Raw genomic sequence first — 110,080 nt, 5'->3', positions numbered from 1 at the left:
TAAGCACTTCATGTCCAGAAAGGGCCTTTCTCTACAAATACTTGCTTGCACAGGGTAAGTATCTGATAAACATTTCAAGATACAGTCAATATACTACCTCCACTCAAACTCACAGGCTTTGGAGCTTTATCTTACTCTCTTCAAAGGCCTCCTGCCTCCGCCGAATCCTACCTATTGCTCTCTGGGTCCTCCCCAAACTAGAAACATCAGGAGGCTCAAAGGGGCAAAATGCTAGGGCTGTGAGCAGGAGGCCACCAGTGGCAGGGGCTGGTTCAGGCTGCCTCAATGGGACACTCTAAGCATGATTAAAAGCAAGGCCTGAGGACTTCCCTGGTGGCGCAGCAGTTAAGAATCCGCCTGCCAGTGCAGGGGACACGGGTTCAAGCCCTGGTCCCACATGCCACAGAGCAACTAAGCCCGTGCGCCACAACTACCGAGCCCATGTGCCACAGCTACTGAAGCCCATGCGCCTAGAGCCTGTGTTCCGCAACAAGAGAAGCCACCGCAATGAGAAGCCTGTGCACCGCAACGAAGAGTAGTTCCTGGTCGCCACAACTAGAGAAAGCCCGTGCACAGCAACAAAGACCCAACACAGCCAAAAATAAATAAATGAATAAATAAATTTATTTAAAAAAAAAAATAAGGCCTGAGGCATCAGGCAGGATTTGGACATCTCTCCAGCTCTTGGGCTCCCCTAAAGGCTTTCAGGCTGCCCCTGGGCTTCCCTAAGCCCTCTCCTGAGACACACAAGATACCTGAAAACTGGCCCTGCCTCAGATGTCCAGCCTCATCTCCCATCCTAGCCCAAGAAGATACTTAGCATTCCCGAACACGCCATGCCTCTCTGTCTGACTGATCTTACTTCCTTTTTCCACCTGGAAAATTCCACTTCTCTCTCAAAACATCTCAGAGGTCACTTCTTCCATGTAATCTTATCTGATATCCCCCTTCCTTCTGCCCTACCCTCAGCAGAGATGGGCATTCCCTCCTCAGACCTCCCAAACACTAGGATGCACCAAAAGAATAGCGCACATCAGCAGAAGTGTCACTAGCAATTTGCAAGGAGGCAGGGGAGGAGCCAGCCCACAATGGGTAGATGGGCTTCCTGACCTGAGGACAATATACCTCTCCTGGCTGCTGGAAGGCCTCTAGGTCAGAAGCCACTTCAACAGTGTTGCCATTGCCCTGGTGCAAAATCCAGATCACACAGCCTGGTTACATCTCTGCCTCGATATTTACTTATGTGTTTAATTCCCATATATATATAACCAGTCTCCCACTCACCTAGGTGTCTCCTCAGCCTAGCTCTGCTGGTGCCAACCACTTGGGGTGGACACTGGCCCAGAAAACGTGCCATCCAAGTTTCCAACCCCTTCAGGATGAAGAACTTTCTTTAGCAGATCTTGTAATTAAGGTCCACCAGCAACAGATGTGCTCAACTTTCATTTGTTTCATCATTTTTAGTGATATTTCTTATGTAGAGATTTCTAGGTTAACAGGTTTTTTTTTTCTTTCAGTACTTTAAAGATGTTGTCCCACTGTTATCTGGCCTCCACTGTTTCTGATAAGAAGTCAGCCATCATTTATTGTATTTTATTTATTTATTTATTTATTTTTGGCCGTGACACGCAGCTTTTGGTATCTTAGTTCCCTGACCAGGGATCGAACCCTGGCCCTCGGCAGTAAAAGCACAGGGTCCTAACCATTGGACTGCCAGGGAATTCCCATCATTTACATTCTTGTTCCCTTGTCTTTTCCCTCTGACTTTTTTTTTTTTTTTTTTTTGCGGTATGCGGGCCTCTCACTGTTGTGGCCTCTCCCGTTGCGGAGCACAGGCTCCAGATGCGCAGGCTAAGCGGCCATGGCGCACGGGCCCAGCCGCTCCGCGGCAGGTGGGATCCTCCCGGACCGGGGCACGAACCCGTGTGCCCTGCATTGGCAGGCAGATTCTTAACCACTGCGCCACCAGGGAAGCCCTGACTTTTTTTTTTTAATCATTTACACTTACAGAAAAGTTTAAAAATATTAGAAAGAGTTGCCTTTTATTCTTCACTGTTTCCCCTACTATTAACATTTTGGATTACCATATTGTAATGATTGAACACAGGAAGTTAACATCAATATGATACTATTAACTAATCTAGACACAATATTTGAATTTTGCCAGTATTCTACTAATGTCCTTTTTTTGGTGTAAGATCCAATCCAGGATCCCATATTGTATTGTCATCATGTTTCCTTAGTCTCCTTCAATCTATGACATTTTCTCAGTCTTCCTTTTCTTCTCATCAGCTTGACACTTTTGTGTCAATTGTTAGGCCAGTTATGGTACAGTATGACCCTCAGTTTGGGTTTGTCTGATGTTTTCTCATGATTGTATTGAGGCATTCTATACAAGAATATCACAGAAAGTATGTGCCTTGTCATTACATTATATCAAGGGGTACATGATGACAATACATCTTATTATTTACAGTGTTAAGTTTGGTCACATGGTTAAGGTGGTGTCTGCCAGGTTTCTTCACTACAAAATAACTATTTTGCTCTTGCTCTTTGTAATTAGTAAATACTTTATGAGAATATAATACTGCAACTCTATGCAAATATCCTGTTTCTCTTCATACTTTCACCCACTAATTTTAGCATCCATCAACGGTTCTTGATTGCAATTAGTTAGTGTGCTGTTTGGTTAATAGTGATTTTCCACTTCCATTTTTCTTTCTACAGCTATTAATTGGTATTCCAGAGTAAGGAAGACCTGCCCCCTTCTTCCTCATTTTTAAAATTCAGTTATTTATTTATATCAGTATGAATTCATGGGTATTTATTTTATTCTATGAGTTATAATCCAATACTATGATTTATTTTGTTGCTCAAATTGTCTCAGTTTGACTCTAGCTGCTTTTAATTTACTCTTTATCTTTGGTTTTTTACTAGCTTGACTGTAAGATGAATAGGTGGTTTTCTTCATATTTATCCTGCTTGAGATTGGTGAGACTCTTGGATATATAAGTGGTTTATTTTTCACCAAATATAGGAACTCCTTAGCCATTATTTCTTCAATATTTTTTCTGCCCATTCTCTCTCTCCTTACCTTCTGAAACTCCAATTACCCATATTTTAGATGTTATCTAAAATAAATTGTCCCACAGGCCACTGAGGCTCCAGGTTTTTTAAATCATTTTTTTGTTTGTTTTTCAGTTAAATAGTAATCTCTCTTTAAGTTTCCAAACCCTTTCTTTGGCAGTCTCTAATATGCTGTTAAGCCTAGCCATGAAATTTTTCAGACATTGTGTTTTAAGTTCTAGAATTTCCCTTTGCTTGTCTTTCATAGTTTCAGTTTCTCTGCAGAGATTCCCCATATCTTCAATAATTATGTCTATATTTTCCTTTAAGCCCTTAAACATGTTTACAACCACTATTCTAAAATTTCAGTCTGCTAATTCTGACTCATCTCAGGAACTGTATCTCTTTACTGCTTTTTTTAAAAATGGTGGGTCCCAATTTCCTACTTCTTCATATGTATAGTAATATTAGATTACATACTAAACATTGTGAATTATTCATTTCAGAGTGTATATTGTCTTCCCTTGAAGATTATTGAGTTTTGTTCTATTAGACAATTAAATTACTGACAGGTTATCTTGACAGGTTGGTTTTATTCTTTTTGAGGGCTGGTCATTTAAAATTTTATCCTTAGTCTTAGGGTGTGTTTTTTTTTTTTACTGTAGAACATGGTCCTTACTCCTAAGGTATGGACTTTCTGTGTCACCTAAGTACCCAAGTTGTTTAGTGAGATCTTTTCATTCTCACTGGGCTAAAACTCCAACATCTCTAAGCCATGTGCAACCTCTAGTGTTCTCGTCAGCTCTCAGCTGCTCTCTGCTAAGCCTTATAGAGTCTCATCATGTGCATGTGCAGCTCATCCCTTATCCAAAGACCATGGAGATCACCCATGCAGATTTCTGGGGGCACCTCTCTGTTCAACTCCCTCCTCTCTAAAAGCCTTTCCCACAAATTACAGCTTCCTCAGCAGCCCTGAACTGTAATCTATGCACTTCACCTCAGTGAGACCATCATGCACTTATTAGGCTCCACCTTCTTGCACTGCAGTCCAGAAAGTTCCCCCAGGCAGAAAGCTCAGCAGATGTAGGGCTCATCTCATGTGTTTCCCTTCCCTCAAGGATTATAATTCTGCTTTGCTATAGTCAATGTCTAAAGCAGTTTCTCAAATATTTTATCTAAATGTATTGTTGTTTACTGTGGAAGAGCAAGTCCCATACCAGTTACTTTGTCATAGTCAGAAGCAGAAGTTCTGTGATTATTTGTTTTTCCACTCCACCTCTTCCACCATCACCTCTCTGTGGTAGACAGTGAGATCCTTGGGTGCTTATTATCTTTATATTCCCCAGTAGGCTCTCAGTAAAAAAAGAATTTCTTCCTATTTTTGCCTTCTTAGCAGCCCTTGATAGTTAATTTTAATAAAATATTAATTGAACAATGATGTTGGGGGATCTGAGTGTCTATTCTGTGATTTACCCAAGTACCATACTCCCCAGGTGATAGGACTATGGAGGGGTATCCAATGCATGACAGATAGATTTTCTCCAAGATCCATTTAAGATGCAAGAGGGAATTCCCTAGTGGCCCAGTGGTTGGGACTTGGTGCTTTCACTGACAGGGCCCGGGTTTGTCCCTGGTTGGGAAACTATGATCCCGCAAGCTGCACAGTGTGGCCAAAAAATAAAAAATAAAAATAAATGTCTATGATGAGACAGTAGAAAGAGGAAAAAAAAAAAAAAAAAAAGATACAAGAGTCACAGTATCTGGCTCCTTGACTGACCTTGGCCAGGCTGACCCCAAGATAGGAATCCTTTCCCTGTGCTCTCATCAATAGTCTGCCCTCTCGGGGAAGCCTCACTTTTATCCGGTTCCTCATTGTCACCACTATAAGTTGGAGGAAATGCTTTTGTGGCCATTTCCTGGACCTCTTGCCTTCAAGGTCATGCTTATTTCCCCTTTGTACTAAGAGTCAGAAGGTCCCTGGATTCAGGTCCCTGCCCCACCTCTTACTAGTTAAGTGATCTTGAAAAAGTCTCCAAGAAGGGAACCCTCCTACACTGTTGGTGGGAATTAAATTGGTACAGCTACTGTGGAGAACAGTATGGAGGTTCCTTAAAAAACTAAAAATAGAGCTACCATATGATCCTTCAATCCCACTCCTGGGCATATATCTGGAGAAAAACACGGTCCGAAAGGACACATGCACCCCAATGTTCATTGCAGCACTATTTACAATAGCCAAGATATGGAAGCAACCTAAATGTCCATCAACAGAGGAATGGATAAAGAAGATATGGTATATATATACAAGGGAATACTACTCAGCCATTAAAAAGAATGAAATAATGCCATTTGCAGCAACATGGATGGACTTAGAGATTGTCATACTGAGTGAAGTCAGACAAAGAAAGAGAAAATCATATGATATCGTTTATCTGTGGAATCTAAAAAAATGATACAAATGAACTTATTTACAAGCAGAAACAGACTCACAGACTTAGAGAATGAACTTATGGGTACCGGGGGGAAGGGAGAGTTAGGGAGTTTGGGACTGACATGTACACACTGCTATATTAAAAATGGATAACCAACAAGGACCTACTGTATAGCACAGAGAACTCTGCTGAATATTACATAACAACCTAAATGGGAAAAGAATTTGAAAAAGAATAGATACATGTATATGTATAACTGAATCACTTTGCTGTATACCTAAAACTAATACAACATTGTTAATCAACTATACTCCAATATAAAGTAAAAAGTTAAAAAAAAACCAACCATCTTGTTTAAAAAAAAAAATTCTCCAAATCCTCTCTATATACATTTTCCTTATCTGTAAAAATAATTATCTGTTCCCTGCCCTTTTCCTCACCCCCAAACCCACTCTACTCCCTCCCAACACACACACACACACACACACACACACGTTTATGAGGTTCTAGAAACCAGGGATATGAAAGCCTTTGGAATCTGAAAAACACAGAGGAATGTGTTCTTATTATTGTTATTATTTGTGGAGCGATTGTAGGTCTATCAATGCAAATTCATTCTTCTAGTGAAGGAGACTGAGTGTAGATAGAGTAAGTATATTGGCTCAGAATCTTCTCCTCCTACACATTTGTCAGCGGCTCTTCTGTCCATTGAGAGAGAGAGAGATGCTAGAGCTGTTCCTTTGGCTTAAAGGAAATGGGCTTTTCAGAGTCCACACTGACTTAACAATGATATAGCTTGGAATTTCTGGGCTCTGAAGAGCTGTCTGAGAAAGTACCCCTAGATTTTTATCAACGTTGTGGAGGGATGAGCTCAGCCTTGGCATTTCACATTCATTCACAAGTATGTATTAGGCGCCTGCTGTGTGCCAGGTGATTCTCAGCAGACTAAGGACGTGGTAGTGAAGAGCCCCAGGCCCTGCCCTCCTAGAGCTTGAGCCCAGCTGGGCCTGAGACAATCAAGTTCTGTCTGGGAGTGCATCCTCAAGTGAGTCAGACCTTTCTCTGCTGAGAAGAAAATGTAAGAGCCCGTGGACTCTCCATCCCAGCTCAGCATACAAAGTACTGCCTGGCCAAGGCTGGATTCAAGCTCTGTGCCCACAGAAGGCATCACATGATTGCTCACACCCCATCTCAGACCAATCCAGACACCCTCCCCATCCAACCCCCAAGCCATGGTGATGCCTCGTTCTAATAACAGAGCTGCTAGACTCAAATACCTGCTCTGGCATCTTTCTAAATTCCCAGTCACCCTCCTTGGGGCCCTGCTTCAGTGAATCCAAACTTGCAGCTGGGCTCCAGATATGGTTTTTTGTTTGTTGTTTGTTTGCGGGGGGGGCGGTGTGGCGCACCGCATGGCTTGCAGGATTTTAGTTCCCCAACCAGGGACCGAACCCAGGCCACGGCAGTGAAAGCTCAGAGTCCTAACCACTGAACCACCAGGGAATTCCCCCTCCAGACATGTATTTTAGACTTCTCAGACCCTCCTTGCCTTCCTAAGAGACAGAGTAAAGTAAGGATTGCCTGTACAAGAGTCAGGTGGCCAAGAATTGAATCCTAGCCCCATTATTCATTAGCTCAGTGACCTTTGGCAAGTTGCTTAACTGCACTGAGCCTCAGTTTCCCCATCTGTAAAATCAGGGTTCACTGGAAAGAATTAATGCAAACCACTTAGCACAGTGACCGGCATGCAATAAGTATTCAATAAATGTGAACTTTTTTCCCCCCTTAGGATCAACTCATCTATGCTGGATTCCTAGTATATCCCCACATTCTGCTGCAAGTCAAGATACCCACTGCTTCATAGTTGCTGCCTATGACTAGCCCCCTGGGCTAGTTGAGGTGAGCTGAATTGAGGCAGGAGGATGTTATAGGCTATGGGCATGGTCCTTGCTGGTCAAACTGACCATCCTCTGCTATACCTCCTGGGTCAGGTCCCCTGCCCCTGTACCAACCCATGGCTGATCCTTGGCATAATCAGTGCTGCTGGGACAAGTACCAGATTGTCCCAAGCTCATGGACCCCTCTTCCTGCCAACACCTAAAGCATCAGGGCTCTTCTGAAGCCAGGGACAGAGTTTCTTCACCCCAAGACCTTGGATAAGTTTCAAGGGATCTGTGAACCCCCTCTAATAGGCAAAAGTTTGTGTGATATATGTTTTCTACAGAAATAGTCCTTAGTTTTCACTAGCTTCTTAAACTGGTCTGTGACTCCACATATTAAGAACCATCGCTTTGGGGGAATCCTAGAGTCTAGAACCCCATGAGGCTGGGAGGCCTTCTTCTGGGCCTCTGAGGACTCAGAGGGGCCCCCAGTGCAGCCAGTGTCAACAGTATCCACAGTTCCCTGCCACCACTCCAGCTTCTCTGTAGAAACAGGGGCCAGTCAATGGGCCCCCAAATCTGCCTGAATCCATTCTCCAATCCCTCAACAGGGAGGGTTAGCTCCCCAGGTCTCCTCCAGCCAGAAAATGGCCTCCCTTCCCCCTCACCCCCACTTCCCCTCACCGTGATGAGCTTCTGATCCAGGTCCTTTTCCCCCGAGTGTGATTTCCTTCTGAGGGAGAGAACTAGGATTTGAGAGCGCCTTCTCTGCCCCTGATCTGTATCCAGAGCTTCTTCCAGCCACGGCTTGGCGAGACAGGTTCTGACAGAAATAAAGTTCATAGAAGTCGTGTTCTGGGAGGAGCTTCAAGATGGCGGAAGAGTGAGACGTGGAGATCACCTTCCTCCCTTCTTTAAAATAAATACCCTTCTTTTTGTATACCGCCTCCTTTACGAATATTGATCATCTCCCTTAACCCTCATAATAACTCATTTTACAGAGGTAGGAACTGAGGTTAGATGGGGTCATGGGACACTTATTATCTTTGTGGTTGTTGTTATATTAGCTGCCGTTTATTTTGTAATTTTTATATACAAAATACTATGTTAAGAATCTTTTCATACTTTATTTAATCAGCACAAAATAGGCATGGGAATCCTGATTTTACAAGTGAAGAAACAGAGGCTCCGAGAAATGCGACAATTAGCTCAAGAGCACCTAGGTAGTAAGTGGCAAAGCAGGGATTGAGAAACAGGTCGGTCAGACTTTACAACCCACTGTCTCCCTTGTTATAAGTGGGGCTATAGGTTGCCAGACACCCCCAAATGTTTCAAGTGGGCACTGCTATGTTCGTGGGAGAAATTCCTATTGGAATAAAGCAAGAGATTAAATTGGGAAGTCCATAAGGAAGTTTTCCCTAGGGTCCCGGCAGCCCAGGCCAAATCCAGGAATTCTGCACACATAGCCCAAGAATGCACACAGAGCCTTTCCTCCAGAAAAAGACTTTTCCCCAGAAAAAGCCTTCTCCCCGCTCTCCTACACCCTAGCGCTGCTCTATTTCCAGGTCCTGACCACTTCCTGTCTTAACGATTACAAGAAGTTACCAGCCATGACCAGCTGACTCCTGAGATATGACAACTACACCGGAAGAACCTGGTCATTAGACCAAGGTCTGGGGCAAACAGAGGGCCCCTGGGATTCAGCTTTTCCCTGAAAGGATGACACAGAGTGGGGTGACTGTGAGCTCGAGTATGATCGGCAGCGTGCCTCACTTCCCCAAGGCTCTGGCTGCTTCCAACCCAGTAAGGCCTGCAATCCCCAGCCCGGACTTGGAAGCCCCAAGGTCTGAGGAAGGAGTGGAAGTGGAGAGCCCACACCTCGTGCCCTCCAACCAGAACCCCTGGCAGGAGAGCAGCTCGACCTCTCAGGCTCCCCACCCTTCTCCCCTCTTGCTCCAGTCTCCTCCCCACAGGAGCTCAGTCACCTGTGACTACCCCAAGGGTTGCATTCCCCATCCCCGGATAGTTACCTGCAACCACCTCTCACCTGTCTTCCTGGCCCTGTATCTTTGGTCCTTCCCTGGGAGCTCTACACTCTAGCCATCCCCTAAATGTTCAGAGGATTTTGCCTGTGGTAAAACTTTCAGACTAGGACCATCCTAGTTAAGGAATGCCCTGTTTCCTTTGCCCAAATCACAGAATGAACCTCTATTTCCTACTGCCTCAGAATTCTACTGGGCAATCCATTAAGCTCAGATGACAGAGTGGTGACAAACTCATAGCTAACATTTATCGAGGGTTTATTATGTGCCAGGCGCTGTACTAAATGCTTCATAGATATTAGCTCGTAAAATTCCCACAACACCCCTGAATGAAATGGGTGTTGTTTATATCCCCATTTTACAGATGAAGACACTGAGGTGCAGAGAGGGAGACTCCTTTGCCCAAGGTCACTCACTGGTGTACTGTAGTCTTCAGTTCCAAACCCTGGCATTCTGGTTTCAGAGCCCAAACCCTCAATAATCAGGAGCCTGGTGGTTAATAATGGACATTTGGGACACTGTGGCAGGTGACCGTGAGTGTCCTTTAAGGCAGGGGGACAGAACTCTCAAAGTCCTTCAAAAACTAATTGTAGCATGGCAGAAGATGGAGGAGAAGCACATGGTAGAACTGCCAAAGGTACATGAAATTAGTTACATGGGTTAAAAAGCGTTGAGTCCCTGGGCTTCCCTGGTGGCGCAGTGGTTGAGAGTCCGCCTGCCGATGCAGGGGACAAGGGTTCGTGCCCCAGTCCGGGAGGATCCCACGTGCTGCGGAGCGGCTGGGCCCGTGAGCCATGGCCGCTGGGCCTGCGCGTCCGGAGCCTGTGCTCCGCAGCGGGAGAGGCCACAACGGTGAGAGGCCCACGTACCGCAAAAAAAAAAAAAAAAAGGTGAATATAGTGCAAGACTACTCCTAACAAGTCCAAATTCCCAGAAAAAAAGAAATTTAGTAACATGTCTGCCTTAACTGCCAGTCATGTCATGCAAGTGGCTCACTGCCTCCCCTCTCTGCCCTCAAATGCGCTGTTCCTGCTCTCTCTCTCCCCACAACAACCCTCAAGCTTCATTTCAGTCAGATGCCCCAGATGCCACAAAGAGAGGACCAGAGGCCGGGGTCGCTGGGGAACACCCCCTCATTCCACCTTACCAGCTGGAGCCCAAAGCAGCCTTCCCCATTCTTTCTGAGGTCAGATTTTAGACTCCTGTTCCCTGGGAAGTGTCTCTCACTGACTTCTTGTCTCTGGTCACTTCCTTATTCCAAATCACCTTGGTTTTTCTGCCTTGATTTTATTATATGCTGGTTTGATTTTTTTTTTTTTTCCTTTTAACCTGCTAGCAGGTTTGCACCAAGGAACCTGGGCGCTTGGCTTTCTACTTCCTTGTGCACTCCTGTCATCGGGACATTTGGTGGCTGGAATGGTACACGACAGCCAAATAAAGACAAGTTTTGAGGAGAAGGGAGAAAAAGAAATCAGACTCCTTAGAGAAGAGAGGGACTTCCAGAGTATCCTTGACTCCTTTACTTCAAAAGGAAACTAAGCGACTTCCCTGGTGGTCCAGTGGTTAAGACTCTGCACTTCCACTGCAGGGGGCATGGGTTTGACTGGGCATGGGGTGGAGCCTGGAGGGGCCCGAGGAAGGCAAGTGCACTGTAGCTGGAGCTTACGAGCAGAGGTGGGTCTGAAGCTTCTGCCCACTCACTGAGTGCCCTGATGGGAGTTACTTAGCCTCCACCAGCCTCAGTTTCCTCACCTGTAGAATGGAGATAATTGCACCTGCCCCTTGAGGAGTCGCTGGGAAGAGTAACCATACAAAGCACATGAAGCGCTTGGAAGAGCGTTAAGCACAGAGTAATTATGCAGCACAGGGAGATGCTATTATGATGAGAGCTATTTCTCTCTCCACTGTTTCCTGGGTATTTCTATCATTTGGGGATTTCCCAAAAGAATAATAGTTCTTTCATTTTCCTTCTTTTGCTAGAGCTGTACCCACTGCCTAGAATACCCTTCTCCCCTACAGAGTTAATAATTGAGTCCTTACTATGTTATAGATGCTGTTTTTGTTTTGGGGTTTTTTTAGATTTTTAAAAAATTTTTATTGGAGTATAGCTGATTTACAATGTTGTATTAGTTTCAGGTGTACAGAAAAGTGAATCAATTATACATATACAGGTGCTGTTTTAAGTGCTTTACATTGATTAACTCATTGGATCCTTGCAATAACCAAATGAGGTCAGTACTACTATTATCCCCATTTTATAAATTAGGAAACTGGGGCTTGGAGACCTTGCCCAGGGTCACACAGCTCATGAGTGTAGACCCATCCTGACCCTGAGACTACACTCTTAACTATGGCTCTCTTCTATGAGTGTGTATCAAAATCACCCCCATTCTCCATGGTTTCAGTGCCAGCCCCTCCTCCTCCAAAGAGCCTTCTATGATCTCCTAACTGGAAATAATCCTGCTTTTCCCTTTAAAATTCCCCCACTTCTTTGTTAGTATCTGTCTTACAGCCTTTGCCTTCCACTTGATATTTTTGTATTTGTGCACCATATGTGTCTTAGCTTACCTATCAGTCCTAAGTGCGAGGAGCCGCTCCTATTCAATTTTATAAACCTCAGAGTCCTGGTGAAATGCCAGCTGCCATTATAAGAAACTAGACACTGGCAAAATATCACAAAGACTAAATTCTAAATCAGAACAAAACTTGCAGTACCAGCAATAAAATGCACTAAGTAAATGATTGTGAAACTAACTACACAAGAGCTCTCCCCACATTCCAACTGGTAACCAAGTTTTAAACACTAGATCTTTGACCTCTGGCTTCTCCTTCACATGTAGGGCACAGAAAGGCTGCAATGAGAGCTGGAATGGGAGAAGGGGAAGCCCCAAAGTGGTCATTTTTAAAATTTCCTTTGAAGCCTGGGGGCTGGGAAGCGGAGGGATCCCTAATGGACCAGCACTGCCAGATGTGCTGTTTCAAGTCCTCAGATGCCCAGACCGAAGTTGCGCACTCCACAAAGACACTGAGGACACCCTCAACAACCTGTCCTTACACCGACCATGGCCCTTGGTTATGAATCGACACATCGATCCCTAATAACTAATATCTTATGAGATTTAGGTAAATGCAAAATGATGAAGATGTTTTAGAAACTCTCTACATACTCTTTTGGGTATGACCAAAAATTTGTGAGATGGGAATCATCGCCATTCGACAACAGACTCTGTTCTAAGAAAGATAAAGCTGGTAGGAGAGTGGGCACGTGAGTGCAGACCATCAAGAAGATTCATATCCACAGGGAACCCACCTGTCTGAGGGAGGAAGCCCAGTGGAGGCCATCGGAGTCTGATCAAGGAGAGGAACCAAAGGGACCACGGGGATGTGGTGAGCCCGTGAGCCCGCGGCTCCAGCTGGGGGGTGCACACCCACGTGGGTTCAGCAGAGTCTAGAGCAAGACTCAGAAGGGTGTGGTAGCAATGCTTATTCAGCTAACAGCAGGGCCACAGAGGGAGTAAAAGTAAAAGGTGGAACTGCCTCTCTAAACCTAAGTGTGACCCAAGGAATGGCTGGGGGAGAGGGGGAAGTGAAGAGGGTCCTGGGAGAAGGAGATGTGCTATTTTAGAGGTCGTGGTAGCCCGGAGGAAGGCTGGCCACAGCAGATGCAAGGTCAAAACTGTCAGAGGAAAGATAAACAGAATCCCACAAAGGCTCTCAAATAGCAGTCCTTAACCTTTTTTGGGTCTCTGACCCTTTTGAAAATATGATGAAAAGTACAAATTCTCTTCTTGGAAAAAGAGTATAAATGTAGTCATGAGGGACTTTTATGGTTAAGAATCTCTGTTCCTTAACATAGTGTTGTAAGTCAATTATATCTAAATTATAGTTAGATAGGTAGATAGATAAGCATTTGCCATATATATATGTATGTATATATATATATAAACTGGAATGAAATGCATCAAAATGCTAATGGTAGTTTCTCTGAGGGGTGGGGATTATGGGTGACTGTTTTTTTGTTTTTTTGTGTTTTTTTTTTTTAGCTAATTGGGCCTCTCACTGTTGTGGCCTCTCCCGTTGCGGAGCACAGGCTCCGGACGCGCAGGCTCAGCGGCCATGGCTCACTGGCCCAGCCACTCCACGGCATGTGGTATCTTCCCTTACTGGGGTACGAACCCGTGTCCCCTGCATCGTCAGGCGGACTTTCAACCACTGCGCCACCAGGGAAGCCCATGACTGTTATTTTTTACTTTATGCTTTTATGTATTTTCTAGCTGTCTGAAATGAACGTGTATTGTTTGTAAAATTAGAAAGAAAACAATGTGTCATTAAAATGAAAAAAATATATCACATTAACAGCTTAAAAAAAAAGAATCTCTGTTCCTATCACCAGAGGAATGGATGGTCTTCAAAAGTGAAATGCAAACAATTCAATAAGGAAACAGGTGGCGAAGGGGCTCTGAAGAGGCTGGTGGAGCTGAGGAAAGAGGGTTCAACAGCGTCCTTACCCAGAGTAAACGGGAGGAGGGGCAGCCAAGGGCTTATTATGAACGTAAAGTTGTGACATGGGGCTGTGAGAACAAGGCCAGGAAGGCGTGAGTCCCAAGCTAGGTGAAATTTTTTTAACATTAAAATTAACAAAAATCGGAGCTTCCCTGGTGGCGCGGTGGTTGAGAGTCCGCCTGCCGATGCAGGGGACACGGGTTCGTGCCCCAGTCTGGGAAGATCCCACATGCCGCGGAGCAGCTGGGCCCGTGAGCCATGGCCGCTGAGCCTGCGCGTCCGGAGCCTGTGCTCCGCAATGGGAGAGACCACAACAGGGAAAGGCCCGCGTACCGCAAAAAAAAAAAAAAAAACAAAAAAAAAACAAAAATCGGCTGCACTAAGGTTCAGAGCAAGAAATACAGAAAAGGCACAGACCTCAGTGCTACCTATGTGACATTTGCAGAACTCTCCAACCTCTCTTTGACCTCAGTTCTGTCTTTTCTGTCAAGAAGATTAATTTCCAGACTCTAACATGGCAAACTACATCACTAAGACGGAACTGAGCCCCAGGATAGAATGCGTTAGACAGCAACCGGCCACATGAAATGGACTCAAGAATTTCAGTGTGGAACAAGCACCAGCTGGGAGGTGCTGAGCTGAAAAGAGGAAACGTCAACTTCTATCACGGGGAATGGTCTTAGGTCTTTTCTGGGTCACTTTGGAAGACAAATCCAGGACCAGTGGATGGAAATTTCAGGGATTTATTCCTACTAAGAAGAATAGAAATTATAATTTTTCCCAAATGGAGTTGGCTATCTTGGGAGGTAGTGAGTTTCGTGTCGTGGTAGGTATTCAAGTGAACACTGGACGATCATTTTACAGGGCTTTTATGGAAGAGTTTGAATTAGAGGTCTCTTCTAACCCTGAAAGCCTGTGATTCTGTGGCTCAACAACATTAGGCGAGAAAAGAATGAGTACTTTCCCAGCTTACACTGGATTTTTAAACGTTGCTTCTCTATCTCTGAATTGGTAGCACCTCACTCCAGAGTGTGACCCCTGCACACGCTTCCACCCTCCCTCTGTCATTCTTCCCTTCTCCTTGCCTCTTGTCCCATTCTCCAGTTACTTTTCTCACTCTTTTTTTTTGCAGTACGCGGGCCTCTCACTGCTGTGGCCTCTCCCGTTGCGGAGCACAGGCTCTGGACGCGCAGGCTCAGCGGCCATGGCTCACGGGCCCAGCCGCTCCGCGGCATGTGGGATCTTCCCGGACCAGGGCACGAACCCGTGTCCCCTGCATCGGCAGGCAGACTCAACCACTGCGCCACCAGGGAAGCCCCTCTCACTCTTCTTTTATTCCTCTTTATTTCTTTTCATGTAAATCCTAAAAGGCAGGGACTGTGATTATAGTTGGCAAAGAAGAAGGCACCCTGTGCTTCCTGTCAGGAATCACACTCTCCAGGTTCTTGTCTATTTATATCCCATCCCATTTATATCCCAATCCTTTTCCATGAAGCCCTCCCTGGCCATTCCCTGAGATCCGAGGGCTATGATCCCACACACACCTCTCCCTCAATTCTTAGACACATACTGCCTGGTGTCCTTTCTTCTATTTTGCCTTATCACATAGTTTAACTTTTCACCTGTAGATCATTCTTACTTCCATAGAGTATAAACTCATGGAGTGAAAGACCATGAGTGACTTTCCTTTTTTTTTTTTTTCAACTTTTAAAAAATATATATTTATTTATCTTTGGCTGCATTGGGTCTTCACTGTTGCGCGTGGGCTTTCTCTAGTTGTGGCGAGCGGGGGCTACTCTTCGTTGCGGTGCAAGGGCTTCTCATTGTGGTGGCTTCTCTTGTTGAGGAGCACGGGCTCTAAGCACACGGGCTTCAGTAGTTGTGGCACATGGGCTCAGTAGTTGTGGCTCATGGGCTTAGTTGCTCCGCGGCATGTGGGATCTTCCCAGACCAGGGCCCGAACTCGTGTCCCCTGCATTGGGAGGCAGATTCTTAACCACTGCACTGCCAGAGAAGCCCGACTTTGCTTTTTATCTCCCAAAGCACCTACAACTGTGCACTCCATGGTTATTTTGAATGAATGCTTTCTACCACTTAATATTCTAAACACATATACACAGGGTGAAAATAAAACAAATGGACTAGAGCTGAGTACAGCAAGTAGTTAGTTGGGTTCTAAATGACCCATATCAGAGAGCTGGGAAGGATATTAAAGATGATCTAATCATGGGCCTCCCTGGTGGCGCAGTGGTTGAGAGTCCACCTGCCGATGCAGGGGATACGGGTTCGTGCCCCGGTCCGGGAGGATCCCATGTGCCGCGGAGTGGCTGGGCCCGTGAGCCATAGCCACTGAGCCTGCGCGTCCGGAGCCTGTGCTCCGCAACGGGAGAGGCCACAACAGTGAGAGGCCCGCGTACCGCAAAAAAAAAAAAAAAAAGATGATCTAATTAACTTCCTTATTTTTCAACCTGTGGATCGGAAGCTGAGTGTGTATGTGACTTAGGAGTACAACTGGTCTATATGCCAGGTTTCCACGTGTCCAGAACAGTGTCCTCTCTCTGACCCCTCACTGCAAAACCTTTGTGGAGGTACTGAAGCAAGCTCACTAATAGTTGTGAGTCTTTGAAAGTGAATAAAACCTCCATTTTTCTGAAGGCATAGAGGTGGACCAAGTGACTTCTGAAGGTTCCTTCTAACCCAGGCTGAGAATCAGTTTTTCTCTAATTCCCACTCCTGGGTGTCCTTTGGAAGCATGATGCTGCAATTGTACCATCCAGTGGTATGAGGCAGATATTGCACCACCAGCAATCACCAGCATACATTCTACCTTAAAAGCCCTGGCTACGAAAGAGAGCTTGTAGAGGATGCCAAACACCTGATGGCATTTAGCTAAATGCTGCAAAGGAAAGGAGATGAGTGGGGAGAGCTTCAGTCTCCTCCCTGCTCCTGCTTTGGCTCATTCCCTCTGACAATGGGAACTTTAAAGGAAACTAGCCATCCTCTCTGACATGGAGCAGAAAACTCTCCACAATATTTGTCCGCAGGGTTTAGGGTGGGAAGGCAACTGCGCCAGGGCCCATGTTTACTGTACATTGCAATCCCCATGAGGCAGGAAGCTCAGCCTATGGGCGCGTTCAGTCCTCCTCCCCCCACAAAAGCAGCTGTCTCATGTCCCATCACTTGCCATCACCCTGTCAGGACTCATGCCATCATTAGCTCCAGGCTGGAGCCCTCCTTCAATCCACCCAAGAGCTGGGACACCCCTCCCCCTCCCCCTCCCGCCCTTACTCAACCTCCTATAGTGCTATCCTCTCAGGTCCACAGTCAGCCACCCCACAGGGTGGTGGAAGGGACCACAGTGGGAGCAGCCCTATTCCTATGAATTACATTGTCTGCTATGGGACTGAATTGTGTCCCCCAAAATTCATATGTTAAAGCCCTAGCCCCCAATCTCCAATGGGATGGTACTTGGAGCTAAAGACTTTGGTAATTATGTTTTGGTGAAGTCATGAGTGTGGAGCCCTCAAAATGGGATTCGTCTGTCTATCTGTCTCTTTTTCTCTCTCCTCTTTTTGCTCTCTGTGAGGATACTGCAGGAAGGTAGTCATCTGGAAGCCAGAAAGAGTCCTCACCAGAACTCAGTTATGCTGGCACCCTGATCTCAGACTTCCAGCCTCCAGAACTGTGAGAAATAAAAGTCTGTTACTGAAACCACCTGGTCTAGGGTGTTTTGTCATAGCAACTCAAGCAGACTAAGACATGGTCTGAGTCCTGGTTTGAAATATTGGAAGTCAGTCCAAAGAAAATCTTGGAAATAGCTCACCTTTTACCCATACGTCTTCTGAGATGGGGTGGTGCTGAGCCTTACTGATGGGCCAGGCAGGAGGAGGCTAGGGGAGAGTAAAGGTGACAAGGAGGACAGGAGTTCTTCCGTCTTCAAATGAATAAGCCCAACACCATAAGGAGGCCAATAAGTCCTGCCAGTTCCTGAGGAGGTCCACCAAGTAGGAGACCTGGTGAACTATTCCCTGAGGAGACAAGGTGGCTGAGCTGGAGCAGCCATCATGGGCCATGAAGAGAGGTCACACATCAATGTCACAAGGTAGAAGGAGCTTAGGTCCTGAGGACTATGTGCAGAGCGGCTGCCATACCAGCCCTAGACTGCCAACCTCCAGATTTCAGTGGGAGGGGAAAACACACTTTCACGTCTTATAAGCCGCTGTCTTTCAGTCTCCATAACCCACAGCCAAATATCAATATACTCATAACCGATACTGCCTTCAATAAATGTTGGCTGTTATCTGTCACATGATACAATTATTTAATGTCTGTCTTCCCACTAGATTGTAAGCTCCATGAAGGCAGGGACCATGTCTGTCTGGTTCAGTGTATCCTCAAGGCCCAAACCAGTGCTATACACACAGCAGGTACTCAATCAGTGTCTGTCCAATGAGTCAGTAACCCTCTGCTCGTGCCCTTTTCCTACCTGAGCCTGAGCAGCAGACTTGGGGCATCTTCTCCTTTAAGGTCTCACTTAAAGCCCACCAAGGAAAATCATCCCTGTCATACCTCGCTTCCTTCTGCTTCGTGCAGGTCCCTTGGAACTTACACTGTGTTACGTAGATGAAGTTGTCCTGCTGTTGTTGTGATGATCATTCTCTAGTCAGTGCCCTGATGCTTATGTCCTTGCTTAACTGGATGGTGAGCTACTTTGGCAGGGAAAACACTTTCAGTTTTTAATCATTGGGAGCTTAACCCCAGTTCCTCCTAAATGTATACAGTGGGGGCTTCCCTGGTGGCGCAGTGGTTGAGAGTCCGCCTGCCGATGCAGGGGACACGGGATCGTGCCCCGGTCCGGGAAGATCCCACATGCCGCAGAGCGGCTGGGCCCGTGAGCCATGGCCCCTGAGCCTGCACGTCCGGAGCCTGTGCTCCGCAACGGGAGAGGCCACAGCAGTGAGAGGCCCGTGTACCACAAAAAAAAAGAAAAAAAGGAAGGGAATTCTGACACTTGCTACAACACGGATCAACCTTGAAGACATTATCAAAGTGAAATAAGCCAGTCGCAAAAAGACAAATACTGTATGGTTCCACTTATATAAGTGGTCTAGAGTAGTCAAATGCATGCATAGAGACAGGAAGTAGAGTGGCGGTTGCCAGGGACTGGGGAGAGGGGGAAATGGGGATTTATTGTTTAATGGATATAGAGTTACAGTTTCATAAGATGAAAAAGTTCTGCAGATTGGTTACACAACAATGTAAATATACTTAACACTACAGAACTGTACACTTAAAAATGGTTAAGATGGAAAATTTTATATTATGTGTATTTTACCACAAGTTTTTTCTTTTTTTAAAAAAAACTTTCAATATTGTGTTAGTTTCAGGTGTACAGCAAAGTGATTCAGTTATACATATACATGTATCTATTCTTTTACAAATTCTTTTCCCATTTAGGTTGTTACATAATATTGAGCAGAGTTCCCTGTACTATACAGTAGGTCCTTGTTGGTTATCTTTTTTTTTTTTTGGCTGAGCTGCACGGCATGCAGAATATCCTAGTTCACTAGAGATCGAAGCCGCACCCCTTGCAGTGGAAGGGCAGAGTCTTAACCACTGGACCGCCAGGTAAGTCCCTGGTTATCCTTTTTTTTTTTTTTTTTTTTTGCGGTACGCGGGCCTCTCACTGTTGTGGCCCCTCCCGTTGCGGAGCACAGGCTCCAGACGCGCAGGCTCAGCGGCCATGGCTCACGGGCCCAGCCGCTCCGCAGCATGTGGGATCTTCCCGGACCGGGGCACAAACCTGTGTCCCCTGCATCGGCAGGTGGACTCTCAACCACTGTGCCACCAGGGAAGCCCTCTCTGGTTATCCATTTTAAGTATGGCATTGTGTACAGGTCAATCCCAAACTCCTTAACTATCCCTCTCCCCAACTCTTCCCCCTGTTTACCACAATTTTTTTAAAAAGAAGAAGCAGGTGGCTTCTTCCTATTTGTCACCTGGACGGGACATAAGGTGGAGAGTGAGCCTTGGAAGGAAATGAAACTCCTAATTACAGCTCCTCAAACTGCAGGCCCTTCCTGAGCTCTCTGCTCATGGTCTGGCCCTCATGTTTCTAGATCTCTGGGCTCTGGCCCTTGTCTCCCAGCTCCCAGTTACTGCTCATTTCTCTGAGGAATATGCATGAGGCCTCAGGTGACATTATCACGCACACTCACAAAAACCCAACCCAACTAGTTAATTCATTTAAAAAAGCAACTCAGAGACTGGTTGGAATCAGGGAACTCGGCACAAACTTGCCGGAGCTGTTTATTTACGGGGAGGGCTATGGGCCCGTGAGGTCCTGGGGGCTGCGGTGCAGTGGAGAGTCCAGGGCTCCAACTCCAGCTCAGTCACTCTGGGCCTCTCGTTAACTCACCTGGGCTAAGGCCATGGGCCAGGCACCTGAAAGAAAGCACGAGATGTACAGGGCTCTACCTCACTCTCCATACCCCAGCCCCTGATCACAGACCCCACCCCTACCAGGACGGCACCAAGCCTGGGCAGGAGGGCGCAGGGGGTGGTCAGGGAAGGGAGAAAAGAGGAACAGGGTCCAGGGCACCTGGGACCTGGCTCCTCACACACAGGAGCCTATACAGGAGGCCCCACCTGAGGGAATGGTCTTGCCTTGAGAGACCCCAGGGGGATGTGACTGATGAAGGTCAAGGTCAGGTGCAAAGACCAGGGAGGGCAGGGGGCAGGGCAGGAGGTGACAGGAGCACTTAGAGGGCGGGGGACTGATGGGCGGGGCCAGGCTGTTCTCTGCCCCCTGCAGTGCCCTGTGGGGCCCCAGAGGGACCCCGAAGGAGAGGCTGCACTCACCCTGGAGGGGTCTGCTTCACCCAGACATGATGTGCTTGACAAAGGCTGGGAAAGAAGACAGAAATCAGCCACTGCACTTGGCCCCTCTCAGCCCCTTAAACCTCTTCTCCCTGCTCTATACTGCCTGACCTCAAACCTTCCCAATACCCTTTCTTCAGATCATGATTCTTTCCCCCATTTAGGGTTGATGGGGAGAAGGTGGAAGGAAGGAAGAGACATAACCACTGCTCTGTGTCCATTCTCTGTGCTGGTACTTGACACAGATGAAATGAGCTACATTATCTCTGCCAATCCCCGCAACCTTGGGACAGGGGCTAGCATCACCCTGTTGCTCAGATGAGAAAACCAAGGCTCAGAGAAGGTAAGTGACTTGCTCAAGGTCACACAGCTGGTATATCACCGAGCTATCTCGGAAATCCATGTCCCTTCCATTACACCATGATGTTCACTCCCAGGAAAGAAAACAAACAATATCCACTGGGAGCTCACCAAAGCCCACGGGGTGCACATGTCCCCTAGCCCCTGCATCAGTTCTGTTCTGCAGCCCAGCCCAGCCCAAACTGTGCCCAACCCCCCATCCCTGCGCGACCGGGGAAGTGTATCAGGAGCTGATACCTTCGTAATTGATGCAGCCATTGGCATCCTCCTGCCCTGCTAACAGCTGCTCCACTTCAGCCTCAGTCATCTTCTCTCCTGGGGCGGGAGACAGTGGGCACTTAATTACAGATGGGCAAAGGAGGCACAGGCCAAACCCAAGCACTCCCTTGAGTCTGATGGCTCAAGACTTCCTGGATGTAGGAAGTGGCCATACCAAAGCTCCCCCAGAGGCTTTGGAGGGTGGAGCCAAGGGTCTTAAGACCCTTCCTCATTCCCAAGGTCTCTCCCTCCGGCTACAGCCGCCAGTGGGTGAGCAGACCAGGGCCCCAGTGACTGAGGCAAAGACAAGGACAGGGGCCCTGGGTCCCACCTCTCAGGCCTCACCCTTGCTCGGCCAACCTACTCTCCTCTCCTTCCTACCCTGCTGAGCAAACCCAGCTGGGGAAGCAAGACAGGCCTGGATCAGGATGTGATCCTCAGGATGCAGGGTCCCCCATGTCTCCCCAACATATGCCGCTCGGGCACTTCCCACGCCTCTGTTCCCCCTGCCCTTGGGCTCCACCTCTGCCCAGCTGGCATACCCAGGGTGGCGAGGACGTGGCGAAGCTCGGCGCCCATGACCGTGCCGTTGCTCTCCTTATCAAACACGCGCAGCCCCTCCACGAAGTCCTCGTAGGTACCCTGCTCCTTGTTGCGGGAGATATGCTGCAGGATGGGCAGGAACGTCTCAAAGTCCAGCATCTTGGCGTTCATCTCTTGCGGCGGGGACGGGGAAGGAAAGGGAATTCGACGTGAGCTCGAGGGAGCAGAGGGTGAGGAGGGGTCTCACCGGCTCTGCCAGGCTAGCCCGTCCCTGGCAGCACCCAGAGCTCAGCCGCCGCCACTTCTGGGTGGGGCACCCCGTCAGCAATCCCGGAGGGCTCAGAGGCCCGGGAGCCAGGCAGGAGCTGGCTCTGGGCGCTCTTCTCAGTGACAGGACTAGGGCAGGAGGGAAGAGGGACCGTGACTCCACCCAGACCTCTGAGCTCCAGGTGGCCAGCGGGGCAGGCAGCTGAGGTGACCGCAGTAGGATTTGAGGGGCCCCAAGGGCCACACAGCGCAGGTCTCACATTCACATCTTAGACTTCTGACACGTGACAGACTCCCAGTCACTAGGGTAAACTGACAAAATTGCAAAAAGAAAATTTTGCGTAACTCCAAATTTGGGTCCCATCACTAGACCACAGTGCCTGGAGCAACTCTGAATCAATCATTTGTAAAATGTGTGATTCTTGTGTGACTAGCACCCTTCTCCCACACTGTCATGTGTTAAAAGCTTTAATTTAATAGAGGCAAACCATTTTTAAATACCCCCAAATGTTGGCATTGCTTTCCTTTATAACCCAGGAGCCTCCCACCGTGGAAGTGCCCAGATATCTCTCGACCTCTGAGAAGCCCTGCTGACACTGGTGGGCTCCTGGTCCTCCGACCCTTCTGGCCCACATCCTTCACCCCCCACCGGTGTCCTCACCAGCAAGAGCAGGAGGGGAAGGGGCCAGAACCAAGGAAGGGGGGAGAGCCAAAATGGGGCCCAGGAAGCCTCCAGAGATGGCCCACCCTGGCTGGGGGCTCCTGCCCAGGTCTGCCTGGCCCCGTCCTCTCAGAAGGACATGTGTGTTAGGGCAGCTGTTAACTTGACTGCCATGGTGACAGGTGACATTCACAAATGTTGCCACTTGCACCACTTTCTAAACTCTCATTCACCAAAATCTATCAAATGCAAACGAGTGAAAGAAGCATCATTATAGAGTTAATCTTGAGTCTGCTCTAATTTATATTAAATGAATAATTTGCAATCCTCCATGACCTAACCGTCATTAGAAAGAGGACAGCTCAGTGCTGTGACACCTCGACCCCAATTTGCTGGTGGGGAAGAGGGGGGCGCTGGTCAGTTATCAGCTTCCCTGCCCCATGTCCCCGGCACCCTCGGTGTCACAGGAAGACACTGAAGAAGCAGAATGTCGTTCCTACTCCCCAGGAGCTCCCGCCCTCATGGGGAAAACAAGAACAAGCCCAAGCCACACTCTTCGAGGGGCAACTAAGTGCCAGGCGCTTCCAGGTAATTCTAGCAATGGGAGGAGGGTAACCTGGGGAGGGTAGGTTGGTCTTGAAGGGAGAGAGCCCCAGGGGCGGCGGAGAGACACCACGAGGCCCACGCTGACCTTCCGGCTTGGGCTTGCCCAAGACGCGCAGCACCTCGGCGTTGGTGGGGTTCTGGCCCAGGGCCCGCAGCACGTCCCCACACTGCCCGTAGGTGATCTTCAGCTTTCCAGTCGGGGTCCGGTCAAACAATGAAAAGGCTTCTTTGAACTCTGCAGAGAAAAGACTGGCTGCAGCCCGCAGGGCCAAGCGAAGGCGGTGGCTGAGGGCTGATCGGCCTCCACCCACGCTGAAGAGCATGTCAGTGTGGTTGATAAAATATTTCAGTATTTCCCTGCAGCCATCATCCCAGCCGCTTCCTGTAACCCGTCCCCACCCCATCTTCTGACAACTAAAGAAGCATCCTGGAGCCCCACGACCTGTTCCAGCGCTGGGCCTGGGATCTCTTCCATCCATCACTTGTCACATCATTTGAAGTCTCCCCTGCCCCCGCCCCTCCCATCCACCCATCCTTCCCTTTGCAGGTGAGGTGGCTGACTGTTGAAAGAGGCAGGGAAGTGAAAAGAGCACTGGCTGAGGAGTCAGGATTCCTGGGTTCTCCTCTTGGCTCTGCCAAGCAGCACCGGGCTGGGTCTCAGTTTCCTTGCGCACGCGCAGAAAGTAAGGCTCCGCCCCACCCTCCCCTCCAGTTACTATGAGTGTCAAAGGAGGTGGCAGTGTGTGGAGGCACTTTGCAAAGTGATAAGACCTGTTCAGAAGAAGTCAGCTAATATCAGTACTGTCTGTTTCAGGCTGAGAGGGGGCTCCCAGGCTGGACAAGGGGACCTGGTGGAAACAGTCAGCCCACCCCAGCTCTACCACTGACCCGCAGGTGGCCTCGGGCAAACTCCTAACTCCCATGGGCCCTCTGTTTCTTAGCTCTAAGTAAGGATACAGTGTCCACCTGTGTGGGCTGCTGGGGGGATTACAAAGCACGCCAAGCATGGTGTCTAGCATGTGGTAAGGGAATCAACAAATGGTGGTCATTATTATATTTCCTAGTTCTGGAGCCAGACTCCCAGAAGGTTCCAGGGCAGGTGTCCAAGGGGCAAGGCTGAATGAAGGCACTCCTGGGCCCTTTGCAAAGAACCTTAATTCCTAATCAATTTGTTTTTTGGGTTTTTTTTTACGTCTTTATTGGAGTATAATTGCTTTACAATGGTGTGTTAGTTTCTGCTTTATAACAAAGTGAATCAGTTATACATATACATATGTTCCCTAATCAATTTGGATTCAACCAACTCATCACTGGGGATAATATGGACTGGGTATGGCATTGAAATTACCTTATGCTACCCGCGAAGAAACGGTTTACTAAGCAGATTAACAATATAAACCTAAGAAGAACGTGTGAACTACTTAGGAGAAAAGCTGCTTTTAATCCTCTCTAAGCACTTTAGAAACACTTATTTCCCTTGATGCTGCATATGGATTATTTACAAATCATTCCACATATCGAAGCAGGTTCCCCAAGACATTTACCTGCCACTCTTTATTAGGCTTTGTATGAATTTCAAAGATATAAAACTGCATGTCTTTCAAATTACTAAATAATTGAGTTCAAATTCTGTTTCCATTGCTTAGTAGCTGTGTGACCTTGGGCAAGTAAATAGTTAACCTCTATAAACCTCTTCTCTTCCATAAACGGCACCTACCTCATAGGGTCCTTAAATTACATTCAAATACGATACGATAATGTACGTAAAAAACCTTAACTCTGTGTCTTAGCACAGAGTAAATTCTCCAACAATGCTGTTAGTAATCTCTTACTGAGCTTGATCCCAATTTTATCACTTAACTGTGTGATCTTGGCCAAGTCACATAACCTCACTGAACTTTGTCCTCTGTCAAAAGGAATAGCACCGACCTCACAGCTTTGTTAGAACAATTTAATTTTTTTTTTAACTTTTAAAGCAATTAGCATGGCTTCTGGCACAAATTCAGTGTTCAATAAATAGGGTAGTTGAATCTGAACTCAGACTTTTTGAACTTCTCCTAATTCATTCAGAAGAGTGAGGGCAAACTTAATAAAAGTAGGAATCTCCACTTAAAAGAAGAATGATATTTAATAGAAGGATGGAACAGGAGGGAAATAACAAGAATAATGACCTATGATTTGAGCACTTACTGTGGGCCAGGCTCTGAGCTGATAACTTTGCATGAATTATCCCATTCATCTTTACAAAGACTTTATGCTATAGCTATTATCATCCTCATTTATAGGCCACTGCAGATGTGACTTCCAGCCAACTATTAAGGAAACCAAGTGAGGAAGAGGAGGAGGAGGAAGAGGCCTGCTATACGAGCTAATGTTCCAGACTGCTGGGAAGGCTGGTATGCACATAAAAACCAAACACCGAAGCTTCCCTGGTGGCGCAGTGGTTGGGGGTCCGCCTGCCGATGCAGGGGGCGTGGGTTCATGCCCCGGTCCGGGAGGATCCCGCGTGCTGCGGAGCGGCTGGGCCCGTGAGCCATGGCCGCTGAGCCTGCGCGTCCGGAGCCTGTGCTCCGCAGTGGGAGGGGCCACAACAGTGAGAGCCCCGCGTACCGCAAAAAGAAAAAAAAAAAAAAATCAAACACTGAAGTCTAGGATAGCTACTAGGAGGAAAACAAGGCTAGTGTGATCTCGAGGAATATGAGAGATGAAGTTCATTGTCCCAGAAGAAACTTCTGAAAGATCTGTAGTAGGGAGCTGCCTGCTAGAGCAGTGAACAATGGTGGTGATCCCTTTCCAGAAGGATATGGAAATATGGACCAGAGAAGGAAGTCAGGACTTAGAAACTAATTCCTATGAGAAAATAAATAAATAAATAAATAAATAGAAGAAATTGGAGCCATATCACCTGGAGATCATAAAGCTAGGAAGGGATTTGATAACTATCTTCAAATAGATGGAGGGTATCTAGAAGACACTGAATAGAGTCACAGAATTTCTGAATTGAAAAGAACCAAATACCCTCACTTTGCAGATAAGAAAATCCAGGTTTAAAGAAGTGACTTGCTCTAAGTCTCATGGCCATTAGTGGCAGATTTAGGGCTAATATCAAAGTCTCCTGGTTGCAGATAATGTTCTTTCCAGCAAAACAGGAGAAAACCATCTTCAGTTTCACCAAAGAGCAAATGAAGAGATAGGAATAAAATTAAAGCAAAAACAATTCCAATCCAACCTAAGGAACAATGCCTTCAAAGTCAGAGGGATGAAAGGCTGGAATGAGTTAGGCCCCAGCCCTGAAAATCTTCACGGAGAAAAGAGGCAACCAGCTGTCTCAGTTGGCTTTGACCAGGATTCCCATTTGGGAAATGAAAATTTTTTTATCATTAGTTGATTTTCTAGTCCTCATGGGTACCACTGTGTTTGTATATACACTGAGTATATATATATTTAACTAAAATGCATTGAAATTTATTTTAAGAATTTCACAGCACTCCAAACTATTGATGGAAAGTGACTGTCCACAGGGTATTGTAAAAATGGAGTTGGACTCAGTTCACTTGTTTCAAAATGCATCTGCCATCTCTCATGCCCTATTGGTGGATAACTGGCATCACTTTTTTGGAGGGAAACTTGGCAATAACTATTAAAATGCACATATCCTTTGACTCATTGCTAGGAAGATCCCCTGGGGAAAGCATTATTTCCCCCAACTGGAAACAACCTGAAGGTCTATCAATGTGGGCCTGATTGGATTAAAAGGTGCATCCATGTGTGAGAATCTATATAACTGTTTAAAAGAATGAGGTAGAACTGTTGGTGTTAAATATAAAAAGATATTTAAATATATTATTAAATAATACGTACTATGTTATATATTGTTAAACCCAAATATATATTAAATAAAAGATGCAGGACAGTATGCACCACATGACTCAATTTGTATAAACTTTACACATACATGCATACATACTGGTATAACATTATATACTTTTTTTATCAAAGGATACATAGACCCATTAACAATGATTGTTTTGGGGAGAGGGGATCAGTATGCGAGGAAAGCAAGGGGAAAATATTTTTAATTTAATTTATTTTAAAGTAGTATATGATTTTTTTTTACCATGTTCATGGATTAGTTTAATTTTTTAAAATATAGTCTGTGCTTAAAATCAAGGGGTTGAATCAGGTGAACTTTCAAGGTCCCTTTCAATTCCTATGATTTTATGTCTAGGAGGCATTTGGTGGGGGAAACAAAGGGATAAGTTGCAATCAAGGTGGATCCCAGCTGTAAAGTAGATATCACTTGATGAAACATTTCATTCTCAAAACACCAGACTCCTACAGAAGAGGGCTGAGGGGCAACAATTAAGTTGGAGGGCGCGAGGTCTCGAGGCTTGTCTTGAAGCTACACTTAATAATATTTATATTAAGTTGAGAAAACAAATTGTCTTCATCAAAGGCGGAAAAGGGCTGATGGAGATCACAGGTGGACTAAGGCACCCTCAAGTCACCACTGGTCCTGCCACCATTAGGGGCTGAGCATCTTGGCAGACTTCAGGATGCAGGGAGAGGGAGCTGGTAACCTAAGGAGGGCTTTCCAATAACAAACCAGAAATGAGGGCTTCTAAATATCTTGGATAGGAGATTATAGAGTGGAGGAAAAAAAGGCATTTTTGCTGTGCATCTATTATGTTCCAGGCCGTCTGGCAGAGTAGTTCAGAACTCAAGTCTGGAATCAGATTGCCTGAGTTAGAATCCTGGCTCCACCACCAACTGTCTGTGTGAGACTGGGCAAGCCACCCAACCTCTCTGTGCCTCAGTTTTATCACCTGTAAAGTGGGGTGGTGATAGTCCCTACCTCACAGGGTTGCGGTGAGAATTAAATAAACTAATCCACGTAAAGTGCTTAAGTAATAACATGTAGTAGGTGAAAGTGAGCAGAGAACACACCTATACTTGCTATCTTGCATAACTGTTTTCCAGTCACGCCTTTGTGTACCCTGACTCAGATACGGGTTTGCAATGATGAAGATGATGATGTTGCTGGTGATGGCGGTGATAGTGATGGTGGTGACAGTGATGATGGTGATTGTGATGGTGGTGATTATGAGGGTGGTGATGGTGATGGTGATGATTACTATTATGGTGGTGACAACAACTCCTCCCCAGGAAGCGCAACAGAGAGAGTGTGGTGGGATAAGTGGGGTTGTTAGTACTCACCTTCGATCTGGTCAGCAGTGAAGTCTATCTGTGGAGAGAAACACAGAGGAATGAGGGCTGGGACTGCTAAAGCCTTCCAAAGGAAGCAGAAGCGACTTCCGCAGCAATCGGGTCACCTCCAGCAGACACTGATGACGACGGAAGGAGACTACGGGCTGCGAGTCAAACACCGGCCTCCTGACAACTGGGCCACAATTGACAGGCTGTCAAATAATGCCGCCTCCAAAGCTCTCTCAGCACCACTTGTTAAGTGATGGCTCCAAATGAGAGGGAAAGAGAAACACTCTGAATAACTCTAGAACCCACACTGACACCCTATTATAATTCCTTTGGGTCGAATGTAAATTCCGTCCCAGCGGCTGTAAACAGCCTTCTCATCCACCCCTTCAGTCTCTCCCCTTTCTACCTGATGCTGGCTTTCAACCCGCCTCCTTCAACAAAGCCTTCCCTCACCCGCTCCATCCCAGCCCCTCCTTCGGCACACATCCCTCTCAGGCGGGCCCTGGATGCTTCCTAACTGTTTTCCTGTCATGCCTTTATGTGTACTGTGATTCCTTGAAGCCAGGTCCCGGCAGGGCAGGGGATTTGCCAGAAAATGCCTGGCATAGAGTAGGCACTCAAAATATATTTGTTGAGAGGAGTAAATTTTGGGTTTTCCCCCCTAAATTCCAATCTGAGTACAGAAGAAGAAGGTGGAAGGCTCTGAAGATGAATGACAATGAACAAGCATTAGTCATTATTTTAAATTTTTTTTTTTTTTTTTTTTTTTTTGTGGTACGCGGGCCTCTCACTGCTGTGGCCTCTCCCGTTGCAGAGTACAGGCTCTGGACGCACAGGCTCAGCGGCCATGGCTCACGCGCCTAGCCGCTCCGCGGCATGTGGGATCTTCCCGGACCGGGGCACGAACCCGTGTCCCCTGCATCGGCAGGCGGACTCTCAACCACTGCGCCACCAGGGAAGCCCTTAATTTAGGATCTTGCATGTTACTTCATGGTCCTTATCTACCACCACCACCCCCTCCAATCCCCTCTCCGCTGGTGGTGGTAACCAATCCTGCAGCATCTTCTTTGTGTGCCACCATTCCTAGTCCTGATTCCGCTGCTCTGTGGCCATCTGAGGCTGACCTCGTTAATGAGGACCCCTGGAGGTGGCTGGAACGAGCTAGGAGAGCAGGAGAGGGGTTACACCGTGTTGGGAAGAGAACTCTCTGTGCCCAGGAATGGACTTTGCCGAAGGAGTAGGGGAGGGTTCGTCAGAAAGTTGAAGAAACCCCCTAAATGGGGTAAAGGATGCTTTGAATGAACCCTCTGGGGAACGGTGCAGTTTGCCTTACTTTGCAATGCTTTAAGCCCCAGGATTAAACGTGTAAGAGAAATTAGTATAACAACGTAACACCTGAATATGTGGTCATAACCACACACATTGGGCTTAAGTTTACTTTTGCTCTATTTTTGAGCAAAGAATCTTCTAAGCAAAGGAACTGGGTAAAGCATAATAATAGTGAAAATAGTCTTCATGAAAAATACCTAACTTTTTTTTCCACTTTAAAGTAATTTCAACAACTCCCAGAACTGGAAAATCCAGACATGGAAAAGAGAATTGCAACCAGATGTGAGAAATTGGGGAAGGTGGGTGGATGGAGGGAAGTGATAGGCCAAAGAGAAGGCACTCAGATGATACCACCAGGCAGCTCTTGTCCAGACTAGGCTGTCCCGCGGGAACAGTGCGTTATCAGAACAAATCAGAAATCCAGGTTTCCTGAAGGGCGAGATTGTCAGCTTTTCTAGTTAGGTTTTGCCCAGAGAGGGAGCGATGTATGACCTAGAAAACCTTCAGGTACTTTCAAGGTCTTACCCTGTGCCTCAGTTTCCCCAGAGTGTCCCATCTCTTGGCCAAGCCAGTTCTGCTTAAATTCCGCCCCTTGTAGGGAGTACCATAGATCAACCCCAGGGTTCTGGGCACAGTGGCAGGGTCTCCCAGGGCTGTGGGTACTAGGAAGTATCCTGAGAGGGCCAGGGAGGGTCATCCAGTTAGAGCTCTGGGGGCTAGTTTCTCTTCCTCTTTGTCACAGAACCAGGTCCTGAGCTCTAATTTTGATCTGATTCCTCACCACCCCCAGCCCTGCCCAAGGGCCCACCACTCCCAACCTGCTATTAATAGCCCTTCATACCAGTAGCCACTTGACCTCTTACATTCTGGTGCCAAAGCTTAAAACCGCTTCAGTCTCCAGAGGCCTCTGACCCCCTGCTTCATTGGCCCATCCCCTCCCCGTTCCATTCCTTAAGCAGCTGGGCCAGATAGCTGGGAGGCCTAAAATGACTGAGTCAGCAGGCAGGATCTACACCAGCTCCAAGGAGAGGAGCCTCTCAGGGTGAGGCGAGCGCGGTGGGACAGAGAGGCAAGAGGGCTGCGGCGGCAGAGGGAGCCTGGCCCAGCTCCTACAGCAGGTTAGAGGGAGGGTCTCGGCCTGGGCTAGGCTCGGCCACTGCATGCTCCAGATGGGAGCCCAGGCTAAGGGCACAGAAGGAGGGGTCCACCTGGGTGGGGAAGAGGGGAGAGAAGCAGGCTCTTCTCATCTTATCTAGGGCCTCCCTGCCCTCACCACCCACCCAGTGCGAGGGTCTTTGCAGGTGAAGCCTTTCCCAGACCCCAGCGCCCAGAGAGCAGTGCTCCCTCGCTCTTTATATCACCTACTCCAAGTTACACTGGAAGTTATCATTCTGTGTCTGTTCTCCATAAGATACCACACAGTCTTTTTTACTTCACTATGGTGGCCCCCGCAGTGCCTTAAAGAAAGTTTAGATGGTTGGTTGGTTGTACCGCCCTGCCATTCCCAACTTTGCTGGGCAAATTTGGGATGAGAGAGCAGGGCTTCCTCAGACAGCAGAAACTTGTTCTTGAGGGGAAAAGCCTGCAATCCAAAATGGCCCTCACCAGCCCCAACACCTGCTCCACGCCCCATGGGACCGTGAGCAGGGGATGGACACCGCAGCCCTCACCCCGGTCCAGCCCCCATGAAGTAGATCTCTGAGCTCCAGGGCAAAGAGGGTCCTGAATGTCATCCCCACCCCCATCCCAGTGGTTGAGACTCACTTACCTTTACACTCTTGGGATCAAAGGCAGGTTCCTTGGGAGGCTCAGGAGGTGGGGCAGAGGCCGGGGCTGGGGCTGAGGCTGCCTTGGCCGCGTCCTTCTTAGGCTCAGGCTTCTTGGGAGGCATGTTGTCTTGTTGGGCTCTTCCGCAGAGGTGAGACCTAGGAAGGAATCAAGAGATGCGGCGCCCAGGAGATGAGACGGGAGACTGGGCTGCCTCCCGCCCCTTTTATCCTGGGCAGGAGCCCCCACGGAGGGGCTGGGTGATCGCAAGAGCAACTGCTGCTGACTATAAAAGGAAGAAACACCAGCAGGGTACAGCTGACAACTGTGCATTGTCACCAGCTTTGGGGCTACCAGCCCCCTCCCCCTCCCCCTCCCCCCACACCTCACACTCCTCACGACCTCCACCTCTGGGTCAGGCTGACCCCTTCCTGCCAATCAGTGGACACCCAGAGGGGCCAGGGAAACAGACCTTCTCAAAAATGTCAGAGTCCAGCCAGAGAGATGAGCTGACTTGAGCAGTTGATAACCCTCTCACAAAGCCCAGGGGAGGGCAAGGCTTTTTTTAGTCCCTCCTGAACAGAGGCAGCCCACTGCACATTCCTTTTAAGCCAAGATCCTTTAAGCTGAGAGCCACTCTGGGGCCTCAGCTCTGCCCTGAGGTTCAACTCTCCGGCCTGGCGCCCTGAAGCAACAGCTGGTCCGGCCAACTCACACTATCCCACACCCTCCCAATCCACCAGGTGAAACCCTGCATCTCCCAGAGCAGGCTCCCCGGGAACTCCACAGACCTCAAATCCCTGGGTCCACCCCACAATTTAAATCATTCATTCAACAAATATTGAGCACATAACTTGTGCCGTGGAGCCAGGGTGAGAAGCAGAGAGGTTGGCTGAAAGTCAATGTGACTGAAGGTAAGGAAACTTGGGTCTCGTTTTTATATACTGTACCTCTAACTCATTCTGTGCCCCCTGGGTGTGTGTGTGTGTGTGTGTGTGTGTGTGTGTGTGTGTGTGTGGTGTGTGTGTGTAGTACTTACTGTGTATCGGGCACTGGTAGTTAAGTGCCATTCACACAAAATCTCCTTAAATCTTCACTGCAGTCCTATAAGGTAGATATTATTACTCCCATTTTACACATGAGGAGATTGAGACTAAAACTGGTCAAGTAACAAGGCCACTCAGCTAATTAGCTATAAACTGGGATTAGAACCCAGGTGTGTCTGATTCTAAAGTTTGTGCCTGAATCATTGATATTATAATCCCATGGGGACACACACACACACACACACACACACACACACACACACACACACACACACACACACACACACATCTGTGGGTTCATCAGATAGGTCAGGATGAATACCACTAAAATGTTAACAGGAGATACCCCTAAGGACTCAAAGGGTAAGGACAGGAGGATGACAGCAATTTGCAGTTTTTACTTTCTTCACTTCCTGTATTAACGGAGTCTTTACAACAAGCATGTACTGTTTTTATTTTTTTTAAAAAAGTTGAAAGTCAAAAAAAATGTTCAGAAAAACAACAACAAAAAGCTTATCCACTGCACAGAATTGCTTTGAACTGAAGTGTATGGCTCTACATTTCAGAGGATGAAGAGAAATAAAGCTGAGAGAAGCAGAAAAGTCACTTTGCCTTTCTAGGTTCAGTTTCCTCTCCCATAAAACAAGATTGCTAAGGACTTCCCTGGCCATCCAGTGGTTAAGACTTCACCTTCCAATGCAGGGAGTGCAGGATTCCATCCCTGGTGGGCGAACTAAGATCCCACATGCCTCGCGGCCAAAAAAACAAAACATGAAACAGAAGGAATATTGTAACAAAGTCAACAAAGACTTTAAAATATACATTAAAAACAAACAAACAAAGAAAACAAGATTGCTAGACCACATAACGCCTGGTGCCCTGGAGCCCACATGTGCCCATTCTCTGGGTTCCCTAAGCACAGGCTCCAGGTCCCACATCTTTCAGAGCCAAAAGGACCCTTAGAGATCGTCTCATCCCGTCTGGTGTGACAGATGAGGAATCTAAGGCCCAGGAGACTTCTACGGCGAGACATTCAGCTCTTCACAGGTGGAGCCGCGCCAGCTAAGCCCGGCTGCTCGCGTGCAGTGCTCGTACACCACCCTGCCCCTCCTGTACCCTGTATGTGCTCTCACCGCCGGTGAGCAGAGAAGCCTTCATAGAAAACTGAGGCAGGAAAGGGGGGCAGGTCTTGCCCAAGGGGACCCTAGAGCAAGACCAGGAAGCAAACCCTAGGCCAGTCCTGGTCCTGGGCTGGTCCGGCAGCTCCTTGGCTCTCTTCCCCTCCCCGCTTCCCCTCTCCAGCCTCCTCTTCCTTCCGACTCCTTGTCCCGTGCTCCCGCGTGCCTCTGCTTGCACCCTTCAGTATTCCCCGGCTGTTCTCTCCCTACTATCCTCCTTCCCCAAGGGGCTTGGGAGCTCAGTTTGTTGGTGATGAGGAAGGAGGAAAGAGGAAGCCCAGCCTCTCCTCTTTCTCTACCCCCACCCGCATCCCCTTCCTGGACTAGGTGCAGAGATACCCACACTGTAGAGAGCTGCAGGCCAGAAGCTGCAAGAGCCAGACACTACTAGTCCTGACTGTCAAGCCGCTTCCCCTCTCTGGGCCCCAGCTTCCTCATCTCTAAAGTGAGAGAGTGTCAGGAGCTTTCTATGTGTTCAACAGACACCTAAGGCTTCCTTAGCTTGCTTCTGGCTGTCAGGGACACAGAGGAGCCAGGTCTTGGGGCTCCCCCATCCCCTGCCACTTCAAACAGAACCACTCCTAGGTGTTTTATATACTGGAGGTCCCATGGTCATTTCGTAGGAAATAGTTCCATGGTTTAAAAGTTCAAAAATAACCAGTGGATGAGATGTTGAATAGAAAAACAAGGTATTCTAGTCATTCTATGAAGAAATATAATCCCCAAAAGACAGGCAGCTGTAACTCTGTCTTTTCCTTTCTTTTCTTTTTCTTTCTTTCTTCTTTCTCCTCTTTTTTTTTTTTTTTTTTTTTTTTTTTTTTTTTTTAATTCTAAAGCGAAACAAAATATCCAGACTGCTTGGGAACAGAGCTCTGAGGTTAGAAGACTGGGAATTCAGAATGGGGCTGGAGGATCTGAAAACATGCAAAGAGTGTGGACTTTAGAGGCAGACAAGCATAGGTCTGAATCCTGGTTTTGCCATTTCTAAATCTTGGGCCCAGGACCCTCAGGACCTTTAACAGTACATGTTTCCTTCTCAAGTTGTTGTGAGATTTGTATGAAATAATGTTAATTAGACACCACAAACCATCTCTGGCATATAGGAAACCATCATTGCTGTCAATTTCACTTTGTTTTCCGGGCCAGAGGAAGCTAGAGGTGTGCTCTGGTGTCTCAGGTTTCCCGGAAGGAACACCAGGAGAGGGGCCCACGGGAGGGAGGGACGAGGAAGGTGGCCGTGGCTAACTTGACTGTAAGGTGTGGGTTTAGGAAGGAGAAAGAGGTGGAAGGGAATGGGGGAGGGGAAGGACAGCAGCTGGGAACCCACAGTGTGAAATATTTGTGGCTCAGAAAGCATGTAACTGGTCCCTGGGGCCCGGCAGCCTGCCTGTCAGCGACACTCAGATGAGGAACCTGCCTGCCTGAAACCTCAGTCGGGGAGGAGATGCTCCTCAAATCAGTTTCTGATTCTCTTTAAGCAACCCCAGCTAAAAAAGTGGCTGGCGCTTCAGAAGCTACGAGAGGGGAGCTGTGGTTTCCCAGAAGGAGCTGTGTCGAGCATCACGATACCTGACACTAGCCTTGTTATACTAAAACCCACGATGCCCACAGTTCATGAGACCCCCAAGAACTGGAGTCAGAGCTTCCACTTTCTTATGGTCCTCATTCTGCTTCACAGCCACTGACTTTCACCTTCCAATTTCATCCACCTAGAGTACCCTTCACAGGACCTAGGGCAGGGTTGACCAATCAGAGCAAAGGAAAGGAAGAGAGCCGGAAGAAAGAGGCAGAAGTATAAAGAGGCAAGCATAGTAGCAGGTACTTGTAGCCTAACTACTGCCTCTGGGGAGGCATCGAGGGGTCCCCAGCCAGAGCTGCTCCAGCCACTTGAATGCTGCCACTGGAAGAACCTCACACTCAGCAGATGGAAAACGCAGAACAGAATTTCACACCAATCAGCTTACACCACGTGTCAAATCTGGACAAATGCACAGACGAGAACTGACATCAGCCCTCCTTTGGGCTGGGCTTCCACACACTCACACATCCTCCTCCCTTCACCTCTAACCATGTAGGGCCTGTGTCCTGCCTGCCTGGGATCAAATGATGCTGACAGCATGCCTGGCTGTTAATGCTTTGTTCTTGTCACCTCCCCCTGCCTCTTCCAGACAGTGTCTCAGAAGCTAGACATCATGGGGCGAAGCCCTGGCCAACACTACATTTATATGTCTCTGTAGAGGACACTGGGTAAATCGGGCTCTGCCACAAGGGAGAGGTTAAGAGGGCCCACTCAGGAGTTAAGAGTTCTGGGTTAGAGTCCTGATTGATTTGTCCATTAGGCAAGCTAGTTAACTTCTTTCTGTCTCAGTTTTCCCGTCTGTAAAATGGGGCTGCTAATATAACCTCACAGGGTGATTGTAAGGATTAAATGAGTTAATACAGATGCTACACTTAGAGCAGTGTCTAGCACAAAGCAAGTACTCAAAATCCTTAAGCTTGACTGAACCAGTGTGACTGCTGCTCCCTCTCCAAGGTCAACTACGAAAGAATTATAAACAGAAAACACTAAGAAATGAAGAAAACTGTGAGATACCCCTTGGGTGAAGGGGGGCCCTGTTTTGAACTGGTGTGGTGTGTGGTAAAGGGGTGGCTTTGGTTTACGGCAGGAGGTGGCCAGGCATGGCTGTGGAATGATAAAAAAAGAAGAGGATCTCTGGGGTTCTCATCTGTCTTTTCCTCCGCCAGTGTCTTAGAACAAACAGTGATGTGCCATCACCTTCATGACTCAAACCGCTGATCCAGGTGCTGGTAAGAGTAACATCAGGGCACTGAAGACTCACTGTGCTTGTGAGGATCCAATAAAAAATAGGAGGGGAAACTGAGCTTTGGACAGTTGTTTCCCCTCCTCATCCCCTAAACTCTCATAGCAGGAGAACTGCAATCTAAGAAGTACTTCCCGTAAGGTTGCTTCTCCCTTGGGAGGTGGGGGCAAAAGGTGAAGCCTTGACATGGGGAGTTATTTAGTGAGGTTGGGTCTGACTGACTTGGGAGTTTTGGTTCTTGAGGTTCTCAGTCTTATGGCTCATTCACCCCTGACCCTCACCCCCTGAGCTAAATGGCACTGGTACACATTGTCGAACAGAGCAACCTATGCGCCCATGGGCCAAATAACAAGACAGGTGAGGAACACAACTAATTCAGATGGATACAACCCACTTGATTACAGATTGTACCTTAAGTAGAAAGATGACAACAGATAGACCAAGATTTTAAAAGTAGCTTAATAAACATGCTTAAAGAGATGAACGTATTACCAATACGACACCAGAACAAGAAAACCTAAAGAAGAACCAAACAGAAACAAAACATAGAGAAAATTATAATAGTTGAAATAAGAGGGACTTCCCTGGTGGCACAGCGGTTAAGGGTCCGCCTGCCAGACACGGGTTCGATCCCTGGTCCGGGAAGATCCCACATGCCACGGAGCAACTAAGCCCGAGCGCCACAACTGCTGAGCCTGCACTCTGGAGCCCACGAACCACAACTACTGAGCCCGTGTGCCACAACTACTGAAGCCCATGCACCTAGAGCCTGTGCTCCGCAGCAAGAGAAGCCACCACAATGAGAAGCCCACGCACTGCAAAGAAGAGTAGCCCCCACTCGCCACAACTAGAGAAAGCCCGCGTGCAGCAGTGAAGACCCAACGCAGCCAAAAATAAATAAATAAAAATTTAAAAAATAGTTGAAATAAGAAAAACAACTTTAGTAAAACAAACAATATGTTAGGTATAAAAATAACTAAAATAGAGCACACAATAGATATGAAAAGTAGCAGACTGGACACAGCTGGGAAACATATTAGGGAATTGAAAGACAAAAGAGAGAATGTCTCCCAGAAGGAAAAAAGAAAGGCAAAGAAATAGAAAAGCTGGGACTTCCCTGGTGGTCCAGTGGTAAAGAATCTGCCTTCCAATGCAGGGGACATGTGTTCGATCCCCAGTCGGGGAACTAAGATCCCACATGCCACGGGGCAACTAAGCCCGTGTGCCACAACTACTGAGCTCGTGCTCCTCAACAAGAGAGCCCACGAGCTGCAAACTAAAGAGCCCATGCCCTCTGGAGCCCTCACGCCACAACTAGAGAGAGAAAAAAACCCCACACGGCACAACTAGAGAGAAGCCCGTGCGCCACAGTGAAGAGCCCACACCACAACGAAAGATCCTGCACGCCTCAACAAAGACCCCTCATGCTGCAACTAAGACCTGATGCAGCCAAAAAATAATAATAAAAAAGAAAAAATAGAAAAGCTAAGAAATATGGGGGCTAGAAGGAATACTGCTTTGTGATTTAGAAGGGCAATCAAGCTAAATATACATCTGAAAGAAATCTCACATGAATTCATAAGGTACATGAACAGGATGTCTGCAGCATGATTTGTGGTAGCAGGAGTTGGAAGCAATCTGGGTCTCCATCACTGGGAATGCCTGGGTAAGATGCACCATGCACCATGAAAGAGTGTGTAGCAGTTAGAAACAAAGGATTAGATACATACACAGAAGAAACATAGTGATAAGTAAGAAATTGAGGTATAAGCCACGATAATATTTCTATAAATAAAAAATATATGCATACAATCTCAGTGATATGGTATTGTATATGAACAAGCTAAAATTGAAGCTCCAAGGAAAGAAAATGCTTATTTGCGACTTAGCTAGATAGGTACAAGAATTTATGCTAAAATTGAAACTTCTCATAATGCAAATCAATACACATTTTTCTAACATAAACACACAGGATATTTTAATTGTAATCAACAGTCCTATGTAAATTGGCTGCAAAAATGACAAGAAAAGTTTAAATGTTTTGCTTGTGTTAATAAATCTTAGAGTTGCTTTCCAATTTATGCAATATCTCTTTGAATTCATGTTAATAATTCTGATTGACACAAGAATTGGTAAGTTTACTTAACTTGCACATAGTTGTGAAACTGACATGCTTTTGCTTCAAAGTCAAATCAATTCTAAAATGAAGCAATTTTTTCAATTTGGATGCAAATATTAAAAGAAAATGATTTCTTTGGTATTTGATTCACTTACTGGAAAATTTTAAAGTATGTTTGGAACAACTCATGTACATGAATCTACTTTTCAACTGTGAATTTTATGAAATCTAAATACAGATCAAATATTTATGATGAAAATTTAGCATTCAAATTGAGATAATGCTATAAGAGTAAAGCACACACTGGATTTTGAAGACTTAGGACCAAAAAAGAAAAAAGAATGTAATATATCTCATTAGTAATTTTTTATTGATTACATCTTGAAATAACATTTTGGGTACACTAGGTGGAATAAAATATATTAAAAATCTTATAATACTTGCATACTAGAAACATTACCTGTTATTCAAGAACACATACAAACAAAAGAAATACACATGAAAAATATCTGATAGTTGCCTAACGTTGTAAGAGCATAGTTTAGATGGGAAGGGTAATGAGATAAAAGGGAATAAATAAACAATTAAACAAGAGAGACCTTGCATGAACCATTGATGAAAGAAGGCTATAAATCAAGGAGAGTGATTAACCCAGTCCTCTGTATCTAAGATTCCTTGCCACCAAGGAAGGAGGAAAAAAGCAGTGAGTCACCTGAAGTCTCAGAGACCCTTAAGGCCCAGAGCACCCAAGGTAAAGGCAGAAAAGGAGAAGAAAGGTGTCTAAAATAAAAATTTCAAGGACCATGGTAGCACCGGCTCTCAGAGCACTTAAATCATGTCCTCAAACTTCATTTCCTTGGCTGTTTTAGTTCAGGTGGAGAGTGCTACATATGCCTGGCCTCATCACTCAACAGTCAGCCTAAATGGTTGAAGCTATTTTCTGTGCAGAGATCAAGGCAGTGCCGCCTGGTGACGTATCTGCGAACTGAACTGTGGGAGGAGGATGCTGCGGGGGCCCAACGACAGGTGGGTTAGAGTCTGCCTGAGGACCGAAAACAGAGCGCAGGACAGCTGGTGTTTGGCAAAGCGATTTACAGATGAAAAGCAGCAGAGAGCAAGTTGGAATCCTCACCAGTCATCCAAACTGCATTCTTCCAGACATCCTGACAGCTGCAAGGGGCTTTAGAGACCCAGAGAAAAGGGGGTGACTTGCCCGAGGTCACACTGTGAGTCACGGCAGACCTGGGACAAGAACCCAGGACACTAAGGCGACAGTGGGAGCTGGAATTGCTGATAGGGGTTCCCTCTGGGAGAGGCCTGGCCCCCAAGGGATCATGGAAGCAAGAAGGCATCAATGAAAGAGCTGGCCTGGCGCCTACAGCGTGGATGGCTCTCAGTAAGGAGGAGGTGATTCAAACTCCTAGCAGGCACTTGTTCTCAGCATTTGGGGATGTGCTTTCAATGCTAAAGATGATTCTCTTTTCTCGGTTTCCCTTTCCACCAGCTTCTTCTTTTACTTCTTGAATTCTGACTTCCCCCCTAGCACTCCATTGGTGACTTGTCTGTGGCTAGATCTGTGGTCTCAGATATCTCTAGGCCTTCTCTGCTGTACTTACAACACCAAAGATGTCACTGACCCTCCTCTCCTTTATCTCCTTTATCTACATTACTCTCATTCACTCATTCAACTAACACCTAATGAGCACCCACAGTGGGCAGTTATGTTTACTAAGATGAGTGAGAGTCCTCCACTGGCCCCAAGGAGCTCACTGTCTGGTGTGGAGGATGCAGATATATAAACAGAGTTTTAATATAATGATAAATAGTCTCACAAAGGTTTTACAAGGTATAACATAACCCCAAAAAGAAAGCATTTGGTTCTACCTGAAAAATCTATATCTCCAGTGCCAGCTTCTTTCTTAAATTGTTCAAGCTTCATGTTTTCAATTGACCTTTGGACATTTCTCACCTGAGGCACTTCAAACTCAATATGTTTTAAACCTAGCTTATCACCTATCTCCCAAATCAAATATTTGTGACACAAAAACAAACCAAGAATAATAACAAAGTCTATTTAAGACCACTATGGTGTATACTCAAGACTGGAATAAATCAAGTCTGTGGTTAATCCATTGTTGTGCAATTTATTTAGAGAACAATGAAAGTCTCTCTAGAAACTAGAAAAGGGAGAAATAAAGAATCTATTATTTGGTTGGTGTCCTCTCCAAATGATACAGATATTTTTTCTCTAGCAGTCAGACATATATGTCCCTTCTGAGGAAAAGTAGATAATAGCCAGTAAGATCATTCAATTAGCTCTTTTGGTTTGAAGTCTATAGTCACCAAGCTGCCTTCCGGTTAGAATCTTAATGCCCTCAGGAGAAGGAATTGGATAAGAATATTTCTCACTATAAATGAGTAATTCGGAACCATTTCCATTTTCCATCTTTTTTTCAGATTCAACCATCTAGGATCCTATCATAATAGAAATTTAGAGTTGCCTAGACTCCCTAGCAGCCTCTCTGCTGCATTCCTGGTCCCTACTCTCCCCTCCAATTCACACAATCCTCAGCTGTTAGCATAATCTTTCTCAAATTCCATTCTCATGAGGTCACTCCCCAGCTCAGTCACCACCAGCAGCTCCCTTGGTCTATTTTATCAGTCTAAAGTCATCAGCCTGGAACCCAAAGCTTATCAACTGTCCCCAACACCATCATTTCAACCAAGTTTATACAGCCTCCACTCCAAACAAGCTAATTTGCGTACCGTTGATCTCTTTCCCTTTGAGTCTGCATAGCCCTCCTAGCCAAGATGCATCTTCTGATTAGCCTCAACACTTCAGGCACTGCCTAGACTTTAAATCCCTCAAGGACATGTAGGCAAGGCCAGCATGTTCTCTGGGTCCAGAAAGGGGGAGTCAAAAAAGCATCAAGTTATGACCAATAAGAGATATGTTAAGTGGTCAAATCATTCAATCATCAGATATTCCAAAAATGTTTATAGATTTATAATATTTTAATATCTCTTCATATTTGTATAGGGCACTGTGCTAGGTGGTGGGGATATCATGGAGAGTCAAAGTCCCTGCCTTCAAGGAACTTACAGTAAACAAATATAATTAAAATTACCATATATACTATGAAGGAAAAGAATGACGACTCTGTGAGAGAGAACAGTAGGATAGAGCTAATTCGAAAAGATACATGCACCCCAGTGTCCATAGCAGTACTATTTATAATAGCCAAGACATGGAAGCTACTTAAGTGTCCATCAACAGATGAATGGATAAAAAGATATGTGTGTATATGTATATATATATAATATATATAAAGGAATATTACTTGGCCATAAAAAAGAATGAAATATTACCATTTGCAGCAACATGGATGGACCTAGAGTATACTAAGTGAAGTAAGACAGAGAGACAAATATTATATGATATCACTTATATGTGGAATCTAAAAAATAATACAGATGAATTTATTTACAAAATAGAAACAGACTCACAAGGTGTAGAAAACAAACTTATGATTAACAAAAGTGAAAGGGGAGGGAAGGGATAAATTAGGAGTATGGGATTAACAGATACACACTACTATATATAAAAATAGACAAACAACAAGAATTTACTGTATAGCACAGGGAACTATATTCATTATTTTACAGTAACCTACGATGGAAAAGAATCTAGAAAGGGCTTCCCTGGTGGTGCAGTGGTTAAGAATCCACCTGCCAATGCAGGGGACACGGGTTCAAGCCCTGGTCCGGGAAGATCCCACATGCTGAGGAGTAACTAAGCCCGTGCGCCACAGCTACTGAGCCTGAGCTCTAGAGCCCGCGAGCCACAGCTACTGAAGCCTGCATGCCTAGAGCCTGGGCTCTGCAACAAGAGAAGCCACCACAATGAGAAGACCGCATACCACAACGAAGAGTAGCTCCCGCTCACCGCAACTAGAGAAAGCCTGCGCACAGCAACGAAGACCTAATGCAGCCAAAAATAAATAAATAAAATAAATAAATTTATATATAAAAAAAGAAACAGTTAAAAAAAGAATCTGGAAAGATATATATATATATAGATATAGATATAGATATAGATATATATCTGAATCTCTTTGCTGTACACCTGAACTAATGCAATATTGTAAATCAACTATACTTCAATTTTATAAAAAAAGAAAAAGATAGGATGAATCTAATAATTGAGATTAGGTAGCACACGGAATATTCTGAGGAGGTGATATTAAGGCTGAGGCCTGAAGGATGAGTAGAATTTAACCAGTTAAAGAGAAAGGGAAAAGTACTTTAGGAAGAAGAAGTAATATTTGTCAAGGCTTACACTTTAATCACTCAGTCAATGTTTTTTAAACATCTACTAAATATGTAATGCTTTTCAAAGAACAATATAGAGAAATATAAGACTTGGCCTTCCCTTAGCGAGACAAGACATAAATAGAATAACCAATTGTATTAGTCTGCTCAGGATGCTATAACAAAATACCACAGACTGGGTGCCTTAAACAACAGAAATTTATTTTCTCATAGTTTGGAGGCTAGAAGTCATGATCAAGATTCTAGCAAATTTGGTATCTGGTAAGAGTTCTCTTCCTATCTTGTAGTTGGCTGCCTTCTCATTATGCCCTAATATGACATTTCCATGGTGATGTGCATGCACAAGGGAGGGCAGTAGAGAAAGAGAGTGAGCTCTCTGGTGTCTCTCCTTATAAGGACACTAATCCTATTGGATCAGGGCTCCACCCTTATGATCTCATTAACCTTAGAGGCTCCATCTGCAAATACAGCCACACTGGGGGTTAGGGCTTCAACATATTAATTGGGAGGGGAGGGGGACATAAATATTCAGTACATAACATCAATCAATAAACAAAAAATAACAATAGGAACAGGTATAGCACAGGGAACTCTACTCAGTGCTCTGTGGTGACCTAAATGGGAAGGAAATCTAAAAAAAGAGTGGATATCTATATATATAGATATAGATATAGATACGGATATATATATATATAACTGATTCACTTTGTTGTACAGCAGAAACTAACACAACATTGTAAAGCAACTATACCCCAATAAAAATTTTTTAAAAATAATAATAGGAACAGAATGAGTTTATTCTATTCATTCATTAAACAAATAAGGATGAATACCCATCATGTACAGGCATATCTTGTTTGATTACATTTTGCTTTGTAACCTTCTACAAATTGAAGGTTGTGGTAACCCTGCATCAAGCAAATCTATTGGCACCATTTTTCCGATAGCATTTGCTCACTTTGTGTCTCTGTGTCACATTTTGGGAATTCTCACAATATTTCAAACTTTTTCATTATTATTATATTTGTTACAGTGATCTGTGTCCAGTGATCTTTGATGTTACTACTATTACTTGCTGAAGTATTTTTAAATTAAGGTATGTACATTTTTTAGACATAATACTATTGCACACTTAACAGACTACAGTACGCTATAAACATAACTTTTATAAGCACTCGGAAGACAAAAAATTCGTGTGACTTGCTGTGTTTTGCTATTTGCTTTATTGTGATGGTCTTGAATACAACTCACAATATCTGCAAGGTATGCCTGTACCAGATACTGTATTAAGGGTGGAGAATACATCCTGCAACAGGCAGACAAGGCTTCTATCACGGAGCTTATAGGCTAGATAGGAAGTAATCACAGTAAAGGGCGATAAGAGTAATGACAAGTATGTTAGCACTCGAGCAGTAGCAGGGATAAGCAACCTATCCCTGTATTCCAATACATCAGAAAAAATCTAAAGAAGTATATTTGGAGGATGGGCAGAGATAGCCAAGTGAAGCGTGGAATTAGAGTGTTCTTGACAGAGAGAGCAGTATATACAAAGACTGGGGCAAGAAAGTGGGTCAAGAAGTTCCATGTAGGGCTTCCCTGGTGGCGCAGTGGTTGAGAGTCCGCCTGCCAATGCAGGGGACACGGGTTCGTGCCCCGGTCCGGGGGGATCCCACATGCCGTGGAGCGGCTGGGCCCGTAAGCCATGGCCGCTGGGCCTGCATGTCCGGAGCCTGTGCTCCGCAACAGGAGAGGCCACAGCAGTGAGAGGCCCGCGTACCGCAGAAAAAACAAACAAACAAACAAAAAAGAAGTTCCATGTAGCTGGTGTAGGGGAGAGAAAAAAACCTTTTCCCTCTACCCTCTTATTTTCAAAGTCTGGGGCCCTGCAAATTAAACTGACAAAAGACGGGTTAACAGAATTTTAAAAAACGTTTTATTTACACATGCAACATGCATACACATGGGAGAATTCAGTGATAAGTGACTCAAAGAGGTGGTTAGAACTTCTGGCCTACCTATCATCTTAGCAAAGGGCAATATATTTGTGGAGAAGTAACAAGACAAAGAAACAAGGTTTGGGCCTCTAGGGGTGGTAAATTGTGGAAAGGTAAATAGATGGGGAAATGAATGGAAGATAAAGGTTATTTTAGTAAGGGTTTTTGGTGCAGACCCAGCTCAGTGCCAACCCTCTGTCTCCAGTGATAATGGTTGTTTTCCTGCTCCTTTTACAGGAGAGGGGAGAGGATACACCTTCACAAAGGGGAATTTATGTCATGCTTTTAGGCAGATAGGGGGAGGGCAAAAAGATTTATGTTTGCTGTCTTAATTGCTTTCAGTTCAAAATAATCCTCATGCCAAAGGGGCATTTTCTGATCCCCTTCACTGGAATATATAGTATCAGAGGGAGACAGGTGACTTAAGGCTGAATGAGGAGGCAGAGACTAGACCTTGGACAGCCTTGTAAGACTAGTTAAAGGGTTTGGACTATATCCTGAGAACAATGGGAAATCCTAAATTGGGGCATGTAAAAAGTTAATAAACTGAAACTTCAATTAAAATGGAGTTGGGAGACCAGAAGAGGGCGTGAGAGCAATAGCAGAGCCCAACAGGAAGAAGAAAAACTTCCTCTTCTTTCCTGGCAAGAGCTCAGCCAATGAGAGACTGTCACAACTCAGCCAAGGAAGAGCCGTGGGCTTTTTGTTTACTATAGCCCTCCTGACTTCCTTTTCCCCTCTATAAAAGAGTTCTTCTTCTCCATTTTTGCTGGGGACTTTCACGTGGCTCACCATAGTTGCAGATCCTGAATTGAACTTCTTTGCTGATCCCCAAAAAACCATTTTATTTGCTGAAGAAATAACTGGCAGTCTATTTTTTTATTTTTAATTTTTTTAACTTAATTAATTAATTTATATTTTGGCTGCGTTGGGTCTTAATAGCTGTGTGCAGGCTTTCTCTAGTTGCGGAGAGCAGGGGCTACTCTTTGTTGTGGTTCGCGGGCTTCTCATTGCGGTGGCTTCTCGTTGTGGAGCGCAGGATCTAGGTGTGCCGGCTTCAGTAATTGTGGCACGTGGGCTCAATAGCTTTGGCTCGCGGGCTCTAGAGCTCAGGCTCAGTAGTTGTGGCGCACGGGCTTAGTTGCTCCACGGCATGTGGGATCTGCCCAGACCAGGGCTCAAATCTGTCCCCTGCATTGGCAGGCAGATTCTTAACCACTGCGCCACCAGGGAAGTCCCAGTCTATTTGTTTTAGGTCAACAGTGGGGAGGCTTAGCGAGGGGGGTCCTGACATGATTAAACTTGTTTTTGGAGGTAGGTGAGACTTGAGGCAGGAAGAGACATGAAGGTGTATATTTAGGAGGTAAAATTAGTAGGGCTTTGAGACTGGATGTTAGGGCTAAAAAAAGAGAGTGGTTTCGGGTTTGGGCGATGGAGAAACTGGGATAGGTAATATTTCAAGTCAGGTAATATTTCAAGTATGAGGAACGAGGAGTTCCATACTGAACAAAGTATTTGTGAGACATCCAGTTGACAGCTAGGCACTTAGGTCTGGAGTTCTAAAAAGCGTCTGGCTGGAGATACAGATTTTGGAATGATTTTAGATAAAAAATTGAGACCATGAGAATGAAAGAGTTTGCCTAAGAAGAAGGTGTAAGATGAGAAGGCCTAGAACTGACCCCTGAAGCATTCTAATGTTAGGGGTTCTGTAAAGGAAACTGATAAAGAACAGAGCAGTAGGAGGAAAGCCAGGAGACTGTGTGATCAGAGATGCCAAAGGAAGGGGGTGACTTGATGAAGAGAGAGGAGCGAAGATGGGGGGGGTGAAGCTTCACGGTCTGGTAGTATAAAGAGGATAAGAGGCAGCATACAACAGGGACAAGAGAAGCGTACAGATAAGGGGGACTGAAGGAATTCAGAAGAGTAAGCTTACTCTGGCTATACCAGTGGGCCTGCACCTTGCCAATGATACCATGTCTAGCTTCTTGAATGGTTCCCTAAACACTGGTTTCCAAATCTGATTGAATATGAAACAGACCAAGAGGCAGGCTATGGAAAAGGATAATTTATCATGTTTGGAATAATGCTTATTGTAACCTAACTCCACTTGCCAGCTAAAGGTATGTTGATAATGGGTGATGGCAGGATGCTCAAGTGGTTGCTGGACGGTGAGTTTAAGTAGGTCAATCAGGAACAGAAAAGGAAGTAAAAATGCTCTAAAAGAGTCCATCAAAGCACAACTTCAAACAGTGTGGTCTGAATGGGCACAAAACAGCAACAGATGTGTTAGCCCAGTGAACAATGGTCAGAAAAGAGATGCTCTTTATTAGAAAAAAGAAAAAAAGGGTGGGGGTGTGGTGAATTTTAGGCAAATTCTAAGCTTAAGAGCCAGAGTGCTAAGCATCACAGAGTCTTTAAATGCTGAGCCTAGACACACATTTTCACACAAAAAATATCATCATTATATATCCTGTGTTGTGAGTTCCCACATTTAAATTTACAAGAATCAAATGCGCAGGTAAAGACATGGCAGCATGTTGTGTGAAACAGCGCTATGTGTGTAAAATAACCAAAAGCTTAGCATGAGCAGTCATATGACTCTTATGCACATACAACTATAGTCCACTTTAACAGAAGTCATCCAGATAGTAAAAGCAGTAGTCCTATTGCCTTCTAAATTCATTTGACTAAATCTGGAGTGCTGTGTTCAGTTAAAGCATCACATTTTAAGAGTAATATCGCTTATCCACCCCTGTCTTTCCATTCCCACTGCCAGTCTCTCATCTCATACCTTGTAGAGTGTTTCCAAAGATGGTCAATCCCTCCCATGGCACATGCCTTTTGCAGTGTCATTCCTCCCATCTCCTCCCGTTGAGACACAGGCTGGCCCTGTGTCTTAATCTGACCAATAAGAAGTGATGGGGTTTGATTACAGACCTAGGCCTTAAGGGGTCTCACTGCTTCCGTTTTTGCCTTCTTGGTTGCCAGCCGCCAAGTCAAGAAGCTAGGATTAGACTACTGACTGATGAGAGGTCATGCGGAGGAGAAATGAGGGGCTCAGCCAACAGCCAGCACCAAGGCCCCAAACATGTGAGTGAAGCCATCTTGGATCTTCCAGCCGTAATCAAGCCAATGATGGTAATATTCTGTATCTATGCTATCCAGTATGGGAGTCGCTAGCCACATATGTGTATTGAGTCCTCAGAATGTGGCTAGGGCATCTGAAGAGCTTCATTTTTAATTTCACTTGAATTTAACTAAACTTTAGCTAGTGGCTACCACACTGGACAGTGTAGAACACTATTTCCACTCTAATTCATCCAGCATAATCCTGCTAACAGAACAGGGCATATGGCAGCATAAAATTACCTTAGCACCTACCCCTTATGGGGCTATAAGTACACAAGCAGTGACTAGAGATGGCTGGTGGTAAAGGTTATAGCTCTGTCAACTGGTGTTTAAAACAAAACAAAACATTCCCCCGAAACATCACCCAAAGGAAGGGAGTGACCCATTCTAACCTGATTTTATCTGCATAAAATGTGAGAACCAGAAAGGGAAATTTCCACACAAATGGAATATACCATTGAGTCCCACATCTACCCTAGAGATGTCCTGATTAGGACATCAACCTTTAAAAACTGTTTTCTTCAACCAGATGGTTACCAAAGGGGAAAGGGAGGAAGAGAGGGAGAAATTAGGTGTGTGGGATTAGTAGATACAAACTACTATACACAAAATAAACAACAAGGATTTACTGTATACCACAGGGAACTATATTCAGTATCTTGTAATAACCTATAGTGGAAAAATAATCTGAAAAAAATATATATATCTGAATCACTTTGCTGTACACCTGAAACCAACACGACATTGTAAATCAACTATACTTCAATTAAAAAAAATATTGCAAAGACTGTTTTTATCATCTACCAAAATCCAAAATTTTAATAGTTCCCTGTTCACACATTTCGGGGGTAGAGGGAGCAGGAAGGAAATCTGAGAGCCTATGTGTGTTAGACACAGTCACATACATTAATGCACGTAGTTCTCTTAAAGGTTTTTTTTCAGACTAAGGAAATAGAAGTTCAGAGAGGTTGTGACTTGCCTAAGGGCCTAAAGCTAAATTAGTGCCAGAGATAAAATTCAAATCCAACCTCCGGATTTCCCAACACACCACAATGCCTCTCTTAACAAGAATAAAAATTTCTGCTCTCCTGAGATTTTCCGTGATCTTAACTCTTACCGGATTGATCTCATTCTGCATCCTTTCATTTTCTCCTTTCATTTCTTCTAAGTCTACCCATCCTTCAAAATGGTCTACCCATCCCAGTTTAAGTCTACCCATCCCAGTTTAAGTCTGAAACTTTCCTCATCTCAATGCTAATTAATTTCCCTTTCCTCTGAATTTTTACGTCACTTATAATGGGCACCACATAATGTAGCATTCTTTCTTACATTACTTTTCGTTAAATAGACCGTAATCTCTTTGAGGACAGAGGTCATACTAAATCTTTGAAGAATGGCAATCTTTCCAATTTCCAATTTCCCTTTGAGCCATGAATAGGTAGTTCTGGAATGGATGAACGACCTAAACTCAACAGACAGATACTTCTTGATTAATTAAAGTCAGCCCCAAAGTTTAAACCTTTGCTTAATCTACCGCGCACCAATTAACCCAGCAAGGTTGAACGGCGAACCGAGACCTCGGCCCGGCCACGTAACGCTCCCAGCGGACTCCCGCACGCCACGCCCAGCCTATTGGTTGCCGATTAGGCGTGCCCCAGCCTAGGGTGGCCGATGGGGCGTGGCGTGCGTGAAGGAAGGCGTGGCCGAGAAGAGGAACCTAGGCTCTGGATCACACTCGGTAGTCTCCGGTAGTCCTCGACAACTTCCGGCAACGGTCTCCTCCTCCGCTGATTCACCTCGGGTATTTCCGGTCTCCTTCGGGCCTTTTCGTCTGGCTCCCGCGCGGGTCTCTCCACTTCGGGTTTTTCCGTGTCCCGCTCGGAGGTACTCGGCAATCGCTCGGCTTCCCCCATCCCCCGGTAACGGTCGCTGGTGAGTTTAAATGAGCCGGGGCTGGCCGGGCCGGAGCCGCTACGGGGGGGGCCTGAGGCACTGCAGAAAGTGGGCCTGAGCCTCCAGGATGACGGTGCTGCAGGAACCTGTCCAGGTAATGGTAACCGTCTTCTCTGAGTCTTGGCTCTCAGCCTCGGTCGGGAAGCAGCGTATGGCCACTCCGCGGCCTGGTGCGGCCTAGGCCCAGCTGCTTCTCCCGCCTCCCCTCACGCCGGCTCCTGCCTGTCTTCTCGTCAGTTCCGAGGCCTTGCCCGCAACCTCAGCCGTGTTACCTCTGGCCCTACGTTACTTCTTCCCCTTGGTGTGAGCGGAATTCGGCAATAATACCTCATTTCCCCCCAGGCCAGCGTCCGGTGAGCCCCTCCTGTCAGCCCAGCGGCTGGGCCCCGGCCGGCGTGAGGGATGAGGGGCCGACAACTCGCCCCAGGTGCTCTCGTGCCTAAGGATGTTTGGGAGGCACGTTTGATCAGCGCTTGTACGATTTTCATAACGTTGGGGCAAGTTTGCAGGAAGAGTGTTGGTTTTGTTTTTGTTTTCTGTGAGAGGGTGGAGGGAGGGTAGGATCGGTGTTTTTAATACTAATTTCTATTTTGGTAACAGACTTTATAGTCCACGTTGCTTTTCTCGCTCAGTAAATTTCCCTCTGGACAATGATCTGCGAAGAGAACCCCAAGGCCCAGTGCTGGGGCGCAAGCACCTATACAAGGGAAGAGGGTGGAAACGGCAAATTGGGTTTTTTCCATGACCTGTGAGGGGGATGAGGAGTGTTTTATTGTGCCTGTTTACAAGGCTTGCAGGAAATGAAAGACAAATGATGGTTTTTCCATCCATACCGCACCAAGGTATGCTTTGACGCACAGCGCTCTGTTGGCATGGAAGAAACACTATTGGATTTTTAAGTGTGTGAAGCAGTGCCAAGTCATTTCCCCCCGCCATGTGAAGAAACTGAATCTTTTGTCCCTTGGGGATGGACCAGGTCTGTGAGACTTTCACCCTATCCTGTGATCTTTGACTTACTTAGAAGAGTTGACCTCTGTCAACTGCTGTCATTGAGTCGTGGACTTTCTTTATTTTGATAAAGCAAACCGATTTTAGAAATTGCTTCATGTTGCCCTTGAAGACCTGTGATGTCAAATAGTAAATATTTTAATACATCACACCTTCCATATTTCCTTAATTTTTCTTCACAGGATGAAATATCAACTTCTCCTAGTTGGCTCCTCCAGCTCTTTCCATATAGCAGCTATTCGTTTTTTAATTAATGTAATGTGGGATTCTGTCTTAGGAAGTTTACCTGTTTGTACATTATACTGGTGCTTTCAAAGCTATTTCTTTCCATCCAAATTTCTCTTACTAGTAAAGAGTCTCTTTTGAAGATTTTTTTTTTGAGGCCTAACATGAAATTAGAAGTTGCTATCTATACTCTCAAGTGGATAAGCAGACCACTCAAGTTGTTTAATTTGTGTTTCATATTTTTGTTATTTTGTCTTAATAATTAATGATACATTTGCCCTATAGGTACAGCTTCTAAAATGATAAACTAGTTTTATTGCTAGCCTATAACCACTTTTTAGTAACAATTTCAACTTGCATAAAAACATGGAGAAGAAAAGAAATATGTAGCCAACTCCTTGATAGTACCCATCAGGTTTTCTCTTTTTCCTTAAAGTACTCTTAGCAGTAATGCATTTAGGTATTTTTAAGGCTTAAGAGTCAAATTTGTCTCTCCCCGCCCCCCCCCCCCACGCACACTACCTTTGTTTATTAGATTTGGGGACAGAGGTAAGAAGTTTTAGGATATAGCTAGGTGAGAATTTGGGTTGTAATTTTTAGGATAAGAAGTCATTCAAGAAGGGATCTGGAGCAGTAGGAGGAACAGCAACTTTGGCTACGATGATAAAGATAAACTGTTGAGGGATAGTGCTGAAAACAGGAAAGAAGAGTAAGGAAGAAAATAAAAATAGAACAACTAAATAAGATACTTTTTTATAAAAACTATGATAAGCGATTGCATGTATTTGTAGAAGAATGAGTGTAAGTTGGAAAAGCGTTTCCTTTCTAGGGAATGCCTCAGGGTTTGAGGTATTACTAGGCATAGGAAAAAGTTGAGAGAAAAGATGAGCAACTGTTTTTTGCTTTTTCTCTTTTTAAAGTTTTAACATGGAATACCCAGGTTGATATGTCACATAAGCCTAAATATAAGTGCTTCCTCCAAATTATCTCTTATAGGAAATTGTTACTTTGAGTCTTTGCAAAAAATCTCTCCTATTATGAGGCAGAAATTCTGTCAATTATTTTATTTTTAAAATAACTATTTAGGGAAGACACACTAGCCTAAGTGACTTGAATCAATGCTAATTTGCATGTTTATAAAATTCACCTGATGAAATTGATTTTTAAAAAGACATTTTATATAGATTTATCAATTATTCCTGGGGGTAGGACATTTATCACTTATTCCTGGGGGTAGGTTGGATGAAGTTGTAAAAATCACCTTAGTAAGCAGTATAGTAAGTGGGTGCTTTACACATATAATATTGTTTTAGAGATTATTAGATAGTGAAGGAATACTTTTGGCTTGGGATAAGATGAACACGGACAGCATCTAACGTGGATTCAAAAGGTACCATTTTCAAGTAATAGAATTGAAGGTAGTGTATTCAGGAAAGTTGTCTTAGATGATTCGCACCACCCCCCATAATGGCTTTTCAATAAAGCTGTTTTATCCAACGAGAGTAGAAAAAAATGAAATTCCTAAATATATTTTATGCTTAAAAAAATATATGTATGTAACTAAATTGATAAATTAATAGGCATTTGACTGTTTGATCTTCATTGAAAAAATTTATATATTCAAGTTAGCTGAAACATTTTGTTTATAAAATTTTCTTTTGGAAAACAGATTACATTATATTTAGGTCCAATATAGTGTCTTGAAGACAGTGCTATATAGTACCTGAACTGAGAGAATAAGCTTTGGGATGGGGAGGTAGAGGGGGAAGTCATTACAAATATGTAGTAATTCCTTTATGGACTAGTATCCCTATATAGCCTTTGTGCTTATATATAGAGAAAGCATGAGACAAATAATCACAAATTAATAATTATAAACTGTGATAAGAAGGGCACTATAAATAGGGTGTTAGGAGAGAGACCTAATAGGAGGGTCCTGACCTAAGTCATATTTGCAATTGGACCATCAATGTTCAGAAGCAGCCTCAATGAAAAAAATCAAATTGGGAAAACTGTTATGCACCTGCTATGTGCCAAGCACAGATAAAAGACATTCTAAAACCTTCTCTAAAAAGGATGTTAGGAAAGTTCCTTTTGAGCAAATAACATTGAAGCTGAGTTCAAAGTTTGAGAAGGAAACAGTAGTTTGAAGAGCATTACAAGCAGAGAAAACAGCATGTGCAAAGTGCCTAAGACACAGCAGAACTTGGCATTGGAATAACTGAAAGAGGGCCAGTGTGGCTGGAGTTGCATAGTAATGGAAGACCATTATAAGGAGTTCAGTTTTCATTCTAAGTGTAATGGGGAATCACTGAAGGATTTTCAGCCGTGGGTTGACACTATCTGATATAGATCTTAAGATCTCTCTGGCTACTGTATGTGAAAGGTCAGGGAGGAAGGAGGCAAGAGTAAACACAATCTTAGGATGAAGGTAACCTAGACTAAAGTGGTAGCAGTGGATTAGGAAAGAAGTAGATAAATTCAAGAGATGTTTTAGAGGAAGAACCAATGAGACATGGAAATTGATTGTTTGTGGGGGGATCAAGAACAGGTACCTGGATTTCATTTTGGGGGGCACCATTTAATAAATGGAGAATTCTTTGAGAGGAGACAAATTTGAAGGAGGACAATTAAGAATTCTGTTGTGAACAAATTGAGTTGGAGATATTTGTGAAACCAACCAGTAGAAATGTGGATATGTAACCTCTAATCTTTTGAGGGGTCTAGTCTTGTTGGGAAGATAAGTATACTTAACAGGAACAACTGGATAATGTTACAAGTCAGTATGTGATTGCACAGATAACAATAAAATACAGGAAAGAGAGATCCTTGTAGACTGGAAAAATGGGAACAGTTTCTTGAAGGAGTAGAACTTAAAGCTTTAGAAGGTGGAAAGGGTTTGAACTGGTAGGGAAGAGAGAATATTCTTGGCATGGAATGGCATGAGCAAGAGCACAAAGTGAGAATGGTGTTAGGCACAGGAAAACAATAAAACTATAGCATTGGCTAGAATGGAAATAGAGGAGGAAAAGATAAGGTTTTGCTAGCCAGGTAGAATCAGGTTACAGGGGACTTAACATCCAGGCTGAGGAGTTTAGATTTAATTTGTTGGTAATAAATAGCCATTATAGGTTTTTCAACAGAAAAATTATGTAATGAAAGCACTGCTTTGGAAAAATTAATCTGATGCTATTGGGAAGGAGGAACAAGACAAGATTTAAGGAGACATAGAGGCTAGTAGAGAAATCCAGTTACATGGTAATGTACATCAGGGTTTCTCAATCTTGGCACTACTGATGTTTTGAGCAAGCTAATCTTTTGTTGTAGGGGTACTGTCCTGTGTATTGTAGAGTGTTTTGCAGCATCCCTGGCCTCTACCCACTAGATGTCCCCTCTGTTTGTGACAACCAAAGATGCCTCCCAGACATTACTAAATGTCTTTTTGGGGGGCAAAATTGCCCAGACTGAGAACCACTGATGTAGACCTGAACTAAATTAGAGTTCTAGAAATTAGATTGTAATGTATAATAGGAGAATTCCACAGTGATTTTTTTCTTCATACCTTCTTATATTGTTCATTTCTTTTATGATCTAAAAAAAGATCTTTTATGATCTAAAAGAAAACTATTTTCTTTTTTGACAAAAACAAGAATAACACAAAACAATCCATGTGGTCACATTTAAGTCTGAATTAGTTGTACAACTTACAGAGGTTTGTTTATATTTAAAATAATATTTTATATTTAAGAAGAGCAAGCAAGTAAGGAACTTTGCCATTTCATTTCTGTGGTGTTGATTTAATTATCTTTAAAATCAGTGTAGCCTAGGACTGACCCATTAATTTAATTAGTAGGATTTCTCTTTTAAACTTTTTTTTGGGATTGGTGGTTGTGTTGCTCTGTTTGGCTTCCTAACCTTTTGCAGCATTTCGTCCATGTGGCTTTACTTTGTAGAACTCCTGAAGTGATTCACTGAGTGATATTCTTTTATGGGCAGGTTTACACCAGCAGTTGAGCAGTAGATGGATAACAAGGGGGCTAATCTTAGCCCTGTCTGTCATGAGCTACCAATTTGTAATGCTTTAGAAAATAGTTTATTCCCCACTCCATTCCCCCAAAAGAGATACATACCATCACTCAGATGCTGGAGCAGAGTGGTGATGGAAGCTGTATGTGGCAAGTTTTACTTCTGGGATGTATGGGAGTTTTTGTTGCCTGCCTTCACTATCCCTTTCTGACCCTCTTAAGAATTGGTGATAAAGGAATGACATTGTTCTGAGCAAAACTTGATTTTAAATCAGAAATGGATAGAACTCTTGAATATGATACTTTTTTTCTCTTTCATTTATTTAATTTTAAAAAGACAGAAAGAAAGTCAAAGTTCTAGGAGTTTTTGGCCACAATATTAATGTGCCAAATTTTCGTGGTGATCAATATCACTAATGTAGCTGGTGAATCAATCATTGGGTCTTTTTTTTTTCTTTTTTTAGTTATTTTATTTTATTTTTTTAACATCTTTATTGGAGTATAATTGCTTTACAATGGTGTGTTAGTTTCTGCTGTATAACAAAGTGAATCAGCTATACATATGCATATATCCCCATATCTCCTCCCTCTTGCAGTCTCCCTCCCACCCTCCCTATCTCACCCCTCTAGGTAGTCACAAAGCACTGAGCTGATCTCCCTGAGCTGATCTCCCTGTGCTATGTGGCTGCTTCCCACTAGCTGTCTATTTTACATTTGGTAGTGTATATGTATCCTTGCCACTCTCTCACTTCGTCCCAGCTTACCCTTCCCCCTCCCCGTGTGCTCAAGTCCATTCTCTACGTCTGCGTCTTTATCCCTGTCCTGGCCCTAGGTTCTTCAGAATCTTTTTGTGTGTGTGTGTGGCTTATATGTTACAAAATAAACAACTGGCAGATATGATGAGAGATGTTACATAATACAAACTATAAATTATATTTATTGAATTTGTTTATATTAAGAGCTGGAAAAGCAAAAGGTTTTAAGTGCCTAATGTGTGCCAGTCAGTATACTAGGAGCACCATATCATTTCATTTAACCCACACAAGTCCAAAAATAGAGTTCCATTTTTCACATGAGGAAATTGAGGCTGAGAAACGTTAAATAATTCCCCAAAGTCACACTGCTGAAAGTGCTGGCACACACATTTGAACACAGGTCTCCAACATCAAATCCTGGGTATATTCTTTCTACTCACCATGTTCTTTTAGTAGGTTCTTAGGAAATCCCCATATTTTATAAAGGAGTAAGTAGATGGTAATTATTTGCATTACAAAAATAATTCTATGTACCATGGAGTTTCTTTCGAGATTTCCAGAGATCCTTAACTATTGGACATATAATAATACAGAAAAACTTAAGGCTAAGACTAACATAAAATGCTAACAGTGGGAGGACTGCCAGAGGTCAAAGGCCATTTGTTTATTCATTCACCATACATTAGTTAAAGCACCTACTTAAAAAGTACATAATAGGGCTTCCCTGGTGGCGCAGTGGTTGGGGGTCCGCCTGCCGATGCAGGGGACACGGGTTCGTGCCCCGGTCCGGGAAGATCCCACATGCCGTGGAGTGGCTGGGCCCGTGAGCCATGGCCGCTGAGCCTGCGCGTCCGGAACCTGTGCTCTGCAACGGGAGAGGCCACAACAGTGAGAGGCCTGCGTACCACACACACACAAAAAAAGTACATAATAAATGCTGGGAGTATATAGTGAGCAAAAACAGATGTAGTCCCTACCTTTCTAGAGTTTATATTATAGTGAGGAAGACATTACTCACATACTCTCCTAAATAGGTGTAAAATTAAAACAGTGAGAAGTATTGCAAAGGAAAGGTACTTGGTGTCATCAGAGTGTATAAGGATGCCTAACCTCATCTGGGTGTCCTAAAAAAGCCTTCCCTGGGAAAGAAGTCCAAAGAATGACTAGAATTTGCATATTTTGAAGGAAAGGAAGGGGGTGTGCCAGGCAAAATGAACGGTATGTTTAAAGGACCTGTGGCAGAAGGATAACATGGCAGATTTGAGGAGCTGAAAGAAGGTCGTTGTGGTAGCATGGAAAGCATGAGAAAATATGATGCAAGATGAACAGAAGAGGTAGGTACAGACTATACCACACTGCCTAGTTTGGTGGCTTTTGCTTTTATCATTAAGAACAATGAGAAGCCATTGAAGGATTTTAAGCAAAGGGGTAATATGATCAGATCTGACTTGTGAAAAGCTCATAGGGAGAGAATGGATCATAGGGTAGAAAAGAATTCAGAGGGGCTAAGTAAGACACTCTTAAAGTAATCCAGGGAAAAAATGGTCTGCCTTTAAAAGTAAATGTTTAGGGGACTTCCCTGGCAGTCCAGTGGTTAAGACTCTGCGCTTCCAATGCAGGAGGCGCAGGTTCGATCCCTGGTCGGGGAACTAAGATCCCACATGCCACACCAAAAAAAAAAAAAAGGAAATGTTTATTAAGTTTCTTCCTTTCATTATTACTGCAGTTGCCTAATTTAAATGAGTATCGTTTTGGGCTTCCCTGGTGGTACAGTGGTTAAGAATCCCCCTGCCAATGCAGGGGACACGGGTTCGAGCCCTGGTCTGGGAAGATCCCACATGCCTCGGAGCAACTAAGCCCGTGCGCCACAGCTACTGAAGCCTGCGCACCTAGAGCCCGTGCTCTGCAGCAAGAGAAGCCACTGCAATGAGCAGCCTGCACACCACACCGAAGAGTAGACCCCACTCACTGCAACTAGAGAAAGCCCATGTGCAGCAACGAAGACACATCGCAGCCAATAAATAAATAAATAAATTAATTAAAAAAATTTTTTAATAAAATGAAATAAATGAGTATCATTCTGAAAGATACCTGTAGGCATAGTTTCAGAACCCTAGGTCATATATGGTCTGGTAGAACACCAGAAGGCCAGATCAGTTCTTTTGGGGGTTTAGAATTTAGCCAGACACTGTGCTAGGCTTATCTCAGAGGTAAGTGTTTTTATCCTTATTTTACAGATGATTAAAGCTAAAGCTCAGAGAATTGACTTGGTCATCTAGATTAGTGTCTGAGGGATCTTTATCTGCCTTGGATTGAGGTGTGGAGATCATATTAAGTATTCAAGAAATAATTGAGTCAAATTAGATTTGAATACCCTTTAGCTGTTGTTTTCTGAATGACTTTTTTTTTTTTTTTTTTTTTTTTTGCGGTACGCGGGCCTCTCACTGTTGTGGCCTCTCCCGTTGTGGAGCACAGGCTCCGGACGCTCAGGCCCAGCGGCCATGGCTCACGGGCCCAGCTGCTCTGCGGCATGTGGGATCTTCCCGGACCAGGGCACAAACCCGTGTCCCCTGCATCGGCAGGCGGACTCTCAACCACTGCGCCACCAGGGAAGCCCTGACTTTTTTTTTTTAGTCATTCTATCCAAATGTTGAAATTCTCTGAGGAAAACACAGTTTATTGCATTACCTTTTATCTGTCTCTTTGCTGTGTTATAGTATAGAGGAAATTTAGATTAGATAGCAGTGATTCTGTAGTATGTTTAAAACCTGCTATTATATTCACTCCTTGCTGACACCACATATTTTTGTTCAAAGGTTCAGCTTCCTGACTGTTTGATAAGAAAACAAAAGCACAGTGAGCACAATGACAATGACCAGATAGGTGCCTGTAGAATAATACCCGACTTATTTCTCATTGTCAGTAAAGACCTGAAAATTCAAAATGTTAAGGCTTTGTGCAGCCTACCTGAAGAACTTGATTTTCTCAAATTGGTTAAGTTTTTTATGTTTTTTTTTAACTGCAATCAGGATCATATAGCAAACAAAATAGATGCTCAATAAATATTTACCAAATGGATGAATGATGTGTTTCAAAGGTGGTAGGCATATTGAATAAGATGATAAGGAAAATGATCCAAGTAGTATGGAGACATGATCTCAGCTGCCATTTACCAGAAAAATCTGGTTATCTTCCAGGTATTTATAGATCACACCACTGAGAGATTTTATTGCCCCAAAATCTGATGTATTCCAACCCCTCGGTCAGACTGACCCTTATCTCCTTACCAGATTCTTCGTTCCTTTATAATGTTTTGCTTATTGTATCAAGGAAGAAACAGCTGGATGTTATTTTGTATTTTTTTTATATTGCCAACATTAATGTTTTAATCATGTTTATAGGAATATCTTATATTTTACCTCCAGATTGGGTTACTAAAAGTTTATAGGTCAGTAAGTGGAAAATAGATTCAGAGTTTTAAAACATTCATTCAACAAACTTTATTGAGCATTCACTATGTTTAAAGACAGTTATCTAGGATAACTAGGGAAATAACTTAGTTAAGTAGGATAACCAGGGAATTATAGAGAAAAATAGAATCTGGCTTTTGCCCGCAAGAAGTTGCAACCTGGTTAACCAAATAATATAACCAAATCTAATAAAAAGCCTGATATATTTTTTTAAAGTATAAACAAACTTGTCTAGGACCTCATAGGATGGAGTAATTAATATTGCATGGGATAGAGCAGTGAATGCTTCATGAAAGGAAGAGACCATGTAAGCTGAATTTTGAAGAAAGGATGACAAATTTCAGGATGGAAGTTAAAGACAAAGGACAGCCCAAACAGAGGTGAAGACTCTGAAATATGAAAATACAGCTGATGTTTAGGGACTGATGGAGCTTTGTTCTGTACATGTTTATTGTGTAAACTTTGTGGGGCTGTCCAAGAGGAATCATTAGCAAGTTTTGATCAGGGAAGAAGACATGATAGTGATAACGATGAGGGCAGCAGCTAAAATTTATTGAGTAATTATTAGGTATGTGCTAGGAACCATTGTGTACTTTATTGGAGTCTTATGTTTTAAATTAAGAGACTGAGTCTTAAGAGACATTGTTACTTGCCCAAGACACAGAACTAGTAAGTCATGGAACATGAATTTGAACCCAAGTCTCTCACTATTGTCTCCTGTTTAGCAGTGATGATGTTTTTGTTTGAAGAATTCTGGGACAGGATGGATTACATTATAGCCTGTAGGTAGAAAAAACACTTAGGAAAATAAAAGTTTACAGGAAAGAAGATTCTGTTACAGACTGGGACTAGGAAAGAGGGGTTAGACCCTAGGTACTTTTCTTTATGTGCAGTTCTATAAATGATGGTTAGATTCACTAACCAGCCCATTAAAATCTTTTAAATCCATAACTTACCCAAATTGATTTACCAGTACAATTGTTATTTCATGTATACTTACCCAACATTTCTGACCTTGTATGGTGAAAGACTGAGTTTCAAACAAGGAGTACCTCTCCTAGTCCTGGCAGCGGCAGTGCTCCTCAAGGCACTAGTACTGCTGTAGTCTCTAATATGCAAAAGAGAATGCACGTTTCTAGGTCAGTAACTTGTCTCTTCCCCTTTCAAGTATCTGAATTGAATTCCATAAATATTTATTGAACACCTTTTATGTACTGGGCTCTAATACTGTCTCCCATCAGCTAGACCAGTGATTCTTTTTTTTTTTTTTTGCGGTACGCGGGCCTCTCACTGTTGTGGCCTCTCCCATTGCGGAGCACAGGCTCCGGACGCGCAGGCTCAGCGGCCATGGCTCACGGGCCCAGCCGCTCCGCAGCATGTGGGATCTTCCCGGACCGGGGCACGAACCCATGTCCCCTGCATCGGCAGGCGGACTCTCAACCACTGCGCCACCAGGGAAGCCCCTAGACCAGTGATTCTTAATGAACCAAGATATTTGTGAACCCCAAACACTGTATACACGTTTTCTGTATATATGTCCACGTGCTTTTTTCTGGGGAGGAGGTCCATAGCTTTCATAAGTTTTTCAAAAGAGTATACTATAAAAGGAGAGAGAACTACTTACCTAGAAACTAGAAGAATCGTTCTGAACCCTGAATGCTTACCATTAAAAAGGTTTAAAAATAAGGATATCTAAACTCCATCCCAACTTCCAGAGATTGTGATTCAGTGGATTTGAGGTAGAGCATCACAAGAAAGGGTTGATAGCCACTGATCTAGACAGGAGTAACACTAAAATGCACTCTATGAGAACAGAAACTATTTGTTATTTATTGTGTGCCTAGAGTCTAGAAAGTGCTGGCACATAGTAGGCACTCAGTAAATATTTATTGAATGAATGAATATTAGAGCTCTCCAGTGAAGAAAGCTTTATGAAGTAGATATTATTTAAGCTGGGTCTGTAGGGATGATAAATTTATAAGAGGAGGTAGGTGAAGGAGCCCACATTCCCCAATGAAGGAAAAGGAAGTACAGAGACACAGAGGTCTAAAAGTTCATGGGGAGTTGAGTGAGTAAATTCAGATATGTTAGGAGCCATACAGTGAAGAGCCTTATCTAATACGTTATGGAGTTTGCACTGTGGGCAGTGAGGTTTTATTACTTAATTTAGACATGTTAATTTGAGTATTATATGCAAGGCTCTGTACTAAGAGTTACCTTGAAACTCTCTACGTTTGTATATTTATATCCTTTTTCCTCCACTTACAGGCTGCTATATGGCAAGCACTAAACCACTATGCTTACAGAGATGCAGTTTTCCTCGCAGAGCGACTATATGCAGAAGGTTTGTAATCTGTTCATTTCTATAGAACTATAAAAGAATAAATGGAATTCCATCACTTTTTATGACTGTAACAAGATTCTGGATATTCCTTTTTTTTTCTTTTTTTTTTTTTTGGCCATGCCACGCGGCATGTGGGATCTTAGTTCCCCGACCAGGAATAGAACCCGTGACCCCTGTATCAGAAGCACGGAGTCTTAACCACTGGACCGCCAGGGAAGTCCCCTGGGTATCACTTTTGTTTTATCTTTATGATTGACACTAGTTCATAAAAATATTTGCGAGGGTCTGTGTAGCTCCTTATATGCTACTTTTAATAACTGTAGAGTTGTTTTGGGTTTTACGCTATGGTTTACTTAATCATGTTCCAGTCTTTAGGTATTTTTTCCCAGGTTTTTTATTAGAGTCTATATTCTGTGGCTTAGAGCATGGGTTTTGAGTCTACAGCCTTAGTACAAACCCTAACCCTGTCACTTAAACATGCAGTAGTATACTGTGGGCAAGTTACTTAATGTCTGATTATTTCAGATTTCTCATCTATAAAATAAAGATAATAGTAACTGTCTCATAGAATTGAAGAATGAAGTAGTATATTTAAAGCACTTGGCACAGCCTTCTGGCATGGTAATAAATGCTCAGTAAACATTAGCTGGTAATGTGTGTTTTGTTTCCATCATTAATTATTATAATCCTCTTTCTAAGATGCTAAGATAGATAATTTATGTACAGCTTTTCTTTTAAGTCATTTCCTTGGGTTATATACTCTAAAATGGAATTTATGAGTCAAAAGGTGCGATCAGTTTTACAACAAATTACTTTTTGCCCAGTTGATAACCCAGCAGAGAGAGGTGTGATAATCAAGGTGTCACCAATAGTGTAAGACTTCCTTCATAGTCCTATCAATATCAGATTTACCATTATTATGTATTTTTGCTTACTGGAAAATTGTGAGGTATTTTGTCTTGCATGTTTATAACTGTGAAGGATTCTGGGTATTTTCTCAAGTGTTTGTTTTAAATTTATTCCTATTTCTGTGAGCTGTATCTTTGTTTATTGCATATTTGCTCCAGATTCTTTGCCTTTTAATCTTAATTCTATTGATTTTTATTAATCTGATATTTTAAATTGTTGTGTAGTTGAATTCATCAGCTGTGTCATTTTAAACTTTCTCCTGTTGCTCCAGTAGCTGGAATACTGTCATCTTTCTGCAACTCAATAAACATACAGTTCTTGGTAGTTCAAAAAAAGTTTTAAAAAATTTCTGCTACAACTAAGATCTGACATAACCAAATAAATAAATAAATAAATAAATTTAAAAAAATTTATCATAGTATTATTACTTAATTTAGTCCATGTTATTTATTAAACAATTCCCCCCCTGCCCCACATGGTATCTTTCTTGGTTTTGTATTAAATTTTTATTTATTTATTTTTTTATTGAGGTATAGTTGTTTTACAATGTTGTGTTAGTTTCTGCTGTAAAGCGAAGTGGAGTTCCCTGTGCTATACAACAGGTTCTCATGTACTAGATTTTTTAAAAATGTTTTGCTCTGTCCCCAGAACCTCTCCTCTCTTTCATTAATTTTCTGTTTTTAACTCAGTATCATACTGTTTTATTATTAACACTTTATATTGTCTTTTAATATCTAATAACGCCTATCTCCCATCATTTTTTTTCCAATTCTTTCTTTGCTAAGAAGTCTTTACCCTTTTTTAAATTCTTTAATTTTTTCATGTGTTTTTTACTACTGCTTTGAAATTTAACAAATATTTTGATCAGTGCTGACCTATATAAGTCTATAAATTAATTTAGCAAGTACTGATATGTTACTGTCTTAAAGCCTTCTTAACCAGAAACAGTGCTGCCTTCTTTTTACTCCAGTGTTTAACTCAGTTTTCCCACTTTTTGAGTAACCTCCCATTGGATTACTTACCAAAATTTTTAATTTTTTTTATGATTGTAAGTGAGTTTTATTTTTGTGTCTGCATGAACTAGTAGTGGAACCTTTCTGCTCAGTTATATGATTTTACTCAAATAAAGTGCTTAGTAACCCAACTGCAGGCATAGAAGGTAGATATTAGGGGTTTGCTAGGCATGTGTCAAAAAGGGACAAGGGATAAGAACGTTAAGAATACAGACAATGGGCTTCCCTGGTGACGCAGTGGTTGAGAGTCCGTCTGGCGATGCAGGGGACACAGGTTCATGCCCCAGTCCGGGAAGATAACCACATGCTGCGGAGCGGCTAGGCCCGTGAGCCATGGCCGCTGAGCCTGCACGTCTGGAGTCTGTGCTCCACAACGGGAGAGGCCACAACAGTGAGAGGCCCGCATACCTCAAAAAAAAAAAAGAATACAGACAAGATGTGGACCAGGAAATGTAAACTACATAGGAAAGTTAACACAGGAAGGGATTGGTAAATAAGAGATTTTAGAGAGGTACTGGAAGTCCAGATGAAGTTGAATGGGGAGATATATGAGAATAACTTAGGAGAGGAAGACTGTGAATGAGGTGCAGAATTCTTTCGTTAATGAAGCAGAATGTCTTGAATTTAGTAACAGAGTTATAAGGAGAAGGTATGAATATCAGGAGGAAGGGATTTCACAAAAGGAGAAAGGGTAATGCTTGGAAAAAGTTGTGAGAAGAAAGGAGGAAACCAACCTTACCGTGAGATAGGAGGGAATTAGCATCCCTTTGGGAGTGCCATCAGGTCCTCAGGGGAGAACAGGAGTTCAGTGAGGAAAGTGAGGGAAGATCTGTTGAGCAGAAGTCTGAGGTCCAAATGAAAAGATTTAGAACAGTGAGAGGCTTAGAAAGAAGGTAATATAATAGATTGCCCTATTCTGCTCAGATTATGTAAAAGCAAGGTTGATTGTGGATAATCTACTTATATATATATTTTCATTGATACCTAGGCAGCCCCCATGTTTTGCTGACTTATACTTCTTTCTTTTTTTAAATTTGTTTATTAAAGGGTAGGCAGTTTCTAGTTTATTATAGTTAGGTTCCAAAAGATTGCAAATTAGTGGTTTCAAATTTAGATGATCAGGTTTTCCCATAGAATGGAGGCAGGATTCCAAATTAATCCACATAAAGCTGTTTAATCCTCTTTCTACCTGTGTCTGATACAGTGTTTAACACTTGGAAAGTTGCTCATTGTTCGTTTCTCTCAATATAGAACCTAACTACTCTGTTTGACTATATTTCTATGAGGGAAGATTTTAGAATTTAAGTGCAATGGGAGCAGATACTATCCCAGCTCAATAATAATAACAGTAATTCTACCATTTATTGATTTCTTATTATGTAGTAGGACTCTGAGTACTTAATATATATATATATATATATATATTTTTCTCCCATTATGCGGGCCTCTCACTGTTGTGGCCTCTCCCATTGCGGAGCACAGGCTCTGGACGTGCAGGCTCAGCGGCCATGGCTCACGGGCACAGCCGCTCCACGGCATGTGGGATCCTCCCAGACCGGGGCACGAACCCGTGTCCCCTGCCTCAGCAGGCGGACTCTCAACCACTGCGCCACCAGGGAAGCCCTGAGTACTTAATATTAATTCCTTATTTAGTCTTCAACAATCCTATAAAATAGACATTGCTATTACCATTTTAGAAATGAAGGAACTAAGACCATTGTTCACCAGGTTTCTACCTGTCTTAATGATTAATGGGCCAGATGTAGAAACTGCATTGAGTATAGTGACTTCCATAAATTGGGCTTAGTTGAAGAGAACTGAATCAGAGTAAAAGGTTCAGCATCTGGTTCTCTTCTCTGTCTTAACCATTATATTGAGAGCCCAAACTCACAGAAATATGTGACTGCAAATGGCAACATTTAAAAAAAATTACTTACACAGTTATGTTAAGGTCATCATTGAGGGAAGTTTTCCAAATACTTCTAAAGATATGGCATATTGTATCATTTTTAGGCCATTACTTGTGGAAAATTTGATAAATGTTATCTTGTTGCTAAAAATTCAAGTCACTTTGTCATATGGGGGGACAGAAAGGATATCTGGCCCATTGGGCTACTCTTTTACTGTCATCGTTAAATTCTTACTGATGAAAAAGATGATGCTTTTTTTAAAAATTCTCTTTATTTATTTATTCAATTCATTCATTCACTCATTCGTTCATTCACCATGCCATGCAGCTTGCGGGATCTCCGTTCCCCGGCCAGGGATTGAACCCAGACCACAGCCATGAAAGCCTGGAATCCTGACCACTAGGCCACCAGGGAATTCCTAATGCTATTTTTTTTTTAATCATCATAGTTTCCATTTTTGTTAGGTGTTAGTGAATTAAGACTCTCGTCTTCCCAACGAACTTTTTAAATCCAAGACTCAACTATTTCAATGCACTAACTTAGATGTTTCACACAAACATCACACACATCAAACTCACTTCATGCAAAACTGGATTCATAATGTTCCCACTGTAATCTGACACCAATATGTCTTAGTAGAAAAGCTTCCTAACTGATTTTCCCATATTTACTCTTTCCTGCTGCTTCCCTTTCCCCCTCCCAAATCAACCCATTCTCTTTACTTTCCTTCTCAAAACCCTTTAGAGATCTATAATAGCTATAATAATTTATCCCTAAATCTTTACACAGCTTGCAAAGCCCTGCACAATCTGGCTGTCTGCTTTCTCCTTATGTATTGCCATTTCCCCCTCAAACACTAAGGAGCCTTTTAAAAGTTCCTCCAGCCCTCTTATCTGTGGTGTATTTACTCCAAGCATATTTTCAAAGTATTAAAAAATATTAACCCCCATCATATACAACAAGTATAAAACCAGTTAGTACTGAAGTTTAGGATGTGAACAAATATAGAGAAAATTAAAATTAAGAATAGTGGGCTTCCCTGGTGGCACAGTGGTTGAGAGTCCGCCTGCCAATGCAGGGGCCACGGGTTCATGACCCGGTCCAGGAAGATCCCACGTGCTGCGGAGCAGCTGGGCCCGTGAGCCATGGCCGCTGAGCCTGCGCGTCTGGAGCCTGTACTCCGCAACGGGAGAGGCCACAGCAGTGAGAGGCCTGCGTACCACAAAAAAAAAAAAAAAAATTAAGAATAGTATTAAAATACTGAAGTTGTGTATGTAGGTGAAGTGTTCAACAACAGAAATGACTCTGAAGGGTGGAACAAATCATATATGTAAAGTACAGCACCCAGGCATTTGGAAACAGCAAAAAAAGTGATAAAACGGAATTACTTGAGTTTGTGGCTCAATGTCGTATATATATACCCCACATGAATGTCACATGACTACTCAGGTATTGCAAATTTAGGAGAAGGTCAATAATAATAATTTAATAATGGCACCTAGAGCTCTTACTATGTGTCAGGTGCTATCCAAAGTACATATATATTAACTCATTTAATTCTAACAGCACTAAGTACTTAGAAGTAGATATCACTATATCTTTATTTTACAGATGAAAAAACAGAGGGTCAGAGAAGTTAACTTGCCCTAATAAGTCACATAGCTAATAAGTGGTAGTGCGAAAATCCGAACTCAAGCTGTTTGACTCTAGGGTCATTACTCTAATCCATGTGCTGTACTGTCTGTAGGTGATGTGAGAACTTAAAAGGTAATTAAGATGAAATGTGTAGGGACTTCCCTGGTGGTCCAATGGTTAAGACTTTGCCTTCCAGTGCAAGGGGTGTGGGTTCGATCCTTGGTGGGGGAGTTAAGATCCCACCCGCCTTGCAGCCAAAAAACCAAAACATTTAAAAAACAAAAACAAAAAAAACACAGAAGTGATATTGTAACAAAATTCAGTAAAGAGTTTAAAAAATGGTCCACAGCAAAAAAATCTTTAAAAAAAAAGATGAAATGTGTATCACAAATCATAGATAATTATATAGGTTTTATGCCTTTTGAATACTTATAACATCAGAGGTTTGGTTTTTTTTTTTTTTTTTAACATCAGAGTTTTTGACAGGGTGGCAGGCAGAGTACTCTAACCTCTAAGGAGTTCTCTGTGGTATTTGTAGAGTTTATCAAGGCTAGATAGAGAACACTCACCTCAACAGACTTTTTTAAGTCTTACCAAAACTGGTCCATTTTGGAAAAGGCTGCTCATTTAGATTATAAGCCAACATGAAGAAGAGGTGTCTGTCTGGTTTAAAAGCACTGAGGGACTAATTCATCTTCCCATTTGATAGAAATGTATCTGAAGGATGCAGGCTTTAAGCTCCTCTTAATTATTTTGGGCTTATATTAAATGACCTAACCTATATTTGAAGCCTAACCTGTTTGTAAGAAGAGGACTTTCAGTATTGTTCTGTAACTGTTTGTTTTTTCACCTAACAATGCATCCTGGAAATCTTTGTCAGTATTTTTTTTTTTTTTTTGACAACTGTAGAGTGTTTAATCACATGGATGTACCTTTTTTAATTTTTAATTTAACTCGTACATGATTGATTTATCATTATTACTTTAAGAGTGACTTTGTGGAATCAGTGTTTACTTTATTCCTGTTTATAAAACACAGCCATCTCAGGACCACCCATGGGTTCTGCATCTGCAGATTCAACCAACTGCAGCTACAGAGGGCCAGTTGTATATTACGCACCATATAATTCCCAATCACATATTTTAATTAAGGCTCTTAATAAAGGATGGCAAATAAATGTCATGCAGACATCTATAACTATTTCCAGATCCTGTTATTTTGATCTCTGCACACTTACTGGCAAAGCCATGATCAACCTTAGAATTTTTCTGAGTTTAGCACTTGAGGCAGCCGCTGTCAGTCAGTTGGCGTTACTGTTCCAGATGAAATCTATTTGCCAGTACTCTACCTTTTTTAGATTTATTATAGCCACTTACTACTGGTTCACTAGCTATGTTTGGGGCTGTCAAGTTATTTCTGGGAAGCCTCAAAAACCACCCATGTCTCTCCATGTGTTTCACAACCCTTCAAGTTGTTCTGGATTTACTTCACTATCTTATAGTTTCATTAAGCTTAAGATTTGTTTAAACCTCCAATCTATAATCTCACTTAAACATATAGTTTTTAAGTCATCACACTTCAAAAAAGTAGTTGCAGTATGACACTAAAATCACACACACAATATTTGGTATCTTTATGGTTTAAAAGCACTGAGGGACTAGTTCATCTTCCCATTTGATGGAAATGTCCCTGAAGGATGAAAGCTTAAGCTCCTCTTAATTATTTTGGGCTTATATTAAATGACCTAACCTATATTTGAAGCCTGACCTGTTTGTAAGAAGAGGAGTTTCAGTGTTAGGAAATTTTACTACAGTGAAAAATGGACCTAAACATAATCAAGTGTTTGTAAACAAACATTTGATAAAGCATTTTTTTAGCTGAAAGTTGAACTAGTTTTTTTTTTTTTTTTTTTTTTTTTTTTTTTGCGTTATGTGGGCCTCTCACTGTTGTGGCCTCTCCCGTTGCGGAGCACAGGCTCCGGACGCACAGGCCCAGCGGCCATGGCTCACGGGCCCAGCCGCTCCACGGCATGTGGGATCTTCCCAGACCGGGGCACGAACCCGTGTCCCCTGCATCGGCAGGCGGACTCTCAACCACTGCGCCACCAGGGAAGCCCTGAACTAGTTTTTTGGAGCCATTGTTTATTGGTATAATAACTAGTTTTTTTTAAAATTATTTACTTTTTTGCTGTGTTGGGTCTTCGTTTCTGTGTGAGGGCTTTCTCTAGTTGTGGCAAGCGGGGGCCACTCTTCATCGCGGTGCGCGGGCCTCTCACTATCGCGGCCTTTCTTGTTGTGGAGCACAGGTTCCAGACGCGCAGGCTCAGTAGTTGTGGCTCACGGGCCCAGCTGCTCCATGGCATGTGGGATCCTCCCAGACCAGGGCTCGAACCCATGTCCCCTGCATCAGCAGGCAGGTTCTCAACCACTGCGCCACCAGGGAAGCCCCGATAACTAGTTTTTTAAAGCTTAATTTTTTAGATGACAAGAAACTAGGCCTTTGCAAAATCTATAAGAAATCACACTTTCTAACTTAGGTGAATTAGCACTTGTATTTCAATGAAATTAACACTTTGTTCCCACTGCAGTAAAGCTCCTCGTTCATTTTTTTGCTTCTGAATCACAGATACTACTGTAGATCCTATTAACACATATATGCTAAAATTTCTTATCATTTACTACATGTCATTTATTGTACACTGTTTTTTTTTTACTAGGGTTTCATGAAAAATACAGTGGACCAGAGAAGAAGGGTTCTGTTGGGTTTTGCTTGCACATACATGACATACAAAAACAACAGCAAAAAAAAAAGAAAGAAAGAAAGAAAGAAAAGAAAAGAAAAGAAAAGAAAAGAAAAAGGAAAATATAACAGGAAAATTTCAAATTACTTTTTTTTTTTTTTTTCCTGCGGTACGCAGGCCTCTCACTGTTGTGGCCTCTCTTGTTGCGGAGCACAGGCTCCGGATGCTCAGGCTCAGCGGCCATGGCTCACGGGCCCAGCCGCTCCGCGGCATGTGGGATCTTTCCAGACCGGGGCAGGAACCCGTGTCCCCTGCATCGGCAGGCAGACTCTTAACCACTGCACCACCAGGGAAGCCCTCAAATTACTTTTTTATCCCACATCTTTGAGTTAACTTTTCAGGAAGATGTGGCAAGTTTATCTATACTTTAAAACAGTGATTTTCAAACTTTAGCAGGCATCAAAATCACCTGAAGGGTTTGTTACAGCACAGATTACTGGTCCCCACTCCCAGAATTACTGATTTTAGGGGTCTGAGCTGATATGGGGCCCAAGAACTTCCATTTCTAACAAGCTCCAAAGTCATGCTGATGCTGGTATAGGGACCACACTTTGGGAACCACTGGGTTAGATGATCCCTCAGCACCATGATATTATTACATAGCACATTTTTAGAAGCACAGAACAGATTTTTCCCTCTTTCTTTCTATCTCCTTTATTGTTACCTTTCTAGACTCTCATCTGGGGACTTCCCCGGCCATCCAGTGGTTAAGACTCCGCGCTTCTACTGCAGGGGGCATGGGTTCGATCCCTGGTCCATTGGGGAACTAAGATCCCACATGCCACGTGGCGTGGCCAAAAAGAAAAAAAAACTCTGATCTGGATTGGTTGGGAGGTTGGGAGGATAGAAGTGAGGTGATGGTCAGTTTGGAAGAGAGTAAATAAGGGGAAAAGTGCCACATTTCATTAACTAAGTCATTTCCTAATGTAAAGAAAAGGCAAGAGGTTGATAAATAATTCAGCTCTTGCCATTAAAGAGCAGTTTAATTATTGTTACTGGACAAGTGTCACGTCTGTCAATTGAGTGTTTAAATAGTGTGGGTGTTCACAATTTAGAAATTGTTTTCCTTTTTCTTAAATTATCTTGAATATACTCTAGTGTATATTTGGTGTTAGAAATAAGTGGGTTGGGTTTTTTTGTTTGTTTGTTTTCCAATCTGGTCTTTTTTTAATGTACAGATTGATAATTACGTTTATAACCCTGAGTTTCCCTCTCATGAAATTTGACTTCTGTCCTCTCAAAGAGTCTGTTAGAAAAATGCTACATAAAAACAAGATGCTTTTCTGGTAGTCTATTTAAGGGTAGTTGTGCGCATGTGTTTGCTTTTCTTAAAGATTTACAGAGAATACTACAATTGTCTTCATTGTATTATTTCCTTGGTTCCTTGGGGAACTAACTTTTCTATCAGAATATTATTTCCTTGGTTCCTTGGGGAACTAACTTTTCTGTCAGAAAAGTATTTCTCCTTAATTCAAATTTGAATTAATAAATTGTTTTTTGTATTAAATAACATGCCTGATTTTTTGTTGTTGTTGCTAAACTTGTTTACCTATTGGTAGATGAAAATGATTACCATTCAACATACTGAATAATAGCCAATTTTTTTTGTGTGTGTGTTCTTAGTACACTCAGAAGAAGCCTTGTTTTTACTGGCAACCTGTTATTACCGCTCAGGAAAGGCATATAAAGCATACAGACTCTTGAAAGGACACAGTTGTACTACACCGCAATGTAAATATCTGCTTGCAAAATGTTGTGTTGATCTCAGCAAGTAAGTTTCTAAATCTTTTCTATCTAATTTTGTTCTACTTACACTGTAGAATTCTGGATAAAATTCTTTTGATGGGTTAAACTCTGACTCGCTTTCTCCCCTCTTTTGATAGTAGAGGTTTGTCTATTTCAGTAACTTTTGAAATGTTTACGCTGCTGCTTATGGCATTATTATTTTGTTATGGAGAGATTTCATTGTTATGGTATAAATAATAGAATTTAACTCTGGAGAAACCTAAGTTATAACTAATTCCAATCATTTTCTAAAATGATCCTAAGTGTTATTTCTTCTCCTTTGCTTTCATTGCTAGACCAGTTGGAATAAGCCTGAAAACCTAACTTACCAGTTCATCTGAGATTAATGCTCCTTCGTGTCTAGATAGTTGTGTAATTATTTGCCTTTCAAGATCATTCTGTTTGGGAACCATTACTCCTTTGAAGCAAGGAGGCAGATTCAGGAGGACGTTTAATATGCACAGTACAGTTCAACCAAGTCAGCTGTCCATATTCTGAATCTGGAGGCAGCTAGAGATTTAGCTAGTTGTATTCTGTCAAACTGTTTTCTGTGCTGTGAGAAATGGAATAATGGTAAAGGTGACTAAACAGATAATTGTAAAAGCCTTTGTATTTAGTCTGTTGATTTACAGTGAGAGAATACAAATAAGCCTCATAAAGTCTCCATAGTCTGCTAAATATTTTATTTGTCCAGTGTCTAATTGATGACTTTTAAATTAAAGCTAGCTAAAATATATATAAAATTTCTGAGACATTTGTTATTGAATTATTTCTACTCCAAAATTTCTAATGTTAAATTCTTAAAAATCTACTTATTTAATTTACTAGTTTCTTAAGCCAGTTCTTACATTAGACATTCTTATCCCATTTATAAATATTTATAGTTTTTAAAAAGTCCCACTGATAGTAACAGAACTTTAGATATCAAGTTTTATGTTTAGGATATACTGTGTAAGCTTACTTGAGAGTTTTCCACATGATGATTTGGAAAAAACTTTAAAACACAAACCATTACAATCTCTGATATGCTAAAAATATATAGTGAAATCAGGCAAATTTCTTTTCCCTTTGGGGAACATTTGTAATTTTCTATATCAAGAAAACATAATTGATAAATAGAGATGAAGTGCTATTCAGGTTTTATTTGTAAACCTAAAAATAACTGAGGCCATTAAGTATGCAGTTTTTAATTAATATGTTAGTCTTGTTTAACCTGCTTGCAAATTCCTACTTCAAGGAATTATAGAACTAAGAAGGACCTCCACATCTGTTAATGAAGAACCATTCATATTTTCCCCCCAGTATAATGGTCTTCCGTTTCTTTTGACGTGAGTAAAGTGTATGTTGCTCAGACTAGATTTGTACATACAGAGAATAAAGGTAACTGTTTCTATTTTTAAAAATAAGACTGAAGTTTGAAGTTTTAGTAACTGTTTCTATTTTTAAAAGTAAGACTGAAATTTTAAGATTTACTTTGTCTCCATAGTAAGAGGTACATTAGTAATGAAGAATGTCTTTACACACACTGCTTTTTATATTGACTTTTTTTTTTAATCTGTAAATTTGTGTTTTAAAGGCTTGCAGAAGGGGAACAGATCTTATCTGGTGGAGTGTTTAATAAGCAGAAAAGCCATGATGATATTGTTACTGAGTTTGGTGATTCAGCTTGCTTTACTCTTTCATTGTTGGGACATGTATATTGGTAAGTAAGAATGATTCAAATTACCAGAAATTTGTTTCCAGTACTAGAATGCTTTGTGGTTTTAAAAAAAACTATGTTGATCTGTGTTTATCAAATAGCATTTGGTTGAGTAGTACACAATCTTGTAGTTCCATGATCTTGTTAAACCTGTAAAACAGTAGAGATTTTGATCCTGTCTATGACTGTCCACCTTGCTTTAATGATAAATAGCTACAGCAGCACTACCTAACAATTGAGTGTGCATTTGGGGTTTTTTTTTACCTTGGGTGAGGAGAATATCTTCATGTGACCTACTGAGGAAAAAGAAGCAAAGAGTGAAGTTTTTTCTATAATATTAAATATCACCACTGCTCCTTAGAAAGAGGCATGAAGTCATGTTTCAGTAATAAAGAATAGCAGTTCCCATCTGGTATGTCATAATGAATTTGACAAATTTCCTATGATGGTAGCTGAAATGATAGTGATTTTACAAATAATCTTAAAATTTATTTACATTTATTTTAAATTAAGTCTCTTTAAAGCAAGTGAGAATGAATTCAGAGTTATCACTATGATAATATTGTTCTCACTGATTTTTATTCTGAAATACTCTGAGTTGGGGAGTAATTAGGTAACAGGAATTGTTCAACTGCCCATGGAGGGCATTTCATGTGTAAATGTCATCTGTTGCATGTGGGAGAAATGATTGAGGATTGCTTATCTAAAGAATTAGGTTAGTATCTGTTTTAAGATAAATTGAGGCTAGTTTGAATAGCAGTTTTTTTAAAAAAAACCTTGAAAATAACTTTTTGAACAGAATAAATTATTTGGCTGAAATTTGGGGCTCATTTTCAGATGGCACCACTCTTTTGAGAATAGGAGTAAGTAAAGATACAATACCAATATCTTCATTTATCTTAATAGAAGGATTTGGAGTAATGGATTTAGTTCATGCAACTATGATTCTTGTCATTTGTTCAAAACACTTTGAGATCCATCCCCTATTATGGCTAGACACCATACTTGGCACTAGGAATGTAAAGATAAATTACTCACCGTCCTCCTCTCCATCCCCCAAAGGTTTATAATAAAGTATAGGAGGAAAGAAGCAGTAAACAAAAGTTTATAAATTTTTATCATCACTATTTAAGTGCTATGATAAAATTTGAGCAGTATTCTGTTCAAATGAGGGAATAATCAGTTCTACCCAGTTAAGAAGAGAGGTAAGATGGTAACTAGGAAAGACTTGATAGAAGAGTCATTTTTGTTTCTTTTAACTTCTCAATAATAAGAAAATTAGAAATTAGAAAATGGACAAAATACTTGAATGGACACTTCACCAGAGAGGGTATGTGAATGGTAGATAAGCACATGAAAAGATGTACCAAATCATTAGCCATTAAGGAAAAGCAAATAAAAACTACCATTAGAAGCTATTACATGCCTATTAAAATGGCTAAAATTAAAAGTATTGACAATATCAAGTGCTAATGGGGATGCAGAGCAATGGGATTTCTCATACATTGCTGGTGAGAATGTAAAATGGTACTTGTACATGAATGTTCATAGCAGATTTATTTGTAAAAGCCCAAAAAAAGAATCAACTCAAATTCAGTGAGTGAATGAATAAAAAAAACTGCATCCATACAATGAACTACTACTCAGCAATAAAGAGGAACAAACTATTGATAAACATAATAACTTGGATTTCAAGGGCATTATGACAAGTGAAAAAAGCCAATTTCAAAATTTTACATACACTATGATATCATTTATATAACATTATTTAATAAAACGAAGTAAGGGAAGATGTTAAATCACAAAAGTGCTATATATATTACTAATTATTTTAAAATAAGATCACTTGTTTAAAAGTTTTTGAAGGTGCAGTTTTATCAAGTCCTAACCATGAAGAAGGAAGGTTTTTCTCCTTCCTCAGAGAAATAAGGATGAGTTATTTTTATTCATCATAAAGTTTAAAAGGTTAAGTATCCAATGGGGCACAATGCTGCTTCAAAAACTGGCGCTTCATTTCAGTCATCATACACCTGTCTTGTGACCAGAGTTGCACCCCATAATCTAGAAACCCATATGTTATTGTTTTGAAGCTACAGCTTGTTAGGTTATCTTTTATCTCCAGTATTTTGATGTAGACAATCATTGGTCTTTTTGTCTACAATAGCACATTGCATCTTTAGGACTCAGCTGATACTAAGTTTGGTTCTTAGAGTAACCTATTTCTTCCCAGTGCCATTTAAATAGTTTTTTTAAACCCCAATTCTTTGGGAAACTTCTTTCAGAGTTTTAGTTTTTAAAAAAATCCACCTAAAGTTGGGGCACTGCAGGCAGCTTAATTTTATTAAATCTTTCCCCCTTTTTATCTCTCTATTGAACAGAGATCTGTCTCCCAGCTTTGATTATTGTAAGTCCACATCTGGCTTCTTCCCCAGTTAAGTTTTATGTTATTGGGTTGGCCAAAAGGTTTGTTCAGGTTTTTCTGTAACATCCCAAACGAACTTTTTGGCCAACCCTATATTTTATACATACCAGTATCCATATGTGTGCATGTGTGTGTATATCTAATCTCTTCTTAGCAGACATTTTGTTTTACATTTATTTTATGGTCTATTAATCAGATCATGGCTTATTATAAAAATCAGCCTTGCCAACTTATCAAAGGTTTAAGAAAATTTACCTTTTGCTAATGTAAAAAGAAAATATAATTTACATAATACTGGAGAAGAGGATTTTCATCACAAATGATCACCTCTTACATTTTCATAATATTTTTTCTTGAATAGATTATTTTATCTTTGCTTCATCAGTTTGTCCACCACTTTTCTGGCCATTTAAGTAATTCATACAGTCTCCTCAATGCAACTTGAACAATTATTAGTAAAAGTATTTTATGATATATTGTACAAGCAAAGCAAGGGGGCGAGGCTATTGAAAACAGGAAAGAGGTAATATAAAAATGAGAAATCTAATTTCCTGTCCTCAGAAAGTTTATAATCAATTGCAAGAGAGCACACATGGAAGCTAAATAAATTGGGGACTCCCCTGGTGGTCCATTGGTTAAGACTTTGCCTTCCAGTGCAGGGAGTGCAGGTTCAGTCCCTAGTCGGGGAGCTGAGATCCCACATGCCTCCTGGCCAAAAAACCAAAACAAAAACAGAAGCAGTATTGTAACAAATTCAATAAAGACTTTAAAAATGGTCCACATCAAAAAAAAATCTTAGGGCTTCCCTGGTGGCGCAGTGGTTGAGAGTCCGCCTGCCGATGCAGGGGACACGGGTTCATGCCCCGGTCTGGGAAGATTCCACATGCCATGGAGCAGCTAGGCCCGTGAGCCATGGCCGCTGGGCCTGTGCATCCAGAGCCTGTGCTCCACAACGGGAGAGGCCACAGCAGTGAGAGGCCTGCATACGACAAAAAAAAAAAAAAAAAAAAAAAAATCTTAAAAAAAAAAGGTAAAGAGATAGACAAACCATAATTAGTTATATAAGCAATGAGGGGGCTACATAACATGAGTTAGTTTAGGTCAAACATTGAGATTTCACTGTACTTTTCTTTTCATGGCCTTATGTTAAAAGTTCCTGAGCATTGATTTGACACTTTCCACTCCTAATTATTACTTTCAAAAAATACTCTTTTTATGTCTTTGCTTTGTTTCCTATTTTTAAGTTACCCCTCTATCCATGGTAGATGATTATATCATTCTTGTTACAACTATTTTTCCTTTAAGAAATTTCATCTAAGCAATCCTAGATATAGACTGATAAAACTTATATTTTCTGAAAGCCTGCCTCCTGCTCCTGCTTCCTTCTTTGTCTATGTGTTTATTGGGTCAAATTAGGCAAATGTGGGAAGCTAGATAGTCTTCAACTAGTGGTATTTTCTTGTCTTTATTACATCATTTATTCTAGTTTCTATTCACTTACAAAATTTGAAAGTAAGGCACACCAATATATTAGTTACCCAAGGGGGTCTTCTTTTCAGTTCTCTGAGATACACTGACAGCACATAAACAGATTATGTTTTTTTTTTTTATTTATTTAATTAAATTTATTTATTTATTTATTTATTTTTGGTTGTGTTGGGTCTTCGTTTCTGTGCGAGGGCTTTCTCTAGTTGCGGTGAGCGGGGGCCACTCTTCATCGTGGTGCACGGGCCTCTCACTGTTGCGGCTTCTCTTGTTGCAGAGCACAAGTTCCAGACGCGCAGGCTCGGCAGTTGTGGCTCATGGGCCTAGCTGCTCCGCGGCACGCGGGATCTTCCCAGACCAGGGCCCGAACCCGTGTCCCCTGCTTTGGCAGGCAGATTCTCAACCACTGCGCCACCAGGGAAGCCCAACAGATTATGTTTTAACTGATAGTTTCATTTGAGGGTTGTTTTGAAAATCTTGGTTAGGTGCCATCTGGTCCTTTATGAAACCTTAGGGTTTTGGAAAAATTGCTGTATCTTAATTTTTTTCCATTAGATAATGAAGAATTTCAACCTTAGACCAGGTGAATAGTATTTTTTAACCTGAAAGCTCCAACAAGTCTCACTAACCCTCAATCCCATCTTCCCCCATTTAAAAGCTAAGGAGGGACTTCCCTGGTGGTGCAGTGGTTAAGAATCTGCCTGCCAATGCAGGGGACACAGGTTCGAGCCCTGGTCCAGGCAGATCCCACATGCCGTGGAGCAACTAAGCCCGTGCGCCACAACTACTGAGCCTGCGCCCCAGAGCCCGTGAGCCACAGCTTCTGAGCCCACGTGCCACAACTATTGAAGCTCAAGTGCCTAGAGCCCGTGCTCCACAACAAGAGAAGCCACCACAAGGAGAAGCCTGTGCACCACAACAAAGAGTAGCCCCGCTCGCTGCAACTAGAGAAAGCCCGTGCACAGCAATGAAGACAGCGCAGCCAAAAATAAAATAAAATAAATAAATTAATTAATTAAAAATAAAATAAAAGCTAGGGAGGCAACAACACTGTTCTAATAATTTCCAGATTGTTTCAAGTACATAGGGTCCCAAGAATGTTGTTTATATTCTAAATGTAAGCCTTTATATACCCAATTTAGAAAGAAACATGAATTTTCCTTTAAGTTAAGAGCTACCACCTCTACTTTGTTAAAAAATCTGATCATTTAAATGTGCTATATTTGAAGCATTTAAGTCACTTTCAAAATTACCACTGGGATTTATATTTAAAATCAACAATAAGACTGAAATATTTGGGTGTTTTCCATATGTCCTCAGTAATTCTAATATCCAACAGGAAATTAAAAGCAATATAATATTTAAGAAGGCTATGATAGCTTGTTTATTTTGTTAACATTCCTTTCAATTCATGTTCTGTGTGGTTTCACCTGACTTTTGACTTGAACTGCCCTAAATAATAGAGATTGGAGGATGGTAAGAAGGAGAAATTGATAATTTAAGAAAGAAACTAGAAGAGTACTCTCAGAACTTATATAAGGTTTACCTAATTTTCTGTATCAAAAGTTTCTTTGTAATAGATGTTTTAGGTTTTATAGCTTGTCTAATCTATTTGTTTGTCTTTACAGCAAGACAGATCGGCTTGCCAAAGGATCAGAATGTTACCAAAAGAGCCTTAGTTTAAATCCTTTCCTCTGGTCCCCCTTTGAATCATTATGTGAAATAGGTAAGCTTGTAGAGGTGGCTACAGGAGGGTTCTTCCATTTCTTCTTCCTCTTTTTTTCCCCCTGCTTAATTTTTGGAGAGTGATACAAATTATCCACAAGAAAAGTATTTTTCAAAGCTAAGGGCTTTTAAAATTGAGAACAAGAAATAACGTAGAATCATATGTTTCAGGAATAATGTGCCCTTTCTTGTGTCCTCTAGAATGAGTTGTATTGTGAGTATAACACTAGCCAAAATAGCATTCTGGGAAAGAAAAGAAATTAAAAGAATGCCCAGAAAAGAAACTGTTCTATAAATAAGACCTGGATAATATGGGGGGAGAGTGTCTCAGTATATATGTTCCAGGATGCATGAAGGATCATTTTAAAACATTGTTGTGTCTTTACATGGAAGTGCTCAAAACTTTCCTATGATTTCTACACGGTTTCACCTCTCCACCCTCACTCCTTACCTTGAGCAAAATGAGATCTAGTTGCTTTCTGCTTTAAAACAAACACAGAAATCTGCATTCTCCTGTGATTTATTATATTTAAAGTCAGTGTCATTGTGGTTTAGTTTATTTCCTGAATTTACAGCTTTATCTTAGGGGTAAACTTTTACAATAAATTGATGGATGGGCTTTTGGGAGATAAATCTGATTCACTGAAACAGACAGAAGAACTTTAAAACTCTGGATAAGGCCTTATTTCCACTGATTTATGCATGCTTGAAAAAAAAATTTAACCTTCATTTCCTCAGAGGCAAACTTTTTTTTTTCCCCTTCACAGGTGAAAAGCCAGATCCTGACCAAACATTTAAATTAACATCTTTACAGAACTTTAGCAGCTGTCTGCCCAACTCTTGCACAACACTAGTATCTAATCATAGTTTATCTCACAGACAGCCTGAGACAGTTCTTACAGAAACACCCCAGGACACAATTGTAAGTGTATTATACACTAGTGTTCAAAATATTGTGAAAATGAAAAACAATGATCTGAACTAAATAATGTATCATAAATGACATGGTAGAAATTTTCTGTTTCAGGAATTAAACAGATTGAATTTAGAATCTTCCAATTCAAAGTACTCATTGAATACAGATTCTTCAGTGTCTTATATTGATTCAGCTGTAATTTCACCAGATACTGTCCCTCTTGGAACAGGAACTTCCATATTATCTAAACAAGTTCAAAATAAACCAAAAACTGGTCGAGGTTTATTAGGAGGACCAGCTGCTCTTAGCCCACTAACCCCAAGGTAAGACAAATAAAAGATACTTTAAAATGTGCTGTAATATTAAACAATCATATAGTAATTCCTATATTAGTAATATAAATTAATATTAACAGCAACTTCTAAATCATTATGGAAATAGAGGTATTTAATAAGTCAATAATGAACCTATTCCATTTTCAGAAAATGAAGTAATAGAAATACAGTACCTGTGATAAAAATTCCATCTTAAATATTAGAGAGAATTTTAAAACAGGCCTTATTCAGCTGGTGTATGCATTAAAAATATTGTGTTTATGGCTGTGCATCAATGAACCTCTTAAAATGTTGGATTGCTTATGATAATAATCAGAGTGACAGCAGTGGTTATTGTTAAAGTGCTGTATTCCAAAATGGGAAAGAAGAATTGACACCTATTGATATGAAATATTTTGTCAAATTATCAGAAATATATGTATATATAAATATAAGAACCCAGCCCAGAGGATGCATATCCAAAAGAATCAAAATAAAAAATTATATGTTAGGGGCTTCCCTGGTGGCGCAGTGGTTGAGAGTCCGCCTGCCGATGCAGGGGACACGGGTTCGTGCCCTGGTCCGGGAAGATCCCACATGCCGCGGAGCGGCTGGGCCCATGAGCCATGGCCGCTGAACCTGCGCGTCCAGAGCCTGTGCTCCACAATGGGAGAGGCCACAACAGTGAGAGGCCTGCGTACCGCAAAAAAAAAAAAAAAAATTATATGTTAAAACAGACTATGAGTTGGGTCCCAGGGCCAGGGAGCTACTAAAATAGTATGACCATGAGATTACAAAACTCATTGAATCCACAGATGTGTTCATTGGTTTCTGGAGACATTTTCTCTGTAATAGGGTCTAAATCCCATAAATTCCAAGAATTTGATAATTTGGATCTTAGCTTTTACAAAGCCACTCTTCTTTATTTCTAATAAATCTCCTGAGTCAGTAGTTGCTGCTCAATTTAGTTTCTTGTTTGATTTTTTTTAAATTTTAATTATGGTGGGTGGAATAGTCTACATTCACAGCTTATTTTTAATCTGCCCCTCAGATCCTCAATGCCCCCAAGACTGATTTGCCATTCTCTTCCTTTTAGACCTTCTAATTTAAGTATACTGCTGCTTTATATATGCCTTGATGACTTTTTGACACCTTGATTTCAACCTCTTCTCAGTTTTGGGATTTTGCCATTAGAAACCCCAAGTCCTGGAGATGGATCCTATTTACAAAACTACACTAATACATCTTCTGTAATTGACGTGCCATCCACCGGAGCCCCTTCAAAAAAGGTATTTTCCATGTAAAATACAGTTTTGGTATTGATGAAGGAAATTCATTTAAAATTCCAATCTGTTAAAGGCAATTTCAGAATCTAACTTTCTTTAATTGCTGTTGCCTTAGAAGAGTTTATCTAAATGTAAAAGAAGGTCGTCATTATCATAGCCTCCGGTCATAGTAGGAGACACAAAGCTGGTTGCTCTTTTGGCCATGTAAGTTTGTAACTCACAAGTATAGTTTATTTCAGCATATAGCTAAATAAACATTCAGATTTTTACTTTTAATTTCCTTTTTTTAAAAAACAAAATTAAGATTGTTTCTATCACTTTGAATGTAAATAATGGAAATTATATATGCCATAGTTTTTGCTTATCCCCACCACTATGTTTGTTTTTTAATTTTACTAATTAACATGATAAAGCCAGCTATTTCTGATAATAAAATTTTTATAGTGGATCCTCATACAGGTGGAGTAAATATGTAGTAAATGTATAGTAAAATGAAAAATATTTCACAGTATCCTTATAGTAAATACTGCAATAAGACTGAGTTGCAACTGCGACTCTTTTTATAATGTTCTTTTATTAAAGTCTGTGGCAGTAGAAGCCAAAGTGCTGTTTATTTAAAACATATCCGGGGCTTCCCTGGTGGCACAGTGGTTGAGAGTCCACCTGCCAATGCAGGGGACACAGGTTCGTGCCCCAGTTCGGGAAGATCCCGCGTGCCGCGGAGCGGCTGGGCCCGTGAGCCATGGCCGCTGAGCCTGCGCGTCCGGAGCCTGTGCTCTGCAATGGGAGAGGCCACAGCAGTGAGAGGCCCGCATACCGCAAAAAAAACAAAACAAAACAAAAACATATCCGTGGTGCAGGGTATCTTATGTGAGAATTAAATTAGTTATATGTAAAATGCTTATTGCCATGCTTAATAGATGTTTAAGAAATGGAAGCTAAATGAGTCAAACCGGTATGTGACTGACTGATATAGCCCTTTTACCCTCCTAGAGAGACATGTTGCTTCATGTTTTGTTTTTACTCTTACTCCTGAACTTCCTTAGAGTCAGCAAAATTTTTTTCTATGATAGCTTCTTAATGAGTGATAATAGGAACTCCAAGAGTGGTAAACAGGGACTATAAAGTAGTTAATATGTGGATTATTTTAAATAGGATTTTTTAAAAGTTGGCAACTACCTGCTGTTGTATTATTATGGGAGTGAAGTATAAGTGTGGAAATTAGTTTATTACAGTTATGAGAAGGCATAGTAGGATGGTGGTTAGCATTCCAGGTGAAGTAGGCCAAAACCATGTGAGTCAGAGTAATTAAGGACAAGTTAGGCAATGAACAGGTACATGATTTCATTGCCCAGTCTCAACCTCTTCCTGTCTCAACCTCTTCTGCCTCTGTTCTATTACAAGACATTCCTGGAAAAGCTATACTTCTAGGTCTGCCTGCAGTATCAACTAAAAATATCAAACCGAGTAGTGAGTTCAGTAGATAGTACTTTGCTAAATAAGGACCAGAGCTGACTAAGTTTTGTCCCTTGGGTGAATGTAGAGGTCCTAATCTGGGGAAGGAAGAGGAGGAAGTGTTATAAAAGTTTTATTGTAAGGGAGTGGTAGATTAGGTGAACATATTCAGTGGATAGTTAGTTATAGAGGAAAGACTCTGGCCAAGTGATAGAAATAACAATTGAAGGGTTAAAATGGCCACGCTCTCCTAGGGAAAGAGAGAGTAGCTAAAGATCTTAATTTGGTAGTAAAAAATTTTTTTTAGTATCCACTGACATGGTAGCCAGAGATCACTTTATAAAGAAGAAGAAGTTAAGTGAGGACTTCCCTGGTGGTCCAGTGGTTAAGACTTCGTGCTTCCACTGCAGTGGGACATGGCTTCATCCCTGGTTGGGGAACTAAGATCCCTCATTACATGTGGCACAGCCAAAAAAGAAAAAAAAAAGAAAAGGTTAAGTGATGAAAATAAATAGAAATAAGGTGATAAATTAGAGAAAAGAGAAGGGGCAAGCAGAGACCAGTTAATAGAAGATTGAACACACCAGAAAGAAATGCTAATTCTAAGAGCAATATTCTTAGAATTTGGAAAATAATTGGATGATTTTTTTTTAATCTACTACTCTGAATTACTCTAGAACTGTTTTTACTAAGTGCCAAAGAAGGGATATAAAATCTTACTGTATTATTATTTTTTTACGTATACTAAGTTAGATCATAAATCTTGAGAATAGTAGCTGTCTTAAAATTCTTCAGCATTTAGCCCAACTGGGAAAGATATATAAATAAATGGCTTCTAGGAATTTTGAGCCTTTCTGTGGAAACTAAAGTTGAAAGATGAAAGGATAGTATAAGGGTAAAAATACTGAGGTTAATATGAAGAAATAGGCTGAGGTTCATTCTAATATAACATTAAATTAACGTAAAATGACATAAATAATGACATTAATAGTTTGTGTTTTCAGATGACAGACGGTATATAATATGAAATCTTGTATTGGGAAAACGTAGATGGGCACATCATGATGTCTTTTATCATTTACAGTGCAATTTATAATTCATAAACCTTAGACTTTTTGTGTCTTACAGTCTGTTGCCAGAATCGGCCAAACTGGAGCAAAGTCTGTCTTCTCACAGAGTGGAAACAGTCGAGAGGTAACTCCAATTCTTGTTGCACAAACACAAAGTTCTGGCCCACAAACAAGGTATTTATTATGGTGTCATTATTTGATATTGTTCATTATTTGATATTGTTTCTTATTGTGAAACATGATTGTAATCCTTCAGTTTAGGTAGGTTTTGACTGTCCCAAGAATTCTAGAATGACTATTGTAAATTTTGAATATGTTAAATTTGAAATTTCTAACTTACTGAAAAACGTGTTTAATCCTTAGTTGAGTATTATAATGCAAATCAAGACAAGAGTTAGCTAAAATACCTTTTTACTCTAATTGCCTCATGAATTTGTTTGAACTAGATATTCTGAGCAGTCCTCCAAAATAATTTTCTTCTTTTTTTATATGACCTTCTCCACTGGTCAAGTACAGATAGATTATTCTCCCCTTCCCCTATTATGCATTTCTATAAATAGATCATAATACTAATCTTCCAATAATGAATCCATTTCCACACAGAAGTGATGTTAAGTAGGATCTCTCTTCTTGTTCAAGGACTCAAAAATAAATTATAGCTAATATTTTAAGAGAAAGCTCCAACTTTGTCTCCTAAAATAATGAACATGTACCTTAAGTCTTAAAACAGACAAACGTGTGCATATACCTTGACTATATAAAAGGCCTCAATATTTCTAAAATGCCAGGATGGTAAGTCTCATCATGAGGGCCAGCTCTCAGGCAGGTGACAGTGATTGCCTCAGGCTCGGTTATGAGAAGGAGCCTGAGGCCTCCTGCAGAGCAGCATTAATCAGGCCAAGTATATGCTATTCTTGAAGAATACATAAACATAATTTACTGAATTATACATTTCACTTTAAACAAATATACTAACTAATATGCATCAACTATAATGATTTTGTGTTCTTTGTATTATTAATTCCATTTTATCTTCTCTTTTTTTAAGTTAAGGTATAGTTGATATACACCACTTTATCTTCTTTATCGCTCGTTTTAGTTTCCTACAGCTACTGTAACAAAGTACCACAAACTGGGTGGCTTAAAACAACAGAAATTTATTCACTCACAGTTCTAGAAACTATAATCCAAAATCAAGGTATAGACAGGGCCATGCTTCTTCTGAAGCCACTAGGAGAGGATCCTTATCTCTTCTAGCTTCTGGTAGCCCCAGGCATTCCTTATTTTGTGGTAGTACAACTCAGTATTTGCCTCTGTATCCACATAGCCATCTTCCCTGTGTGCCTCTGTATTCAGATTTCCTTTTTCTTATTAGGACATCAGTCATATTGAATTAAGGCCCACCCTGATGACCTCATCTTAACTTGATTACATCTACAAAGACCATATTTCCCAAGAAGTTCACATTAACTCTACTGGGGGTTAGGGCTTCAACATATCCTTTTGGAGATACAATTCAACCCATAACATGCCTTATTAACACTTACTCTTTATTTTGTCTTTTTAGAGGTCATTTTAGGGTTTATATTACACATTTTAACTTATCAAAGTCTACCTTCACGTAATACTATACCATGTCACATACACTATAAAACCTTATAACGGTATATTTTCATGCTCCTCTCTCAGTCTGTATGCTATTGCTGTCATATATTTTACTTTAGAGTGATGGTTGTAGTTTCTGCCTTAAATAGTTACCTTTAACAGAGATTTTTTTTTAATAAGAAAAAGAAATCTGTTTTATAGATAGCCACATATTTACTGTTTCTGGCGCTCTGTTTCTTTCTGTAGATCCAAATTTCAGTTTGGTATTTTTTTTCCTTCATCTTGAAGGACTTCTTTTAACATTTCTTGTAGTTTAGGTCTGTTGGTAATGAATTTTTTTTTCAGCCTTTGTATGCAGAAGAAAGTTTTAAGTTCACCTTTGTTTTTATTTTTGAAAGATATTTTCACTGCGTATTGAATTCTTTTTTAAAATATTTATTTATTATTTATTTATTTATTTATTTTGGCTGCACTGTGTCTTAGTTGCAGCATGCAGAATCTTTGTTGAGACATGCAGAATCTTTAGTTGTGGCATGTGGACTTCTTAGTTGCAGCATGTGGGCTTCGTAGTTTCAGCATGTGGACCCTTAGTTGTGGCATGCATGCGAGATCTAACAGTTCCCTGACCAGGGATCGAACCCGGGCCCCATGTATTGGGAGCACAGAGTCTTACCCATTGGACTACCAGGGAAGTCCTGGGTATGGAATTCTAGTTGACAGGTTTTTTTTTTTCTTTAAAGATGTTGCTTTACTGTCTACTGGCTTACATTGTTTCTGACAAGAAGCCTGTTGCCATCCTCATTTTTGTTTCTCTATGTATGTAATCTGTCTCTTTTCTCTGAGCCTTAATATTTTTTCTTTATCACTGATAATTAAGCCATTTGATTATGATGTGCTGTAGTGTGTTTTCTCCTTTCTTGGCCTTCAAATTCATTGAGCTCCTTGGATCTGTAAGTTGATAGTTTTCATCAAATTTAGCTAATTTTGGGCCATTATTTCTTCAAATACTTTTTCTGTCCATGTCCTTCTCTCTCATTCTGGGACTTCAAGTACATGTATATTAGACTGTTTAAAGTTGTCCCACAGTTCACTAATACCCTGTTCTTTTTTGTTTCCAGTCTTTTTCTTCTCTTTCATTTTGGATAGGGTTTACTACTATGTCATCAAGCTAACGAATCTTTTCTTCTGCAGTGTCTAATCTGCTGTTAATCCCATTCAGTGTGTGTGTGTGTGTGTGTGTGTGTGTGTCTATTTTATCTCAGGCATTCTGTTTTTCATCTCTAGAAGTTTGATTTGGTTCTCTCCTTAACATGCCCATGCTTTCTTCTACCTTTTTTAACATATGGAACTACATTTATAGTAGCTCTTTTAATGATCTTAGCTACTAAGTCTTACTGTGTCTGTTTTTTATTGATTGGTTTTTCTCTTCAGTATAGGTTATATTTTTCTGCTTCTTGGCATGCCAGGGTTTTTTTGTATGCCAGTTATTGGAAATTTTACGTGGTTGAGTGCTGGACTTTTTGTAGCCTTTTAAGTATTTTTCAAGTTTTGTTCTGGGATGCACTTAAATTTTGTTTGTAATATCTTTATTGGAGTATAATTGCTTTACATTGTTATGTTAGTCGCTGCTGTATAACAAAGTGAATCAGCTATACGTATACACATAACCCCATATCCCCTCCCTCTTGCGTCTCCCGCACACCCTCCCTATGCCACCCCTCTAGGTGGTCACAGAGCACTGAGCTGATTTCCTTGTGCTATGCAACCGCTTCTCAGTAGCTATCTGTTTTACATTTGGTAGTGTATATATGTCCATGCCACTCTCTCACTTTGTCCCAGCTTACCCTTCCCCCTCCCCATGTCCTCAAGTCCATTCTCTATGTCTGCGTCTTTATTCCTGTCCTGCCCCTAGGTTCTTCAGAACCATTTTTTTTTTTTTTAGATTCCATATATATGTGTTAGCATACGGTATTTGTTTTTCTCTTTCTGACTTACTTCACTCTGTACGACAGATTCTAGGTCCATCCACCTCACTACAAATAACTCAATTTCGTTTCTTTTTGTGGCTGAGTAATATTCCATTGTATATATGTGCCACATCTTCTTTATCCATTCATCTGTCATTGGACACCTAGGTTGCTTCCATGTCCTGACTCTTGTAAATAGTGCTGCAATGAGCATTGTGGTACGTGACTCTTTTTGAATTATGGTTTTCTCAGGGTATATGCCCAGTAGTGGGATTGCTGTGTCATATGGTAGTTCTATTTTTAGTTTTTTAAGGAACCTCCATACTGTTCTCCATAGTGGCTGTATCAGTTTACATTCCCACCAACAGTGCAAGAGGGTTCCCTTTTCTCCACACCCTCTCCAGCATTTATTGTTTGTAGATTTTTTGATGATGGCCATTCTGACCAGTGTGAGGTGATACCTCATTGTAGTTTTGATTTGCATTTTTCTAATGATTAGTGATGTTGAGCATCCTTTCATGTGTTTGTTGGCAATGTGTGTATCTTCTTTGGAGAAATGTCTATTTAGGTCTTCTGCCCAATTTTGGATTGGGTTGTTTGTTTTTTTGATATTGAGCTGCATGAGCTGCTTGTATATTTTGGAGATTAATTGGTCAGTTGCTTCGTTTGCAAATATTTTCTCCCATTCTGAGGGCTGTCTTTTCATCTTGTTTATGGTTTCCTTTGCTGTGCTTTTAAGTTTCATTAGGTCCCATTTGTTTATTTTTGTTTTTATTTCCATTTCTCTAGAAGGTGGGTCAAAAGGGATCTTGCTGTGATTTATGTCATAGAGTGTTCTGCCTATGTTTTCCTCTGAGAGTTTTATAGTGTTTGGCCTTACATTTAGGTCTTTAATCCACTGTGAGTTTATTTTTGTGTATGGTGTTAGGGAGTGTCCTAATTTCATTCTTTCACATGTAGCTGTCCAGTTTTCCCAGCATCACTTATTGAAGAGGCTGTCTTTTCTCCATTGTATATTCTTGCCTCCTTTATTAAAGATAAGGTGACCATATGTGGGATTCACTTAAATTACTTGTTAACAGCTTGATCCTTTCAGGTTTTGCTTTTTAATTTGTTCGGTGGGACAAGGGCAGCCTTTAGTCTGGATTAATTTTGCCCCACTTTGAGTACTCTACTCAATGGCCTGTTTAGTATGAGGTTTTTTCACTCTGGCTATTGAAAATATGAGCCATTCCCAGACCAAGGTGAGCTCCAAGAATTGTTCTGCCTGCTCCTTTTCAGTAGTTCTTTCACCACATTCTGGTAGTTTCCTCACTGCAATACTGTAAAGCAATTCTGATGCTGACTACCCAGACTTAGCATAGATTCTGCAGGCTGTGGTCACAGTCCCAACAAGACTGTCATCAAGTCTTACTGACTTGCCAGTTACAAGCTCAGGGGTTCCCCAGGCCACTCACACTTCTAATCAACTGGCTACAAATTTGAGGATTCATGCTAGCCCCTCAGGTTTGATAATTTGCTAGAACAACTTACAGAATCTAGGAGAGTGCTATACTTAAAATTACAGTTTTATTATAAGAGATACAGAGCAGGACCAGACAAATGAGACCCATAAGTTAAGATCTGGGAGAGTACTGAATACAGGAGCCTCTGTGTCCTCTCCCTGTGGAATCAAGATGTCACCCTCTCGGCATATCTGTGTGTTCATCAACCAGGAAACTCAACCAAGATTTGATGTTCAGAGTTTTTAATGGGGTTTTATTACATAGGCATGATATATTTTGTCATTGACCCCTTGAATGAACTTAGTCTCCAGCCACCTTCCCCTTCCTAGAGGAGGTCAGGCTAATATCACCTAGCTCAAAGCCCAGTCCTCTAGTCACATGGTTAATCTTTCCAATATGGCCAGCCCCCCATCCTGAAACTATCTAGGACCCCACCATGAGTCACTTCATTAGCATAAACTTAGGCATGGTCCCAGACACCCACAATGAGTAACAAAGATATCACTTGGGAAATTCTGAAGGTTTGAAAGCTCCCTATCAACAACTTGGGACAAGACTAGGCAAATTATTATACAACACTCAAACACCTGCACTGGTCAGTTTTCAACTGAAGATTCTAGGGAAACCTCTTACAGATCTTTGGAGCTCCCCTCTTTGTAGCGCTCTCCTTTCTGGTGCTGCAACCTGCAGATTCTAACTGCCTTGGCTTCCCTGAATTCTCAACATTTTCTTCTCAACACACAGAGACCAATGAGCTCTAGTTGTGGTCCCCTTCCCTGCCCTGCATCCTCAGAACTTTCCTCAGGCATGTGCTACCTGCTGTCCAGTGTCTGAAAAACATTGTTTCATATATTTTGTTCAGTATTATAGTTGATTAAGATGGGAGAATAAATCTGGAATAAATAATTCCATATTACTCTATCATAATTGGTAGAAGTCTGTTCTTTTATTTAGTACTCTTAGCTAAATCACCCAAGAAAGTTTGTGTGTCATCATTTTCTCCACATGTTAACCTCTAAAAATCATTTCTATAATCTTTCCAAGGCATTTTCCTATAATTACTAGGATATTTCATATTTTATTGCAAAGCCATAAGATGATGCTATTTACAAAAACTTTTTAAAATGGTATTTCATATAATTGGCCTATAGTCAAATAAAGTAGTAAGTGGTAGAACCTGATTTCAAACTTCAACAATCTGATTCTGGAGCACATGCCTTTCAGTGTCAAACTCCTAGTTAAACAGATGCAGTATCCTGTTTCACTTTTCTGGTGCCTGTCAGACTTTGAGTTTTTTATTTTGTCAGATGGCCCTTTGGAGCTAACAGAACCCTGATGAAAATTATAATATAGGGATGTCTTCTTTAACCTCCTAGCCCCAGAACTCTCTTATTTTTACTTCTACCCCCACAAGATGTATGTTACCCTCATGTAGCCTTTTGCCTGTTTAAAGCAAGCTCAGCATCTTTCTCAGGCTTGTCCTCCCTATAAACTGCTCCATACTATGAAATTATTCTCTCCTACTTCTCAGGCAAAAGTCTTTTCTATAGTTATGTAATCTTATTGACAAAATATAGCTTACATGTATAGTATAAATGACACATAGTTGTTCCTGCCAAGTAAAGGATAATGGTACTTTAAAAAATGAATAGGTTTCTGGAAAAGACAAAACTATGGAAACAGTAAAAAGGTAAGTAGTTGCCAAGGAAGGAGGAGGGATGAGTAGGCAGAACACAGAGGATTTTTAGGGCACTGAAGACATTCTGTATGGTAACATAATGATGGATGCATGTCATAATACATTTTTCCAAACCCATAGAATATACGAAACCAAGAGTGACCTCTAAGGTAAACTGTGGGCTTTGGATGATTATCAATGAGTGACAATGTGATACACTGTAGATCTATCAACTGTAACATTGTTCCACTTTGGTGGGGGATGCTGATAGTGGGGAGGCTGTGCATGTGTGGGGGAGTATATAGAAATTCTCTGTACCTTTCCCTCAGTTTTGCTGTGAACCTTAAACTCTGCTAAAAAAAATAGTATTAATTTAAAAATTATCATTAAAAAGTAAATTGGTCAACCCAAATGACCTCACTTGCTGAAATCTCTTCATTGAGATTGTGTCTTTGAAAGCCGGTGCATTCTTTTATTCACTGGTCAGCTTCTCTTTTAATTTTCAGAAGCTTCTTTGACCCAGACTCAGGTAATTAGTAGGATTTCCCATAAGCTGTATAAACTGTAAATAGTTTAGTCCATAGACTTACTGTCAATTAGATAATTTGAGGTTTAAATCTGCTTGCTTTCTAACAATGGAATTCTTTTTTTTTTTAATTGAACTATAGTTGATTTACAAAATTGTATTAGTTTCAGGTGTACAGCAAAATGATTTGTTATACATACATACATATATATATATATACACATACATATACATATATTCTTTTTCAGATTCTTTTCCATTATAGGCTATTATAAGATACTGAATATAGTTCCCTGTGCTACACAGTAAATCCTTGTTTATCTATTTTATGTATAGTGTGTGTATTAAGAATAGAATTCTTGTATCTTAAGATTTGCCTTTAAAGTAAAAAAAAAAAAAAATCTATCCAAGTGATTATTAGATTCCTTTTGCTCTAAACAGAATAATCCCTTGGTGTGGCTGTTTGAATTTACAGGGTAATAACTTCCCAGGTATCAGTTGTTCTAGTGGTATCTATTTGTTGGCAAATACCCCACATTTAGACTGTCCATGTCCAGCTTTCTTTTTCTTTTTCTCTAACTTGCTATAGTTGCAAATGAGGGCTAGAGATAATTGGTTTATAGATGTGTTTACTATTTATTGACCCATAATTTTTATGTGGATTGTTTTAAGTTCAAATTAGCAATTTCAGATAGAGTGAAGATCTGTGCTATAATTTTTATCATTTTATCGTAACAAGAATCATTTTTTAAATAAGAGTTTTCATAGGGGGATGAGAAAAGGACTGATCTCATCAATTTTAGAATGCAAACATGTTGAATACTTATTTTTTAATGTACTTGAATTGAAACAATAGTTAATGGTCATAAACTGAGTTTTTTTTTTAATGTCTACTTTTATAATTTTTTAGTACAACACCTCAGGTATTGAGCCCCACTATCACATCTCCCCCAAATGCACTGCCTCGAAGAAGTTCACGACTTTTTACTAGTGACAGCTCTACAACCAAGGTAATTTAAAGATTTCTTCATGTCACATTTACTTAATGCTTCCTCCTCTAAAATTTCTGTTCATCGATGACTCAATGTCTGATGAATAAATTAGGAGACTATTTAAAATTTTTTTAATGTTTTTTAATTTGGAGGACCATCTGTAACATTTGTAAATTTTCTTGGTCCTTTAATAAACATAACATAGTAGAAATTACAAAATTATAGTGATGGAGAGCAGGTCAATGGTTATTAGGAGTTAGAACTGAGCGGAGGATGTGACTTTTACAGCATAGCACAAGGGAATTTCTTTGTGAAGTGGTAGAGCAGTCCTATATCTTTATTGTGGTAGTTGATTACACAAATCCATACATGTGACAAAATTATACTGAACTATACACACCAAAATTTTTTAAAAGGTGCATGTGAAAACTGATGAAATCCAAATAAGAGCTATAGTTTTGGTTGCTAGTGTTGTACCAATTCCAATTTCCTGGATTTGATGGTGTACTACGGTTATGTCAAACGTTACCATTGGGAAAAATTGTGGGAAGAGTAAATGGAAATTTTCTGTGTTTTCTTTGCACGTTTTTTTGCACCATTGGAGGAACTTATACCTTTGGTAAATTTTCTTCATCCATTGACAAATATTATGGACAGTCTTTAACTTTGACATATATAGATCAGCAATTTTGTACCTTATAAATTACAATGCTCTGAGACAATTAGATGTTGTATCTACTTACTTTCTTATTTTTAAATAATGAAAGTGTTGGTTTTTTTAAAATGTTTGTTTATTTATTTATTTGGCTGCATTGGGTCGTAGTTGCGGCACATGGGCTCTTCGTTGCAGCGCGTGGGCTTCTCTCTAGTTGTGGTGCGTGGGCTTAGTTGCCCCACAGCATGTGGGATCTTAGTTCCCCAGCCAGGGATCAAACCCACGTCCCCTGCATTGGAAGGAGGATTCTTAACCATTGGCCCACCAGGGAAGTCCCAAAAGTGATACACTTTCAATAAAGAGAAATGCTTAAAGCTAATGTACCTTAAACACTAGTTAGTTACTATGATTTATTTTCAGAATTGTTGTGTTTCAAATTAAATGACTTTGATGACTTGTTTTCTGAGAAAAATACAGATCAATCAAAACTGTTTATTTTATATCTAATACTTGAGAAAAAGGGTTGGGGGGATGTCTAAAATAAATGAGTATAATAAGTGTGGGATTTTCCTTCTTGTTACAGGAGAATAGCAAAAAATTAAAAATGAAGTTTCCACCTAAAATCCCAAACAGAAAAACAAAAAGTAAAACTAATAAAGGAGGAATAACTCAACCTAACATAAATGATAGCCTAGAAATAACAAAATTAGACTCTGCAATCATTTCAGAAGGGAAAATCTCCACAATCACACCTCAGATCCAGGCATTTAATCTACAGAAAGCAGCAGCAGGTCTGTTTTAAATGCTTAATATCTTCTTTGTATTTTATTTTATTTTATTCACTTATTTTAAGTAAATTTATTTATGTTCATTAAAGTGCTTTCCATTTTTTTCTGGATAGATGTTGGAATTTTTAATGAATTATTTTGTAATTAGCCTTTCTAGAAAACCAGACTGCTTTACTGTGTTTTTCTCCTTTGTTTACTACATTGTTTTCTCCTAGAAGGTTTGATGAGCCTTCTTCGTGAAATGGGGAAAGGTTATTTAGCTTTGTGCTCATACAACTGCAAAGAAGCTATAAATATCTTGAGCCACCTACCTTCTCACCACTACAATACTGGTTGGGTCCTGTGCCAGATTGGAAGAGCCTATTTTGAACTTTCAGAGTACATGCAAGTAAGTATGAAAAATAGTTATATATGCCTTTCTAGAGATAATTTAAATTTAATTAAAATGCTTATGCTTGAGAAGCCTAGATATAAAGGGTCAGTATTTATTATGTAATGTCTATATTTATTTTGTCACTATTTATAATTTATGAGCACAATTCTTTCTTGTGTTAAGGGGTAGTTTAAATTCTTTGGGCTTACTTGAGATAGATTTGTAGAGAACCCAAGTCATCCATACATTCTTTTTTTTTTAAATTTATTTTTCCTTATTTTTTTTTTTTTTTTGGCTTGTGTCGGGTCTTAGTTGGGGCACACAGGATCTTTGTTGAGGCATGCAGGATCTTTTTGTTACGGCACATGGTCTGCTTGGGTTTCTCTCTAGTTGTGCCACTCAGGCTTCTCTCTAGTTGTGGCGGGCAGGTATTCTCTCTCTAGTTGTGGCACGCGGGCTCTGTAGTTTGCGGCATGCGGGCTCTCTCCTTGAGGCGTGAGCTCAGTAGTTGTGGCACGCGGGCTTAGTTGCCCCACAGCATGTGGAGTCTTAGTTCCTGACCAGAGATGGAACCTGTGTTCCCTGCTTGAAAGGTGGGTTCTTTACCCCTGGACCACCAGGAAAATCCCCATCCATACATTCTTATGTGAAACATTTGTATTCTACTTAGTTGGATCTGAAAATATGTATTTACCATGTAATAGATATTTATAATCAATTCTTTCTACTATATATATAGAGTTCTTACTGGGATGACTTTTTGGCATTTAGTATGTTTTATAAATTTAATACTATGAAGAAAGTTGTATGTAATCGAGAACATAATGTCCGTATTACAAGGCTTTTATCATTTTAATTTTAATTATATTTGTTGCTTAAGTTATCTGTTTAAATCAGGAAAGGAGAGGATGATTAGCCTAAAGCCAAAGAAAATTCTAATTTACTCCCCATTTCTTCTTTCAAAGCACTTCATCCCCCACCCCTAAACTTAAATTAGAAAAACGTTTAAAAAAGACTTTAAGTAACCTATATATTAGTAAAATTTCTCTAACATAAATTATTTAAAGTTGATAATAAGGTCTCTTATTTGCCCTGATTACTTTCAGCATATATTTGAGTGCATGTTGTATCCTAGACTCTCTTCTGTACTGTAATATAGCTAGACAGATAATTGCTTGCCTTCAGAGGGCTTACTTTCTAGTAAGAGACATATTGTAAGCCAATAAATATATAAGGACAGGCAATAAGCATATGAAAGAAATAGCAATAATAATAGCAATAAGCAATAATAATAGCAATAAGCATATGGCATAGCAATAAGTCATATGGAAGAAAAATGAAGCATGGTAAGGAGATTGGGAGACAGTGAAGTATGGTGCTATTTTTTAAAAAACATGCTCAGAAAAAGGTTACTTCTCCCTGAATGAGCCATGCAAAGCTCTAGGGGTGAAGTGTACTTCCAGGTAGAGAATAAATTCAGAATTGTAATTTACTGTAAATTACAATTGTAATTTATCTTGTAATTTTTGTAACCTATCTTGTAATAAATTGTAATTTATCTTGTAATTTTGAGTACTAAAGAAAAAAGAGTTGTAGACAGAAAGACTTTTTCATTGCTGGATTGTGGTTTTTTTAATTGGTTCACAGGTAAAAGCTTTGTTTGGATTATTTCTTATTTATTGTTTCACAGGTACTTTACATGAATTTTATTGTTACCCCTAATTATAGAGCAGATGTAGACCCAGATATTTAACTAAAGAAAGCCTTTGTTTCAACTTAATTTAATAAGTTTTCTTTTTTCCTTTTTGTCTATGGCACAGTCACTTTTCAGAGGAAGCAATAGATTGATTCTGAAAAATTTTAAACCAGAAGGTTTCCAAAACCTGTATTTGGCAGGTGGTTAGGTCTGTCTTCTCTTAACCAATGCATGTTTGAAAAATGCCCATTTGAAAAACTTATCTGTATAACTTTTAAGGGATTCAGGGAAGTCACAAATCTAAGCTAATTTTAGATAGTATATGGCCATATGTAAAAATTGTTCCTATTTTTCTAGTTTTATAAATTCTGTTTCCGTATTTTGTCATCTTCATTTCATTAAGAGTAGACCAGATATTCCTTATTCTAAACTAAACTTGACTTTCAGAATTTTTAACTTACTGAATTGATAAACTGGGGAGCTACATAACCCAAAGCCTCAAACTTCAGGGGAGAGAAGCACAGTTCTGGAAGCTTTGAGTGTGGTGAGGAAAAACTTTGGCTTGGTAGCTGAGAAGGGACCCTAAAGTCAAGAGAGTGCTGCAGAAGAAAAGGGAATTATACTAGGCAGGGACTATAGTTCCTAGCAGGTAAGACATTGATGGAAATATTCAGTGCTCAACATGCCGTCGGGTTGATGGCCAGCCAAGCCTGTTTTTCCCCTAAAGTTTTCCGCTCAACCTCTTAATAATCAGTACAAAAATAGGTTTTGTATTACAGAGGTCATTCTTCTCTCACCTTTCCTGAGAGTTATTCTATAAAGCCATAATTAAAACATGGAATAGTGTTTTTTGAGAATAAAATAATTGACTTCTTTTTAAATTATTAACTTTGTATAGATCTCTCTTCTGTCTTTTTGGTGGAAACAAATTTTCTTTTCAGAATTCATGTTCCTGCCATAACTTGTTTATAAAAACTAGGTTAAGTGTGAATATGATTACATCAATATTTGACCTACCATGGAAGCTTGCTCAATTTGGCCATGTGTTAGTATCAATACTAGTTCACATAAACACTGTAAAACAAAGCAGCGTTTAGATCCTATGAGAACAGTGCCCAGCACTCTCCCTCTATATATGTAAATTGTATCAACTTGTTTTCCCCTTACTAGTTTTTGTATTTCAGGCTGAAAGAATATTCTCAGAGGTTAGAAGAATTGAGAATTATAGAGTCGAAGGCATGGAGATCTACTCTACAACACTTTGGCATCTTCAAAAGGATGTTGCTCTTTCAGTTCTTTCAAAAGACTTAACAGATATGGATAAAAATTCACCAGAGGTAAATTAACTGAAACACTTTGCTTATGTGACTATCTTTTTTTTTTTTTTTTTTTTGTGGTACGCGGGCCTCTCACTGCTGTGGCCTCTCCCGTTGCGGAGCACAGGCTCCGGACGCGCAGGCTCAGCGGCCATGGCCCACGGGCCCAGCCGCTCCGCGGCATGTGGGATCCTCCCGGACCGGGGTACGAACCCGTGTCCCCTGCATCGGCAGGGGGACTTTCAACCACTGCGCCACCAGGGAAACCCTATCTTTTTAAAAATTTTTTTTTTTTTTTTGCCTCACCAGCGCAGCTTGTGGGATTTTAGTTCCCTGACCAGGGAGTGAACCTGGGCCCTAGGCAGTGAGAGTGCAGAGTCCTAACCAGTGAACCACCAGGGAATTCCCTGTAGCTATCTTTTGATCATCTTTACCAAACGGAAATGACCCAAATCATTCATTTAGTATCACCCACACTTATTTTCGTATTCTTCTGTATAGGCAGGGACTCAGAGAAGAAGGGGAAATCCTAGAGTGTATGGTGCAGATTCACAAATAGAAAAATCATAAAGCAGATATTTCATTCAGGATTAATCAAGACTTGGTTTTGTTATAATTGCTGTTGTCACCAAGAGTAGAGTTCATTAAACAGAAAGAGAGATTTTTTTAAGTGCTCATTTTAAATTAAAATAATAATTTTAACTTCATTTTAAGACATAGGCACAGTTTACATGTTTCAGTCCTATAAGGATTTTATTTCCATGCATCTCAAGAATATTTAGTGGTACTTCTGTAACATATTTAAGCTTCTATAGTCTCCATGAACACTGAATTGGCAAATACTGAACCATTGCTCCTAGGGGAAATACACACACACATATCACACTTGGATCCAGCAGTGATCACTAAAGCACTGCAAGTATTGATTTTGGTTTTACAAATAAATTTTAGAAAGTAGACAAATTTGCCAATATGGAATCCATGAATGAGGATTGACTATATTAAAACTCTTTCAATTGTTGTCTTTCTGTTGTAAGTAAGATCTGAGTCTTAATTTTAGTCATAGATTGCTTTTGTTAGAAAAAAATAAAACAAAATTTTAATTGTGCATTTGGTTCTTGTTTCCATTTTTTTAAGGCCTGGTGTGCTGCAGGGAACTGTTTCAGTTTGCAACGGGAACATGATATTGCGATTAAATTCTTCCAGAGAGCTATCCAGGTTGATCCAAATTATGCTTATGCCTATACTCTATTAGGGCATGAGTTTGTGTTAACCGAAGAATTAGACAAAGCATTAGCTTGTTTTCGAAATGCTATCAGAGTCAATCCTAGACATTATAATGCATGGTAAGTGCTAACAAAGTGCAAAGGCAGTGTCTTATTGATGGGGCTGATACTCAGTAATTTTTCTTGTTAGATATCTCTTTGTTGTCATGAATTTGATTACTAACTAATACTTAAGAATGGTACCTACTAGTTGATAACTTCTAACCAAAATGGTTTTTTATGTGAAATTTATACCTTTAACAAACTCTTAACTAATGCCAATAGAATTCCAGATCCTTATATTCAACAGTTTCAACCTTTTCTCCTACCAAATTTTTGCAAATAGGTGGTTTTGTTACTTTGATTTGCTACTTTTTCTTAGAACACTAAAATGGTGATTAAAATAGAAAGTGGTTGGGACTGTGGAAGGTTAATCTTTTGGGTTAATCATTATAGCAATTTTCTATTTGTCACTAAATCTGAAGCACTAGATTATTGAAATATATTTTTTCATTTGTGTATATGTGCTTTTTAATGGATATCTCATTTCTAAGTAGTTACATTGCCTGAAAGATGGCCTGATAAGTGCTAGCTTCTGCTGACCTATTAAACAGTCAGGCTTGCCAACATTCACATAAAGTTCTCTGTGATATTTTCAGAGCTCAGTTCTTAATAGGACTTCTGTTGTTTTTTAAATGTGTACTGTCTGTTCTGCTATATTGCAATAGTTGCATTCTTAAAAAAACTTTACCATATCAAATATTATGCTATAAAAATAATTGTTTCAATTAGAGAAAAGGAGGAATATTTAGACTAGCAAGCTTTTACTGGGAAGAATTTCAATATTGAGTTATTTAGGTAACTATATAAGTATTTAACTAAACATTAAGCAAGTTTGTTTTTCCAACTCCAATCTTCAGTTATCTCCACTTTCACCATTATTAGCACAGAACTTTTCATACCTTTTCTTCACCTCTAACACAATTATAATAATAAACAAAACCACACAAATAAAGGAGATACACTATTGTGCTTTTTTTCTTAATTATTTGGTGTTTATTCCCGATCATCATTAGCTAGTTTAGCCAAGAGGGATCCTTAATGTAAATCAGTAACAATGTGTTCACTTGATGTTTTGAAAATTCAGGAAAAATACCTGTATATCAAGTTACTATACTGTTACATAGCCTTTAAAATGTATAATTTTGAAGTCTATTTGAAGCCTTTAAAAAATATAATTTTGAAATCTGTAAATTTTGAAATCTATAGGAGCATATTTTTGACACAGTGAGTGGGGAGACGGGATGGAAGCAGAACATGACACTATGCATATTCTAATTATAGTATAAAATATATATGCATTTGGACAAATAACATGGAAGTAGCATTGTTAGGAGTTTAGGGTCTAGAATCATAAAGGAAGGAACTGATTAGCATCCTTATTAGCTGTATAACTTTGGGCAAGTTATTTAACTTCTCTAAGCCTCAGTTTTTTAATTTAAAAATGTGATTGGTAATAGTACCTATCTCCTTGGTTCCTTCTAGGATTAAAGGAGATAAATCACACAAAGAATTTAACAAAATTATTGGCACACACACATGATAACCACTCAGTAAAAATTAGTTACTAAATCTAGATTGTAGTGGTGGGTCTAAGGATGTGGTTTCTTTTTTCCCTCATTGTTATAGTTTTATTTGATTGATTGATTGATTGACTGGATTGGATTTATTGTTTTTACCTGTAAAAGTGACTTGTCTAGAATTCTTTGACAATTTTTTATCATGACTGATAGTTTTTGCCTATCCTAAGACCATAAGTATTTTTCTACTGGTTTATTAAAATGCCACGTTCCATACATATCCTTTTATTAGTTGAACTAAATTAGCAGTTCATATCCCTAAAATTGTACTTTATTTTAAACTCTCAGGTATGGTTTAGGAATGATTTATTACAAGCAAGAAAAATTCAGCCTTGCAGAAATGCATTTCCAGAAAGCACTTGACATCAACCCTCAAAGTTCGGTTTTGCTTTGCCACATTGGAGTAGTAAGTAGCTTTCTAAGTATTGTTCAGTTAATCCCTTTTGAAATGTTTGTTATTGACTTAATTGGTATAATGAAAATTAGGGCTTTTTGTTATTGTTATTCTTTTTTTTTTTTTTTTTGCGGTACGCGGGCCTCTCACTGTTGTGGCCTCTCCCGTTGTGGAGCACAGGCTCCGGACACGCAGGCTCAGCGGCCATGGCTCACGGGCCTAGCCGCTCCGCGGCATGTGGGATCTTCCCGGACTGGGGCACGAACCCATGTCCCCTGCATCGGCAGGTGGACTCTCAACCACTGCGCCACCAGGAAAGCCCCAAGTTGAACATTTTTTAAAGTAGGCTTGCTTCTAAAGTTATTGTGGAACAGATTGTTTTATAATTTTGAGTGGTTTCTTTGAAGTTTTTAGATAAAAGAGTATGCTCCTCTGTTAGGGAACTAGTATTTAGGATTTCACTTCTGTGGGCAGAATATTTGGCCACATGTAGTAATAACCTTCTGCAAAGATCATTGCATAGATGAATTTAGCACCAGATGTTGGCAGTACCTACTCTCACATTCTTGTTCGTTAAAGTTCCACAATCACATCCATTCACTCCACTTTATTTTATTTTATTAACTTATTTATTTATTTTAATTGAGATTTTCAAGGAACATAATTTCAGTTTTAATCCCACTTTCCAGTCACACTCAAATTCCAGGTAAGAGACTGGGTCACGGTTTCATAATTATACAATATAAAACAGACAAAGTGTGATGGTTGAATACCCGCCACTGGCCAGTTTCTAAAGCCCATAGTCCAGTATTGTGTGATCTGTGGGTTCTAAGACCTACAAAGGTCACTTATCTTTGCTATAGTTTCCCTGTTTTTGTTTTTTTTTGAAGTAGAGTTGATTTACAATGTTGTGTTAGTTTCAGGTTTTCAGCAAGATGATTCAGTTATATGTATATTCTTTTTCAGATTCTTTCCCGTTATAGGTTATTATGAGATATTGAATATAGTTCCCTGTGCTATACAGTAGGTCCTTGCTGTTTATGTATTTTGTATATAGTAGTCTGTATCTGTTAGTCCCAAACTCCTAATTTATCCCTCCCCCACCCCTTTCCCTTTGGTAACCATAAGTTTGTTTTCTATGTCTGTGAGTCTTTTCCACTTCATTTTTAACATATAATTCACCTAAGGAGGAACAGAGCAGAATATGAGTACACAGGAATAAATAGTGAGACTTGGTTGGTTTTTTTTAAGTTATTTAAAATAAATTATTTACTACCCAGAATTACAGATTAATGGTTTTCAAATACGTAAAGCAGAAGGACCATTTTTAAAACAAATTCCTAAAATATGTAAAAGTGTAATTGTTCCGAGTGAAACAGGGTTGGTAAGTTTTAGAGCCAAATCCTCTAGGGGTTCTTGGAAAGTTTCAAAAAGTCTAATATTTAGAGGACCATAATAAATCTGTTAAAATGTGAGTATTATCTAGCTAAATAGTACAGATTTTCTTGAGAAGGAAGACAAAGGTTTTTCTTATCTTTTAGGCTTAAAGGTAACCAACTATCTACTCTAAAGATAGAATCTTGATTATCATTATGTAGGGTAATGGTGAATTGGGGGCTATGTTGGTTTTGAGTCACACTATTTGGTTTTCACCTTTCTTCATAAATATCAAAAGGAAAAACAGGATCTTTATTTCTTACAGGTTCAGCACGCACTGAAAAAATCTGAGAAGGCTTTGGATACCCTAAACAAAGCCATTGTTATTGATCCTAAGAACCCTCTATGCAAATTTCACAGAGCCTCAGTTTTATTTGCAAATGAAAAATATAAGGTAAGATATATACATGTATCTTAATCATCTCCAACATTGTACTGCTTAAGTTTTGCCCCTTTTTTAATAAACTAAAAGTTATTTATACTTGAATTTTTATCTTAAATAGTCTATTTTCCCCATTTTTAAAAGCTATTAATTTTTTTGTGCCTGTGTGATTTTATTTCTTCATGAGAAGTACTCATGGGAAGGATGGGTGTATGGATATTTAGGAACATATGGTTATCCCTTGAAAAGATTTCCTATGTGGAAAGGCAGTTATCTTAAATGTAAAACCTAAACCATCCTGTTAGGACCAAAATATGTGAACAGATGACAAATGAATGTGTGCATTTTTCAATAAGTATTTATTTGAGTATCTGTTATATGTCAGGCACTAAGAATATAGTGGCAAGTGAAGCAACCATATTTCCTGCCTTTGAATAGCTTACCATCTAGTACCCTTCTAGAGGGAGAACAGACATTAATCAAATAATCACAGGAATAATACATAAAGGAAAAGTATACATAGTGAATTATGAGATCTTATAACAGGGAGACTAGGTAATCATAAACTATGAATCCAAAGTTTTGATTTTAAGTTCAGGTTACTTTTTAAATAAATTCAGGCTCTTTCTACTAAAAGCAGTTAAAAACTTACCAAAAAAATACCCGAAATTTAAGTGCACGGAAAAACTTGGGCTAAATAATCCATTTTAGTAGACTCTTCCCTAGAAATCTGTTCTTCCGGGACACATTGAAATTTGCTGAAATCGAAAAATACAAACTCGGTGGTAAGCCCTTAACTTTTTACAAGACTAAGAAAGATATATAAAGGGATTAAATGTATAATTTATTCTTTGTCATTTATTCGGTAATTCTTCTAGTCTTGCTCTGGTTTTCTTTATGAAGAAGTGGATGTCTAATCCTAGTGTTCTGTCCTTTTAAAACTTCTTGTAAATCTAATAAACACTTTTAACTTGCTCTTTGAAGTACTATAATTGTAATTCAGCATTTGTTTTCATTTTTTTGCTTCACTGTACTTCTCTAGATATGTGGTCAGTTTTTTCTGTTGAAGGATTTTATTCAATTTATTGTTCTTAAAGCCATTTTAATGCCACCACACCTACCAGGAATGCCATGTAAATCAGCCCTATACTTGCTTCAAGAAGCTCATGTTCTAATCTGATCCACTGTCCAGGCTGTAATGGTTATAGTCATTTTTGAGTACCAGCTTGGGGCTTGGCTACTTTGATGCATGGATTAGATACAGGTAGAAAAAGGGCATAAGGAACAGTTACTGATTGCTTCTGAAATGTCTTGCCTCCAAAATGAAAATCAAATTGTGTTAGAGGGCCACCTCAGTCTCTCTGTGGCAAAAACATTGCTGGACACCACCCTATTTAATGTGTTGTGTTGATATCTAGTTGTGTAAGTCTTAAGTCTTTTAGGGCAAAAATGAGAACTCTGGTGCTGTGTTAGACACTATTTCTCACTATTTCTCACTGTTTTTCTATTTGCAAGTAGATTATCGGGGGGGAGGCATGATAGATACATGAAATTTTTATAACAATTGTAACGTATAGTCATAGGAAAAAACACATCAATTCTGAACTGTGTGAATTGTGTGTGGTGTGGAAGTACAGAAGTTTGGGGGTATGTTATGTTGATTAAAATTTCTTTAAAGCAGTGATTCTCAAAGTATGGTCTGGGAGCTTCCGGTGGGGGTGGTCCCAAAAACCCTTTCAAGAAGTCCACAAGGTCAAAACTATTTTCCTAATAATATTTAGATGTTATTTGCCTTTTTCACTTTCATTTTCTCCCCAGTGTACAGTGGAATGTTTCAAAAATTACTTTTTTTTTTTTTTTTTAAGAGTAAGGCTTCCCACTCTTTTTTTTTTTTTTTTTTTTTAAGATGTTGGGGGTAGGAGTTTATTAATTAATTAATTTATTTTTGCTGTGTTGGGTCTTCGTTTCTGTGCGAGGGCTTCCCCTAGCTGTGGCAAGCGGGGACCACTCGTCATCGCGGTGCGCGGGCCTCTCACTATCGCGGCCTCTCTCGTTGCGGAGCACAGGCTCCAGACGCGCAGGCTCAGTAGTTGTGGCTCACGGGCCTAGTCGCTCCGCGGCACGTGGGATCTTCCCAGACCAGGGCTCGAACCCGTGTCCCCTGCATTGGCAGGCAGATTCTCAACCACTGCGCCACCAGGGAAGCCCTCAAAAATTACTTGATGTGATATCATAACAGATTGAATGCAGAAGCAGATAAGAGAGTCCAGCTGCCTTCTGTTAACCAGAGATTTGCAAAAATGTTAAGCAATGTCACTCTTCTCACTGATTTTTTATTGTTCTGATTAGAAAAATATTATGTTAGTTAACATAACTAGGCCAGATTCCTAACAGTGGGATTGCTGAATCAATGTTTACCTGCAGTTTTTAACTTACTAGATAATGCTAAGTTGTCCTCACACAGAGGTTGCATCAATTTACAATTCTGCCCTCAGTGATGAGAATACCTGATTTCCCTCACTCATGGTAACTTTATGTAACATCAAATTTTTTATTTTTGTCCACTTACTAGGTGGAAAATTGACAGTATCTCATTTGGGGAGCCAGTTTTTTTGGGGGGTTTTTTTGGTTTTTATTTTTGGCTGCGTTGGGTCTTCGCTGCTGCGCTCAGGCTTTGTGGCGAGCAGGGGCCACTCTTCGTTGTGGTGTGTGGGCTTCTCGTTGCGGAGCATGGGCTCCAGGCACATGGGCTTCAGTAGTTGTAGCACGTGGGCTCAGCAGCTGCAGCTCACGGGCTCTAGAGCGCAGGCTCAGCAGTTGTGGCACACGGGCTTTGTTGCTCCGCGGCATGTGGGATCTTCCCAGACCAGGGCTCGAACCCATGTCCCCTGCATTGGCAGGCAGACTCCCAACCACTTCGCCACCAGGGAAGCCCCAGTTTTTATTTTTAATCATCATATCTTTCTTTTAAATACAAATGCAGTTTTCCTATCTGTCTTTTCAATCTCCTGAACCCTTTAGCAGTGGTCAGAAAATTCCTAGATAATTTTAACTCAATTCAGAGGGTTAAATTTTAGGCTCTTCATCATTAGTTAAAATGTCAGGTTGGTATTCAAAGCTTAGTGCTGGTGTCAGGGAGAAGGTAAATGAATAGAACTTCAGAGTTCTGCAACTTAGGTTTTTTTTTTTTTTTTTTGCGGTACGCGGGCCTCACTGTTGAGGCCTCTACCGTTGCGGAGCACAGGCTCCGGACGCGCAGGCTCAGCGGCCATGGCTCACGGGCCTAGCCGCTCAGCGGCATGTGGGATCTTCCCGGACCGGGGCACGAACCCGTGTCCCCTGCATCGGCAGGCAGACTCTCAACCACTGCACCACCAGGGAAGCCCTGCAACTTAGTTTTTAAAACACTTTCATATACAGTGTGATAGTATTTAGTTATTTTAAACAAAATGGTGACAAAAGCAAGGGTTGTCACCTCCATATTTCACAAAGAATTGTGTGTGTTTTCAGTGAATTTTGGTGAATTCCTGCCGCTTCTTAGTTCCTGTTGTCATAAGTATTTTCCTTGCATTTTATTTTCACAACAAGAATTAATGCAACAAGGAAGCACATTGATTAAGATCTAGTAAGCTTTAGTTAAGATGATTTTGGAAATTAAGTAAAAACACTTGCTTAGTCAAAACTGTACAATTTTGCTAGTGTGTTTTTCTTTGCTTTTTTCAGTCTGCTTTACAAGAACTTGAAGAATTGAAACAAATTGTTCCCAAAGAGTCCCTCGTTTACTTCTTAATAGGAAAGGTAAAGATTGGGGCCCGGGTTCTAAACTGTGACTTTCATAACAAATATTAATTTTGAAGAATAAATATAATATTTTATTGTGCAATATCTGTTGAGCAAATTCAACTGGAGCTCTGAACTAATTGCTCTGGAAATAAAGAATGGATTTAGTTTAACATTTAAGAAGATGATATCCTAATGAAGAAGCAAGAACACACACCCTATAACCCTAATCCTTCTATAGTTTTGGAAGTGTATTAGCACTTGCAGCCAATGGCCAGTAATGAGTTCATAACTGAGGCTACCTCAAGGAAAGCCCTTAGCTTCCAATTATCAATAAAATACTCAAACATCCCCCAAAAGAAGAAAAGTAATGCCGCTGTGTTGTTTAGTTTGAAAAAGTGGCTTGCAAAATTTCCAAGGCCAGACTAGTCAGGATTTTACACACTGGGCCCCCAGATGCCAGTTGGTTAAGGTAGCTGAGGACAGTGGACAGGTGCTGAGAGTTGATATAACTCTGTTTAAAATCAGTGTAAATGAATGCTAATCAAGCAGCTTATCGTCCATTTCTTTCCACTATCATTGTTCCAGACAGAGTGAGGTTTATTGGAAGCTCACTACCTGAGAGATATAGGCAAGGAATTCTGAAAATAATATCTGAATATATTAAAAGGAACTCAAAAGTTGGTATGAATTATTCGATAGGATGAAAATGTTCTACTCCTCAGAATGAATTTATAGCACATAATCAAGAGCCTAATTTAAATTTAAAATGTTTAGGATTTTATAGTTGAAGCTTACAACTTAATGAAAAATGTAGTGCTGCTGTTTATTTTTAGGTTTACAAGAAGTTAGGTCAAACGCACCTCGCCCTGATGAATTTCTCTTGGGCTATGGATTTAGATCCTAAAGGAGCCAATAACCAGATTAAAGAGGCAATTGATAAGCGCTACCTTCCAGATGATGAGGAGCCAATAACCCAAGAGGAACAGATCAGTGAGTATCATCCATGTGAATTAGGTTTATATGTGGTTATTCAAACTAGAAAGCTAGTGAAACACCACATCAGAGTTGGTAAGATGAAACATATTTATTTATGGCACAGAATAAACATGGAAAATTTTTTGAGTATTCAGAAAGCTACCGTTTGTATAAGGATTTAGGGACTGCTTTTTTATTTATCTCTAACCATGTTAGATTCTTTATACCAAATGAAATTTTAGGGAAATTGAACAGGGTAGTATAATAACAGCATGCATATGGAGCCAGGTAACTAGTTTCAGTTCTGGATCTAGTTTGCTGTGTGATTTTTGACAAATCCATTGCTGAATTTTACCTAAGCTTCAATCTATGTAACTAATGCCTGCCTTATCTGCTTCATAGGAACGTGATAGGGGGAGAAAAGATGATAGGTGTGACTATGTTGAAAACATTGTAAGTGCTAAGTGAATGAATAATAAATTTGTGCACATTTTAAAGTACTGACAGATCTGTAGTAGCTATTCAAATTCTATGTAGCTCTCACAAATCTAAAATCTAAATATATGGCAAATATATTTAAATGGAGAGATCAAAAAAAGAGGAAGGAACAAAGAATTAGATTGATAACTTAAGGCAGTAAATACTCTATCCCTATATTGAATCACTATATTGTACACCTGAAACTAATATAATATTGTAAATCATCTGTACATCAATTAATTAATTAAAAAGCAAAAAATATATATACTCTATCACTTGAGAGTATGTCTTAAAATAATTAGTGAGAGCCAAGACTTAATATATTAATATTTTTTAATAAGAGAATTGAGAGACCTCTGATGAGATAAACTAAGATGACTTTGTTTCAGAAATACATTTATATTCTATATTTTTGTGAGCTAATGGACTGTCCCCAAAGTGGAGTCAACAATTGGATGGAATGTCAGAGAATAGTTCTGATTCTTAGGTTAGGAATAGGAATTCATTAGGGAGAGGCAGTTTTAGTAGTTAAAACTCTTTTTTTTTTTTTTTTTTTTTTTTTTTTTTTGTGGTACTCGGGCCTCTCACTGTTGTGGCCTCTCCTGCCACGGAGCACAGGCCCTGGACGTGCAGGCACACGGGCCCAGCTGCTCCGCGGCACATGGGATCCTCCCGGACTGGGGCATGAATCCATGTCCCCTGCATCGGCAGGCGGACTCCCAACCACTGCGCCACCAGGGAAGCCCCTAGTAGTTAAAACTCTTAAAGGTGAAATGCAATAAAATAATCTTAGACATGCTATAAAATAAGGAACTTGAATCGCATTTTATTGAAGGATATCAGGATTTTTAAGGGCTTTTATTTAAGGTCTCATCTCTCTGAATATAGTAATTTTCTTGTTTTCATGAACCAACAAAAAATATTTGTCAGATATCTTACTGTAGACTTTTGTTTTATTTTTAAAGTGGGAACAGATGAATCCCAGGAGAGCAGCATGACAGATGCAGATGACACACAACTTCATGCAGCTGAAAGTGATGAATTTTAACTTCTGGAAATCAAGACTTTTGCAACTGGATGTGTGACTAGTGCTGACGTGTTTCTTGTCCTTCCATATACTGAGTCTTCACTCTTGAGCCAGCAGTGTCATCATCCATCACTTATACCCTGAGTGTGCCCCTTTCATTGGACGCTGACTGTACACAGAATGAAAGGCAGTGCAATATTTAGCTGCTAACAAGACTGGCTCTTTCACCAGTATGAATGACAATTTAGGGGATAGGGTGGGGAACTTTCTTTTCTTTTTTTTCTTTAATCTCCCTTTGTTGGAAAGCTATCATGGAAGGAAGAGTTTTGTTTTATCTTGAAGGAACCATTAGATATGGAAAGTGGTGATGAACCAGAATCTCTTGGTCGTTTTTCCAAAAATTTGTTTTTACTTGGTTCTGTTCCTGATAAACAAAGTGACTGACCTTCATTTCTAGGTTCTTCAAGAATGGTGTTAGCAAGTGCCAGATGGAACAATAAAAGACATTGCCTATAACAGAGTAACTTGATTGCCAAGGAATATAAATTACCTTAAACTTGCAGTGTCTCCCATAAACAAATATAATGGGCATATTGGAACTCATATGTACGAATCAATATCCCTCCATACAGTGTACAATTACTCTTGGCAAGAATAATGTCTAACCAAGAATTTTAATTTATTCATCTTGCTTCAGAGTGTTGATCATTGTTGTCTAGGTATTATAAACTTTAAAATTGGTCCTTACCATATTGCCTCTTCTCTTTGAGCTCTGTGGGATCACCTTTAACATTCAGAGATGATAGAAGCGTTGCCCACTGAAAAGCCAAAAAAAGGCTCTTAATAACCATTTAAGTTCACCAGAAGAATCAAAATGAGAACACTAAATGGAAAGACTTTAAGAGATCATGATAGGGAAAGCCTTAATACAGTCAGAATCCTCCCATAACTGTGAATCTATA

At 41.0% G+C, this 110,080-nt stretch overlaps 2 protein-coding genes across 3 annotated transcripts; one reads left to right on the top strand and one right to left on the bottom strand.

The window, feature by feature from the left end:
- Positions 1–20,800: 20,800 nt before the first annotated feature.
- On the bottom strand, positions 20,801–49,742 carry MYL4 (myosin light chain 4; the record flags this gene model as incomplete). The annotated part of the gene is made up of 7 exons (XM_079725424.1): positions 49,726–49,742; positions 31,812–31,968; positions 28,715–28,742; positions 23,583–23,732; positions 21,963–22,136; positions 21,400–21,477; positions 20,801–20,829 (listed from the first exon to the last, which is right to left on the bottom strand). Exons 1-7 carry the CDS (start codon positions 49,737–49,739, stop codon positions 20,801–20,803), a joined length of 630 nt encoding a protein of 209 aa, XP_079581550.1. The 5' UTR covers positions 49,740–49,742.
- A 615-nt stretch (positions 49,743–50,357) lies between these two features.
- CDC27 (cell division cycle 27) lies at positions 50,358–109,139 on the top strand (the record flags this gene model as incomplete). Of its 2 annotated transcripts, XM_079725224.1 has the most annotated exons (19): positions 50,358–50,477; positions 62,135–62,210; positions 72,101–72,248; positions 73,839–73,964; positions 79,497–79,594; positions 80,361–80,515; positions 80,621–80,832; positions 81,998–82,112; positions 84,693–84,808; positions 92,826–92,925; positions 94,146–94,353; positions 94,566–94,738; positions 97,604–97,756; positions 98,873–99,081; positions 100,929–101,046; positions 102,737–102,865; positions 106,577–106,651; positions 107,470–107,626; positions 109,057–109,139. In XM_079725224.1, the coding sequence occupies 19 exons, from the start codon at positions 50,451–50,453 to the stop codon at positions 109,137–109,139; spliced, it is 2,478 nt and encodes an 825-aa protein (XP_079581350.1). The 2 variants fall into 2 exon arrangements, with proteins under 2 accessions (XP_079581350.1, XP_079581351.1); XM_079725225.1 differs by lacking the exons at positions 50,358–50,477; positions 62,135–62,210; positions 72,101–72,248; positions 79,497–79,594 and having other exon boundaries at positions 73,895–73,964; positions 84,675–84,808.
- Positions 109,140–110,080: the final 941 nt, after the last annotated feature.

The sequence above is a fragment of the Hyperoodon ampullatus genome (genome assembly GCF_949752795.1).
Source record: "Hyperoodon ampullatus genome assembly, chromosome: 19".
NCBI lineage: Eukaryota > Metazoa > Chordata > Mammalia > Artiodactyla > Ziphiidae > Hyperoodon > Hyperoodon ampullatus.
Note: the sequence above shows the minus strand (reverse complement) of the source record. Positions and strands in the feature narration are given on the sequence as shown.